At 38.9% G+C, this 123,651-nt stretch overlaps 5 protein-coding genes and 1 non-coding gene across 9 annotated transcripts; 1 reads left to right on the forward strand and 5 right to left on the reverse strand.

Moving 5' to 3' along the window:
* Positions 1-16,692: 16,692 nt before the first annotated feature.
* On the reverse strand, positions 16,693-31,841 carry nop2 (NOP2 nucleolar protein homolog (yeast)). The gene is made up of 16 exons (XM_056234835.1): positions 31,690-31,841; positions 31,067-31,194; positions 30,885-30,924; positions 30,745-30,803; positions 30,420-30,658; positions 29,876-30,098; positions 29,563-29,762; positions 29,178-29,267; positions 23,403-23,490; positions 23,169-23,309; positions 22,803-22,942; positions 22,590-22,679; positions 22,329-22,451; positions 17,759-17,856; positions 17,502-17,638; positions 16,693-17,426 (listed from the first exon to the last, which is right to left on the reverse strand). The coding sequence occupies exons 2-16, from the start codon at positions 31,170-31,172 to the stop codon at positions 16,978-16,980; spliced, it is 2,223 nt and encodes a 740-aa protein (XP_056090810.1). The 5' UTR covers positions 31,173-31,194; positions 31,690-31,841; the 3' UTR covers positions 16,693-16,977.
* LOC130070508 (small nucleolar RNA SNORA29) lies at positions 29,336-29,478 on the reverse strand. Its single transcript, XR_008803888.1, has one exon. It is a non-coding gene; the product is annotated as a small nucleolar RNA SNORA29 (small nucleolar RNA).
* Positions 31,842-32,292: 451 nt separating the features above from the next.
* On the forward strand, positions 32,293-33,031 carry gtf3c6 (general transcription factor IIIC, polypeptide 6, alpha). The gene has a single exon (XM_056234836.1). The coding sequence runs from the start codon at positions 32,386-32,388 to the stop codon at positions 32,947-32,949; it is 564 nt and encodes a 187-aa protein (XP_056090811.1). The 5' UTR covers positions 32,293-32,385; the 3' UTR covers positions 32,950-33,031.
* Positions 33,032-34,200: 1,169 nt separating this feature from the next.
* emg1 (EMG1 N1-specific pseudouridine methyltransferase) lies at positions 34,201-37,886 on the reverse strand. Of its 2 annotated transcripts, none has more exons than XM_056234865.1 (5): positions 37,696-37,886; positions 37,465-37,566; positions 36,465-36,606; positions 34,736-34,944; positions 34,201-34,622 (listed from the first exon to the last, which is right to left on the reverse strand). In XM_056234865.1, exons 1-5 carry the CDS (start codon positions 37,843-37,845, stop codon positions 34,509-34,511), a joined length of 717 nt encoding a protein of 238 aa, XP_056090840.1. In that variant the 5' UTR covers positions 37,846-37,886; the 3' UTR covers positions 34,201-34,508. The 2 variants fall into 2 exon arrangements, with proteins under 2 accessions (XP_056090840.1, XP_056090841.1); XM_056234866.1 differs by having other exon boundaries at positions 34,201-34,616; positions 34,730-34,944.
* A 385-nt stretch (positions 37,887-38,271) lies between these two features.
* Positions 38,272-53,859, reverse strand: kel (Kell metallo-endopeptidase (Kell blood group)). Its single transcript, XM_056234907.1, has 18 exons — positions 53,793-53,859; positions 50,543-50,711; positions 50,145-50,456; positions 47,600-47,727; positions 47,106-47,264; positions 43,884-43,955; positions 43,556-43,744; positions 42,349-42,509; positions 42,127-42,244; positions 41,927-42,022; positions 41,731-41,829; positions 41,582-41,659; positions 41,379-41,482; positions 40,540-40,629; positions 39,914-39,981; positions 39,665-39,825; positions 38,962-39,051; positions 38,272-38,886 (listed from the first exon to the last, which is right to left on the reverse strand). Exons 1-18 carry the CDS (start codon positions 53,817-53,819, stop codon positions 38,722-38,724), a joined length of 2,286 nt encoding a protein of 761 aa, XP_056090882.1. The 5' UTR covers positions 53,820-53,859; the 3' UTR covers positions 38,272-38,721.
* Positions 53,860-55,353: 1,494 nt separating this feature from the next.
* zyx (zyxin) lies at positions 55,354-92,394 on the reverse strand. 3 transcript variants are annotated; one of them, XM_056234848.1, is made up of 11 exons: positions 92,223-92,394; positions 91,471-91,787; positions 68,928-69,153; positions 67,647-67,909; positions 63,871-63,966; positions 62,670-63,215; positions 61,005-61,125; positions 58,510-58,676; positions 58,111-58,289; positions 56,461-56,581; positions 55,354-56,365 (listed from the first exon to the last, which is right to left on the reverse strand). In XM_056234848.1, exons 3-11 carry the CDS (start codon positions 69,145-69,147, stop codon positions 56,252-56,254), a joined length of 1,827 nt encoding a protein of 608 aa, XP_056090823.1. In that variant the 5' UTR covers positions 69,148-69,153; positions 91,471-91,787; positions 92,223-92,394; the 3' UTR covers positions 55,354-56,251. The 3 variants fall into 3 exon arrangements, with proteins under 3 accessions (XP_056090823.1, XP_056090821.1, XP_056090822.1); XM_056234846.1 differs by having other exon boundaries at positions 58,510-58,679; positions 92,223-92,390; XM_056234847.1 differs by lacking the exon at positions 91,471-91,787 and having other exon boundaries at positions 58,510-58,679; positions 92,223-92,392.
* Between the last annotated feature and the right edge of the window lie 31,257 nt (positions 92,395-123,651).

A 123,651-nucleotide genomic window follows, 5' to 3' on the forward strand; every position in this document is an offset into this window, starting at 1 on the left:
TAAAATGTATTTTGCTGCTTTACCTTGCATATTCACAAATTAAATGAGTAACAGCACTTTGCAACACTTTTCTTTCCAGTCTGATATAATTTGTGCTGTCCCATCCTTCTATAACAGCCTCTGCAAAACCTGTATTACGCTATTACAGAGTTTAAAAAAACAATCCACACACTGTAACGTATCACGCCATATTGTGAAATTTGAACTGAAATGATCAGGGATCTTTAGTTGCTTATTTGAACTGAAATGATCAGGGATCTTTAATTGCTTATTTCTAACACTGGGATCCTTCAGAAGGATATATGCAGAGGAGTAGGTGCTACACACAGCCCGGCCGATAGAGGAAACAACGTGTTTGGTGGAGACTTGGACTTGGCAGAACTGGGTGGAGTCGGTGTGCCTGAACACAATGGTGGAACCGGAGGGAAGGAGGAGACTGGCGGAACCAGAGGGGTGGAGGGTCGAGGCACAGCTGAAGACTTGAAAGTCTGAGGCGGAGCCAGAGCAATGATAGACCAAGGTGGAGCCAGAGGGATGAGGGAGCCCGGCAGAGCCTGAGGGGTGACAGACCATGGTGGAGCCGAGGAAGCGTTGAGTCATGTTGGAGCAGATGGGTTGGAGGGTCATGGAGGAGTCTGGGGCCAGAGGCTTGAGTTGGAGCTGAGGGATCCACAGGCCAAGGCAGAACTGATGAGTGGAAAGTCCCAGGCAGAGAGGAGAGGAACTAGATGGCTTAGGCCAGGGGTGTCCAATCCTGCCCCTGGAAGGCCAATGTCCAGCAGAGTTCAGCTCCAACCCCAACTAAACAAACCTGAACCAACTAATCAAGGTCTTTCTAGGCATACTAGAAACTTCCAGGCAGGGGTGTTGAAGCAAGTTGGAGCTAAACTCTGCGGGACATTGGCCCTCCAGGAGCAGGTTGGACACCCCTGGCTTAGGCAAAGGTGAAGGAGAGGGAGGCGGGGCGTGAACATCCGTGACGGAGACTTGGAGCTGGGCAACGGTGATGAAGGCAACTAGGAGCTGGGTAGCGCCAATGGCGCCAAAGGTGACAAGAGTTTAATTCTTACAAATAGCAAGAACACTACACATATACCAACTTTATCCACAAACACCAAACTTAACTGAGGGCTTAAATACACAAGGAATGATAATCAACAGAACAGTGAACAGGTGTGCACTAATAAGAAACCATAACGAACCAGAAACTAAACATATGACAATGAAACAGAACAGAACATAGCTATGAACTAAACAAGACATTAATGTGACATTTTAATGGAGGTGTTTTCAAACGAGATACCATCTGGATACCATATTTACTGATGTTGTATAACAAGAACTGCACTGAAGGTTGATGGAACAGACATTTCTCCGGAACAGGTTGAAGTCTCTCAGGCGTTGGAGGACATCCTAAACGTGCTGGTGATTTTCAGCCAAGCACCAAGAGTAAACAAGAATGTCATCAATGTAGACTAGTACAAACCGGTGGAGGTACTCCCAGAGCACTTGTACTCCCAGAGCACTTGCATAAAATCCTGGAATACAGAGTTGATACGGCATTGATCAGGCCATACTGCATGCATGATGCAGTACTCATTGTGGCCTGTAGCAGTCACAAAAACGATCTTCTATTTGTCTCCCTCACGTATCCAGATGAGGTTGTAGGCACTTCGGAGGTCCAACTTGGTAAAGATGGTAGCACCTCTAAGGTGTTCCAGGGCTGCTGGGACGAGGGGAAGTGGATAGCGGAATTTCACAGTGATCTTTTTAAGTGCCCGGTAATCAATGCAGGGCCTCAAGCCTCCGTCCTTCTTTTCCACAAAAAAGAAACTCGATGCAGCAGTGGAGGTGAATGGAGAGTGGGTATATTTTGCCACGGGGCACTGGCTTACTCACTGGCTCGTCTTGGGCAAAATATGTCACTAAAGGGGGTGTAATCAGCAGGAACGTCAACTGATTGTTTCTCTAGAGAGCTCTCTATCGAAGTGGAAAGGACAGGTAGGGTCTTGACTGATGAGCTTGAGGGTAGAGGTAATTCTGGGAAACATGTTGGGAAACATTTATCACCCCACTTCAGGACTTCGCCTGTGGACCAAGACAGAACCGGATGGTGTTCGATGAGCCAAGGGCACCCTGGGAACGATATCAGCTGTGGAGTTCTTCAGAACCAGGAATTCGATGTTCTCAACATCAAGGAGTCCTACTCGTAGCAATACTGGTCCAACACTGAAGCATACTTGTTGTCAGCTGAGCGGTCTTCCAGTTATGGAATGGACCTTGTAACAGACTTTGTTGTACTTGTGAGTTTAAGGTGACGGCAGAGCTTCCTGGAAATGAAATTCCCGGCTGACCCACTGTCAATGCTGGCTGGTGGATGTAAGTGGTGATAAATGAGAATTAATATTATTTACGAAACTCACCACTGACTGGACGAGGAGGACGAATGGGGCAGTGATTTATGACATGCCCCTTAACACCACAGTACAGGGGAAAGGCACTGGGTATGGCGATGTTGCCACTCAGCCTGAGTTAGATGGGTGGACTTGACTTGCATGTGTTCCACACTTGGTTCTGGAGAGCTGACATACTCAGGTTGGCAGGGAAGTGGGTAGGCTTGCTGACCCTGTTGGTGTTCCATACAGCCCTGCACACAATGAGCTACTCTGATGGAAAGTTGGACGAATTTCTCTAATCCCATGGCATCATCGTATGCATCGAGATGCAGCCGCAGTTTAGGCTTGAGCCCTTGATGGTAAGTGGTGAGGAGCAAGTGCTCGTTCGTTCGATCCGCTTGCAGCAGCTAAAGTATGGAAACGTAAGCCATAATCGTTAATAGAGCAATTTCCGTTTTGCAGATGATACAGTTACTCATCAATACTGGAATCTCCCACAGATTTTCTAAATACTTCACGGAAGTGAGCCACGAAAAGCGTTCAAGGATTGAGTCACGGGGCTATCCTGATGCCAAATTCTTTCCGCCAATTGGAGTGCTCACCCCGTCAGCAGTGAAATTATGAAGAAATACTTTAGCCTTTTCTGTGGGGAATTGTTGAGGCTCCATCTCCAGAGCCAGTGACCATTGGAGGAGAAACCCATTACAATCCTCTGCTGAACCAGAGTAGGGTGCTGGATTAACCATGGGACTGGCGATAACAATAGTTGAAGAAGTGGTGAGCGTGTGCGCAACTGAAGTGGTTGAAGACCATCAACAGTGTCCTGGAAAGGATCGGGATTTGGATTGCTCATGCTGCTAGTGAGTTGTTATGGTCTCGTCTTCTGTAACGATATGCAGACTTGTGAGCAATGCAACAGTGAGCAATGCAGGCAGGTAAGTATAGAGAATGGCAATGCAATGGAGAAAGGTGATCTAGGATGAAGATGACACAGTCCATTTCTGTCTTTCATAGAACCAGTGAAGCAGATGGGAAGGATGGGCAGGAATATGGATAGCACACACCTCAGTTGCAAGTGACAGGTGAGATCCATTGTGATATGGGAAGTGCACAGAGATGAGGGAGAGGAACTCTGGAGACAGGAGCTGGAGAGGAGAACTTGGAACTGGAGCACAGGAACTAGAATCTTCTCAGGATGATAACGCACAGGTAAGTAGAGCATGGGTTTAGTCGAGTATAAGTATTGAAGACAAGACAAAGATTGAGGCTGAGGTGTGTGCTTATGTAGTGCTTTGCTTGCTGTGCTAATGGATGACAGGTGCAGGTGATCAGTACTCTGGTGACAGGGATCATTGTGAGGGAGTGCCGGTGGAACCTGGTGTGTCCGTGAAAGATGTTTTTTTTATTTATTATAGATTATTTATTAAATTTATATTTATTATTTCTATATAAAGTGCTTGACAGAACCCTATAAGGTTCTGTATAGAACTTTTTTCTTCTAAGAGTGGCCCTATGATGTCCCAGGCCCCAGACTCTGCATTTTTCAAAATGCATCAAAGCAGACAGGAAATACAATCACTCAAGAGTGCAATAATGACATAATAATAATAATAATAATAATAATAATAAATAAATAAAAACACTTTATAGATTTAATCTTACATCTGTAACAAAGAGTTTTTACTGCAGGCTTCCAGTAGTTCCCCAGCAATGAGTATGATGCGCATCTCATGATCGTTCATGCTACTGCTTTTAAGTTTTGAAGAATGTTTGTAACCAAACAACATGAAGGTGAGTAAAAATGTGAGACTTTTCATTTTTGGGTGAACTATCCTTTTAAGAAAGTCTTCAACATTTACTGATAATTGGGAGCGAAGTGACTGTGATACAGAAATTGCTATTTAATTAATCCATTTGATTATAATTGTTATTTAAGTTTGCATGCTAACTTTGACGGAGCCAAAATTATATATTTTTGTAAAAAAATAAATAAAAATAAAAAGTTCTGTGGACCCCTAGTGACACTTTGGGGTGTGTGAGTTTATTCTTTGAAAAACTCTATTAATTTGAGCTCAGAACATCAACTATTATAAGCCCCCTTTAAAATCTAAACTAATACAAAGAAATATTCTAGGTGATTCGAAAAGTTTATCCCAGAAGCTGGATGTGAATGCAGACTCACACACAGAAGTAGACATGTCTGCCTCTTGTAGACAGCAGAAGGTGCTCTTATTTTATATAACACACTCACCAAAACAGCAGAAGAGTAATTGGCCTCTACAGTCCTCTCTGACTGTCACTCAAGAGACAGAGAAAGAGCCAAAGCGAGACAGAGAGAGAACGCTAGCATGAGAGAGAAGGTGTGTAGGAGGATGGGTAGGCGAAAAGAGAGGGATGAGACAAGTATGAAAAATGAGGGTATGGTAGGATACTGCTAGAGCCCACCAGCGTGTCACCTCTGAGTGAGAGAAAGAGGCGAAGGTGGTACATGTGAGTATGTGTGTTTTCTGTAGTTCTGTAGGCAGGGAATCTAGCAGTGTGTGTGTGTGTGTGTGTATATGCATGTACTGTATGGTGAGAAATAAGAGTGGGCAGATTCATCTGTGTAGGCGTGTGGGTGGGTGAGAGGACACCAGACCCTGAGAAGAGCACTACATTTCAAAATAAAGGTTTTCGAGTTCAGAAAGTTTGGAGTGAGATGAAGAAAGAAAGAGGATGTGAAGGCCTGAGATGGGTAGTGATTCTGTCAGAGCCAGCTGTGACTGACAGACCTCAAGACCAAGACTTCCCTGTGTTCAAAACAAAATTGAGCAAAGACAGATCAACAAACTATGATGTTCATATTAAGGGCTGCAGGCAGCAAGCAGAAACATTTTGTGGGAATATAATTTATGGCATGTTACTCCAGATATTTTGCATTAAATAGAGTGTCATTTATGCTGAAGCCATTCCAATCAATTTAAACTGATAACTTTATCATTTGGATCGATTCACTAAAAAGAACCTTTTGCAAAGAGAGTCTTTTGAAAAGATTCACTAAAAAAAGTTTCATTTTCAAATCTGACATCACTTGTTTGGATTCTAAGTTGCCAACGAACTGGACAGTAGCCTACACATATTTACTGCTAAAATATTGTCAAGAAAAGTGGAAGGGATGAACACACCACAAAGATGACAGCCACCAACCATCTGGCATGTCCATTCTGCACCTGCATGAGACGAAATAACTTTCCATACCTGCAGGTGGCAGTAGTCTCTATTTGTCCTCTGCAGATATACAAGCCATAAAAAACAAAATCAAATCAGCGCTTGCTTACTATTAATACTGATCAACTGGCCTTCAGATTTCATCATTAGGGGCCGTGTTATGAAAAAATTGGACATTGGAATTTTGTCACTTTCGTTTTTCTTATTATGCATTACTTTGCTGAACAGCCAAGTGATCTTTTTCACCGATGGCTTCAACGCTAATTAAACCTGCTTATTCGGCCGAAAAGCCACCAACTGTGATCCGACTAATGCCAACGGTAAGGAACACACCGCAAAAACTGGGCCAACAGACCTTTAACTACAGTCCGGTGACTGACCGTTGTTTTGTGTCTCATGGCCTTTAAAAAACGCTGGGCTAGAGATGCATTTTTTTTTTTAAGTTTTAAGGGGTGGTAAAATGCCATTTTCACAAGATGTAAAATAAATCTTGGATGTCCCCAGAGTGTGTGTGTGAAGTTTTAGCACAAAATACCCCACAGATATTTTTTATATAGCATGTTAAAGTTGTCACTTTTTGAGGGTATGCAAAAACGCACCATTTTGTGCCTGGCCCTTTAAATGCAAATGAGCTGCTGCAGAGGGCGGGGTTTCAAAAGCTCACAGCTGCTATTACCTCATAGCCTGGGTTTCCCCATACTGCCTTACCGCAGCGCGATTCAATTCACGCTGAAAGGCAGTCTGGATACCATGGCCAGATTTTTCGCCTCATTTAGGGAACCAATCACAGAACGGGGAGGGAGCAGCAAGACGATGACGCGTCTATGCGACACACCGAAGCAGTTTGTTTATACCTATGGATCAAACATGGCAGTAGACGCGAAGTTACCTTTCGATGCAGCCTTATGGCCGTTTCACATATACACAAGTTTATGAGCCGTTTCCGCTCTACATCCTAAACTCCTCCCGTCGATGCAACCCACTTCCGTTCTGGCGGTCTGGGTTTGTTTTGCTAGCTAGCTTCGACAAAGCGCTGATATCGCAGTGACATAACAATTACAACATGAAGAAAGGTGGTTCGGGAACGATGTGTGTGATAGTTGGTTGTAAACACTCGAGAAAGCACCTGAACGAGTGGTTAGATAGAGAGTTCTACGACCGCAAACCAGCTACGAAGAGGTCCATGCGCTCCATTGTTTACACACAAACACACTCACACAGTATCGCGCCCGCGCCTCTCTCTCACACACAGTTCGATCGCCTAATTATTATCATCATGGCTCACACACACACACACACACACACACACACACACACACACACACTTTGCACTCTAGCTAAGAAGCCTATGATATAGTTCGGATCGTCAGGAGGACATTCACTGACAGCGCGTTCTCTTTTGTCTTGTCGCGCATGAGTGGTTAAAGCATTTGCGTGAATAAGAGAATGGTCATAACCCTAGCAAAAGGATGACAGAAAGAACAGATGTTGCGTTTGCATTAAATATTTTAACACGTTAAAGCTGGACAAAAATGAATCGGGAAAATATTTTTCTCACGGCCGCACGCCGGAGATCCGGCACGGTGGCGAAAAGTGATTGCATTATTTATTGCAATAAGTAGAGGCTTCAATCGTTTTGTTGTAAGTAGAATAGGCTACTGCATTTTAAGGGGTTAGTTTCGACATTTAAAGGTATTTTAACCGGTAAAATGGTTGGTTGGTACACAGCAGGTAAAACAATGCAGAGTCATAAGGATAATTGCAAAAGAGATCATGTCTTTATTTATAGCTCAGCAGTAAGTCATGTTATAGGTTACAGTCCGTTTTCCAAATACAAACACGTATTCCATCCGCAACAACATGCTTCTTTTATTTCCTATAATCATGTAAATGTCTTCCCTGATTAAGCTATAAACTGCAAACACTTATTTAGCCACAATTGTTGTTATTATGTTAAAAGAAACATTAAAGTAACACACAGATACATTTGCTATTACCACGGACATAAACTGATAGTTATTTGCACGTTATGTCTGTTTTATCTAGCTGTGTATGACATGACACAACCGACTTTGTTGCTGTGCAGATATTGATATGCCTCGACGGCTTTCAGATTGTCCAATTGCTTTTCCATCTATTGCCATGGATTGCACGAAGTAGGAGCAAATCTCGCTGTACGTTATGCTGGGCCACGTCGTCATGTTAGTGTTCTGCACTGAATTCGGGTGGGGGATAGTAACGCCATCTCCAGTCGTGGAACCGTCGCTGTGTACACCGGCAGACGCTGTGTGCAAACCTCTTCCGGCGGAAATGAAGTGCATTTAAGTAGAGTTATGGCGGCGCCCATGATTTGGCGCGTAAACTTGTGTATAGGTTTCACACCCATACACCGCAAGCGTGAGCGGCATTTGAGCAGCGCGTCAGCGTAACTACATCGTCACTGCAGCTGCAGACGCGCGAGAGTATTCACACTGGAAGCGTTTGTACAGTGTCACAGCAGCGGCTCCAAAGCTACATATCGTTAGCCTCATAGCATAATAGGGCTTGGGCGCCGCGTTGCATTCTGGGACGTGGCGGCCATGTTGACAGCTTCACGAATGTAAACATACAGCATGTCGAACGAGGAGAAGCAGCAGAGTTGGGAGTAAATGTTAAAATCCTTAAAAGGATGCTGAATTTACCGGCATACGTTTAATAGGGAAACCGGTGTGTGGACAAAACCGGCACTTTTAACGGTTTGGATCCATTTGAAATTTCCAACAAACAGTGGGAGCACAGTAACTTAATTCCGGACAAAGGTAAACTGCACTCCACCTAGCTGCTAGTTTAGTAACAGTTATAGTGCTAACAACCATTCACACATGTAACATACTTTTAACTATGTGTTTCAAAAGTGTAGTTAGTAGCTGTTTTAAGTAAAACTTCAGATAGTAAGCTAAACGATGCTTAAAGCAAGGGGGTAGCAGCAACAGGACAACAGTACAGAGACTGACAGGTCCGATTGAAGGGCTAATGTTAATGTTATGAGAATATTAAAATACGGGATATTTTACAGGAAAATACTAAAACGGGAAGACAGCGGGAAAAGAGCTCAAATATGTGAGAAACCCGGAAAAAACGGGAGGGTTGACAGCTAACGTTACTAACTACACTTTTGAAACACATAGTTAAACGTACATGTGTGAATGATTGTTAGCACTAACAGTTACTAAACTAGCAGCTAGGTGGAGCGCATCTTATCTTAACGTTACCTTTGTCCGGATTACTGTGTTCCCACTGTTTGCCGACTCTTTGTTGGACATTTCATATGGATCCAAACCGTTAAAAGTGCCGGTTTTGTCCACATACTGGTCTCTGGCTTCCCTATTTCACATATTCCGTTAAATTCCGTTAAAAAAGAAAATTCTTTTTTCTTTTCTTTATCCCAACTCTGCTGCTTCTCCTCGTTCGATTTGCTGTATGTTTACATGCGCAAAGCTGTCAACATGGCCGCCACGCCAGTAATGACGTCACGACGCCCAAGCCCTATTGCTTAAGTCATTTTGTGTTTTTTCTTGTTTTCCAAAGACATTGAAAAATGACTTCGGCATTATATATAAGCGAGCAATTCTTTACAAAGACAACTATACATTTGTTTTTAGAAGTTGGTCATTTTATAACATTGATAGTCTTGAAAGTTTGTAATGGGGAGGTGTACAACAATCGCATATAAGTTAAATGTAATACAACAAAACAACCCAGAAAATGTCTCCAATCTATTAGTTTCAGTCATACTTTCGATGTTTACAAGACCGCAACTCCGCGGATAAAAAACAAAACACACAAATAAACCACACACTCGGGTTTGATTTGGGTTGTGCTAGCCTGTAGCTTTCTGTGTGTTAACGTTACATGAACTAAAAGAACGTTTATATGTAATATTTTCTGGCTAGTTTACTTTAGTTTTTATTTTATTTATATAATACACAACTTTCACCCAAACTGAATAATTAAAAACAAGTTTTTACCGGGTAAATCTTCTATAAATATTTTAGAGTCTTTATTTTCTTTTATTTGCCTACTCAAGTTCTTGTTAAAACTCACTAGACATGCTAATTCTGTGCATTTTGGGCAATTTTTGTGTGAAATCACATTTATTTTTGTCCATCAAAAGTGTGCTTTCACTTTAATTTAGCGTGAGCAATGCAGCAAAAAACAGATTCGAAACCCCCGCTTCACTGCTGCTCACGCGCCGCTCCTGCTCGACGCTCACGCGCTGCTCCCAGTGTGAATGCACTCATTGCTTAACATGCACGCCGAAAAAATACGCGGTGTGAAACGGCCGTTAGATACACGCCATCGTGTAGGCTACACATAAATCTCTGACCCATCGGCCATCGTCGTCTCCCTCGTCTAATTTCTGTCGCTCTACATACGTCATCTGGTATAATCGAAACGATTGGCTATGAGCTACGTACAGGCGCATTTGATAGACATTCTTAGCACCCAATAAACGGCTCTGGGCATTCGTAAACCACGCCTCAAATACGAGAAAATGAACATGTGGTTCCCAGACCCAATTCTCAACGAGATTGGGTCTGGCGTTAGCCAGGCTAATTACCTCACGCAGACACACTAAAATGACAGACACTGTTCTGCCTTTAATGTTAAAAGTCAGACAAAGATGGAGAGACTCAAGAAGAAGTGACATGTAGAATGCAACAGGACGTCAATGAATGGCTAATTGATGAATTTATGTTGCTGATGTGGCGTTAACTATCTTCAATTAGCATATCCTGTCATGGTAATCTATAAATTACTTGTATTGTGTATTGTGAGATGCACACTGAGTGACTTTCTATTGCATGTGAAAAGATGGATGCTAAAGTTTGAGCTGACTCACAAATGTACTCTTATTCAACAACTCTTCCTCTTCTCAACATGGACTGCGTGTTCCCGGGGGCGATATTTTTTTCACAGGATGGTAGGGGAAGACTCATGAATATTCATTAGGGAACTCATCCCTGATTGGTCTGATGACCTACCCCTAACCCCGCCCCTAAACCTACCCGTCACTGGGGGTCTGATGACTTACCCCTAACCCCGCCCCTAAACCTACCCGTCACTGGGGTTAAGACCAATCAGGGATGAGTTCCCTAATGAATATTCATGAGTCTTCCCCTACCATCCTGTGAAAAAAAATATCGCCCCCGGGAACACGCAGTCCATGTTCCCGGGGACGGCGTTTATGTAAATTTTAGGGGTGCTGATGATGCCACTAACCCGGGAGGAATGTCGTGTAGTCCCTACCAGCCGTTTGTTGTAGTCCTTTTCTTTAAAAGCAAATATCTTCCTTTGCTTTGAAATTTGAGCGTTGTAACTTTGCAGATGTTGTTTATGCTCAAACAGCAACATTTCACACTAACTAAAGTTAGAAAAGTGAAATCATACTTTACTACCCCTTTGACACTGTGTTTTTAGAATGAGTGTCATGCGCACTAAGACACAAGACGCAAGCTCAATTGTCAAACATAACCGTCCAGGGACGGACTGGGGCTAAAAAACAGCCCTGGACTTTCTCCCAAATAGGCCCATCATCCAGCCATTCGCCCCTAGCCACTAGGATGTCCTGATACTATGCCACAATACTGTAACCTATATCAGACAAGGTATTCACAGCAAGTAATATCTCAAAAACAATGATGACAATTGGGGTTTTGTTTATTAATGAAGCCTCAGTCTTCAAATAAAAACAAAAAAATGTACAATGCCATTACATCTGCATTGAAAATAAAATACAAATAATGAAATGTCACTGGCTACAGAAACCCTACTTATAAAACATATAGTTACTATATACCAGGGGTCTCCAACCTTTTTGTGTGCGAGGGCTAAAGGGATAAAATAATCTAGAAGGGCTATACTCAAAAATATTTACTATAACATGGTGGTGTTTTTTTTACCTTACCTTTACCTTTACTTTTAACTTTAACTTTTTTACTTTTCACCATCATATGCGAAATAATAAAATATCTTGATATTCTGGTTCAACAATTCCTGAAAAAATTGTAATATATATATATATTATTCTCTAAAAACCTATTGTAGCATAAACATTTAGTATAAATATTTAATGCAAAATAAATAAATAAACTGCCATAACTTCTAAACAAAAACATTACTGCATTACATTTAATAGCCTACACTTATAGGCCTACATGACTATTAATATAACAGCATTTTTAATATGAATACAGGCACATTTCTGCCAAAAAATTTGTTTTACTAAGTTACAGTTAATTCATAAGTTGTGGAGTGAAATGTCTTCTAACTGGTTTGTTCTTGGAACAATGTTTCACCTGTTTTTTTTTGCGTCAAGATGTTGAGAATATCAGCGCTGTTTAATCTGGCTTTTAACTAGCTTAAATCACAGCCATCTGTGGGTTTATAATAGAGATAGAGAATTCTGCGCTGAATTGAAATGCTTCTCAGTGGATCGCGCAACTCTGTGTAATAATGTTCGCGTGATCGAGATTAGTCCGCACAGCTGCTTCGGCCGCGATCGCAGTTTTTTTGGGCCGAGCTGATAATGCTCCGCGCTGGCATCCAACTTAAAGGTGCATTGCTGCCACCTACAGTACTGGAGTGTGAAACAGATTAGTGGGGGGAAAAACAGGTTATGACTGCGTGTGTGGCGGGTGGTGGGCCGGCCCGCCGGCCGTCCTGGAGTACCGGCCGTTCTGTGATACTCCAGATCACACAGATGGCCAGTCCGCCCCTGTAACCGTCTATGAAAAGCAGTTCAGTGGAATACAAAACCACATTCTTTAAGAAAGGCCCCCGCCCATCACAAGTGTTTTTGTAATGCAGAGTTGTGGAATTGGGAAAAAACACAAGGTCTAGAGTCATGTTTTTTTTTTTTAAGTTACAAGTTTTTGGCCGCTGCTATTTTAGAACAATGTGTCAAGTGTGAGACACTGAAAAAGACACAAGATGCAAATGCAATGGGCAAACATGTCCATAGTGCATGTTTCCATATAAAAACAAAGGAAAAAGCTGGGCAGTAGAATGGAAAAACACGTTCTTCGTGAACAGCCCTTAAGGGACGTTTAAAATGGGTAGTGGAATAAAAAAATGCAAGGTCTAGAGACACGTTTTTTTTTAAAACTCAGTGCTCATGCACGAGAAGCTGAACAAGATGCAAGATGCGCATGTTTATATACATAAACAACGTAAGAGAGCGCAGTGGAATGCAAAACACGTTCTTCATACACAAAAGAGCACCCTGAATATTCTGCCATTTATATTAAGATTTTTTTTTAAATGGTGAGCAGAATGGTCGATTTTTCTTTCTTTTTTTTTGGCCTAACTATTCCCTGGCTGACACTGAGTGGTAAGGTTTAGTTGAGTTTGACAGCTACGTCTCCCAGGTACAGACTTCAGCGTAGGCCTACACGTTTCTGCAGTCATTCCTGATATTGGTAGCTGGTGGATATAATGAAGACTCTGGCACCTTTCCCAGCTGTAAACGGATCAACTACACGGTCAAATTGTACAGTCACGACAAGATACAAACACATGCTCATAGATGCACTACAGAGAGGCTGAGGCAATGGGAATCGTAGCCGAACATAAATTAAAGGGGCGGATGGGATGGCACATTTCCATATAGGCAACACCCCCATGCACCATGGAAATGCTGTTATTTTTCATGTGCTAAATTGTTTTTCTGCTACTGTTTTTACTTCAAAACAACTGTTTACTTACACATTCGAAAGGCTAAGGTGTTTTGGGTGACTGCCAGTGTGTTGCTATGCAATTGCAAAGGTTTTTGATTTGTTTTTAGCACATTGCTATGCTAGGGCGTTAATGGGTTTGCCGGTGTGGACAAATCTGGTCCTCCCTCGAAATGGGGCAAACTCCAATTCAAGGAAAGTCTGTCCACTTGGAGACCACATTTGCAACACCGGAATGTATTCCGCCATATTGCGCGTTGCAATTTCTTCGATTCATGAAGCACTTCCGGCTTCATCGTCCCGAAGTCAATGAGTTTTTTAAATACGTTTTTGGTTAAATGGCTGAAATAAGGTCTGTGGTGAACACAAGCTTAAGATACTTTCACGTCTTATTCCACGACATAAAATACATCAACTTAACCCCACTCGTGATTTTTTGAAGCTGTTACATGTCTTGAAAAAGGCGGTTGCTAACAAGTGGTTAAATAAAGACTAGGCTGTCGAGGAGATTAAACGTCATCACGCAGAAAAGGTAAGCTCAGTCCGCTTTTACAGCATCGTTATGCTTATAATTGTGCTCTTATAAACTACTCTAAATCAAACATTCTGGAAAAATGTTTTTAGATAAACACTGAAAGAGTTGTTGGAAGCTTAGTTATGGTAACGTTGAATGGGCTATATGCGCGCATAACTTCCGCGTTTGATGCAAGGATGCTCTTGCGTTTCCGGTTGGGGAGATTTAAAGCGGAGGAAAACCGAGGAAAATGGGATTATGGCAGAGTCTTCAAAATGTACTGTCCTCTCGTCTTTGAAACGAAACTTTAATACGTTTAGATGTAATTTTATATATAGTGTTTATTTAATGTAATAAACAAAGAAGCATAAACAAAACGAGGGGTGTCTGTTTTGTCTGTTTTTGTGACTAACGTTTCTTTAGTATAGCAATAGAGTATAAAAACCAATATAAATTCTCGGTATAGCATTGGACTCTACGATCGGTGGAAGTAATCCAGCATCCTTAGACCTTCACCGGAAATACCGCCGTGCATAGAGCCCATTTGTGGGACCACGGTGTACCTTTAGCTTTTTACTTCTGGTGACTGCATTTAGGCTTCAAAATACATAAAAGTTGTGATCATCTGTGATAATTATCTTAATGGACAAAACGTGCAAGTATCATAAACTTGTGTTGATCACAGAGCTTGTTTTTAGCGATAATCCAAAAGCCTATGGGAAAATCCTATTGGGTCGACAAAGTGACGTCATATCTGCACAACTCTATGGTACTCTCTTTAGCGCCTGATTACTATTCCTAAAAAATCATGTTATGATAAATGTTAGAACTACGTTATAATGACCATTAATGTCTGTACTAGTTTGCTTGTGTTCTAGCATAGCATGCAGATACCTGATTAGCCTAATAGCTTAGTTTATACACACATTTGCACTTACCCTACATGTATTCACAATCATCTTTAATGTAATTAAATGTTAATTTCAGTGTTAAATGTCCAAATATTTCAGTTATAAAAAGAACAATGTTCAATTATTCACTAAATAGGCGATTATTAATTAATTAATAACACTTTATCAACTGAAATTATTTTCAGTTTGTTTTATTATGCACGATATAGTGCATATTTTAAATTAATATAATTTGTTTGTACTTAATATAATAATTAATTGACAGTTGATAGAGACCCGATTTGTCATGACACCGGCCCAAGTCAAAAGAACCCACCTCAAAATCTCTATAATATGGACCTTCTTTCAAAAAGTTTTTCTCACTTTTGATCCAACTAATGAGCAGAGAAACCAAGAAAAACTAAAAAGGAAATAATAGAGAAAACCTCTGCCGACCCTCATGTGGCTGCACCCGATATCGCATCTCTTGATAGGTAGGTACTTTTACATGTATATTCAACTGATAAAAAGTTCTATATGATCTATGTATGTCAGTAGTATGAATCATTAATCTGGATGTAATACATTTGTCATGTGACCATTTTTAAGTAGTACTGTTACATGATGAAAAATGTAGTCAGTACATTACACATTTTAGGTAATATAATAAGACTACTATTTGTTTACTTTTGACCCAACACTTTTATCATACTGATTTGAATAGGATAATCTGATCTGTACCATTTTGATATAAAAATACAAAGAGAACGGAAATATATTCCATTCTTTTTGAAGGGCCTTAAAACATCTTTTCCTTTACTGCCAAGTCAACTCCTCTCCGCCTCGTGGGATAGTCTACTAGAAGCACACTTAAGAGTCTCATCAGAAGTAGTAGGTCATCCAGGTACTTCACCTACTGTTTTACAAGTATTATGAATTAAGGATGTGTAATGTGTAGTTTACCATAATATGATTGTTGTTTTAATGATGTGCAAAGTTATGGAGAATGGTGCTTACTTTGAAAAAAAAAGAAAAAAAAACTCAAGAGTGCACACTTTCACTGCGTGTCAGATTCAACTCCCCAAAAATACTGGAGATGCACAACATCTGTAGAGTACAAAACAGGAGTAGTTGTTCTTATTAAAGATAGACTGGACACTCCAACCCCTGCAATCATATGTTCAGGTGATCATGATAATTATCCTTCTACAATACCACTTAATCAGTGGGGTGCCAAACCAGTCTGATCTAAAACGCTTTACCCACAGGCCTGCTGAATGGCTTCGTTTGCCCTTCAGGCACAACCTTAAATTATCTCCTCGCATGCAATCACTGCAATGTGATTAAAATGAACGCTTTGCCTACACATGCGCTTCATTTCAACAGAATTAACAGCTCTGGGAGGAACAAGTGATGATAATTGTGGTGTTTTGGGCCATCTTTTGTGGAGACAGAAGGATCTCATGCAAGCAGAGAGAAAACATCGCAGTTCAGAGGTTACGAGCTCAGGGCTTCACGATGCACAATACGATAAGTGCGTCACCATGACTACACAGGCACTGGGCCAAAAGGGTGGGAAGAAAGATCGCACATAGCTGAAGTTCATCTACTGAGCGTTTTAGCCATCTGAACCTGAAGAAAACTTTGTGCGTTGATAAATGTTCTGTGGCGGGAGCTAAGCGAAGTGAAAACTGAAGTCAATAGGCTTTGCTGTATTGCAGTCGTGATGCACTCAGGCTCAAAGGAAAGTTTCACTTCTACCTCAACAGTTTTTGATCTGATTTCTGCAGTGATGTTCTGAAAGGCTGAAAGGAAAGGTCAGGTTAATATTCTCTTCCCAGGGAAGGCGATAACCAAAGTACATTAAGCTTTCAGACTTCGGTTTTTCAGACACCATACCTATTTTGAAACTTTCTCTTTAATTGGGTACGAGGGAAGAAAACAGACCACGTACTCATTCCTTTGCAGCATTTCAGTTAAATGTTTCTTAGTCAAAACTAAATCCATTAAAACGGACAGTATACATTTATAACACATACCACAAGGTTGAAGAAAACCTCACAGTCAAGAAATAAGGTTGACAAAAGTATTGAGAAGCAAGATAAATACACTAAATCATTGTGTACATTTCTGAAGGATGATCTTTAAGTCCCCAAAAGCAGGCTGGGATTGGTTTAACTTCCGGTTTTGTGTCAAACCATTGACGGACCCCAGTCCTGAGCATACAGGTCCATGTCAATTCATAGCAATGAATCTCACTGGCCGCTTTCGTCTTGTCCAAGGATATTTTTTAACTTCTTAAATTTGTTTTTCCCCATTCTTTTCTTCAAGTTCTTCTTTTTCATTTTGTTTTTCTTCTCAAACTGGCTCCCCTTTTTCTTCTCCTTTACTACCTCTTTCGTTGAATCTCCGTTCAGTTCCTTAACCTTCTGCTTTCTGACCGGTTTCTCAACCTTTTGGGAAGTTTTACCATCCAACTTGGCAATTTTGGCTTTTTTGGGACCATCAGATTTCTTATTCTCAGATTTCACTCCAGCTTTCTTTGTGATGATGGGCGTCTCAGATTTGTTCTGTTTTAATTTCTGCTTCTTGCCCATACTGCTTTTCGCTTTAGTTGAAGTGGGCTTCTGTTCCTTAGATTCTGGCTTTTGGATCTGCTCCGATGAGGCTGCAGTCTCCATTTTTGTAGATTCAACTTCATTTTCTGAAAAATAAATTCAAAACATTAACATCAGACAAAATAAACAAATTGTGGAAACCATGGGAAATAACTACGCACCTGTTTCTTTTGGTGCAGTAGGGATTGTGTTAGACACCTTCTTTAGCTTGGCCACAAAAAATCCATCCATGTTGTGGGAGTGAGGGTAGAATCGGCGAGACAGTTTGAGAGAGGGATGGAAACGTCTCTCTTTGAATCTGTGGAAAAGAGATGTGCATTATTTAATACGCTTTTTCTGGCAAACTCACTCGCGTAACTCAATTTCTGGGAGTGCAGACTTTATTATTGTAGATGGATCTCAAGTAAGGCCTCATTACCTGGTGAATCCCTCCTTGCCAAAGTCCAGTCCAGCAGGGACCAGCTTAACATTTCTCTTCTTCAGAGCATAGTCCACAACCCACTCATTCTCCTCCACCTATGGGGAAGACAAATCTTCATAAGAAATTCACTTAAAAAATGAGAATATTTAGGAGGACATAAAATGAAATCATCCAGACATTTCAGTAGGTTTTCAGACAAGGATTCATACAATTACTCTCCATCCATCTCTTCCACCTTTCCTTTAAATGTTGGACTATAGCGCTGGTTTAAAATGCAATATCTGAGTCAGTCCATGTCAAATCAGACAATGAAAAAAGGTTTATGCTGCACCAACTCCAACAAGATTTAGTTCATATGTAGCTTATTTGTTGTTGGTAGGGGTGGGCGATATGGCAAAAATATCATATCACGATTTTTTTCAGGAAAATCACGATTAACGATTTTATCACGATTCTTTTTCATGTTGGTTTTACTATTTTGCAAGTGACTGAGCATTACAGCCAAACTAATGTCCCTATTTAAAAAAAAAAAAGCCTTATAGGTAACAAAAGAAAAAAGAATGGCAGACATTTAGGCCAAAGTGGCGAAGATAAAAATCTTTATCATTATTTTCTTTGTTATTAAGAATTAGGAACAAAGATAAACATTAAGCATACACAACTTAATATACAAATGAAATAAACAGTGCTTTATTTTTTCAGCTACAGTAGGAGTATTTAACAGTAGCATTGAAGAAAGTAATTAGGCTAAATGAACAAATACGAAAATAAAACACAACATAGACTTCACTGTATAAATTATACATTGATTATTATTAAAGCTACTACTAAAGTTCTCAGTCAAGAGCAGTGAGTGATTTCCTCTTTGTGTTTTGTTGTTTTATTAACATTAAAGGGATAGTTCTCCCAAACATTTTAATTTTCATCATTTACTCTCTCAAGTTGTTTTAAACCCGAATAAGTTTCTTTCTTCTGTTGAAAATAAAAGTTATTTGGAAGAATGTGGCTAACCAAACAGTTGCTGTACTCCAGTGACTTCCATAGTATATGTTTTCCTACTATGGAAGTCAATGGGGACCAGCAACTGTTTGGTTAGCCACATTCTTCCAAATAACTTTTATTTTCAACAGAAGAAAGAAATTAATACAGGTTTGGAACAACATTAGAGTGAGTAAATAATGACAGAATTTTTATTTTTGGGTGAACTATCTCTTTAAGGACAAGAGGCAGCTTGTTTACTAACTGGCTACTTTCGCTTTAAGAGCTGCACGCGACGCGTCTAATATACACGCATTTGACAAGCAGATTTTCTCTCATTTTTTTTCTGTTTGCTTTCACTTTAGACATAACCAACTTTGTTTATGTAAACCTTGTGTGTATTTGACAATATTAGCGCAATAAGACTCGAAAGATAACTTATAACGTAGTCCAGTAAACAGACGCTGTTAGACAGGCTTTTAGTGCCCGTGTGCTTCGGGTGTATGCGCTCAGAAAGCACACGTCAGCAGAACAGCGCATCAGCACGTGAATTACATGTTTAACCAGCAAGGCTTTAAAGCACATGCAAATAATGAACTTCTGTGAACGGCAGTGTCCCGTTCCTCTGCGTTAACATTTGTTGTATGTTGAGACGGAGCTCGGCGCCAGAACTGCAACTGATAAAATGCACGATACTACGATATTTCTTCAAAAGCAGATCGTGGAGACATTTTAATCGTCCACGATCAAAAACCGTGGTATCGCACACCCCTAGTTGTTGGTGACCTAAAAGGTTAGTAAAATATTTATTGTAGATTCTAACACTTCAGGCCCCTGAAGCATTCATTATTTCCAGGCCAAAAAACGTCTCATGTGGAAAGCCATGTTCAGGGTATGATTTCTTAAAGGGGTCATATAATGGTACATGCACTTTTACAAGTTGATTGTACTGAAATGTGTGTTGGCAGTGTCTGTACACAACCATCATATAATGATAAAAATCCATCCAGTGGTTTTGTTTTAATCTCCTTATATGTTTTCCCGTCTTAAATTGAGCCGTTCGTTTTTGTGACGTAAATAAAACGGACGCCCCTCCAACGATTGTTGATTGACAGCCGCGTTTCAACACAGACCCGCCCTCGCTAGCTGTCAATCATAGTCAGCGCGGACCGGCGCGGTCATTGTTGATATGCTGGAGCGCTGTCTGTGAGCAGAATGGCGTCTAAGCGATTGTGGTGTTCTGTTCTTGGGTGTAATAACGAACACAGCAGTCATTTTAATGTTCCTAAATCCGAACCGCTGAAGACGCAGTGGCTGAGTTTGTTTTCGAAGGGAATATTCCCCACGAGCAACGTCAATGCTCTCATGTTTGCGCGATTCATTTCACACACCAGACTGCTTTATAAACGAGGATCAGTATAAAGCTGGTTTTGCTAAGAAGCAGCTCCTGAAGAAAGGATCGGTAGCAGATATTCGTGTTCCTGCTGAACCTCCAAAAGAACTGAAGTGAGTGTAACGTTTTATTAAACTTTATATTACTATTTATATTAATCCTTGTAAATCGCTAGCTGCATGCTTCACAATGAATGCGTCTAAGGTTTACACTCAGGGTACATTACGGCATGTTTCTATGTATGATGTTCTCAATATAATGCATAATCCCACGTTTATACTGAACAACGCGTTATGGTTATTGTGTTATTGTGTTACAAACGGTGTATGCCAGAGCCGGCTCTGGTGACGCATAGAACAGAGAGGCGGAGTCAGCAAAGCTCATGATCATTTAAAGTCATATGCACTGAAACGGCGTGCTGAAAACAGAGCTGTTTTTGACCAGGTAAAATAAGTGTTTTCTTACAATACTAATGAGAATTTTTAATTAAAGTATATTACAAACGTTTAATTTAGACCCTAAAGAATCATATTAGCTTGTACAAAAATGGCATTATATGACCCCTTTAAGTATTATGATTGCTGGCCACTAAGGAATTGGTCATTTGTTCCCGTCAAACACGAATGGCTTGCAGTCTCCTCTGAGACACAAATATTTTCATAAAATGTGTGTGAGATATTAACATTTGAAGAATCTTGAAAAGCAGCATGGGCACACATTACCGTTCAAAGGTTTGGGGTCGATTTAATGTTTTTTAAAAGAAATAGACTTTTATTCAGCAAGGATGCATTCAATTAATCAAGTGTGACAGTAAAGACATTTATAATGTTACAAAGGATTTCTAGTTCAAATAAATGCTGTTCTTTTGAAATTGTTCGATTTTTCAAATCATCCTGTCTCATACTTTCCACAAAAATTATTAAACAGCACAACTGTTTTCAACACTGATAATTAGATGGATCATGTGACACTTAACCCTTTCACACGTAAGTTTAAAATATTCTAACTGACCCCCCAGCGTGAGTTTTTCAAGGCGACCGTTATTTAGAACCTGTCACTTTAATGTTTCCATGGTGACGCGTCATTTCTTGTCACGTGACACAGCGCAATCACAACACAGAGCTGAATGAATGATGATCTGCTTTTGTCTTTTTTCCTTTTCAATTCAAAATATTCACAAATGTATTAGCTATAGCATGAAACACTGATATTCCGATTGTCAAATATATGCAAGTGGATGGGTTTTGTTGTTTAAACACCTTTATAACGATCGCGTTAGTTGAGCTCTATGCGCGATGGGCGGCGCCATGTTAGTTTGTTTCACAGTTCAGAGAATCGGATCTGTTGTTTCTCACGAAATACATGAAAGTGGCCGGTGAACTGGGAGCAGAATAGGGTAAAATGTAAAGCTATTTACACAATGTGTATCTGATATGAATAAAACGTTTTGTCTTATTATAATGGAAAGGATTATTATTGCCGCTTCCATAGACATCAGTGTGTATTTTACTAACTCAAAATCATTGTTTTGCTAGTACTTATGTGTATTTAAATGTCTGAAACCTAAAATAAACATTATGTGGTTTAAAATACTCAATAGTTGTGATATATGACAGCACTGAGTGCGTCTGTCTCTGGCTCAGCGCCAGCCAACGCGCGAAAGCACGTTTGAATTTAGCAGTTGATCACGTGATGCACTGACCGTTCTAATCACACCGGTGTGATCGTACGCTCCAGGGACCAGCCAAGACTGATCACACCGGTGTGATCGTACGCGTCAAAGGGTTATTAAGACTAGAGTAATGGCTGTTGAAAATTCATTTTAAAACAGAAAACAGTTATTTTAAATTGCGATTTGATTAATTTTGCATGAAATAATTATACCAATCCCAAACTTTTGTAGTAAGGGTAGTGGATGACTTCAAGCCTAATTTTTCATATATAAAACTAAAATTTAAAGTCCCCCTGTAATTAATTTTAAAGGATAAAACTTATCTTTGATCACCAAAATGACATATTTAAAAGTCTTTTTCCCCCTTTAATCTATAGACCTAAATTATAATTTATTGCAGTTTTTTTTTTTTTATTACTATTCAGTTACCAAAGTGCAACAAATAAGACGTATTAAATATCAGATATGTTCTGCACACTGGATGTCAGAGACTAAAATAAATGAATCTGTATTGGTCAACTCACCATAATAGAGCATGTGGAATAAACCAGGTATCCGCCAGTTGAAGAATCAGCATTGACAGAGTCGATAGCAGACAGGATGAGCTCCTTCTGCAGGTGAGCCGAGCGAAGAATATCAGCCTCATCCTGAGAAAGAGAGAAATACTTTAGAATTCTGAATGGAGGACGTGCAAAAACTAAACAAATCCTTCAGAATAAAGGCTGAAGGAAGTCTTTAAAAACTGCCAAAAGAATGAAAACAGGTGACTTTCAGAACAGAATCACCTTGTTGGTTTTAACTGCTGGATCTTTGGAAATGACTCCTGTACCGGAGCAAGGAGCATCCAAAAGCACTCTGTCGAAACCTCCCATCACCTACAACACAAAATGAAACGCCTCAGATTAGACACTGCTTAGGGGAATGATGCCAAAAACAAAGCAGAAAAAAACGAAAACTAAATATTTTAAGACAGAAAATGAAAACCGGACAATGCAGACCTTTGGGAATTGTCTGCCGTCATAGTTGCAGATGACCGCATTAGTGACACCGAGACGATGGATGTTTCCCACCACACTCTTCAGTCTCTCTGCATTTGCGTCATTAGCCACAATCATGCCTGTGTTCCTCATGAGCTGAGCTGCATCACACAAACGATACACATTTTGGCTTTAGACACTCCAGAATCATTTCCTGATGCTTACTTTTTAACACAACATTGTAGAAAGGCAATCATGTGCATTATTTCTACATGGCTTTTATTCTTCGGTGCCGACTGTGCCAAAAAATAAAAAAAGACTCTGAGATTCGCCACTTTACAAAAACACAGCAGTTGGTGTGACTGCCATGGAGAAGCATATGCTCACCCATATATGTGGTCTTGCCTCCTGGAGCGGCACTCATGTCTAACACTGACTCCCCCTCCTGAGGAGACAGCGCCATTACAGGAAGAAATGATGATGCACCTTGCAGCATGTACTGGCCTGCCAAATATTCTGGAGTTGCTCCTGTATGAAAGAGAGAATTACAATTAACACTTACAATAACCAGTAAATGAACGAAGAAAAACAATGTAATTTTGAAATGACACTGGAACTGACCTATGGGAACAGAAGAGTCGTAGATAACCAGCCCCGTTTTGGACCATTTCCCCAATGGATCCAGGTTTACTCCTCTGTTAATCAAAGCCTGTGTTAAAAAAAAGAAGCCATAAGAACCAGGATCCATTTGTGAACCAGACTGACATGTGTCAATGACATTCTGGGTTTGTTTACACCTGTTATTAACGTCCGTTTTGGTCAGACGTGATGCTTGGTAATCTCTTAAAAAAAGAAAGGTTCCTAAAGGGGGTTTTCGCGGTGACGCTAAAGAAGAATTATTTTTGGTTCCCCAAAGCACCTTTCTGTGAACAAGTCTTAACACTAGAACGGCCACGGCGGTCATTTCGACCGTTTTGAATTTTATATCTGCAATAACTGTTGAAAAAATAAATAAAATCCTGCTGGTACCTGACTTTTCCTAAAAGTGTCTGTATTTTCATTTAAAATGTTTTTAATATAAATTACACATAAGGCAAAAAAATAAATGAACATATTTACCTATTTCGGCCATAGACGGTCATATTGACCGCACTGAATTTCGCGGTATTCTTTTGTTACATTTCTCGCGGTTGACCTTTGTCTATTAGGAAATAATCAGAAGATTCAATTGCAAAATGACAGATATGTTTATTGAGAGCTGGTCAGATGCTGGGAGAGTTAAGGTGTGTAAATGTCCGGTATGAAGCCCTTGGCAGCACAGGGACGCTGCGTGTAGAACCATGGAGTGCTGAACACGGGATGACACACGGAAAACGGATACAGGCAGGGAACAAACACGCAGGAAAAATCCACAACGATCTGACAAAGACTAGGCAACAACAGTAACACTAAAAAGGGTCGAATCGCTGATCAGTTGCAGCTGGCGCGTGAGCTGCAATGATCAGCGACCACGCACACACGCACGCACACACACACAACAAGACGAAAAAGGAGACAGCGAATTCATAAACCGTGACATTGTCTCTCTCATTGTCAAAAGAATATCTAAATAAGATACTTTTAGTTGTTATTATCTTGTTCTGAGTTATGTTGAATGGATATGGAAATATAGCTAGGCCTAGCCTATCTGTTGTGAATATGCGATAATTACGGGCTACTGATATTATTATTTATAAATGTATAATTAAAATTTTTTAAATGTACAGTTTGGTGTTGTTTTGTTTTTAAAAGATATCATAATACAATAAATGCGTTAATCTCTCAATTGGGAATTTATCATTAAAGGAGTCATAACCTAGTATTACCTTGGATACCCACACTCTATTATAGTCTTTCAGGCCCTTCTAAAAAAGAAGTGGAAAAAAAGTAAACACAGAGCTCCTCTGACCCTTATTTCTGAATGCATTATTGTCTCGCGAGATTTGATGCGATATTTTGGCTGTCGTGGACGGTCATTTTAATAATGCAAATGAGGGTCGCGTTGATTGGTGGCAGGAAGGAGGGCGCTTGACGCCGCAGGTAACTTCAGCATATCATTCCAAAATGACATCATGGCGCAAGTTGTGAATGAACCCGACCTGGCCGCGACCTACGGAATTCAACCATATATGTTTGAGCCAGACTCTGAACCAGAGCTGGAAACGGAAGATAGAGTCAATGGAAGGACGTCTAGCTGCTACATCAACATGTCTCTGAATGGTAAAGACAATCATTTTGACTGAAACATACATTAACATCAGTAACGAGCTAAAACGTTTGTTGCTATTTTCTCCCACATAAGTTTACCTTTTATTTAATGTAGATTACATTAACGGAGATGTAGTCTACTTTTTTTATCAGCTTACAGTGGTTATAGAGATCAACGTTTGCTATCATGTGTTGTTTTTGCTTTGTTTCACGTTGTGGTTTTTTAGAATATTTTTCATCTACAGACATGTAACGTGATGATTCCTGTATAAAATGTTTAGCGCACACCTAACGTTGAGCCAGTTGATAGGGTTGTTGGAACAGCGTCATTAAAAATTAATCTCATCCACTGGTCCCTGGTAGTTTGGTCCGTTTTTGGTAGAGAAAACACATTTGAATGTTGATTCTGGCAGTCAACCACAGAGCAACTCACGTGTGCACTACATTTCTGCATCTTTCTTGACTGAATATGAGGGGGAGATGGGCAGGGCGGGCTTCCTGCAGCATATGTCTGCGGTGTCCATATATGGTATATCCTGCCCCGTCTTGACGTCAAGTCGGGGGAGAAATTAAAATCTCGTATTTGAGTGTGTGTGCACGTGGGCTGGTTTACGAACCCTGGGGTAAACAAACGCTTCACTTTTGAATATCGGCTTCCCGGCCAATGTATAATCGTTAGGCAATCATAACATACATTGATTCTCGTGGAAAAGTGAAAATTACAGGTTATGACTCCTTTAAAGATATAGAGATTGCAATCTAACGGCCAAAATGACCGCTTGTGGCAGTTCTAGTAGTTATGGAATTCTGGGACTTCTAGTGTTAAAAGAACCTCTTTTCTTAGTGTAAATAACACTTTAAAAATCTAAAGAACCTTTCTACGATAAAGAACATTTTGTGGAAGAGAATGGTTATTTATGGAACTGTAGATGCCAATAAAGTAGTGTGTATTAAAATGAATCTCAGATGCATCTCATGTGACCACTTGTCTCAGATTTTGTGACTGTATACAGTACTCAAAATGAGTGTTAAAGTCGGCATGAAATGAAAGTTCACTATTTTGCAGGGTGCGAACTACGGGGGAGCTCAGGTCCCCTTAATAAGACATGGGCTCCCCTGAAAACGTGATTCGTGAAATTTTGGGGGTCTCAAAAAATATTGACAATGTTTTATTTTGACGTGCAATATCAGTTTTGTGTAATGTGATCGTGGATTATTATGTGTAAAATAGCAAAAATATCATTCATTCATGCATGCATGATGGCAATTTAAACCTAATTCACTTCAATAAAGATAACGAAGTAATTTTTCTGCAGTCGATGGAGCTCAAATACAGATATGCCGCCAAGCACAAAGCAAACATGCAATTCTTGTCATGAGCATCAAGGTGTGGTGGCGCTGCGGTGCAAATGCCAATCATATTTAGTACATGTTAATTCAAAGATTCGTAGAAAAAATATAAACGTTGGAGGCCATTGATCTGTGCGCGAAGTCTTTGAAATCCATTCTGTGTTAAGGTAAGGCATGTTATTCCCAATTATGTGTTGTGGCTGGGTTGTTATAGGTCTGCGTGACTCTCGATGTGTTAGGCCTAATTGAACGGAGGAATTATGGTATTCTTCTGTAGCCTGACGAGTAATTTAACCCTTGTTCAAGTGAACTCAAAGACAGCCTATTTATAGACTATTTGTTGGTGGCTGTTAGCTGTTTGACTTATCAATTTGTGTCGATAAAGTATAATAGGGTAAATCCTGTATATGGTGCTTGCATAGTGCATACACTTGTAGCTGTTATGCATCTTTGGAAGTCCTTGTAAGTCCTCGTAAGGCACGTACAAGTGCACACACTGCTGATAAAGCAATTTCTTGCAAATACATTTACAAATAATATCATCACTCCGGAGAGGGAGAGGGGGGAGAGGATTTTTCAGGAGTGATGATATTACTGCACCGAGTCCATAGATATATATGCGCCGAGTCCAAGTGCTCCCAAGCATTTGCTATGGTATTCCGCCATACATTATAGTCATCCACTTTACACGCTTAGAAAAGCGCAACATTTTATTTTTGTGTCACCGTTCTTGGTCGAGTTACACTACTCGTGTAACTGTATATAAATAGGGAAAACGTGGAGGTGTTTGGTCGCTTCTCTGCTTGGATCCTAATGAATGAACTGGGCTAAGCTAAGTGCTAACAAAGTTTCGCCGCAAGACAGAGCGATTTAGTGCACGCACTGAGACGAGAGAGGTATGCATCAACTCGTCTTAGTTAAGGGAATAACAGTTTAATATGAAAAAACGGTGGAGTATCCCTTTAACATTAAGTGACATGGCATCTGACACACAGAAGCCAATGACACGTCGCTAGACCTAGTGACACATCCGGTCTTCATTGGCATGTGCCAGTGGATAGTGGCATGTGCCACTGACAATGTCGTGAAACACTGAGTCGCGGAACATGTGGCCGTATGTTGTGACACCTCCAGTAATGACTGACAGATGAGTTGAGCAGCTATACTGACATAACTGTGACACAAATTCATAAATAGCCTAATTTAATGATATTCTAAAATAAATGTCAATAAAACGCATTAAAGTCTGTAGTATTTTTTCAAACATGTTGTCAGTTTGTGTCACGTCTGTGTTTGAGTGGCATGTGTCGCTGAATGATTTGTAATACCAGTGCTGTTGTTGTTTATCACGCAATGTCACAAACTGCTCATTCTAGGAAGGAAGTGAAATAAATCTATCATGAGTCACTACGAATAACGCATTAACAGTCGCATCCGTTACTGCAAAACTTTATTTTTGCATGATGCTGCACGCACGGCAGTAGGTGTCAGCCTCAGCCCTAGTAAACATTTATCAAAATAAAATGTTTTTCCAACTAAGTCTAATGGTGCAAAGCAAAAATATTTAGTTGCACGTAAGTTATAAGTAACTTGGTGCTCGTTTACGTCAAAACTAGGCTTAGTTGGAACATGCACACCTGGGCGTTTACCTTATGGCCATTAACTTTTCGATGTCCAGGTGGATCAGGATACATTAGCATTTAACAAATTCGAAGTGGTAACGTGTTTTTCACCAGCTCTTATTAGGTTTCAGCTAGGGGTGTCGCAATATACCGGTATTGACGATAATCGTGATATTCAAAGCGTCAAATATCGACATCGTGTTAATTTAGAGTGTGGCAATATACCGGTATTGGCGATAACCACGATGTTTAAAATGAATAGGACTTTTATGATAACATGACACGTATACTCCAGCGCCCGTTGAGGTGGCAGTATTGTACACACATGTATAGCAGTATAGTACAGACATGATCTTAATTTCATAATGTCCTTAAACATAACAATATTGCTGGCCATGAACTGAGAAAGTGCGCGTCCGGTGTGCTACACGCGACGCGGCGCTTCTCGTCCGGTGTGCGACCCCCTTAAGCCCAATCTGCAGAATGTGTAGCCACCAACCTTTTTACCCATCTCCGTGTCCATCACACTGCTGATTACGCTATTTTACAGAGAGTAAATTGCGATTATTTTACTAGTCATGGAATGGGAAATGTGACATTAACCTGTTAACAGTGGGTTTTTGTTTTCATATGTTTAAATAAAGGGTGATTATTAAGTACCCCGTTTTCTTTACTCGTCTTATTTTTGTATTTGCACTTGATTTGTTTTGTTCAAATCTGCATGACTTGCACCGGCGCAACAATAGGTTTAAGAGCTTTTCAGTTCTTCAGGAAACATTCAGACAGTGTTTCGCTCCAGTTTGAAACCAGATATACTTAACATGCTTGTCTTACTTCACAAAAAATGTGCATTCAAATATAAGAACGCAAGAAGTAAAAATGCTAAAAATTAAAATAAAATAAACAAAATAAAAATTAATTTGACTGATTTGACATTTTTTCCCCCAAGGTTTCTATAGATATCGCGATATATCGATATCGTGAATTATTTTGGCCACAATAACCGTGGTGTGAAAAATCTAACATCGTGACAGCCCTAGTTTCAGCAATTGGATCATGTTTTGGAACCCAAATCATTTAGCACCATTCGATCAAAAACCAGGCGTAAATGGGGCCTTGATACAAAATGTCACATCATTTTGGAAAAAGATTTTTAAAAAAAGAAGACTTTCCAGACCTGAGCCAAGTCTCTTCTTCTGGTTTTCAGGGTGTTGGTTCTGATGGTGACTGGCCTGTGAATTTCATTGGCCTCAAGAAAATCAATCAGCTGAAAAAGAAAATTTGTATTTGTACATCAATAAACACACACAAAATTTAACAAAGAATTTTGTTCTGATATAGATGTACTGTCAATTCATATAGAGGTGGAGGGGGTGTGGCCATCCAACCCTTCAGATCTTGACAGACATTTGCTTTATCCCGTTAGCATAGCCACACACCTTGTGAGGAAGCAGATGGGTGGTACTAAAAACAGGAAGCATCTATACTTCAGCAATAAAAGCTGTCATGCCAATTTACTCATCATTACAGACTAAAAAGCAAGAGCACATACAAACACACACCTCAGAGAGAGAGAACAGGTCCATGAGTTTGCTGATGAGGAAAAGGTTGTAGCTGTAATAGGTGCAGAGGTCAGAGCGCAGCAGAGAGAGATACTCTGATCTTTCCTTGCCTTCCTCTCTCTTCTCACTGAAGTGAGACAGCACATCCACATTATCTTTGATCCTCTGATGGATGGTCTGCAAGTCCATCAGTAAAAGACCTACACACACACGCGAGACGGAGGGCGGCGACTTAGAATACACCTCTAGATCAAACAAAATCTGGGAGGCTGTGGAAATCTGTAGTTTGATGACAAAAAAAAGTTGGACTTACCTTCCTTGGCTCTATCTGCTGCAGCAGGGAGTTTGAATTGTTCCGTCTCGTCAATATTCGCCTGCACAGTATCCTCTTCCTCCTCATCTTCCTTTAAACCTTTCTTTCCCTCTTCTTCATCATCATCATCATCATCATCATCATCATCATCATCATCATCACTCTCTGGTTTCATGCTTGTTTGTTTTTTCTGTTTTCTTGCAGCTTTCTCGATTGGCAGAAGCTGACACGGCAAAGGATGATGGGACACAATTAGGAATTGGCTATGCTTAGAATACAATGCTGACTTTTTTCAAATTAAAATATATATAGTATAGTACAGTAACAATGTACATTTTGATGAGAGATGTTAAAATTGCTGTTGATATCACTTCCAGTTATCTTGCATAGAAATGTAAAGTCAAACACACTCCATTGTGGGATAGTGTTTTGTGCTCCCAAACTTCACATTTATCAAAAGTAGCAAGACATCCGGATTAATGGAGATATTTGACATACTGCACAAAAGGTCAAGATTTTCTCTATACAAATGTTTCTTTCATACCTCCTCTCCATCACTGTCTTGTTCATCCCCTTCATCAGCACCATAGTCATCCACCATTTCTTCATCATCATCATCATCATCATCTTTCACCATTCCCTTGTGATCTAAGCCCTTTACAACATCATCATCATCATCTTCTTCTTCCCATTGGCTGTCGCTGTCCTCATCTTCCTCGCATTGTTCAATCTTTCGTTTCCTCTGTGCTGGTTTGAGCCATTCACTATTCTCATCTGAGAATCCTGCAATAAATATGAATTGATTTGCAAATTCAACGGTTTATAGACAGTTATTCCATTTTTGTTTAGTTTTTTAAACCTTTATATACCTTTTTTGGGCTTTTCCTCTTGTTTGGGTTTTTTGGTCACTTGAGTTCTCTTTACAGCTCTGTCGAAATTAAAATAATAATAAATTACAAGATATCATCAGAAAGCTAAGAAAAAAACCTCCTAATCAAATGAATTTTACCGTTTTCTTCCTCTGCTTGAAAGTTTTTTAGGCCCCTCGTCTGTGAACAGAAGATAACCATTGTTATAACTTATTTAAAACATTGTTATAATGGTTAGAATATATGCATATATATATAGTCATTATATATCTCAATCATGAATGAATGAATGGAATTATAACTCAAAGTATGTGTGATTTACCATCAACCAAAAACTTGGACAGCTCAGTTTCGGCTCCCTTCTGTTTCCTGGATTTACGTCCAGGTCCTCTTTTCGCCCTAATGGTGGGATCCAACTTCCTGCCCATGATTGACACCTACAAAGTTGTTCTGGGGTAACAAAACAAGTAATCAATAAAACATATTTGACCAGAAGTAAAAATATGATTATTATATGGTTAGAAACACAAAAACCAGTACAGCATGTGGGTTGCCATGTCCCATGTGGCTTTCATTCTGTATAATATCACTCTCATGTAAACATAGCCATCTACACAATTCAAAGCTTTCATTGTATTAAAATAGATGTAACGTTATGGCTTGTAATCGGGACAATACAACTTTTACTAGCAAAATCGGCTGTTTGATTGACAGATTGAAGCGTGATGGTGTTTCCACAATTTAACAATGGTAAGTTAATGCTACTATTAATTAGGTCAATAAAATGCAGGCCAATTATGTTTATTATTGTAGTAAATTCAATATCATGTTTAGATAGAAAACATTTTGCGCACAATTTACTAGCACGTTGCAAACTACGAGACTAGCTTACTGTGAACCGATTAAGATACAAAAGTAATAACTGTAAACCCAACAGATACTTACTGTTTAACGAAAACAAGTTCTTGCGATTATCCCGATCTCTAGAACACTCCAAGAAATTGTAGATTTAATTTACGAAAGTTGCCATGTGCCTCTCATGCTGCCGTGAACTAGCGCACATGTGACTTCATCAGCACACGTTGGACTTCCGGAAGTTGTTAGCGATGCACGATTCGTGCACGATTCATTCTTTAGAGTCGGATCTTTTCTAAATCGGTGGATTTTTTTTCCCTCCTCGTTTTTTCCCCCAGGTAAACCGAGGTTTAAATTAATTTACTTCAATAGCCGAATATCACAAACACACACATATTAAACCCTGTTTTAAATTGTATTTAAATATACAAGAACGTTTCTTGACAAAATAATTTAAGTACTGACGTAAAATGAAAATTATATTTAGGTTCTAAGTGTTCAAGCTGAATTATGGCTGCAACAAAATGAACTGGGACACATGAAACTGCAATAAAGACCTTTATTTAAAAACTTTTAAAAATAAGATGTCGGCAGCGAGTGTACGTTGCGTAAACATTATCGTCTTTGAACCGGTTCTTAAAACCGAACTGTTCGAAAGAACCGATTCGCTTAAATGAATCGCACACATTACTACTTCCGTCGCGCACATTCTGCGAAAGAAATTCGCTACTTGAAGTTGTCGGAGAGAGCTTCAACTCAAGGGTTGAGTGAGTGAACACAACTGCCATGGAGGACGAATGGGAGGAGGAGGAGCAGCTGGTTGTGGCAGAACTGTCTGGAATGATCGGCTCTGATTTACTGTCCAGTCGGCAGAGCACCTGTAAGATAGTGGACATCGACAGCGAGCAGCCCATGATGCAGGTGGGCCGGTATCTGTTCGCTGGAGAATACGAGGACGCCATCGGAACATGTGTGTTATTTGAAGAGGATGGTGCAGACTCTAAACCAGCCCTTAAATACAAATGTCACACAATGAAGAAGCTGATGCTGCAGCGGACGTTTCTCTCCGAGAGGAAGGAGGACGAGCCCGTCTCTAACCGCATAGAGGTTCTGGCTCTCCACGATGAGGAGTCGTTCGGACGCAAGAGCGCAGTTTGTCACTACCTGGATCCGATAGACACAGAGAAATCGGCGCTTGACGAATCTAAAGATTGCGATGACCCAGAGATGAGCGAGGAATCAGCGGATGAACTGGAGGAGACTCTTCTGGAGAACTCCACTGAGGGGCCGATGAACGCCTGCAGCTCTTCTGTACTGGCGGCTGTAGAAGAAAAGGACGATGCCTCTTGAAAGACTGCTCGACTTCTGACAATGTACATTCTGCGTCATGTACATATATGCTTTCTGGTTAATAAAAGTTTTGTATTTTGTAGTCTGGTATGGATGTCTGTCCTATGGCGTCCTAAATAAGTTGCATAAATAATTATATCTATCTATCATTTTATCCTTCTAACTATCTATTGTTCCATCTTTAAATCTATCGATCGATCATTATATCTTTCTATCGATTGTTCTATCATTCTGTCTATCGATCGTTCTCTATTGTTCCATCTATCGTTTGTTCTATCGATCATTTTATTTTTCTATCTATCAATCGATCAATCTTTCTACCGATCGATCGTTCAATCTTTCTATATCCTTCTATCTATCGATCGTTCTATCTTAGTTCAATCAATCTTTCCATCTATCGATCGTTCTACTTTCTATCTATGAATTGTCCTATCTTTCTATCAATTGTTTTATCTTTCCATCTATCGATCATTCAATCAATGTTTCTATCAATCAATTGTTCTCTTTCATCTATCAATCTTTCTATCTATCAATTGTTCTATCTTTCGTTATATAAATCGCTCCATCTATCGATCGTTCAATCTTTCTATTGATCTGTCTGTTTATCGATCATTCAATCTATCGATCATTCTATATTGTTCAATCTTTCTATCTATCAATTGTTCTAACTATCTGAATTCAATGAATTTGAATTATTCAGGTTAACGGAGAGAACTGACTCGAATGAACGCTTCTCACAAATCACCATCTAGACAATGACTAGTTCAGAATGAAAAATTTAATAACTGGGGGGAGTACATAAGCATTTCCATGACTTTTATATTATATCAGATTGTTTAAGGGTATTCGTTTCCAAGTTATTTTCCTGTGTGAACATATTAACATTTAGCCTCTTGAAAATAGAAATAATGGTGTTGTAACTGTTGCATGAGAAAAAAAAAGTCAAATAATAGAAAAACTACAAAAGCAATTTGCCAAAAACCTATAGATGGCCAACATACAAGATCTGAGGCAGAAACTCAAATGAATAAAATCATGACCTGTTAGGAAATGTGCCAACTGTGGAAAGAAATAAAGAACAAAACAAGTAGGGAGAACCAAAAAAAAAAAACATTTAAGTAACATCTAAACTAGCACAGTTGAAGATAAAGGAAGCTAAAGAGTCCAGAGAGACTAAACTCAGGAGGAGAGTGTTTTTGAAGCTGTCTAGTGGGAATGAAGAACATAAGAATAAAGCTGAAGTGCCTGATGTGTAAAAGAGAATGTGAAACATCTATTTTATTGCAAGGAGAAAAAAAGGAAAAGTGTTGTTTTACATATCAGGAACAGATTTAAATGCAAATCTGGGTTTATTATTAAATATGTAAACCTATACAAAAAGGTTTAGGTTTAATACCCCAGAGTACTGTTTGCTTCAGCGTGTTAAAATTGTGTTACAATACATGAAATAATCTCCTCTGTGGTGACGTCACATATGAAACACATACACACAGAATGCGGTCCAAAGGTCTGTTCCCTAATCAGGCAGAAACATGACAGTTCATATCAGTTTGGTTTTGTCATAAGACTCCCCAGACCTCTTCAAACGCTGAACACATCTTGGCACAGGTCAGAGCTGCAGATAGAGGATAGTTACTGATGGACAAGGTCTTCTCGGTGTAGTCGACGTTCACCTACATCAGGATTGAGAAACAGAATTTAGTATGCTGATTTACTTGAAAAAAGTGATGAAAATTCATGTTTATGAAATCATTTTCTAAGCATGGAGAGTATATTTTAGACTCACTGCTCCATGCGCAAATGCTCCAATGACAATAGCGGCAGGTCCATCTTTAGGGACGATTGTTCTGGGACATACAGCATCTCCTGCTTTGAACGATGTGGAAAATCGGGGGCATCCAGGTGGCAGGTGGTCCGACACTGGATTTTTAATGAGCCTCAACAAACGCTGAGAGCCATCCGCTGCTCTCACACTCAACTTGTGCAGGAGCTGGACTATAGGAGGACACATTGTAGGAAACTAAATTTACATACAACTTTACAGGGTTTTTTTTGCATTACAAGGTAACACTTTATTTTAAGGTGTTGTTACAAGTCAGTCACATGTACTTACTATAGTAATGATAGTAAATAATGTACACTCCTAGGCAAAAAAATGGGCCAAGTCCAAAATGGCTAAACTAAGCAATTAATTGTCTGAACCACAAATTATTGGTTCATTACCCAAACTTTTAGCAAATGCACTTCTTAAAAAGCCCCTGCTGTCTCAGCAAAACATCAAAGATGGAATTTAGTTTTGGCAGAATATGGGAAGTTGTGTGTGCCTGTGTGGTGTAAATAAAAAAAAATCTGCTGAGAAATATAGGAGAATATTGCAGAATGTCTTGCTTCCCACAATTAAAAAGTTGTTATCTAAAGAGGAATGATCAGATATTTTTCAACAAGACAATGCTCCTGCCAAATTTCAAAGACCACCAAGAAGTGGCTTGAGAACAAGTCCATCAGGCTCATGTTTTGGCTTGTCAGAGTCCAGATTTGAACCCTAAAGAGAATACTTGGTCTCGCATCAAACAAACTAACTAGGAGACATTTTTCAACAACTCACTAACTGTTTGAAGCCATCAACATCGAGTGAAACATGTAAAAAGCTGTCTGCAAGTTGGAGAAAGCTATTCTGCACTAAGTTTCATTATCTACAGTACTTGTGCAATTCTTGCTCATTTCCTGACTAGTGATTTGTGATTAAAATGTTTAAGACCATTAAAAGACCACTAAATATTTTGCCATTTTTGGCTTGGTCCATTTTTCTTTTGCCCAGGGGTGTATAATACCAACCATCACAGTGAAGGGGACAAGTTCCTAACAATAATTGGAAAAGTACATTGGCTACAGTATTTATTCAGCTTTGTTAATGTTATTTAATAAAAAATATATAGCCCTTCATTGTTTGTTCATGTTAGTTAACAGTGCATTAACTAATGTTAAGAAAATACAACTTTTGATTTTAATAATATATGAGTAAATACTGAAATTAACTCAGATTAATAAATGCTGTAGAAGTGCAGGTCATTATTAGTTAAATCACATTTTGCCGTTTTGAATTTGAAAATATGCTATCATTTACATGATGCACGCAATTCATAACTGATTCTAATGAGACAGGAAACATTTTGCGTATTCAACATATTAATAAGAGTGAATGTATGCGTATTTAAGTACTATTTGCAAATAATGTAAATTGATCAGCTCACAACTACAATTAGAACTAGAACTTTTACCTAGAATTTTTTTATTCTCTTAAATTGTTTATTTAAATAAAGGCTCCCCCTCCCGCCAAATGTTGGTTACAAGTAACTAACCCTAAACTTAACCATATAGTAAATACATGCAGATAATTAATATTACTCAGTTCTTATTTGAGTAATTACACTAACTACATCGCCTTAAAATAGTGTAACCCGTTACAATACTGACATTACAGTCAATGTGCAAATGGAGTCTCCATGTTAATTTACCCATCAGTCCACAAAATCGTGCAAAGGTGCGAGGAATTCTTGTCTGTGGGTTGATCTCAATCAAAACATTCTTCTCTGTGTGAATGTACACTTGCAGCAGTCCAGCTCTATTCAAAGGACTGTCCAGTAACATCAGCAGGCACTGTGGGAAAGCAGACGTGACATTCAGAGGACAGATGTGGTACAAATAAAAATCTCAGTGTCAAAATCATCAGAAGATGGCTTGTTTTCTTCTTTTAACCTTCATAATGCATTCAAACCCTGCATACCATTTGGACACCGTGGAATGTACGTTTTTTAAAACAGTCATACCTTTGCATTTTTCAACTAAAACCATATTGTATCTGATTGATAACTTCTCACTAATGATGAGTAAATGTGCAAACATGTCAATTTTGACTGATAGAGTGATATTACCATATTATTATTACATGTATGCCCTTTTTGAAAATCTTTAAAATTTTAACTGTTACATTAACAACAGAAAAAACACCAATGCAAGAAAAACAAAAACAGAAATTTCTCATACATATGAAATTGACAAGAATATAATCGAGTAATGAACAATATCAACTTGTCATGCTGCAATGTTTACCAACACAATTCATTCCCAAAAGTGTGTGAGAGATATAGAAAATGGGATAAAAATATTTTTGAGACAAAATCGAACTTGTGTGTATATATATATATATATATATATATACAAATGATGTCAGTTATATAGTCTGCTGCATAACTGACATCATTTGTAAAGCCTCGGTTGATGCCCTGGTCCAAATCGACAACAACGCAAAAGGTGTAACTTTATTAAAATAGTAGGATATCTTAAATAACTTTAAAAACTATGCTTTACTAAAACTATAGAATTTGTATGCATCTCCAAAAAAATCGAGAAAAAACGACACCCGGTGTATTATGGGGATTAATATGGGCATGGTAATATTGAAATGGTTTAGATGACGAAAACTAACAATTCATTTCAAACACTGGAGAGCTTTACCTGATGTGTGATATCAGGGCGAATCTTCCCAGGGTCTCTTCCACTCTTCATAATCATACTCTTATGCTGATCACAGTTCAGCAACTCAAATGTCTTTCCAACCTAAACAGAAACACGTTCACATTCAAGTGCTGAAACATACGGTTATGAGAAATATTATTATTCATGTCAAGTGAACAAGACCAGGTCCAACACTAAGTTTATTATCTACCGAGCCTCCTTGTCTTTTACCTTTACGGTTTCAAGTGTCGCTCCTTCTAAAACAACAACAAGACGCTTTTCCGTCATTTGATCGTGCAGACTTCTTAGGTGTTTTGCCGGTTTTGGTTCATATTCATCTAAATGCTTCAGACCACGCTTGTCTCCAGCGCGTGCAGCCATGTTGACACAGAACTACTACGACACATCAAATGTACGTCACAACAACGAGTTTGTTCAGAGTGGCGCACGCTGATGACGGCCTCTCTACATAATTAAAAATGTCGCTGTAAAATACTACACTTGACCACCTATTAAATGGCATTATGTTATTATGAAACCAATAATACATTTATAAACACAATTTTAAACAACACTTTAAAAAAAAAAAAAAAGTCGCTTTTTGCTAGTGTCATAATCAAAACAAACCCTTCGCTTTCATGATACACACCCGAAAAGAACACATTCCAAAACACAATTCTACGTTTCTTCCAAATATAATAAGTTTCACATATAAGAGTGACATTTATGATACATTCCGACTTCAGACCTCAAACTGTATTTACACTAGAGAGAGTACTACAGGTACATTCATCACAAATGGAAATGCGCTCCTTCCTTGCTAAAACTTAACATAGTTCTTGTAGTAACCAGTTTAACTGTTTACAGTAAGACCATAGTTACCACATATTAAACCAGTGTAACTTTATAAACAAACTAGGAAATACTGCCATATGTGTTGTAAAAATGCATGAGATTTCCTTCCTCCCATAATATATTATTTTGCATGAATTCCCCTCAAATTCTGTAAAAGCACGGTACATTTTCAAAGTGTTATGAGAGATCATATCCACCAAGCAGCTTTTAACTGTTCATCATACTGTACATCACTTATCAAATGTAATAATATTGCCTAGATGTACTATATGTGACATTTTTAAACCCATCCAGTGAATATAAAAAGTGATCTCTGGAATGACTTTCTCCTATTTTCACTAAACATTGAGCAGCTCCAATGGTTCAATAGTCCCAAACCAGCTCCAACAGGTCCTCCCAGATTCAGTGCAGCGTTCGACTCTGGCATATCTCATGAGGAGAACTCTGAGATTTATTCAGGCAGGTCAGCAGTTTGGGGCAGAGCCCTGAGTCCGAACACAGGACTGTCACCAGAAATGAAGGTTCAAAGGGCATGAACTCACGGTAGGGGTCAGCGTCACACGTTACCTGTAACATTTGATTTGAATGTTTGATTAGCACACATGCTTGAGTGTCTAATTCTCTTAGAGATGTTCTCTGTACCTTAGTAAAGGATGAGAGGAACAGGGGTATGTCAGAGAGGCCTGATAGAGATGAGTCCGTTGGATGTCTTGTGAAACTCATCTCATAAGCCTGTAAGGAACAAATATGGAATGTAAAAGGTTGACAAAGACAAATGTTTGGTTACCAGAGCAGAGATTTTCAAATAGGGGGCCTTATGGAAGTGCTAGGGGGTCTGTTGAAAAGTTTAAAGAAAAACAGTGGGAAAAAATGTAAAATAAAATAAAAAGATTTAAATAAATTAATAAATAAATAATACATCTAAGACTACAGTACTATAATTAGTAGAAAAACAACATAGTACTTAATACCCAGCTAATAAAATTAGGCTATATTCTTATAATTTTTACTAACATTTTTATTAAATTATGAAACCATTATTTCTGAATATTTTACAAACATCCAAAATTTCCAGGATTTTTAGTTTTAAAACCTTTTTTGTTTTTGTTTTTGTTATGCAAACATTAAGGGAATATTCCATTTTTCATGTCCCAAAGTTCCCTGTTAGCTGGGCAGAAACAAAAACATTCATAATAATATTTTTTTGCAAATAATTTTTGCACAGTATAGATTGAGTCTTTGAAACTATTTAAGATGCCTGTTAAATCTTAGTATGGGGTGATCATATGGGGGTCTGTGGCATCTAAACGATTGAAAACCCCTAGACTACAGTGAGTTAACTTACATCCAGTGCCACCTGTAGAGCAGAGTACTGCACCCAAACCTCCTGCTGTTTGGAGGGGGGAAGGGAGAATTTGCCAGCCTGTCCCGGATCTTTGGTCACATTCAGATAATGAGACAACACGCACATACTCTCTGACTCTGGATTGTTGGCCTGTGTGTGGACTGGTGATGAGAAACATAGAAGGGAATTAAAAAAAACTCAAAAACACATCACATATGCATATTCATATTGAAATCCATACCGACTTACTATCAGGAAGCAGAAGGTGGAGAAGATCTTTAGCCATCAGAGATCCCAGTGTCCCATAATTCAGTGCCCTAGAGAATATTGTAATTTATACCATGGTCTTTCTGAATACTTGATTCTGATTGGCTGAAAGGTGTACAATAATACTGTTTAATGCACAGGTAGTTCCAAGTCAGTTAAATCACTGGTCTATGTCAACGCTTTGCTTGCAGTAAAGCGCGCACACACACATACATCTCGGAAACAGGAGCACAGAAACTTGTTTTCAATGTTGCTGTTTTTGAAGTAATTAAACTCACAGTTGCAGGTAATTCACACGCATCTCTCTCTCTCTCTATCTATCTCGCTAGGTTAATTAATTCAAATAAATGTCATAATTCAATTTTCAAAAAGTTATTTGCCTCCAAGTCGTAGCTAGCTGAGGATTATTCCTTATGTAAACATTTTATGCATCATACATCTTCATCATAAAAACTAGAATGGAGTGGAGAATGAGGAATAATCAGAGTAACATTACACAATAACATATTAACATTTTACTAACAGCAGTGCAAAGTATATTAGTATATACCCAAGTTAAAAATTTTACAGTTGAATGAATATTCTGTTTTTATGTTGTAATAAGATACCTGGGATATGAGGGATGGAAGAAAGGCAAAACAAACATTCCAACAGGGATGATGATGTCATTACCAGAGATGGATGGAGTGATAGACAAACTAGAGGAGAGGAAAGACAGGAATGTAAAATGGATGATGATGGCATGAATTGAATATTCACCCTATCTATTTTCAAAATGCAAGCAATTAATCAATGCATGCGTTTCACTTTTCAAACAAAAACTCTTTAATTAAAATGTCACTGCCAGTGAAATGATAGACTTTTCCAATCATTTAGTCCGCTTAAACCCTCAATCAACCTCAATCTCTCATTCCAAGCTTCCTCCATCCCTCCAACAACCGATGGAAAGATTTAAGTTTTTAATATCAGACTTTAATGTCAGAATAGGGATAACCCAAGTAAAAAAGGATATGAAAACTAAAATTTGACATTCAGGTCAAATTATTTGAGCCTTTTGAAGGTAACCCCCATTTGCATAATCCATAGATATAAAATTGTATATGCTGCAAATAACTCAGGTCACATGAGCCTTATAATGTTTAATTTTAAAAATGTTTTAATGTTTATTTTGGGGGAAGGGGAAAAATAAAGTATATTAGTTAAGAAATAAAAGTAAAACCTTTATATGAATATATAAACAATAAAATCTTATAAAAACATATTTTTTATATTTTATATAAAAACAATAAATAAATAAAAAAGTATAATATATTTACTGTTATAAACAACGCATATAGTACTGTGTATTTAAACTGTGATTTTAAGAAGATTACAGTGAAATAATATACAAATCCAAATTGTGACAAAACATTACCTTAAATTTTATTGCTAATATGCGAGCACTCACCCTTCAGCCGGTGTGCCGTGTGAGAGCAGTCTGCACCTGCTCTTCCGCTCCAGTGCCAGCATCTGCAGATAGTTGGAGAAAAAATCCTCCTCTTTCAAAACCACCTAGTGCAAAGAGGAGGAGAAACACAGCGAATGAAGAATGTTTCATTCACTCATCCGACTACACTGCTTTTTCATTTATCCATCTTCAAATGAAGCTACCTCTGCATAGAGATGGTTGAGTTCTGTATGATTGAGGTTATTTGTTTTAGTGGAGAGTCTTGGATTAAGAGATTTTATCTGAAAAACACACAAGATTATCAGAACGAAATCCATCCGCAGTTTAATTTTGTATATGATTCGCAACATACCTTATTCAAAATAAAGTCTGATGATTTGTTGTCCCTCCAGCTCAGATCTGTTAGTTTCTTCTTGAGGGATGAATAAACATCATGGATCAACTCTTCAGCCTGGCAGAGAGAGAAAAACACTTGTCATTGCTCTATTAAATACATGTTCATGCATAATCAATCCTTTATTTGTTCATGAGGTCCAACCAAAATGTACCTCTTTCTGTGCATGTCGTTCTCTAATTGCATGACTGAGTAAGGCGTCAAATCCTCGCTCTGTCTGCTGAACACATCGCCACCAGCGTGGCATCTCCTAAAATCACAGACAGTATAAGCGAATGAAATATATAATGCAGTCTGAACTGCTTCACTTCACACAAATAGGCTTTGTGGGGAATGAATCCAATGCCGACCCACCTCATGAGTGTCTCCAGTCGCAATGGAATAGTTTCTCATGGTTTGGAAGAACCTCGAGTCCAGCGCAGGTATGAGTGTTTGCAAAAGACTAAAGATCATGTATGTGTGAAGAGGGATGCTGCAGATTTATACATAGGCACAAATGGAGACACAAAACATTTGTATCATTTATCAAAATCTATACTATAACATTTTAAGAAAACATGCCAAAAAGTGACTTACGCGCCCATTATCTCTTGCTTGACTCGCCATTGGCTGATTGTCTGGGACATGTGGATAATGTACGGGAGATTGTGGACTAAAACAATATCTGATTGGCTGATAGGAAGGGGCTGAAATATGGCTTGTAGGCAAGCAAGCCAATCAATGGCTGGAGCCACAGTCTGTGAGGGACAGGAAAAACAGCTTTAGTCAATTAATATATATTATTTGATCTATTAATATACTCAAAAATCCAATTTATTCACACAGTAACTTGAATACACATCTTCTTTGATGAGCATGTTTTTAATATCAGAATTCACATATTTTGATATTTTCGGGGGGAAAAAACATTTTGGGGGAAAATGTCAGGTTGATCCAACTAAACTGTCCTGATATTATAATGAAGAAGAAGAAAAAAATAAGAAAAAAAAATGAAATTCTTGAAAGGAAAAGTTGTTTGGCATAAACATTATTATTATTTCTTAGAAATAAAATAGAAAAATGAAATAAAAATAATTAAATAAAAATAAATAATTACATACAAATAAGACTTACATGTGTTCACGTTGTAAAGAAATTACATTTTACTATTTATAAGATATCACATGACATCATGAGTAATTAAATTTAAGCTTTTCTTGAACCATTAATAAAGTTTTTCCAAAACCATATGAAACTAATGTGGCACGTGTTATAGCCTGTTAACTGTCAGTGTAGTGTGCTATTTATAGCTTTTTCCCTTTATGACATTTTATAGTAATAATTATTAATTAGGTATTTTTCCAAAGCTTAAAGACTCAAAATTAAGTTTTGAAATTGGACATTGCATTATCGTGGAAACGGTTCTTTAAATCTTTTAGCAATCTCAAGTTTTGGAATATCAACTTCAAATTTGGATCACAACTTGGTTAGACATATGCCTTTGATTTTCTAGCAATTTTAGACTCCAAATTATTTTGGAAAATGTTTAGTACATTTGCTTTACAGTAAACTTCTATAACTACACTTTAGTTTTTTGAAGTGCTTTTATGTTTTAGCAATAATCAGCTTTAAAAATAGATCAACCTTAAGTCTTTAAGTTCAGATCTATGCTAAAAAAAGGGGGGTGACAGTTAACAAGTTAAGCTAGGTTTTTTTCTTCTTTTTTTTTCGTGGACACTCTTATTTGTTATTGACCCATTTATATATCAGACAGGAAATCCAATTTAAGCACAAACACACAGACCTGTAGCGCTTGGATGGTAGTTCTGTGGTAGAGTAACTTCTGACTGAGGCGGTAGTGAAGAGGGGACGTGGCCACAGCGAGAGTTGTGGACAGAGATATGTAAAGACCACAGTGCTGAGTGGTTTTATTGGAGGGAACACCCAAGAGAGCCAAATACTGACCACAGGACAAATAGAATGGACGCAAATACTGAGAAAGAGGAGCAGAGACAGACAACAAAAGAGATGTTACCAAAATACCAAAGAAGCCTGTATAATAATGCTTTATGAGCATTAGCCACACTATTTATGTGTCAAATCTGGTGCTAAACTGAACATAAAATACCTACCCGGGTACTAGCTTTGGATTTATGTGTCTTGCTGTTCCAGTCAATAGGGAACTGAAAATGAGGCTCATCAATCTATGGAAATGTAATCAGACATTCTTAAACAACATAGAGGACGAAACAATCTCAAAAACTAAAGAAAATGGACCAAAATATTGAGGATATACACATGTACTGTGTAATACAAATTACTTCCCAAAAATACATAAAACTACATAAACACTCAAATCAAGTCATTGTCCCATAACACTAGCAAAGGTTGACACCCAACAAACTTGCTTAAAACTTAAAACACACAAAAAAAAAAAAAACTCTAACAAGGTAGCTTTATACAATGTTTTCTTTTGTAAAAAATGAATTACAAAACAAAATGTTTTGAATTCACTGCCATATATTTTACATGGTTTATTTTTACATTACAGTACAAAATTCCTAAATGAATTACTTAATTCCAATTCATAAATTGTCCTCTTTTGTATAGATGGTAATGAAATTGAAAGATTAACACCTGTGTAAGTGTTCAGCTACATCTAATTGTTGTGATAGCATTTCATTTTTTAGATTTGAAATATATCTCAATATGCCATTATTGTAGAAATTTGTCAAATTGCTTTCTAGTTCAGTTTGCTGTTATGTTAGGTTTTGAACTTAAGTTTAAAGGGGTCATGAATTGAGAAATACAAATTTCCTTTTGACATGTTGACATGTCATTTTACTATAAAAACATCCTGTAAGTTTCAGAATTTAAAACTTCCTTGTTAGTCCAAAAACAGCTTTTATTTATTTAATCCAAGCTCAGAAAACGACTCGTTTGGGATTTTGTCACATTATGACATAATAGTGCGACGAAAGAATGCCTCTGCAGAATCAGACCGACGCCTACTTCTACATCATCGTGTATTTGGCCCCGCCCACTGGCGTGTTAGTGAGATGACGAGGAGAAGCGATACATGATCACTGGACTAAAAATAACATTAGCCTACCTTCCAAAGGATCCTAACGCTAGGAAAGTGGTTATTTATTTTCAACTATGTGAATGTCTCAGTAGAGCATTATTTGTTTGTTTGGTACATTTTACTGTGGATTATTTGGTAAATCAGTCACAATTTCAGCGCAGGCTGAGCAGACTTTCACTGTAAGATATAGACCCGACAGTAGTGCCACACCATGCAAGTAACCGTGTTAATTCTGATGCCTAATCTGTGTGATCAGTGATTTCGTGAAACTCTCAAAATCGTTTATTGCTTTTAAGTGTCAGTGACTAAACGATCAACTTCACATGGTTTCTCTTAGTAGCATTTAAATCTGTTATTTAAACTGTGATTAAATTATATACAGAAAGCAATCAAAGAACCCTCCTTTTATAATCGCTGGAGCTGTCAATTAAACAGTGCGAGTTTATCCGTGATTGATTTCTGGACTCGTGCCAAAACTCCCATTATAATCAATGATGCCGTCTACACTGCACAATGAATCTCTTGTTTACATTGTGTTTGCACTGTTAATTATAAAGGGAGCATTTGGAAGAGTGCAGAAATCCAGTTGCAAAGACGAGATCACTCTATTCCTGCGCTCAATAGAGAGGTCTTTCATCGGCTACAATGCTCATCGCTGCAACCTTCCATGCAACGGGAGTAGATCTAAATAAAAGGCTATAATCAAGACTTTTCATGATTAGTTCATCTTGACAGCTGTAATTGTAAAAACGTAGTAAAAGTTTTTGAAAGAGTTCCACGTGTAATATTTCGGTAACACTTTAGTTTAGGGTCCAATTCTTACCATTAACTAGTCGCTTATTAGCATGCATACTACGATATTGGCTGTTTATTAGTACTTATAAAGCACATATTAATGCCTTATTCTGCATGACCATATTCTACATCCCTTAATCCTACACAATACCTAAACTTAACAACTACCTTACTAACTATTAATAAGCAGTAATTAGGAGTTTATTGAGGCAAAAGTCATAGTTAATTGTTAGTTAATAGTGAGAACTGGATCCTAAACTAATGTGCGACAAATATGTCATATGTAAAGAAGTTAGCCAATCACAGCAGTGGGCGTTTACACTGCAATCTCACAGCCGACACGCCCCTCCAAACAGAGCTTTCAAATCAAAGGGCTAAAATCAGGGTAGAAAATGACCATTTATTTCTAAATTATGACCATTTTTGATGTAAAAATTATACTAACATTATAAGTTCACCTCAAGAAACATTATAATAAAAAAAATGCAGTTCATGACCCCTTTAACAGTTTTGAAAAGAGTATGTTAGAGATGCACCGGACGTTTTTTGCTCTAAACACACGATCGGCAACCGGTTTTTCGTTTTATTTTGGCCAATCTATATTCTGGACTTGCACACAAGTCCAAAAGGTGATTTGTGTGGAAATATCACGAAGTCTGTAAACAGGACGTTAACAAAGGCCAGAGACGGAACACGCTGAAGACGGGCCCAAAGAGGAGAACAAAGGCATTTTCTTTCCTCTTACCCTATGCTCTTACCTCTGTGTAATGGCAGTTTATAAGCGCAGCACTGCTTTGTGTACAGCGGTAACCAAGGAAACGCTATATTGCTGCTGTTCTATAAGCGCCACCTACTGCCAGAGAGTGAATTAGCATTTTCATTCAGTCTGTCTGCTGTTTTTGTTTCGTGCAGGTGTCTTATGTAGCATAATTTCACAAATCGAGTCAGACCATTCTGTTTTTGCTTTAAATCTTGAAATTATACAAATCTAAATTAAATAAAAAACACCTGCTAATGCTACCTGTGTAGCATCTTTTTTTGGAATCTTGATTAAATTCAGTGGTTGCCTCTCATTTCAAATGGCTACAGATATTTTTATCTAAGGTCAGCTTGGCCTGTTATAGAGCACATTTACAACAAATAAATGGGAAGGCAACCGTTATCGGAATCGGCCAATTTGCTTGTGAAATAAATCGGAAGAAGAAAAAGCATGATCGGTGCATCCCTAGAGAATGTAAACGTACAAATTGCCCTGTAGGCATATATAATTTTGGTTTATATGTCATTTGAAAGACGTAGTCTAGTCAGTGAAATCATTTTGTTCCAAAGGAATGGAAAAAGATCCACAGTTTAGCCCAAATAGACTACTTAATTCTCTAAATAATGAAGAGTTTTGAAAAAGTGACCCAGGCATTGAGAAATGGGTCCAAGCTATTATAAAAAATATATATAATTAATTTGTATTAGTGATCACCTGTATGTAGTGTTGATTGGAAGTAATTTGCTCTTCACCAGAGTCTGGCCCTACATATACACTGAAGAAAGGAAATGTGGAGTACTGGCTCATCAGCAGGGTGAGGGTGGTGTTAAAATCTTTCTGATTCCATTCACCTGATACTGCCCAACCACCTAACTACACACACAGAGACAGAGAGAGAGAGAGAGAGAGAGAGAAGAGAGAGAGAGAAGAGAGAGAGAGAGAGAGAGAGAGAGAGAAGAGAGAGAGAGAGAGAGAGAGAGAGAGAGAGAGAGAGAGAGAGAGAGAGAGGAGAGAGAGAGAGAGAGAGAGAGAGAGAGAGAGAGAGAGAGAGAGAGAGAGAGAGAGAGAGAGAGAGAGAGAGAGAGAGAGAGAGAGAGAGAGAGAGAGAGAGAGAGAATAAAAAACAGAACACTGGAGCAAAATAAATGATGCAACATAAGTGTACTTTTTTCTTTTTTACTTTCTCTTATCCAAAAAAGGGTGTGTACCTGCTGGAGTAGTGTGAGGAAGGGTCCTGAACCCACTTTCTCTGGAGATTCTGCATCCATGCAGGTCTTGAAGAACTTCTTTGGTTTCTGTTCTGCAGCACTCATAGAAACACCCTCCTCAGGAGACTCTGATCACACAGAGACCATACAGATTGAAATGGCCAATGCCTTGCAATACATTATGTCATGTTAATCAAAATAAGTTCAAATATTCTTTTTGTTTTGGATCAGGGGTTATCTGGCCCTCGAGATCCACTTTCCTGCAGAGTTTAGCTCCAACCCAAAACAAACACACCTGAACCAGCTAATCAAGCTCTACAGGATTACTAGAAAAATACAGACATGTTAGTTTGATCAGGGTTGAGGATAAACGTTGGAGGACAGTGGCCCTCTAGGAACTAAATTTGACACATGTGGCATTATGCCTGGTACACACTGTACAATTTTGGGTCGTCCCAGAAGAAAGATTTTTGTGGTCGTGGCTCCGAAATGGTGGTCCTACGTCACACAGTAAGAGAGGTTCAAAGACAGTCGTTGTCACGGTCTTGCAACCAAAGATCGCCTGCGATAATTTTCTGATCATCTCACAGTGTGTTTATTGCTACGACCAACATCTGCTGACTAGCCAATAAAAATGCAGCATGAAATGGCGTATTGATCAACGCAACATGGTGCTAAAACTTAAAACTACTCACCTCAAGCTCCATTTACAAAATTGGCATGCCAAGTAGGCCTCTTTTCCTTAGACATGACCGCATCCATATTCTCCTCTTTCGCTTACTCTTCTTTTTTTTTCAGCGCACATAAAAACTACAATTGCCAAAGTGCGATTCATCTTACTCTATTTGTTTACCAATAGCGCATGCTGATGATGTTTTATTCTTCTGTACTAACTTGCGTCGTAGCCTACGATTCAATAGGTGTCATCATCGTACAGTCTACATACATGTGTCATCATCGTACAGTCTACATACATGTCATACCCAAGTTTATTAGATCCATGTCGTACAGTAATGATCTTATAGGATTGCCGAAATCCCCCTGTCTTTAGCAGGCATTGATGAATTGCTCTTAGGGGAATCTTGACTTTCACCATTGATATAGTTTACATCAGGAAATACTGACAAAGTTCACTGCTATATTAAGCATCTTTCTGACTTTCTGACGGCCTTGATTTGTTCATTTAGCATAAATATTTATGTTTAACTTTTGTGAGATGAACTGAGGAATTGGAGCAATTTACATGCTTTTGCAGGTAATCCATTGTGTGGTGCTGTTTTTACAATTTGTTAAAAAATTCACTTGCAAATGTTAAGGATGATTCAAGAAATGTACCAAAGCGACTGAAAAAAACAATAAGACAAACTTTGTATGTTGACAAAGTCTTGCCTTATATTTGACAAAAGTTAAGCCTTGGACAGAGGGAAAGAAAGAGAGAATGATATAACTAAAAATAGATAGAATACATAGAATAACAATGGGTGGATGGATGGATGGATGGATGGATGGATGGATGGATGGATGGATGGATGGATGGATGGATGGATGGATGGATGGATGGATGGATGGATAGATAGATAGATAGATAGATAGATAGATAGATAGATAGATAGATAGATAGATAGATAGATAGATAGATAGATAGATAGATAGATAGATAGATAGATAGATAGATAGATAGGTTAACATATAGTGCAAGTGAATTAAATATAGACAAAATTATGAATGAAAGACTGACAGAATGATAGATAGATAGATAGATAGATAGATAGATAGATAGATAGATAGATAGATAGATAGATAGATAGAGGGAGATAGATAGATAGATAGATAGATAGATAGATAGATAGATAGATAGATAGATAGATAGATAGATAGATAGATAGATAGATAGATAGATAGGTTAACATATAGTGCAAGTGAATTAAATATAGACAAAATTATGAATGAAAGACTGACAGAATGATAGATAGATAGATAGATAGATAGATAGATAGATAGATAGATAGATAGATAGATAGATAGATAGATAGATAGATAGATAGATAGATAGATAGATAGATAGATAGATCCTGCTGAAAGAAAACCCCCACAAATGGTTTGCTGATTTACTTGGTTTGATCTGTACTTTAGTTTAATTTGGTTCCCCAGACTGATAATTTTTTTTTAAATTCAATCTATTTTTTAAAAATGCATCTTATTTATCTAGACTGATTCAGTCATCCATTCCATTCTTTTCTTTTTTTTAAATTGTGCTTCTAATTTTGAATCAAAATCACTCGATCTTCCTTTGAAATGACAGAGCCTCCATTCAATCAAACACCACTGTAGTATAGACCTAAGTCTAGCTGGTCTCCCAGCTTGATCAGGTGATTAGTGCCCAAACCGCTTTGAAACTGACCAGTCTGATTGACTAGAAGACCAGTAAACCAGCTTAGGCTAAGGAAGTCAGACAGTTAGAAGCAGACATAATAACTGAAGACACTATGAAACCATTTCGTTGGTTCTGTTTTATGAACAAAAGACATAGTGGAATTTCACTCACCTAGTATTTCTTTAATGGCTTTCAGTAAAGCAGTCTGTCTGTCTGGAAATGTATTTAGCCGTCCATCACCTTGAACATCTGCCTCTCTTCTCATCCTCACTAGTCCTCCTGTCCTCACTTGTCTTTTTTTGTCCAGTTCTCCATTGTCTTCATTGGAGGACCCCTTGACTCTCTTTCTCTTCTTGTTGGTGGAAGATCCACCTGCTCCACAGGCAAATAGGAAGTAGTCACAGGGGTGAGAAAAAGGATCCATGGCAACAGAAAAATGCTCTGATGCTTTTAGACAGGCGGGAGAAAGGCAAGGAGGAGCAGCTGAAAGACAAGAGATAGAAATCACCACCACTGTTACCAATGATATTAAACTATACCAGAATAAGGCCTAGTTCCTAGTTTTGTACCTGATTTCAATTGTGATCCCTTTTGCAGGTGGGAATAGATGCCCAAACCTAATGTAGTTGCGAAGAGAGAGAAGGCAAAGAGAACAACTAAGCACCTGCGGTACTTGTTGCAGTCCACTGGATTTGAATCATCAGAACGAGGCTGTTCCTCTGGTGTCGTGACCATTTCCTGTGGGTAAATATTGAGATGAATGTGTTGTTAAAAAATGTCAAGTTAAAAGCACATTTGGGAAAAGTTGACTTTATGATGGATTGGAATTACATTAGCAGTCAATCATCCAACCAACCACAATGAGAGCAAGTCAAAGGTATGTTCACTAAAGAACAATGAAAATGAAAAAACTCTCTTCTTTCAGAAAAACACAATCAGAGTTATATTAACAAAGATCCTGAGTATTGACGAACGCGGAAGCGCAGAGGATAGAAAAACAAAACACCAGTCGGGAATTAGTCTAAAACAAGAATTTTTAAAGGAAAATGTTGAGTTTGTTGCCCAGCCCTATTTGTTTGAACCGCAAGAGGTGTCCACTTTCACCTAAGCTTAAGCTACGCCTGCATCCTACGCCATATGTCGGGTCAGAGGTCACTCTTCCACCAGAACTAGACTTCGCCTACGGCCATAACCGGAAGCCAGTGATTATAGTTTATAAAGTTTTAAATATGATTAATCTTTCTTACAAAAACACATCGCTTCCCAGATAGCACAGGTACGTCTGTAAGATGTCTGCTAAAGATCTGTTAATCTGAAGACTGGAAAGTGCTGTGTAAAAACATCTGATAAACATCATAGAAAAGGTAGTTTTACATACATTTTAAATCTTAAATATCTTAAAGACATCTTCTAAATGTCTATATGACATCTAACAGGAAACGTCAGAGACGTATTGCAGATGAGAAAATATTCTAAAAAATACATCTTGCAGATGTAATGAATACATCAAATGGACATCTCCAAGAGTAGCCTTGTGCCATCATCACTAAAGCTACTTTTATGATGGATGGATGCGCTTTGGGCTTCAAAATCTCAGGTACTCACTCCCATTTTATAAGCTTGGAAGAGCCAGGATTTTGAATAGCTCCGATTGTGTTTTGGCTGAAAGAAGAAAGTCATATGGGTTGAGGCTGAGTAAATTATGGGATAATTTTCATTTTTGGGTGAACTAACAATTTCAAACATTCGCGAAGAAAAACAGTTCATTATGTACAATCGGCCAAACAATAAGACAAACTCGACAACAATATTACAGCAATATAAAAACTATAAATGTCACTGAGGTATTTCTAGCCTACAACGTTATGGCGGCAGATGCGGACGTCACGTTAGCGAAAATTCGTCGAGATTTTGCAGGGTGGGAGTCAATTTTGTCCTATGTAAATAGTATATGAAGCCAGGGACGGACTGGGGCTAAAAAACAGCCCTGGACTTTCTCCCAAATAGGCCCATCATCCAGCCATTCGCCCCTAGCCACTAGGATGTCCTGATACTATGCCACAATACTGTAACCTATATCAGACAAGGTATTCACAGCAAGTAATATCTCAAAAACAATGATGACAATTGGGGTTTTGTTTATTAATGAAGCCTCAGTCTTCAAATAAAAACAAAAAAATGTACAATGCCATTACATCTGCATTGAAAATAAAATACAAATAATGAAATGTCACTGGCTACAGAAACCCTACTTATAAAACATATAGTTACTATATACCAGGGGTCTCCAACCTTTTTGTGTGCGAGGGCTAAAGGGATAAAATAATCTAGAAGGGCTATACTCAAAAATATTTACTATAACATGGTGGTGTTTTTTTTACCTTACCTTTACCTTTACTTTTAACTTTAACTTTTTTACTTTTCACCATCATATGCGAAATAATAAAATATCTTGATATTCTGGTTCAACAATTCCTGAAAAAATTGTAATATATATATATATTATTCTCTAAAAACCTATTGTAGCATAAACATTTAGTATAAATATTTAATGCAAAATAAATAAATAAACTGCCATAACTTCTAAACAAAAACATTACTGCATTACATTTAATAGCCTACACTTATAGGCCTACATGACTATTAATATAACAGCATTTTTAATATGAATACAGGCACATTTCTGCCAAAAAATTTGTTTTACTAAGTTACAGTTAATTCATAAGTTGTGGAGTGAAATGTCTTCTAACTGGTTTGTTCTTGGAACAATGTTTCACCTGTTTTTTTTTGCGTCAAGATGTTGAGAATATCAGCGCTGTTTAATCTGGCTTTTAACTAGCTTAAATCACAGCCATCTGTGGGTTTATAATAGAGATAGAGAATTCTGCGCTGAATTGAAATGCTTCTCAGTGGATCGCGCAACTCTGTGTAATAATGTTCGCGTGATCGAGATTAGTCCGCACAGCTGCTTCGGCCGCGATCGCAGTTTTTTTGGGCCGAGCTGATAATGCTCCGCGCTGGCATCCAACTTAAAGGTGCATTGCTGCCACCTACAGTACTGGAGTGTGAAACAGATTAGTGGGGGGAAAAACAGGTTATGACTGCGTGTGTGGCGGGTGGTGGGCCGGCCCGCCGGCCGTCCTGGAGTACCGGCCGTTCTGTGATACTCCAGATCACACAGATGGCCAGTCCGCCCCTGTATGAAGCTCATTGAAGTTACTTTCAAACAGCTTTGTGGTGGTAAACTTCGAATTCGCGCGACCTGCGCCTGCGAAACTTTTTCCGCGCGGGTCGCACGAATGGAAAGGACTGCATTTCACCCGTGAAATTTCGCAAAGAAACGGTAAATATGACCGCATATTAAATACATGAAAGAAGCGCCGATTTCCTGATTTACCTGGGTGTGCGAAATGCCATGAATAACGGTGCGAAATATTTCACAGATTGACCAATCAGAATCAAGTATTCCAGTGAGCCGTGTAATAGAACAGCAGCAACCCGAGAAGTAGCTTTCGCAAGGGCATCATGTGGATAGAGGACAGTGAACCAGGAGTCTTAACTACACCACACACAACACATCTATTATGTAGGCATATAGAGACCTTTCTGATATAAAGCAAAACTTCATAATTTAGGCAACAATCTACTGCACACTGTTGGTGCAATATGGGTGACTGGAGTTTGACTCTGGTTCATTGCATTCCCTGATCCCAGCCCACCTTCTTCTGTCATTTCCTGTGACTACCACTACTACCACTGTGATATTAACACTGACAAAAGCCCCAAAATGAAAAATTGTAAATATATTTAAAGCCTCACCTGATGAACAGCTGGGTTCTCGTCCATCTTGTTCTTCTTGTGTGGTCGTTTGATCAGGATTCTTCCTACATATTGGTCTTCCAGCAAAGCTTTCTATTTCGTCACACTGTTCCTCTTTCTATCTCTCCCTCCGTCAGCAACAAGTCATCCAACTACTATCTTCCCTCATCACACTCTCTGTTCACTCTTTCACTGACTGATAAACATGTATGACCTGGCTTTCCACAAGACCCCTCACTTTTACTCATACATAAATGGGGCATTTCTGGATGCATTTCCTGAACTTCGCCATTTCTTAAATGTATGAGGGCCAGAAGATGATTTTGCTCCAAATTCCATCAATTGGATTATATCACCCAAGTTAAACATGGGAAAACACAAACACCAATTGACAAAATAAAGAAAAAAAGCTGCATGTGCATTTTTAAAGCTTCATCGGTGCAGGAAGTGATATATTTAATATTCATAAATATTCACATTTTTACATACAGACGTCGACAGTCCTGACTATCAGTGGCGTTTGTGAAGCTGGTGCGGGCTGATAAGAATTGAGGGGGTGTGAGAGGAGCAAAACCACAAAAGAGCACGTCACACATTGCGTGGGAACGAACATGTTTGAAAGCCGTCACATGGCGAAAACGTAAACATACAGATCTTCAAAAATACACATCACTATAAGAAAATGAAACAAGAAACATTTTCTATTAAATCCAATGAAAGATAAAACAAAAAAGTACTCAGTTTGTTAATTTTATAGTTTTATTAATTCAGAATACAGTACAAATATGGAAGAAAAACAATGATAGCAAAAATAACACATTGGCATACTTTCAACCGTAAACATACACACATTCACATATTAAGAGAAGAAATTAAATGTTGAGTTTACAAAAAAAAAAGTAATGTTAAATGGTAAATACATGAAGGCTAAACCACAAGTGTTCAAATGGTCCATAACGCCTTACTGAATTCAGCAGTATTGTGATACCAGCATGAAAATGAGGCCGTGAAACATGATGTATAAAAACACTGTAATAACAATAACAACAATCATGCATAACAGTTATTTTATTTTATTTTATTGGAGCCATTGTTTTATTCGATTGCATCAAATACTAGAATTTCTTGGACATAATAGTCAAGGGACAAGGCCAAGAAGAGAAACACATAGATAGAGGTGCATAGATAAATAAAATGAGCTATGTAAAACGGATACAATTTTCAAAATGATATCAGCGCTACCTTAAAGCCAAAATGAGTGGTCTTAGACAATAGTTGTTATCATAAACACAACAAAACAAATGAACTAAAATGTCAAATGTTGGGATTCTGTGCATTAATCACAGGGAATGGTGACTGTTAAAAACTAAATATTTCTGAGAAAGATTTAAGAGTTCAATCTGCTCAGAATCATGTTAGTTTGTCTACAGTAACACTGTTACTTTTAACAAAAATTATAAAAATGGTCGCTAGTTTTGTAATGTTGAATCTTGCTGTATATAATGGTTATATATAACCAGAGCTTTTGTGTAGATAATACTATTTTATCCATAATCCAGACGTTTTTAAGAAAAAAAGCTTTAACTACAATGTCATAGATTTATTACAGTAGTCTATGTAAATATTACAAGAGGCTCAGTGATTGATGTGCTTTTCTTTGGAAATACTTAATCGTCAAACAGACCTACAATTGTTTAATCGCTGAATACCTCTGGCAATATATGGAATGGAAAATAATTGAACTGATACTGGCATGATAATCAATGCAAACTTACTCAACTGTTTTGTTCGACATGTTTTAGGATGTGCTTTTTAAAATATTTGTTCATTTACAGGTAAACAGTTAGATAAGTGAAGCATGCATGACAAATCGCGTCTTTCCCTGCCTTTGTTTTTTTGCTTATTGTACATTTGTTGTGACTACAATTTCACAAAGAGCCCTTCTCATCCACTACAACGTGTTTCGGAAAAGCCTTATTAAAAGTGCATGGATGATGGTGGATATACAAACTATACGTCTTGCCTCAGTAGTCAGCTGTGGTACGATTTACGGATGTTTTTTTTTTAAAGGCATGCTGGGAGTCGTACTGTGCAGTTCAAACGGCAGTGCAGTACATTACCTCTGCACAGAGTCAGCCACTACAGTACAAATTCAAGCCACAAAAAGGGTCCTAAAATCACTACTTAAACAATCTAGGGGTAGAAATTGTGTCATATATAACATTCAAAATGGAGGCACTAACATTGTGCTCGCACACATCAGGCCCTGGCAGAAAGACGCCAGGCCAAACAGGGCAAGCTATGGGCTGGGCTCTGAATAAGGCCATTCAGAAAAAGCAGTAGAGCTTCGTCGAGAAAAGGCTAAACTGACATTGAGCAAACATGAGAATGTGAAACGGAAGAGAGATTTATAACACTAAGCCAATTATGTGTCTTAAATTTGGTTTAGTTTCCACCAATCACTGTTTAGCCTGCTTGGCACGTTGGGTGTGGCATTTCATGCACAGAATTCTGCCATCCAATGGGTAGCAGCCGTCAGCGTCTGCCTCGATGGAAAGGGGACGGGCACAATCCTGCAATCAACGAGCAATGTCTCATTTTAAAACATGACTTCTAATTTGAGGCTAGAACAAATAGGTAAAGATAACTGAAGAAAGAGCGTTCGTACCTCACATCGGTAGCACTTCAGGTGAAAGTTCTTCTCTAACGCAACAACCCTGATGGTCTCTTCACTTCCCGGGTCGGGAATAATCGGCTCATTGCAGCTCACGCAGAGTGGAGAGAAACGGCTGAGAAACAGAAAAAAGAGGAGAGAGGGTAAGATAAAACATGTTGGTAACTTTTGACAATGTCAATTGTTAACATTAGTTAATGTATTAACTAACATGAACTAACAATGAGCGCACTGTAACATGTTACAGTATTTATTCATCTTTGTTAATTTTAGTTAATAAAAATACAGTACTTCATTGTTTATTCATGTTAGTTCACAGTGCATTAACAGCTTTTGATTTTAATAATGTATTCGTATATGTTGAAATTAACAGTAAAGGGTTAGCTCACCCAAATATGAAAATTCTGTCATCATTTACTCACCCTCAAGTTGTTCCAAACCTGTATGAATTTCTTTCTTCTGCTGAACACAAAAGGTATTTTGATGAATGACTGTAACCAAACAGTTGATTCCATACTTCTAAAATATGGAAAAAATGCTATAGAAGTCAATGGGATCCATCAACTGTTTGGTTACCGACATTCTTCCAAATATCTTCTTTTGTGTTCATCAGAAAGAAATTTATACAGGTTTGGAATAACTTGAGGGTGAGTAAATGATGACAGAATTTTAATTTTTGGGCGAACTAACCCTTTAACTAAGCTTAATAAAGGCCGTAGAAGTATTGTTCATTGTAAGTTCATGTTAACTAATAAACCTATAGTGTTACCAACATTTTTTAATATTATATACAATTTTATATGGGTCTTTATTCAACTTCAGGCACCTTCATTTTTCAAGTGTTAATTTCTATTTAAATATATGATAATATTAAAATACTATTATATTATTTTTTTTACACTAAATTAATTTTTACATTTTTTGTTTATAGATTTTTTTTCTCTTGTCCTAGTCAGACTTTCATTCTTAAAATATGAAAATCCACCATAAAAAACATGACAATAAAAAAACTATTATAACACAGTGGAATTATAATAAACCAATTCAATATATATTGTGTGGGAATGATTTATAGAAACGTTTTATACAAATTACAACAATGCCCAAGTTGTAGAGTCCACCACAATAAACAATTTTGCCCCTGGTAAAGTTATCTTAAAAGTAGTTTACTTTATGAGGACGTGAAAAGCACGTTAAATAAAATACAAGACATGATTTGTGAAGAAAAAAAAAAAACTAAGGTAATATTGCTTGTGAACAACAACATTTTTGTGCCTCGTTTTCTAATCAAGCTGTAATTCAATTACAAAAAAAGTATGCATTTAATTGGGTGTAATTAGGATACATAAAAAGCTAACTAAGAAATGCCTTAGCAAGACAAAAAAAAAAAAAAAAGTGTATGCAATTAATATTCCAAATTTAACCCCCAATAAAGCAAATTAACTTTGAAACTTTGTTGTAAGGAAGTTTGATTTTATTATGCTAAAAGTGTCCCTTAGTTGAAGAAAACCCCATTTAAAAAAAAACACTGTTTTGTTCATTATACTGATACCTGATTGAATGGGATAATTAGTTCAAATGCTCTAAGTATACCAGTGTATAACGGAGTGTTTTGATTGGTCTGTGATTAGTGAGATGGCTCACCGATGGTAATCTTTGACACAGTAGGGGTTGTTGTCGTCATCTGTGATGAATGGAGCGCCCTCCAGGGTGCAGCTGCAGGTAGTGCAGCGGAAACAGTGGGCATGGAAACACTGACCCACCGCCTTCAGGACACGGTCTGTGATCCGCTCCCCACAGAGGGAACACACAGTCAGAGATTTCTGGAAACACACAATCACACCCAAAGACAAACGGTGAGAAAATCCAACGCAACAAACGGAGTGGGTTACTAAAGTCTCTGAAAAATTCCCCACGTTCATAAAAGTCTGTAATATGGATAACATTGACTATCGTTAAAGTTTTCTGATACCAAAAAAAGCAATGTGTCAATTAAAGAACGGTGAATATGAAATGTCTTGCATCTAAACGGGTTTGTCTCACCGTGTAGCAGTCCTCGCACTGAGGCGTCCCCTCGTGGTCGTAGAACTGCATGCCCTGCAGGGGGCGCTGGCAGCTCATGCAGCAGAAACAATGGGAGTGGAAGAGTTTCTCCATTGCTCTTACTGCTGGCTGAGATCTAGACAGAGCTTCTCCACATTTACCACACACTTCTGAAAGGAAAAATATGTTTATTTTAGCAAAGAAAAATAGAGCTTGAGGATAATGAGAGATTTATGAGATAAAGAAAAGTTCATCATAAAGCAACAAACACGGAGATTAATCTCCAGGATGATAATGGGTGACTGGAGAGGTTGAACTAAAGTACTATTGTACTCTAGAGGTCTAAGGTCATGTTTACACCTGGAATTACGATGCATTTGTCAAAAGTAGACGAGTTCAAAAGTAACATTCCCGTTTACATCTGGTATTTTAATCCGTCTCTTTTGTCCACTTTCAACCACTTCTGTCCTGATTTCTTCGAGGGGAGGGTCTATGGGCGGGTAAATGTATGGTTTTTACCTCAGATCTTTCGATCTAATAGACAAAATAAGCTCACTCAATTTACATATGTTAACACGCTCGGAGACGACGGAAAAAAACATATGGAGAGCCCACGCCGAAAGCTGTGAGTGAGTCTTAGAAATCAGGAATGGTGAGAGGACAATGTGCTAGATACTTTTTCATCCTAATACAAAACTTTGGTCTTCAGCTGACAAAGTTTAAATCCGGTCTGGCTAGCGCGCAACTCCCATAATGTTAACGCTTTAGACCAGTAGGCGTGTGATCCTATCGACCAAAACGCATCTTAATACCACATGTAAACAGGGCCTCAGTTCAACAGCACCGCCCCACCTTAAAAGCATTCCTGACCAATCCTAGCTTAGCAACTGTTGCCATTCTCCATATAGAGTGCAACAGTCGGGTTATAGACGTAAAAATCCCATTTAGAGAGAGGAACTGATTTTTAAATGTTAACTTATAAGCCCTTAAAGACAGACCTATGAGCTATAGGGTTAATTGATGCTATGCTTTTGTTGAAGCCATCAGCCAGTATTATGGTGCGTTCACGTGCTATGGTAATAATGGTAAATACCAAAAGCCGACGTGGAAAATGCACATGAACACCCCCTCATGTGGTATTTTCCACTGGGCAACTCGTAGAATATTTTGATGCACGAGTTCCCGAGATGAGATTACCTTTGACCTTTTCAAAATGGCGGCGAGCAACGTGGCAAAAATATGTACTATTCATGATCTAGAAAACATACAGCATATTATTTACCGTTTGAGTTTTGATAAATCATCTTCTTGCTGTAGCAGATGACTTAAGCAATCTAAAATAGTTTTAGCTAAATAACAGGTCGGGATCTCCATCTTTTTACCACATTACGACAACAAAAGCACTTGAACGCAACACACTGGTAAATACCAGTTCACAAGTGGAAAATATCATATTTTCCATAGCACGTGAACGCACCATTATTTCAACATTTTGAAAACAATAACTGTGGAATTCTTGGTGAAAGACTACATTACCCATGATTCTACAAAAAACCTCCACCAATCAGAGAATCGCAACAAGCAAATCTCACCCAAACTCTCTACTCCCATTGAGCACTGCGAATGACGTAATTGAGTCAATCTCCCTACGCTTTCAAACTATTAAATAGTTATGCATTCAATACCTGTCAAAAGTTTGGAAACATTAAAAAAAATTATGTATTTGAAAGAAATAGTCTCTTATGCTCACCACCAGCGCTGCATTTATTTCGTTCGTTCGTTCGTTTATTTATATTGCACCTTACAGGCTACCAGTATTTAATAAAAAATACAGTAAAACAGTAATATTGTGAAATATATTTTCAATTTCAAATAATTATTTTCTATTTTAATACATTTTAAAAATGTATTTATTCTTGTGATAACAAAGCCGAGTTGTCATCTTAGCAAAGGGTCATCACAACAAGACAGGCAATAAAGAACAAAATCAATCTATGACCAAGAATATAATCAGACTTAAAAATAAACCATAAACAGAACATGAATACACAAACAAACTGTTTACTTCAGTTGCATGTGAAAGTAGGTTGATCTAATCAAAAACGGATCAAAAAGTATTTTTAGTTTTCACCTGCACGCACATCTAAGCTACTAAGAAACCAAAAAAAAAAAAAACCTTCAGTGCTGACAAAGACAGAGTGAGATCATTACAACACTCATCCAGAGAGATCCAGACATGGGAGAGGTGAAGCACTGTGCTGTTTAGACTCTGATAATGAAGTAATAAACTGAGATCGAGAAGCTACATCAAGCTAAACACCTACACAGACAGATAAAGAGAGAGGAAGACAGAAAAAGACCAAGAGAAGCCTTGAACCATTACAGTCAGTGTTTATCACAGCTTGTCCGCCGTGTGTTAAGCAAGAGCCATACGGATGTCTTAAATTAAAAAGTCAATCTTAAGGGTGTGTGTGTGTACACAAGGTTAGGTGTACCTGTAGCTGGAGAGGTGATCACAGGAGGATGTTTGTCCATGTCTTTAATAAACTCCTTAGTCATTTTCTCCAGCTCTTCTACTTCCCTCATAGTGAGAGGAGCTCCACCAGAACCAGACACCTAAAAAACAACAGCATATGTTTGCCATTTTTCAGAAATGACAGAAATTGTGTCATTGTCATTGTGTTAGGCAACTATATACATTTTAAGTAGGGATGCACGATATATCGGCCACCATATTGGGACCGACCGATATACGTTCGTTTTTAATGTTGTTGTTATCGGCCCGATAAGAAAATGTGGCCGATATATTAAAGCAGATCGATAATGGATTATTTCCTTCAGCTGAGAAGCACTGTTTGCCATGATGGTTTTGAATTGGTTGAAATATGATTAGAATCATTTCAAAAAAGGAAAATACAGTTAAGTGCAACACGTGCAGCGCAAGTCTGTCATAAGGCCACATAAATTTTATTGGTGAGATTTTTGTTTTTGTTTTAATCAGGCTCTCAAATATTATATAAAAAATTGGATTTAGATTTATCGGCTTTCAAATATATATATATATATAAAAAAATATCGGTATCAGCCGAAATTTTCATATCGGTGCATCCCTAATTTTAAGTAATGTAAACATCTGAAAAACTTCTATTGATTCACACTGGTTACATTTTGAATAGTAAACATTCATCAATCACAATGAATCACTGTAATATTAGCATATGATCTGCAATTGACCTTTTTCTCGCATCTATTTGCATTTTGAAATGCAACTGGTCTTTTCTTATCTATTCAACATCTATAGTTGCCTTTCCTCCTCATAGACGATGTTGCATTACATTGTTTGCTCAACAAAGCTCACAGAAAAAAAAGATGAGTGCTATGTGTCATGAGTCTCATGACATCAGCAAAATTCATGACTCCGATGCGACATTTCATTTAAGCAGAATATATGCATATGCAAAAACTAAAACCTAAGCTGTCCCAAAAGCCTTGTGTGCTTCATTTTTATTTATGCTTTTATCTATCCTTCGACTTACAGTGCCATTCAAAAGTCAATAAAGTAGTCTCGTTCACCAAGCAGAATATACAGTAAAAAACACAGTAAAATAATAATATAATAATATTAAAATGTAATTTATTCCTGTGATGGCAAAGCTGAATTTTTAGCATTCATTACTCCAGTCTGCAGTGTCACATGATCCTTTAGAAATCATTCTAATATTAATGCTCAAGAAACATTTCTTATTATCAATGTTTTTTTGTGGAAATCATAACATGAACAGCATTTATATAGAATAGAACTTTTTTAGAACATTGTTAAATGTCTTTAATGTCACTTTTGATCGATTTAATGCGTCTTTTCTGAATAAATCGTACTCCCCCGAAACTTTAGAACTTTTGTACACTGACAAAATGTCCGCCATTTAAAATCTGTTCCTGATGTAAAACATCATGTGCTGTGAACAGCCAAATTTATTTAACAAACTAAAGCCTTAAACGTAAGCTTACCAAAACTGTAAAACTAGTCTTACTTCAGGAAATATAAATGTATTTGCACAGTTATTAGTATTTATTTTAAGATTTATTTTTGCCTTGTTACCTTATCTTACCTTACCTTTATTTAAATGACTGCATCACGTTACAATCTAAGGCACACCCACCTTTGGTGTAACAGTGTTTCCTGCTGGTCTGCTGAACGATGCGATGGGTGATTTCTTAGGTGCAGCAGGAGAAGGCGGAGCAAAGCCTTGCTGACTGCCAATGGGAGATGTTTCAGAGAGATTGAAAGCAGGTGTGGGGGCGGGAATATTCACTGGTGGAGCAACAGGGGCAGGAGGAGCCGCAGGAGGAGGCGGTGGGAAAGAGCTTTGGGCGGGGGTTTTAACGGCATGGTTAAACCCTCTTGCGCCTCCAGAAGGTGCAGGACTAACTGTTTTGGAACCAAAATTTGAATTCAGCTGACTGGGAGGGAAGTTGGTTTTTGGAGCAACAGCTGGGCCTTTAGCCAATGACTGTACAGGGGCGGGGGCAGAGGCTGTGCTCTGCTTGGCCGGTCGTGTTCGAGCACGTAGCTCCTCAGCCCAAGGGGCAGGGGGAGGACGATCCGCCAGCTCAGGAGGGGGCAGAAAGGAGAGGGTGGGCTTAGGGGCTTTTGGTGGTGGTGCTACTGGCTTTGGCGCTGGTGCTGATGAAAACTGGCTAGGCAACTGAGCAAACAAACAAACACACACACAGAAATATGTCACACATCAGATGGGGGAAAAGGAACTTTAAAGCCTTACAAAATCTCTAAATTGTGGCATCAGAATGTTGCAAGATTAAGATTGTGAAAAATAATTGTTCCTCCTTTATATTGTTACTTCCTTATTTAACAATTGCTTTATTTGTAAAAAATACTATAATAGGATTGCAGAATCAATAAGAATGGCTGCATCAAGTTCAAATTATTTGTTTTCATGTTGATTCATTTACAAATGATTTATTCCTAATTTAGTAAATACTATGTAAAATAAATATGCATTTTATTGCAGAATGTGTTATTTTATGTGTGTTTTTTTTAGTGTGATATTATATATATATATATCAGCTTTATATCAGTCATTGGCCACCCTAAAAATCCCTACAATATCGGCATCTGCAATCAATTTCATATCTGTTGACCTCTACCAAAAAATAATAGAGCAGCACGAACATTCGTCAAAACATCTCCTTTTGTGTTCTTCTAAAAATAGTAAGCCTTGGAATGGCATTAGAGTGAGTAAATCTTGCCACTATTCCATTAAGGTTGAAAAATTAAAGGGAAATAAACTGAACCCTGAAGGTCAAGATTAGAATGTCAGAGGTTAAAGGTTGTGCGATTACCTTTGGGTTGAAAGGTCCACTAGTCTCCATCTCTGATAACATATTGGTCAAAGAGCCCAGCTGCCTGTCAAAACTCGTCTGTTTCTCAATCAGCCTCTATGGAGAACAAAACCAGAGACAATATGAGAGAGAGAAATTGAGGGGGGGAGACAAGATGTGTGTGGGGTGTAGGAGAGGTTGGAAAGGATGTGGATTAGGAGAGAGGAGAACGACAAGAAAGGGTGAATCAGACATGAAATCTGATGTCGTGTTGGAAAGAGTGCATGAGTGTATAAATGTTAGGCAATAAAAGGGTGGAATAGAGTACAAAGCAAGAAAAAAGGAATATGTGAAACAGAAAATGACAGGGTCAGAGCTGAAAAACAATCCAAAGAACATTAAACGTGTGAAGAACAGATATAAAAAAGGATAAAGAAAATGGTGCCTTGAGAAGTGTTCCTAGATTATAATTCATGCATAGTTAGTCATTTGAGCAAATTATATGAGATAATAAAAGAGCAGAATGTGCGTGTGAATCCGCACTGACAATTAAATGAATCCACAAAGAAATTTGGAAGAGCTTAGAAATTGGCACAAATGATCTGTAATAAATTTTTTTTGCTTTTTTCATACATCAAATGACTTGCGGCTCAGAGCGCAGACACAACCCAACAAACGCTGTCATGTTATTAATCCCCTGGTTGTCCAGTTATCCAATCACATCATCTGTTGTTGAGGCAAAGTTTATTATTGCACATCAAAGGATTTATTCTGTAAATGTGATTCCGTTATAGTTTGTGCGCATGTCTTCTTATCGACTAAAAAACAATTACCAGTATGTGCCTCAATTGAGAGCATACATTTTTGTCCATTTTTAGAATTTGTGCATCTTTGCGTTTCCATCATCCAGCATTTGTTATGCGATAACCCCCAAATCACATGAAAATAGGTGAATAGCTAAATAGCATGAATTGCATTTTTATTAGGATAATATTAATACTGGGATATTGGATTTAATTGTGCATGCTAATTTTCCCCCTTTTTTACATTTAGATACTTAACACCAAGGGCCAGATTTACTGAACAGGGCAAATTAGCGCGACAGCGCAATTAAAAAAAGCGCAGATGGGAGTGGAAAATTCTGTGTGTGATCTACTGACGATGCGCAAATTAAAGAACAGAGACGCAGCCGGATCATTTCCATAATGACCAACAATCCACCAAGAGCAGAGCAAATTAGTGTCTAGTTCAAGACATGCTTTTTTTGGGCTGTAAAAAATAACGGCGCAAATACCAGTAAATTGACTAGCGCAAACCTTAGTAAATCACCTCGCATGATTCATTTAAATCAGTGGTTCTCAAGCTTTTTTGGGCCAGCGCCCCCTATCCAATATCCAGGTCTCTGACCTCCTGCAAAAATAACCCTGTCCACGCCTTTTCAGCGCTCATTTTTCACTGTGTATCTTTAGTAAGTCCTGACTGTAGTTTTTTAACGGCAAAAGAGGGTTTGTGCTGGTGCAAGCTGTTAGTAAATCTGGCCCTAATAATTTAACTGTTATGTAAATGTAATCTTTAACAAATCTCAAAATAAATATTGCTTATGCTTAAAATCACTTGTAATAAATGTTTTGCTGAGAATTGACGCGTTTGGTCTCCTTTTGTTGCAGCCTTCGAGCCGGCTGTAACACATATAAAAAGACTATTTTAATTTAGAAAAAAGGTTAATATCTAACATTTACTGGTATCATTCAATTTTAATAATAGTTAAAAAGTTGAGACACATCAAGACCCCTTCATCCCAGCATGCTCTGTCCAGCTGTTTTGGAACACAAGAACATGTTCTATGACTATGTGAACACTACCTAAAGCATCTGATCGGAGTCAGGTCAGGTGACCACACAGCTATCTGAAGACAAATTAGTTAACTAGTTGTTTAGGCAAAAGGTCAGCAAATTTTTGTCCATCTCTTAAATCTTCTATAGAAAGGAAATGTTTCACGAAAAACTTATTTTTATTGCTCTCAGTAGAAACAGCAGGTCTTGTTTGATTGAATGAGGCCCTGTGAGAGTGATGATGTAGCCCAATTAAATTGCACTCACCACAATAACACATCCATATAAGCCCCGACTCTATTTATGGAAAAGTCAGCAGACAGCACGTATAACTGTGTCTCACAGGACAGCGGAGATTTACTGCAGCAAACTGCTCAATTCAACTTGCCCATCTTCTCCATTTACAAGAAGAGTCACTAGAACTACAAAAGCCTGTAAAATGCCACATCAGGCCATAAAGAGGGAGAATTAATGATGCACCAAAATTTCAGTAATTTGAAAGATTACACACTCGCATGAGGTGATTTTTCAAGCAATTCAAAAAAGGAATATTTCGCAAAACTGCAATTGAAACAGTTTTTCCGAATTTACAGGTCACCTGATGTAGATGGCTCCGTATATTAGGACAGAAGACGAGACAGTTCTTCATTAAACTCATAAAAGTGTTTCAGTGTGTTTTTGTTATGTGTAGTGTTTCAACCTTAGAAAGATGAAATCAATACAACAGCTTGTAAAAAATGTCACATATCGTTGCATTTACCTCAGTTTACAAGAATGTCTATAGCTCATTAGTTAGCTGAAAAAATATATATACGTGCATCGTTAGTCAGAATGGAGTTTTCTAGGTTTAAAAAGGCATACAATTGTGGTCAGTATAGTGTGAAAGCTTTTTAACCTTAACACTAGAAGCGCCAGAATTCCATAACTACTAGAACTGCCACAAGCGGTCATTTTGACCATTAGATTGCAAACTCTATATCTTTAATGATAAATACCCAATTGAGAGATTAATGCATTTATTGTATTAGGATATCTTTTAAAAACAAAACAACACCAAACTGTACATTTAAAAAAGTTTAATTGTACATTTATAAATAATAATATCAGTAGCCCGTAATTATCGCATAGGGCCTATTCACAACAGATCTATATTTCCATATCCATTCAACATAACTCAGAACAAGATAACAACTAAAAGTATCTTATTTAGATATTCTTTTGAATATTCTGAAATATTCTTTTGAGTGAGAGACAATGTCACGGTTTATGAATTCGCTGTCTCCTTTCTCGTCTTGTTGTGTGTGTGTGTGTGTGCGTGGTCACTGATCATTACAGCTTTACAGCGATTCGACCCTTTTCAGTGTTACTGTTGTTGCCTAGTCTTTGTCAGATCGTTGTGGATTTTTCCTGCGTGTTTGTTCCCTGCCTGTATCCGTTTTCCGTGTGTCATCCCGTGTTCAGCACTCACTCCAGCGTCCCTGTGCTGCCAAGCCAAGGGCTTCATACCGGACATTTGCACACCTTAACTCTCCCAGCAGACCAGCTCTCAATAAACATCTGTCATTTTGCAATTGAATCTTCTGATTATTTCCTAATAGACAAAGGTCAACCGCGAGAAATCTAACAAAAGAATACCGCGAAATTCAGTGCGGTCAATATGACCGTCTATGGCCGAAATAGGTAAATATGTTCATTTGTTTGTTTGCCTTATGTGTAATTTATATTAAAAACATTTTAAATGAAAATACAGACACTTTTAGGAAAAGTCATGTACCAGCAGGATTTTATTTATTTTTTCAACAAAGTTATTGCAGATATAAAATTCAAAACGGTCAAAATGACCGTTGTGGCCGTTCTAGTGTTAAAGGACCAGAAATAAGAAAGGCTGGGAATATCACAAGGGCACGTAAAGACTTGCTAAGATTAAAATCAAATTGGAATCAAATCAAATCTTTGGTAACCTACCTGAGAGTTGACACCTGCACCGGTCTGAGGGAGAGGAGGAGGAGGTGGTGGTGGTGGTGGTGGTGGTGGTGGGGGGAAGGAGGCAGAAGGTACAGAGATAAACTCTTCAGGAGGTGCAGGGAGGTGCAGGTCTTCTGCAACTGGGGGCGGGGCTGGGAATGCAGGAGGAAGGGCATCAGATGCAGGGGGTGTGATTTGGCATTCTGGAGGAGGGGCTGGGAGCTCGGCATCATCCAGCGGAGGAGGAGGAGGGGGCGGGAAGTCTAATGAACGAAGGCAGTGAACTTCATTACACTCGCACCAATTCACAATGACAAAACAATCCCTTTCTTCATTGTCCTTTCACCTTAACACAACGCATGATAGCATAGCTTATCTACATTAGCATTTATTGCTTCTCTCACATGTGAAAAACAATTTGGCATTTGAAGGACAGTGCAGATATTGAATATGCCACACACCAGTAAAGACAGAAATGCAGTTCAGTTTAATCCTTAAAATCATATTCAGCAGTTTATCAGCAAAACACTTTCAACACTTTGCTCAAAAGTGAATTCTTTAACAGTCATGTCTGAAAATGCATGAAAAGCTTCTTAAAAAGCACCTCATGTTCGATCTGTAATAAAGGATTAATGACCCACCAGTGCCATCATAATGAAGAATAAAGTTTCAAAAAATAGTTTGGCATAATCTTCTTTTTTTTTTATTACATTTAATTTGTAAGTTTAAAAAAATAAGAAAACTACTTCACTGCTTGTTAACATTTGAAATCAATGTCATGTGGTGCATCTAAGCATGATGAAGCATGTTAAAAAACAGGAAATGTTATCAGAGACCACATGTAGACCCTCATGACTGTGAGTCAGTTAATAATTCTCTAAAATATCAAATAATGACAAGGCTAGGTTAGTTTAGATAGTAAAATCACATGTGGTTCAACTCATTGAAAACTTAAAATATTTATTTATAATGAATTATTATATTATTATATTTATAATGAATAAGAGGTGTACACACATGTATTAAAGGTGTAAGAAAAATATATTATTAGCATTACTTTTACTTGATGGCTACACTACATGACATTTTTAGGGTTATTAAAATAAAACTATAGCCTAAACGCTTTCCAAAACCATATAAAACAATCTTTATACAAAGATGACATTTTTAAGAATTTGCCACGTGTTCTAAACTAGATTTTGAAAAGACTTTTCTTGTTCTTTATCACAGATTGGTCTTATATTAGAAATTACATTTCATCTTTCATGGAAATTGCCTTACCCTCACAAACAGCTGAAGGGGGCGGGGGCATCTCTCCAACTCGTCCAATTACACCAGTGCTTACAAATGGAGAGGGCTGTGATGGGGCCATCTGTATTTTGGGGCGTGGAGGAGCGACAGATGCAAACTTTTTGGGTTGGTTGTAGAAAGAAGGAGCGGTAACTTTGAGGGAGACCGAGGAAGTTACCACAATGGGCTTGCCGCTACTAGAGTCAGACATCTTGATCTGAAAAATACAACAGTATGCATGTAGTCAAAGAAGTGTTACAGTTAAGATCACCATTTCTGCACAACATTTTCCAATGCAAACAAACTAATTCAAGACCACTTTGCTGCATAGTTTGGCAGAACAGCATATGGAAAATCTTAACGGTTAGTACGTGGTCTGTAGCTTTGGTGCCTGAAACTGCTTTATTCATGCAGAATCGCTTCTCAAGAGAGCCGCCCACCTGTATGTAGGTTAGTCAACCATCTGGGTTCAATTTGAAAGAATTCTCCTGCATCTACAGCTTTGAAACACCCAGAACATGAGCAGGAAACGTCCCTTTAATATTTTTAGCATTATACAATTGTTTAAAAACAAGATGTGGTCTGCATTTCAGTAATTACAGGGAAGTAAATGTATCTTTGTGAACAATGTTGTTCCCTGTTTTGTCAACTAAAAAAACATAACTGGTTTTAAGATAAGTTTTTTTTAACCTCTAAACTAACATGAAACCAAAAAGTTATGTGTACCTTAACTGTTTTGTATGACTTGGGTGAGGTATAACAAGGAAATCATTCACCAAATTATTGCATAAGGGAATTCCATGAATTAGTTGCCAAGCATTTCACTTCCTGTTATGTACATCTCAGGTACTTCCATGTTGTCTATTTTGACTTGTTTCAGATCCACTCTTTGTTTAACTCGGTTTCATATCTAGAGAAAAGTCTCACTGTCAGAAATCTGCTTTCAACAGTTCATTCTTAAAGGGATCACACACAACATTTTTAGTTATTTCTTGTCCTTTAAAGTCCATTTTTAATTATGTCATTTTCAAGTGTTTTCACCCTTTATCTAAGCTTTAAACAGTCAGTTTAACAGTCGCCTTCAATTGTGAATGAGCAATACATTTTTTACTGCCCCATTCTTCAATAACAGCCTCTTTGCAAATTATAGGTGCTTTCGCACTGGGTAGTTATAGGAACTAAGTTCTAGGAACTAGTCACCAGTCCCCCGTGAACTTAATGTTCCTCTAGAACCCTTTTCCTGATTGCATTCGCACCACCAGTTGGAACTTTGAAGTGACGTAAACCGTGACGTCCTGTCGGTCTGGTTGTTGTGCAGGAATTTAATTTAGACGCCGATGAGAATGACTTAACCAGAGCCTGAACACACATTGCTCCCATGCTCCGTTTTTATTAGTTTACGATGTTTTACAATCATATCTTATACGTTATTAGATAGAACTGTTAAAAAAAGAAAGTAAACGGTATAAGTATTATACCGTGTGGTTGATGCCCAATGTCACTAGCCGAGCAGAAATACATAATCAGGTTTCGATTGGTCCCTTCAAAGTCGCGTTGGATTTCCTCCTCAGCGTAAAGGTTGAGAAGTGCCTGGACTTCTGCGTCGAGTAAATATATAGGCTATAAACTGTTTGCACACTGCTGGGTTAGACCCTACTCTGAAGTAGGAGCTAATTTAGTTCCCCCAAAAGGCGTTCCTAGAACTAAAATCGTTCCCAGTTCCTGCTGTGCAAACACGCCAAAAAGCGAGTACTTCCGCCATTATATAGGAACTGTATGAAAAGGTTCCTACAGTGCGAAAGCCCCTTATGTTTATGCTCTGACCACAATTAACAGGAACCTTGTTAAAATAAACCTCCTAAACCATTCCTACCATTTACTGTAGATCCTTCAGAAGGATACACAACCAGTAATAGAGCAAAGTTTGGCAAACATTCACACATTTTATTTCATTAGTTCAACTGGTGTTTAGGAATAATAGCATATCTATCCTAGTAAGTTGATACAAAAAAATGAATAAACAAATAAAAATAACAATACTAGCCTTTCTGCAGTACCGGTAGTATCGGTGATGCTATCAATTAATACTATCAATTATCATCTAAAGTTAATGTTAACTTTGGCAGCCTTAAAATCTTATTTTGTAAAAATATTTAGCATTCAGTCGATTTTCCTCCTTCCAATCAAAAACCGATGGATAGAACCTACAAGTGCCTACATTTATTTCTTTTTCCATAATCCATTTCACTCAAATGTACGTCGCAATATGAATTTTACTGGTTTTGTAGGGACTACTGAAAGTTTATTATTGTAACAACACTAATCTATCCTGCATTCTCGATGTTATCTCACGGTGAATGGGAGTGTCAAGTTTCTGATGACACAATAGGTATCACTGACATGAACCTTGAATCATCAGTGTGAGGTCACAAAGTTACAAAGTTGAGAATGAGCCATTTTTGCAGCTTAGTTTCAAAAGATGCTCTTTTGGGAAAAGAATGTTTTGAGTTCTGAAAGTTATGATACCTTTTCATAGTACACAAAGTCCTTTTATTTCATAAGATCAAGCCCAATTCAATTTGTCATGATAGGACCCCTTAAAATTATGTACTAACAGGACACAGCAGAACACAGATGGTCAGAAACACAGTACAAAGATACAACCTTCTCTTGTTGGAGGATATCATTAGGGCCCAAGCCTTGAAAAGGCGAAGGCCCTATTGTTTTCCTTAGGATTATTTTTTTTTTTTTTTTTTTTTTTCTCCTCTTTTATTTTTCTTACGACTATTCGGGCACTTTTGGGGCTCTTAACGTGCACGAAAACTCTTGAAACTTTGCACGCGGGTCAGAACCCGCGGCCATCAGGGTCGGGGTGAAGATGGTACCCGGGCGTGGCAGGGGGGCTCGACAGCGCCCCCTGGAACGGGGTCCGAAAACTTGGTCCATAAATCAAACACGCTTGTATGTAAGAATATGAAACTCGGTACACATATAGATCTCATCGGTTCATATATACTTCATGCTCTTACTTTTTACCCCAGCCCAACAGGAAGTCGGCTATTTAGGGTTGTTTGTAAAACGCATGCAATGGAATTTAAAGTACTTCTCCTAGAGAATTCAAAGAAATGCCTCGAAACTCGGTCAGCATGAAGTCAAGACATTGAGGATGAAAAATTGCGAGGGGATTTTTGATATCTCGAACGGTTTGGCCGTGGCGGGGAAACGAAATTATGGCGAGAAACGTGAAACAGGAAGTGTGTTATAACTTCTGCATACATTAACTGATCTTGATGAAACTTCACCAGTGTGTTCGCTGTAAGAGGCCGATCACATGGATGTGACTATTGTGAGTCAAAGTTATAGCGCCACCAACTGGCAGCAGGAAGTGTGTCACTTTCAAAATGCTTCGAAATCACCCTCTTATTTTAACCCAATTTGCTTCAAACTTCATCTGTATAATGTAAACATACGCCAGATGTAGACCTGTGAATGGATTCTTGATATCTTTGATACTGTTGCCGTGGCAACACATCAAACTTTAAAATTATTTTTTGATGCTTTTGAGACTCTTAGCATGCTTGAAATTGCATGAAACTCGACAGACATGTCACATATATTAGCCAGTAGACATGTGCAAAGTTTCAGGAACGGGCGTGGTGCAGGGACTCAGTAGCGCCACCTTTTGACAAAAGTGAGAGGGTTAGTTTCATAGTTTTACCTGCAATCTTAAAACTCGGTAGGCATATTGTTCAGATCAAGCCGGACAACTTTCTAATTTACAGTTTTTGGTTCCGAACAACAGGAAGTCAGATATTTTGGTTTGAATGGGATGTTTTGGAGTAATCTCTGTCCCTCTCTCCCTCTCTCTGCATACCTCTGTGTCTGTGGGGGGAGGGGGATGTGTCTGTTTGAGTGACAAAGCTTTTAATTATTGTTGATCAAGGTTTCGGGGGCTTTTGGGGCTCTTAACATCCTCTAAAACTCTTGAAACTTTGCACACGGGTCAGAACCCGTGGCCATCAGGGCCGGACTGAAGCTGGTACCCGGGCGTGGCAGGGCGGACCGACAGCGCCCCCTGGACTGGGATTCGAACACTTGTCCATAAATCAAAGACACTTGCATGTAATAATATGAAACTGTGTACACTTATAGATCTCATTGGGTTAAACAACTTTCGTGCTCTAAGTTTTACGACATCCCAACAGGAAGCCGGCTATCATGGTTTGTTTGGAAACGCATACCCCTGAAATTCTATTTAATTCTCCTTGGGAATTGATCGGATTTCAAGCAAACTCGGTCAGCATGACGTCAAGACATTGATGATGCTAAATTCCGGAGGGATTTTTGATATCTCGAACGGTTTGGCCGTGGCGAGGAAATTAATTTTATGACTAAAAAAGGACACATAAAGTGTGTTATAACTTTGCTCGTTTTACCTACAGTTACAAAACTTGCCACGCATATTGTTCTCATCAAGCCAATCGACTTTCTAATTTAAAGTCATTAGCTCAGAGCAACAGAAAGTCAGATATTGTAGTTTGAATGGATTTCTTGTCCCCCTGCCATTCTGTTTGTGTGTGTGTCTGTGTGGGGAGGGGAGCAGAGGGGAGGGGAGGGAGGGAGGGTTGGTGTCTGTGTTTATGTGTGTGTGTGTGTGTGTGTGGCTGGCTGTATGATTTTTCCTGCATTAAAGGATAAAGAAATCTCTAAGTCCTTGTCTTTTCGCATAACAATTTTTGTATTTTTTTTTAAATGACAAAATATGCATCACTCCTCTTAAGTGGTTTATTTTATTCCCACCAAACTTTTTCAACATGATGAAAATACATTAAAGAAGCATAATTGTGAATATCTATTGAATATCTCTAATTGTTTTGCTATGGCGAGGGATTAAAGTCATGTAAAAAAAAAAAAAAAACACTAAAAGCTTCATATCTTCTAAAAATGTAATTATACACCATTTATTTCTAGATAAAATTATACAAATATCAGAACTAAACCCATTTTATTCTTGTTTTCAATTTAAGAATAATGTACAAGTTTAAAAACAGCCAGGATGCACTATTCAGTTAAAAAATAAATATATCAAATAATACATAGGGCTATACTGCCCTCTTGTGTTCAAAATCAGGTAGGCCTGTTGTATTTAAATATAGGTAGCTGCTATGTGACTCCGAGAATTTTTTCTCACCGGTTATTTGACGTGTAACACCGGGGGCTTTTATATCGCTAAGTTAAAAGTGAAAGTAAAGTAAGGACATTTATAGTGGTGGCGCTCGCAGTGCGCTCGAATGAATTTCTATGGAAGTAGAAATGAAAAAACGTTCGCTCTGTTTTGCTCGCTCGTCGCCATGGATGCGCACTGTAATGAATGCCACTGCAGCCGCATACTTTTTAGTGTCACTTTAAAATTAGTGCAATATCGGGGGCCGATTGCTTGAATTGTGAGTTCAATAGTCTATTATTTTTCACGGAAAACACAACAACAAAAGAGTACAATGACAGATTCGCTTAAATAGGCGCTTTTACATAAAATAGCCTATTCCGTCATCATCTTTTCAGTCAGCACTTCACTCTCGTGATTAATGAAATTTATTGCTGATATTTGCTGCAACTTTCGTTCCGCTCACAATTTAGTAAGCAAACACGCTTCAAATGTGTTTTTATTTTATTTTTGTGTATATATATGTGTGTGTATATATATATATATAGCTTATGTTTCAAATATGAGTTAATTAACAATCGTTTGAAAGAATGATACTTTTAAACATATCACTAAACCGTCATTAGGTGTCGCCAGGCGACCGTCTTAATGAGCGAGTCATTGATTCATTTGTTCGAACGATTCGTTCGAACGGCTGAGTCATTCATGAATGAGACAGATTATGGATTGGTCATTGAATCTTTCAGTCAACCGATTCGTTCAAAATGCTGAATCATTCAGTAATGAGAAAACACGTTGCTGTGAGATGCGCAATGGTTCTGCTGTGATCTTTGTTTAACTAGTTTCACTGCTGAAACAGAAAAAAGTCAATATTGCATATAAAATGTAAGTGATTTGACGTGTGTGTGAGAGAGATTGTGTCTGTTACAGTGACAAGAGTTTAACCCTTTAAGGCCTTGTCTTTTTGGATATATATCTCTTTTTTTATTACAAAATGTGCATACAACCCATATATTGTAAATGTATTGTTTGCTTTAAATTAAATTAAGATTGTATGTTTGGTAATTGAACCTAAATAAATTTAAAATTAGGAAGTCGGCTATATAGCAACAATAGTTACATCCATCTGATCGGCCTTCCTAAACCCATATATTATGGGTTTAGGAAGGCCGATCAGATGGATGTAACTATTGTGAGTCAAAGTTATAGCGCCACCAACTGGCAGCAAGAAGTGTGTCACTTTCTAAATGCTTTTGACAAAAGTGGGGGGGTTAGTTTTATCCACAGTAACAAAACTCGATATGTATATTGTACTCTTCGAGCCGGACAACTTTCTAATTTACCGTAATTAGCTCAGACCAAGAGGAAGTCAGATATTTTGGTTTGAATATGGTGAGCCTCTCTCTGTCTCTCTCTGAGCTAATATGGCAAGCCGTTTTAACATTTAATCATTTTAACCTACTAGTCTCTATTTTCATGCTACTAGTACTTATTTTTTAGATACTAGTATCTATTCCATTAAGTACTAGTACTTACTCATTAGTGACTAGTGCTTATTCTGTTTAGAATATTCAAAGTGCTTATTCAATTTTTATGCTTATTTATATTTTCAGAGCAGAAATTTTTTTTCAATTTAAGAATTATTTTTAAGTTTAAAAACAGCCAGAATGGTTGTTTAGTCAAAAATAATAATAATCCAAATCATATATAGTGCTATACTGCCCTCTTGTGTTCAAAATCAGGTAGGCCTATTGAATTTATATATATTTATATATTAGAGAGAGATTGTGTCTGTTACAGTGACAAGAGTTTAACCCTTTAAGGCCTTGTCTTTTTGGATATATATCTTTTTTTTATAAAAAAAAGTGCATACAACCAATATATTTTAAATGTATTGTTTGCTTTAAATTAAATTAAGATTGTATGTTTGGTAATTGAACCTAAATAAATTTAAAATTAATGTTCTATATTTCAGATCAATATATTTGTTTTCCTTCATTTTAATCAACACTAACTTTATTCTCATCTGAATTATAAATAACTTATTTCTGTATAAAATAAAAAATCCCGAATAATCCAGACCAACCAGAGCGCACTATTTCTACAACATCATCAGTGCTGAAGCGGAACTACCAGAGTCGTTCGGCAGATAGTGAGCAGATATTTTGTGTCACGTCGTGCACAATAACCCTAAAGGCACCAGGGTGGCGGTGCCACCGGCTTTTTATATATATATATATATATATATATATATATATATATATATATATATATATATATATATATATATATACATATACATATATATATATATATATATATATATATATATATAAATATAGCTGCGAGCAGCGATGAAGGGCCAAAGCCGGCGGCACCGCCACCCTGGTGCCTTTAGGTAACTAAAGGCACCGGGGTTGCGGTGCCACCGGCTTGGGCCCGTAATCGCTGCTCGCAGCTATATTTTCTGTTTTGATTTTGCTTGCACACAAGCAAGCTCTCCAAACTGAGGTTATCAGGGCTGAAGTCATACCATGACTTCCCCTTTATGAGGCCTCAGGGTACGGTCAACCAAGCTTCATCTAGAAACAGTTAAAAGTGCTTGAGACATGTGGATGTGATATACTGCAGAAGTGCTCTCATGGCATGAGCTGTGTGCAAATATTTACCTCAAGCATGTTTGCCATTAAAAACGACGACATTACCTCATTCCCCTCCTCCTGCTGCTGCAGCTGAGCCAAGTCTCATTTGACCCAATGACTAAGTCATAACTTTTTTTCCTCTATAGTTCTCGTAATACAGCCAGTGAACCATAACTACTTTTTGAAAGTATGAGTTACAGATGATGGCAAACACTTTAAAGGCATCAAATGCAGCCTGGTCTGTCCTAGCCAAATTACTCTAATTCATCCCACTGTTGCCCTCTGATGCAGATGATGTATACATGGATTTCATGACAAAAGAACGTCTTTCATTTCTAGCTTTAATAATTGGAGCCACATTGTTGTTATTCTACCCTAATTACCATATTTTGTCCAGTCAAATCATGTTATACTAAATCAGCTAGGAAAGAAACATGCAATGCATGGCAGTCCTTTCTCATTCACATCGTTTCGGTTCAGCATCTCAAAATGAACTGACAACGTCTCACCAGAAATGTGCCTCTGTAGCACAAGTATAAGAGGAATTAAAATATTCAAATGAACTCATCCACTGTGAAAAAGTTATGTAAAAATTAGTAGAACTTGGTATAAGTTGAATTTTTGAATATAAGGATCCCAAAATATGATGATCTTAATATAGTATAAATGAGTCTGCATAATGTATAAATAGAAAATATTAAATATGATATCTTAAAGATGTTATTTCTAAGTTTATACAAATGTATAATTAATTAAAATGATTAATCTCATGAATTTTCCATTCTGCCTTGGATGAATGGAACCATAACAACAACAACAAATTGATAAACATTCTATTAATTATTAATGTTAAAGCTCCAGTCCGTAACTTTTCCTCTTTGTCGCCATCTGTCTGTTCGAAATCTGTAACTGCAGTGATTCGCGGAATTATCATCTTTACGTCGGTTGTAAATCGGCATGAAACGGCGCGGATGAACACAGTGCTTTGAGGCGAGTGCTGCTGTCAGTCACCGCGCTGTGTGGATAGCCTACTGTCATACAGAATCACAGATTCACTTTTTGAAAGTTTGACCAACATAAGAATTTTCATAAGAAAATGTCTTCTGAACAAGTAAGTAACATCCATTTTTGTTCTGACCAACTAAGGGGGAAAAAGCATTCGACATAAGCTTCGTTAGATTTAATCAACGCGATTTACAGCAACCGTGCAAATTATAGCCTACTTTGTTCTCAAATTCATGTTAACAACATCACATCAGCATAGCGTGACTAATGTTGAATTTAATGTGTTTTATGGTTACCTGTGTAGTTCAGAATTCATATTCTCCATAATAGCAAGACGAGAAAGGCACAACAAAGGAAACTCCATAACTGTGTGAATTAAGAAAACGTACTGTTACACGATTGAACTATTGAAATGTCTTACTTGTTCAGCAGAAAAAAGCCGTCTCTTCTTCCGTTTTGAACCCCTTCAAAACACGGAGTTCACGCACTTTTCAAAAGCCCCGCCGATGTTTAATCCTTGTGTTCGCATGAGACGGTTTCTTTCTCTTTCTCTAGCCACCTTAAATCCGAAGTACGAAGTCTTTTGGGTTTTATAACTGCTGAATCTCCAGTTGACACTGATGATTGTTGTTTGGATCTTTCTGGATGCCATAAGTTTAATCATGTAAAGTGCTGCGAGAAAAGCCTATACATCTAAACATCTCGTCACGCGCAGTATAGCCGAAGGAGCCGAAACTCCTTCTTTATGTGTACGGGTGTGACGTCATGACGCAAAGACATGCTCGAATTTCCCGCGGAAACCCACCAGTACCACTGGAATTAAAATCATTATTACAAGCTAACCGTTTTGAATCTAGCTATGGCAAGCAGATAGTTTTGACCACTGGCAGAATAAGTTTTTTTTAATATAATTATTTTGGATTATTTTTAACTTAAAAAAGTTACGGACTGGAGCTTTAACGATAACTTTGGAAGCCCTAAAATCTAATCTGTTGATCTGCCTCAATCCAATCAACAAATTATCAATAGAACCACCCTACATTTTTTATAAAAGATCTGACACAACTTACCAACACTGTAACAAATTGCTGTAGATTCTACAGCAAAATTCTACAGAAATGTATTGTTTTATCATTTTACAAGTTATTACTGTAATTCGCAATGCATTATGGGTCAAAAAGAGTATTACAGTTGTTAACAGTATATTTCCCTATCAACTGTAAATTGATTTACAGGTAAGAGGTGTTTTCACTGTAGTTCATACGTTTTACAACAATTTACTGTGATGTGGCATTATGGGATTGCGCGGGCTGAATACAGGTTTGAAAACTGGTGGACTGGAGCAGGGCAAGAAGCGCTGAAGATAAAAGGCACTATTTACTAAATTTTTGGTAAGTTAACTTAAATGTACATCCATAAATATTACAATCTACTGTATTACTTAATGCTGTTTGAGCGATTCATATTTTGAACAGAATTCATCATGTCAGATATGCAATTAATTTTATCGACTTGTTAACAACTGCGTGTTATCAGGACATTTAGTGTGATGTAAAAGTGTTTGATTCCAATATTAACGTTACGTTTATTTAGTAAAGGAATGTGTCTTTAATTTTAAATGTATTGTTTCAGGCGAGGCATAGAATCGCGACGGCGCGCGCCATAACAGTGGTGAGACGAAGCTGAACTGTTACAAGGTAAAACCATCGTAAATGTTATGGACGAATGCTGCCGTTTGTTACAGTTTTATTCGCAATCCGCATATATTTGCTCTCAAGAGAGTATTTTTAGAGCATTTGCTGTTTCCAAGACAAGACAAATCCACTGAAGTGTTGGTGAGAAAAAACTAGTAACGTTAGGCCTATACGCAGTTAGCTTTCTTGACGAAAAACATTAGAATCTATGATATTATTAACATCGTTGCATGCTGCTATTTTCTCATTTATTTCACCAGTTTTGATTTATTATTGAGAGCATGTAAAACCAGTGTTTAACAAAGGCCTGCGTCATAACTAAATTTAACGCAAAGCAATTTGCAGTTTGGAAGACGAGACATAATTACTGATGTGCTGTTGAGACAAAACTACATACAGTATACGCACGTGCAGTTAGCTTTGCTGATTAAAAACATTACAATATGATTTTAACATCGTTGGATGCTGCTATTTTCTCATTTATTTCACTAGTTTGGATTTCTTATTGAGAGCATGTAAAACCAGTGTTTAACAAATCCCTGCGTCATAAATAAATTCAAAATGACTGGCAAACGATTTGAAAGTTCATTTTATTTTCTGTTCAAAGTTCCCATAGTTATTGTTTTCTTAATATAACTTGAACCTAAATCTAAATGAGAAATGTATTACTGTAAATTGTGTCAACATGAGAGCAATACCATTGTAGGTTTTACTAAGCATATGAAAGGTCACAGTAATGTTCCAAGCTGCTGTTTTACCTGTGGTGTACCTGACTGTTCCCGTGCATTTACAAAATTTGCAGCTTCTCATCTATATAGAGACCATACAGGATATCAGAAGTCTCGTAAAGGTTCCAGATTTGACCAAATAGACACAACACTGATTTGCCAGATTGGATATTGTCATTTCACATGCACAACTCTGAATGACTTAATTAGGCATTTAAAATGCCATTTTGATGAGGGCAGGGAAATCGGTCTGTACTGCATTTACTGCATACTGCATTTAATTACATTTACAATGTTTTCCTTTTATATTTTTTCTTGTAGATGTCAGCAACAGCAGCTGATGTAGAAAAAAGTTCTACACTTCCAGACTCTCCGAGACTGATTGTCTTAGGTAATGTATGTTCCAAAATCTTTAGTAACTTAATACATTTTGCCTGTTGTATGTTAGCATACATGTTTATAAAGTGTTTTCTTATATTTATTATTTTTAGGTGAAATTCTCACTGCAACCCAGTGGATGCTGAGTATTGAGGGTCAAGTGTTTATGAATCCACACCCCAATTTCATGGCTGGAATTTCTGCTTTGTTTGCAACTTATACTACAACTTTAATCTGGTGTACGAGCACGAGGCATCCTGCACAGTTGAATTTGTTCAAAGGTAACAGTTTACTTAAATATAAATGTGTATATGTTAAAGGATTAGTTCACCCAAAAATTACATTTCTGTCATTAATTAACTACTGACCTTCATTCATTTTCGGAACACAAATTAAGATATTTTTGATGAAATCCGAGAGGTTTCTGAACCACACATAGGCAGCAAAATCATTGCAACTTTCAAGGTCCAGAAAGGCAGTTAAGACATTGTTAAAATAGACCATGTGACTACAGTGGATCAACCTTAATGTTATGAAGCCACGATAATACCTTTTGGGTGCAAAAAACCCCCAAAATAACGACTTTATTCAACAATCTCTTCTCTTCTGTGTCAGTCTCTGACGCTGTTAATGTAATAAACACAGTGCAGCGCTTCCAGGTTCTACGTTAGAACAAAAAGTATTCTCATCACTTCATAACATTGAGGTTGATCCACTGGAGTTACATGGACTATTTTAATGATGTTTTTACTACCTTTCTAGGCCCTGGAAGTTGTAATGACGTTGTGGTCTATGTGTGGTTCAGAAACCTCTCTGATTTCATCAAAAACATCTTAATGTGTGTTCATGAAAATGAATGTAGGTCAGTCGTTAATTAATGACAGATTAATAAGTAATTAATTACAGAAATGTCGTTTTGGGGTGAACTAACCCTTTTTAGTATTGCAGCGAATGCTTAATGTAAAGTGGTATATTTTCATTAGTCTGCACGTGATCCTAAAGCTTCTGCTTGTGTTTTTCTGACTAATTTTTGTGCAGATGTTTTGTTGGAATCAACCCATCCGGTACCAAGACAGTCAAAAAAAAGTGGAAAGACCTCAGAGAAGAGGAACAACAATATCAATCCTCATGTGTCTACTCTTCTCAGAAGGCTAATGGACTTTGAGTTGTTAAGCATGTAAGTTGTCAAATGTATATTTAAAAAAAAAGTACTTTAAATTAAAATGGTTTAAATGTTTTTAGAGAGAATGTTGTCAATCACCATTGTTGTTTATCACAAACATTTATACCAAAAATAATTTAAAAAAAGGCAGAAATGTGAGTTTTAACAGGAGATGTGAGTTAAAGGGTTAGTTCACCCCAAAATGAATATTCTGTCAGTAATGACTCTCCCTCATGTTGTTCCAACCCTCTAAGACTTTCGTTCATCTTCGGAACACAAATTAAGATATTTTTGATTAAATCTGAGAGCTGGATCACTCCTCACACACATGATCAGCGTTGGCCAATAGTGAGCCTACGTGTGACGTACAACACAGAAGCGCTGCGCTGTTACACTACGTGAAATCTCGAGGCCCACAGAGAAGGAAATGAATTGTTGAATAAAGTCGTTATTTTTGTTTGTTTTTTTTGTGCACAAAAAGTATTCTGGTAACACTTTACAATACGGGTGCACTAATAAGCATTCATTCATGCTTAACTAATGCACAGATAATACTGAATTAATGTGTAACTAATGATTATCTAAGCTATTCATTAATGATTACCACATTAGGAACTAATTAAGAGTCTGTATTGTTAATGTATTAGTTCATACATGAATTGTTATTAATTAAATATGTAATTGTGAAGTAATTCCCTAATAACTAATTTTTTTAACTAATAGTGTTAATTAATATGTTAATTACCAGAATGAGCCAAAGCCTTGTATTTCAACTTCCAGATAATACAGGTACACTAATATGCATTAATTCATGATTAATTACTTCATTGTTAGTGTAAATTCATGTGTAAATTACTACAATTACTAAATGACTAGTTAATAACGATGTGCCTCAACAAGTAAAGTCATAACATAATGATACCTTTGCAAATCATTAGCTAATGATTAATTAAAGCAGACAACTGGAAGTTGAAGTGCATAGCTTTGACTAATTGTGGTAATTAACACATTAATTTACACTATTAGTTAATAAAATATGTTATTAAGGAATTAATACACAATGACACATTGAATTAATAGCAATTCATGTATTACTTAATCTATTAATCATATAGACTCTTTATTAGTTGCTGATGCAGTAATCATTAATTAATGGTTTAGTTCTTCATGAATCATACATTAACTCATGATTATCTATGCATTAGTTAAACATGAATTAATGCATATTAGTGCACCCGTATTGTAAAGTGTTACCAGTATTCTCGTCGCTTGATAAACTTCAGATTGAGCCACTGTAGTCACTTGGACTATTTTAACGATGTCTTTCATAACTTTTCTGGGCCGGCAAGTTACGATCCCTTAGAAACCTATGGAGGAGTGATTCAGCTCTCAGATTTAATCACAAATATCTTAATTTGTGTTCCAAAGATGAAGGAAAGTCTTACGGGGTTGGAACAACATGAGGGTGAGTAATTACTGACAGAATTTTCATTTTGGGGTGAACTAAACCTTTAACCATAATGCCATTCTGTTGGTTGAGCTTAAAGGAATAGTTCACCCAAAAATGGAAATTCCGTCATCATTTACTCACCCCCATGTTGTTCCAACCCTGTATGAGATTCTTTCTTCTGCTGAACACAGAAGATATTTTAGATATATTGAAGAATGTTGGTAATCAACAGTTTATGGTAGCCATTTACTTTCAATTGTCTGGTTACCAAAATTCTTTGAAATATCATATTTTGTGTTCAACAGAAGAAAAAAAACTCATACAGGTTTGGAACAAATTGAGGGTGAGTAAACACAATGATGACAGAATTTTCATTTTTGGATGAACTGTCCCTTTAACTTTTATTGAACCCAGAATCTTGCTTTTAAGTCTTACAAGTTATTTGTAGTTATTTTGTGACTGATTTTGAAAAGATTTTCTGTACTTGAAAAAGTAAAATTGTTGTTACCAGTCTTGCAGTTATTTGCTTAATATTTTAATAAATATTTTTCAACAACAGCTTTGACTTTGTGTTTGTTTTTTTAAATGTTTATTTTAATGCATTTACATCAATATAATAAAGTACAGTTTACTGTTAAAATGATTCTTTTCAGCTTTTTAAATGTTAAACTATTACAGCATCTTCTTAAATTTTGTGGGTATTTCCAGGGTTTTATTGGCAACTTTATTGCCAGGTTAATACTGTACTTTAGTGAAATTACAAAAAATTGCTGTAAAATATATTTACAGGATTTTATTGGCAACTTTATTGCCAGGTAAATACTGTACTTTAGTGAAATTACAAAATATTGCTGTAAAATAAAATACAAGTTTAATTCAATGTTACTGTAAAAAAACTATAAATTACTGTATTTCATATACAACAATTAACTGTAAGTTGCTTTACAGTCTTATACTGTAATCAATTTTACAGCAATTACCAACATTTTTACAGGACTTTATTGGCAACTTTTTTGCCAGTAAATTCCTGTAAATTCTACAGGAAATTTTTTACAGTGAATAGTTCTGACTAGGAGTGCACGATTTACAAAGAAAAAAAAAATCTAACTGCGATTTAAAAAAAATAAATTAAAATCCAATTTAAAAAAAAATAAATTGCAGGTTTTCTGCGCTTGTTTGCATGCAAACACTGGCAGATAATGAGCTGCACACATGTAAGAACACAGTGACGTGCTTCACTCTGAAACACACAGCGCATATATTTAATTAAATCCCAGCTTTTGCAATTTAATAAATCACACTAAGCCATATCCCGATTTTGGATTTACTTCAATTAATCATGCAGCCCTAATTCTGACTGCAAATTCTTCTTACACGATGATGAGCCACATTCAAAGCGATTGTAAAATTATACAAAATTGTGACCGCACATCAATTGAATGCTACATGAGCCATGATGGCACATTTCTTAGCATCCCTAAATAACTTCACACTTCATGCTGTGCCACCAAACACCCCTTAATAAGCAAGTTCCTCTTCACCTTGTTTGAGCCGCGTCCAACTCAATTTCTCTCATCACACACAAATGTAAATACTGAAAAGCAGTACGGTCCAATGACAGCCATACAAATCTACATCGGTCATGATTTTCATCAAGAGTAATTGTGAATCGTTTAGCAGTTGACTCCCACACATAACCACAACCTCCAGCAGATTCCATGTTCTGGCATGAACGGAAGAGCTTCAGTTTACACGAATTTCCCTAAACGTCTGACAAGAGGTAATGATCCCTTCTGCCCTTACCTTCCATTATTTTAAGACGCTAAGAGTTAAAGATGCTTTGATGTGGTCCACCAAACCATCTCAAAATCGGAGAAGCTCTTAACGGATTCTACATAACCATAAGTGGAAGCACAATTTAAGGCCAAAAAAAGAGGTATTTTTAGTCCCCAGTTCTGAGTGTGCCATGAGAGGCAGTGACATGTAAAGTGCAAATTCATCACCTTTCTTCTCTGGTTCAGACGTAGAGTTTAATAATGCAGAGGGGCATGCTCTGATGAAATATTCACAAAGGACAGAAAACAAGCCATAAACACAGAGGTTTAAAAGATGGCCTCATGGCCTCCATCTCCAGATCAATATAAACTTGCGGGTACTTAAAATGAACTGCATGAAACGTTCCATTGAGCTGTTCCAGTAACTGATCCACAGCAGAGCACATGTGACATTGATGCTCAAAACAAACAGCAATGACTTACTTTTGAGAGCGTCCTCTGCCACAAAATGGAAAAGATGATCACATCCTTAATTCTAAGTTCCCGTTCAAGCAAACCATAAAGAACAAGAGACCATACAACCATCCATCCTCCTTTGACAAACAATGCCTGTTAGGCTGGCCACACACTTGAAGATTTTAAGGCCAATTTTGAGCCTGATTTGCATCCCGCAAATTAACATCATGTTGATTGTGATTTTGCTACTGAAGTTTAAATCAGAGACTATACTATTTTTCTTCCAGCAGATGAATGATAAAAAACAATCGACAGCCAATCAGAATCCACACATAACTTGGCTTGACCATTTAACGCGCAGATGACATAAGCACTGCCACTAATAGCATGCGCTTATAATAAACAAGACTTTATTGTGCATTGGTGTGGACGCTGATTCTTATAGTTATCATTATAGTTTTCATTCTTGGTGTGAACTATCGTTATAGTTCTTATGTGCCTTAAAAATACAGAAACTTAAAAAGCACATTATAAAAACATCAAAATATTAATCTTGCCTAATTTTATCTCGCTAGCAAAACCACTGCAAATGTGTGAATATTTATTAAACCCAGCCCTAGTTCAAACTAGGACGTTTCCTGCTTGTTGAGGTCACCAGCTGCCAGTTTGGCTGGTGTGTTTGGTCTTTATGGATACTGTAATGGTTCGGATACTAGGGGTGTAACGATATTTGAACCGAACCGAAAAACCGCGATACACCACCCACGATACGTATCGCGATACTCTCATGGCGAACCGAACACGCCCCGCCCCCTGCGGCCCCGCCCATCCCCGGCTCATTGCGCCTCATGTGTTATATGTACACAACGAATACAGGGCTGTTGCCTAACCAATGTTAGGCACAATGTATGTTTAAAATAGTTGTCATGAAAATAACAGCTTCTGTGTAAATTATTATATAACAAATTAGAGTAAAAACATGTTAATGCAAAAATTGCCTTATCTGTTGTTAAGCTTTAATGTTATAGTAATGTGCAAGTAAGGGCTGTAGTTTACAGCATTAGCAGATAATTTTGTTATCCTTGAGAAACGTTTAGGCTACTTGTAATTGAATTAATTTAAAGACAAGGACACAATTTGTTCATTAAAGCACTGTTTAATAAAAAATAAAAGCAATTTTAGCTTTCTAAACCCCCCCACCCCACCGAAATGAACCGAACCGAACCGAGACCTCAAAACCGTGGGACGAACCGAACCGTCAGGTTTTTGTGTATCGTTACACCCCTATCGGATACACTGCTAGACACTCTGATCCATCATGAAAAACAACAGTCTAACAGTAATGCAATGCAGTCTATAAACACTATCCAGGGAAAACACTCTGCGACTTTCATTACTCAGTATGGAGATCCAGCAAAGGATTAGATCTCATCGAACTAGGACCTTCTCACAGTGTTTGCGCGCCATGGAAAGAGAAACAGCTGCAATATAAAGATTCCAGTGGCCTTACGTATGTGTCTGCATTTCATCACTAGATCAGAATGACTACGTGATTTGGAGTCTGTCTCTTTTTTTGCGGAATGGAGAAGCAGCTGATCTGGCTCCATGAGACCTCCTTGCACAGCCTTGATGGATAATGCGGCCAGTAAACGTTACCCTCAGAGGGAAACAATGGGAACTTTTTGAGGATCATTGCATGAGAGATATGCAAATTCTTCAAAATTTTGTTTGCCACACTGGAGACATTAAGAAATAAATAACAGGACATGTTGAAATTACAGTGAGTGATGTTCTACTCTGACTTCAGATGGGCAAATAGCTCTTTATAAGGAGTCAATCTCATCAACAATAGACCAAAGCGAATGTGTCATACCTCTCTGGCTGCAAGCACGCAGTATTTTTCAGCAATGCAGTTTTCTGGCTTCCTCTACAGATTTTATCTCAGGTCCAACAAGTGACAGAGAAGCTGCAACTAACAGTGTGTAAAAGAGTTCCCTTCACAACTATATTAAGACTGTTGTGTGCTTGAATAGCACACTGATCTTGATAACTTGTAAGTTTTGGGAAGCAAAATAGCTCTTGACAAACTGAACTGTCAACTTACCACACAGTATGACACCGCAACAGCAGTATGTTTCAAGCGATAACGTCACCTATGACATCACATCATAAACGACTCCTATCACAATCCTTGACAGTGACTAATATGAGAATCATTTCCTTTCCCAAATCCAGCTCAAAGACTTTGGTCCAGGCAACTCCAGAAGCAGCAGGATTCTATTGTTCTGGGTGACTGTGGTGAAAAGCATATGGCACGCCCACAATCTGTCTGGGTTACACTGGGCTCTAATACAGCTCAGACGGATCGCATAATTACGTCATGGGGGGTGCGTATAATGTGGGTCATTACGCCATAAAGTCTGTTATGGGGCATAAAAACGGGGCATATGAAAATAATTTACTATATGTTAAAAAAAGCTACTAGTGCATAAAGTAAAATGGCGATAAGGACACCAATAAGTAGTTCAAGGAATAAATGTTTTAATACTTAGGTGCAAGTGCATTTACCACTGCTCAGCGAAATCCAGTCATTTCAGTAGGACTCGAGAGGATGATAAAGTTCCCAAAGCAGATTTCACTAATGTTTAAAGGTGCAGAAAGTGAACACTTGTAGCCAATCAGCAGTAAGGGTCATATACACTCATGATGGGGAAAGTGCCTGTGCTATGTTCGTGAATTTAGGGGCGGAGCTATCAATATAGGGATGTGATACTTTTTGGTACGTGCTTGTTTTGGCGATTTCAAATATCAACAGTGTTTCTCAGAAATTGCTTAATGCACCAAGTTGTTCATGCAAATTCACCATGCTGACCAAAACCGTTTGGTTTGAAAGTGACTTGTGTGAGCAGTGCTCAGGGGCGCTGTAAAGGGGGGGTAAACGATGACGATTTTCGGGGCCCATGATTAAGAGGGGGCCCAGAGAAGCCCCCAATAAAATTGTGGTGCTAAAAAAATATATTTGATAGTAAAAATTATTAACTTTAAATTATTCTATTTGCTGTTTCCTGGTGTCAAATTTTTTTATTTTTTTAGGAAACACAAATGTCCGTGGGCCCCTCTCCCCCTCTCGATTATCATAAAATGGTTCAGTCCGCCCAAATTGTATCCAGGCAACGTATTTTTACGCTCTGATTGTGTGAGACGTACAAGCTCGGACAGATTCGGCTTGAAGTCGTTCATCCTCGGATGCGGTGCCGCGCACGCTGTTACAAAAAAGCTGTGCACACAGCTAAGCGAAATGAGGTCTTGCGCACCGAACTTGTCACTTTTGCCGCGCTCGTGCGATGCGTCGAGAATACACAAGTGTCAGCGCGCGCTCTGATCGGTAAAGGTGCACTGGACCTCTCCCAATCATCTCTAGCACTCAGCCTCCGAAGCACCAACTAACTTGGCCTCCGTTTCCCTCATAAGCTGATAGTAGTATTTAAACATTCTCTATGATATTTTTTTTTTAAGTGACACACTGTCTCTTTCTCTCTCATACACACACACACACACACATTGTCTCTTTCTCTCTCACACATTTGTAGGCTAGTTATAAACTCTTCAGACTTTTAATGATTAGTGCTTTATTTTTAAAGTTTGTGGTTAAGAATCGTGTAAAAAAAATCCCTTATTTTGGGGATGGATTCTGGGAAATCTCCCTTATTTTCCATGTTCAATGTTGACAGCTATGGCGTAGGCCTACGCACGCTTTGTACATGAGACCCCAGGTCTCTACGGTAGCGCAGGCTGCAGCGGGTGCACGGCTTTGTATTACAGACAAATTACGGCTGTGGGCATGGGATGGAGTTCAATTGTCTGATTGACTTAAATATATGAGAATGATAGTCAAAATACCATAAAAGCGCATGATTTTATGTAAATTAATATGAAAAAAGTCTCAGCTGTGTTGGGGGCCCTGTCAAGATTCTTTTCATGGGGCCCAAAATCCTTAGCAGCGCCCCTGGCAGTGCTTCATGCACTGCTATGGTTTCTAGGAGCCCCCTGGACTGTTTATTGCCCCGGCCCCCTGTTGAACTCACGTTCACAGGTGGGGGTCCTTCGGGCATCTGGAGTCATCTTAATCATTACACCACCCCTGTACGTCGCTACACTAATGACAATGGAAATTGTTTGCATGCAAAATTTTGCTGAAATATTGCTAATCGGACCACACCTTTACAGTTGTTTGGCAAATTTCCAAGGGCGATTTCACCAGTCATTTCATTCAGAATCCACACAATCAGGAATTTCACGTGAGCAGTGTTTCCCATACATTGATTTATCTGTGGCGGCCACGAATAGATTTCAGTGCTTCCCATTCATTGACTAGACTGTGGCGGCCAGAAAAAAATATTTTAACTTCTCATAATAACATAAAAGGTCTTTAATGTCATGTTTGTCACCAATGCTGTCAAACAAACTAAAATCGAAAGCGTGATAAGGCTTTGTGTCCTTTTCAAAAGACTGTCTGTTTGGGTGGTTGCGTTGCAAATCTATTAAAGGTAGGGTAGGCAATTTCAGAGATGCTAACAATAGCAAGCTAGCTTTGAAAGAATGAGATGCCACCCTCCTTTCAGAGCGTCTCCAAAGCCACGCCTCCCCCAAAACACATGAACGCACGCAGCAGAGTCTGCAAAGCGTCACGAGAAACTACCTCATCTCTCAAAGCACATAACATTACAATAATAAAGAATTATTTTACTCTTACTGTACCACCTGACTGCTGATGTAGCCATTGAACAGCTCCAGGTAGAACGTCACTGGTTACCATCTCGCAATTATGGTTATGCCATGGCGTGAACAGCATAAGCTTGTGTGTCTACGAGCATGTACAAGCTGACTGTATTGTCTACAACTCTGCACAGATTCGCTGGACCACGGTGATGACGTGTGATGTCTGCGCGCGTAGGGTGTGAGGAGGTTTGGAAATACAGGTTGACAGGCAGGTAGGACATCGTATCATTCGGAAAGAATGCAATGATTGGACAAACATTTTTGGTTCTGCGACTTCCGCAATAGATATATATGTAAATTTTCTATTGCTATGAGGATGTGAAGAGAGTTTCAACCAGTGCAACAAAAAGTGTTTATAAAAAAGCCTACCCTACCTTTAACTGCTGCTCATCCAATCAGAATTCAGTCGGAACGATACGTTAATCTATTATAACGAAATTAACAAAAAGGCCGCACTCCTCATTACAAACTGTTGCATTGAATATTATTATTTTATGTTATAACGGGAGAAATAGCTTTATTAACATGATCAGAGCATTTGTGTCGGTATCATGTTGTTATAATTCGCACTGATTATATCATTTCAGTCCGCATTCAGCACATCATCTTTTTTTTTTCAGCACATCTTATTTTGAAGTGGAAAATCCTAAATCATTCTGGCGTCGCCTAAAGGCCAGTAAACCTTATTGTCATCTTTATGGACTCCACCCAGATAAACCCAGTTCATTCATTACGACATTATCGCCTTAAATTATACTGAATTGACAAATATTGCGGTCTCGTTCTTCAGACGCGGAAAAGTTTGAGTAACGTGTTCCTGAAGGTAGCTTATCAGACGTAAGAGCAGTACGAGTTAAAACAAGTTACTTTAACCTTATATGGATATCTGACTGAAAACCCAGACAGTAACAAGAGAGATAAAGCTCCCAAATAAAGTTATGACTCCAGCCCGCAATCTTTGGTTGAAAGCATTATTAAGATTTAGCCTAGTTAACATTGCACACATGCGCCCCACCCCTCACTTTATTTAGGTTAGGTTATCTCATTAAACATGTTTCAATGAGGACGGAATTCCAACGCGATTATGAAAGATTTTCATAGTCAAAATAAATTAAAATCATTCAAACAACACACATTATGACCTTAATGCTATTTCAATAAATGTATACATCACTAAAAACCATTATGAATGCATACATGGATTGAGGTTTTGATGCGGATAGATACCGGTTTACTGTGTGACAAACTTCTGTCATTACAATTACACATTATAAAAAAGGTAAAAAAACAAAGGCACTTACTGTTCGTTTTCCTCCGGAAAGGTGCAGTTATGCCAGTACAAAGAGACAACGCGTCTAATTTCTATCCCTACAGCCCTTTATGAGTATCCTTTCTTAATGTATATCACTTTACGGTGATATGTTGGCGTCAGGCACCATTCTGTTAGTACTGACAAGATCTCGTGGGGACGATCATCAGCGAATCTGATCTGCCAGCATGAACTTTTTCCAAATGTACCGACTCTAGTCACACTTCCGGTTCACGCTTCCGCATTCTCCTGGCCGCTGGAGGTGGGACAACATCTGCGGCCAATGATGACTGCACTGCTGTTAGAGATCTGCACAGTATTCAAGTTTTTACCGTTTTATAGTTTATATTAAGCTATTTTAAATACCGTGACAAATTCATTTTAACAGAAATATTACATGTATCTTATCAACTAGCCGGGTCATAAAATAACATAATAGCAAAAATATAGCAAATGCACATTTTACAAGCTAAGCGTTTCAAACAAATATGTTTGTTAGGTTTTGTTATTAAATGATACTATAAAAATTATGTGAAAATTGGATTTCAATTTATCTTTCGATGTATGCAGCTTGGATTTATTCTTTGTGTTTAACGGTGCCTAGTTGTAATATGAAGAGGTTAAATAAAGGTTTAAAAAAGTTAATTGTTTACCTCACCTTGCACATAAGCCATTGGACAGTTATTAAATAAAACAGTCAAACAATCTATCAGTCTTGTTATATTGAAAACAGCTTTGACTTACCTCTTTGCCTGCCTCCTCCTTCTCTTCTTGTTTCTCTCTCCGTAAGTGATTTCAATGATAACTTTTTCTGCAGTCTCTACTTCTGTTTCTTTCCGAATCACAGCTGTTGAACCCTCCCCCTACATGTCTCCTAAAGGAATGACACCATCCCTCCGTCTAAACAAGTTCTCTCTCGCTTGTCTTTCGCACAGGTCATGCGTACAATCCAAACACCTCTCTCTGTCTCTCCCCCCTTGGATTCTTTGAAAATTCTTCAAACTATGACATCAGCCCTGCCTGCCTTTCCTTGTAAGGGCAGAGTGGGTGAGTAAGTGACTGAGAAAGAGAGAGGGAGGGAGGGAAAGAGAGAGAGAAAGATAAAGGAGGTTGTGGGGGTTATTAGATACAGACACATGGAATGGTTGGCAGGACACAGAAAGAAAGAGACAAGAACACGCAGTGCTCAGTTAGACAAATTAAACTGACACAAAACCTTGAGGCTCGCTCAAAAACAACACTTACAAATTCAAGTTAGTTTTAATAGTTGTGGTCAACAACTATTGCTGCACATACTATTTTCCACTGCTGGTTCCAGTTTAATTCAAAGCAAACAGGGTTTTCCGAAAGGCATTAAAGATATAGTTCACCTAAAAAAAGTGAACATTCAATCATTTATTTAACGTCATTTAAAGCCCATGACTATCTTTCTTCCGTACAACACAAAAGGAGAAGTTTAGTACAATGTGTGAGCTGAGCTGCTCTCTTCCATTCAATGAAAGTGAATAGGGACCAGGTGTTGTCAAGCTAATGCCGAGTTCAGACTGCACGATTTTAGCCCCGATTTTGGCTCGCCGACAGGTTTTGAGAAATCGCCGACAAATGCCCGAAATCACAGGCAAATCGGTGCTCGTTCACGTGAGTGACAACCACGCAGTGTGAATGAGCAAAGACGCGATCTGAGAGAATCGCCGAGGAGAAGCCGACGCCCGTGAGATATTGGGCATGCTAAATATCTGGACCTGTCGGCGATTCACAATCCTGCTGTGTGAATGTGTTCTGACTGAAAACTACATCGGCGATGACCGACAGCCAATGAGAGAGCAAGATACAGGGAGGAGGAGGAGGAGTTATAGACCAGAATATCAGTATTTTAATAGATAGGCCTATATTTACAATTATATCAAACAGAAACAAAGCACAAACATTTGCATGACCAGCAGCAACAGCAGGACATTTGCAAAATTATTTATTTACCCCCAACTCTCTTTGCAAAACACAGTCCTTGCTCCCCTCGTCTTCCCAACCATTTCCTGCATAAACTGTTTTTTTATTTTTTTCATTTTCGCTACAAATCAGTGCACAGACAATTTGTAGGCTATCATTTTTAATAACAAATTCAGTGTCGCGCGAGAACTCCGGTCTCACGCACGCGTGATCTTCCGTTATTTCCTATCACTTCTCGCGTTTGTTTGGTTGTGAAACGTAGTTTGCGGACCAGGCAGAAGTTGTCGGCGATTCTTTCTTTTGTAAAGTCATGCAGTGTGAAACCTCCTGTCGCCGATCCATCGTGCAGTGTGAACACAGCAGCAACTGAATGTTACCCCAGATAGTCATGCAGTGTGAAAACAACAGTGACCCGATTATTTAGAAAATCGTGCAGTCTGAACTCGGCATAAGGGACTAAAGCATAAAGATTCATAGTAGTCCAATATGTGCATTATATACTGAGACGTCTGAAGCCATATTAGATCTTTGTCGGCAGAAAATCTTGCATGACAGCCATGGTCTCATTGTGAAATAGAAGTGTGCTTAAAGGTAGAGTAGGCAATTAGGAGCTAGCAATAGCAAATTGGCTTTGAAAGCATGAGATCCCACCCTCCTTTCAGAACGTCTCCAAAGCTACACCTTCTTCAAAACACATGAACGCACACAGCAGAGTTAAATTATCTCATGTCTCAAAGCACATAACATTACGATAATAATCAGGGCCGGTGAGCATGGTGCGAGGCCCAGTGCGAGTTAGTGGACGAGAGAACCAACCCCCCACCCTGAGTCATGGGTTTGGTAGGCGAATGCCGGGATGTTTTTTATTTGATCTTTATTTGATACACAAACACATTTTAACCAGCGTGTTCAAAATCAACAGACATTGAGGGAGAGACACTCGATATTAGATTTTCTTGATGCTGCTTGGAACTGTACTGCTCTGCATGTTGGTAGGATGACAAAAAATGTATATGTAAAATTTTTAAGCTGGCCCGCCTCGGTGGATTCCAGCGCAATGCTTCAGTTTTAATGGTGCAAGAGTTCAAGGTAAGGTATAGGCTAGCTAAACATAATAAATGTCAACTAGTTTACGATAGAAATGTTAATCGACCGACAGCAATCAAGTGATCTTATCGACTTTTTAGTAGGGATGGCTGTCGCGAAACAGTCGTTCCGAAGCTTTGCGAGATCCCGAAGCGCAGATGTTTCGAAACACTGATTCGAAGCGTGATTCAAAACACCCATGTCACGTGACTATGGCCAAACGAAGCCTCGAAGTGTTTCACTGAGTGTTTCATCAGGTGTGATCCGCCGAATCAGCGTTTGATTGACACGGTCGGAAACAGACCACACAATCGCACATCTGTATAAAAGTGAAATCAACGCATATTGACCTCGTGGTTTTTTGTGAGAGGAGTTTGATTTTGAGATAGTGGATTTTTGGTGATATAGTGCGATTTGTTTAGTTATATTTAGGCTTACATTTAAATTTACACAACACATTGACTGATAGGCTAGAGACACAGAGTATACATATAGTGACACATTAATAGATAGATATAAATATATATAGACAACTAGATTAATAGATAGATAGATACATATATAGATAGATTAAAGATAGGCTACATATATAAATACATAGATTATAGATACATTTATAGATACATATCTAAATACATAGATAGATTATAGATACATGATATATCTAATTACATAGATAGATTAGAGATACATATCTAGATAGATTTGGATAGATAAAATGGAGGCTCCCCAGAAGAGATGCCGTACATCTGTGGTGTGGGAGCATTTCCATTTAGAAACCCCAAATAAAGTGAGATGTGTGTATTGTGATCGGCAGCTCGCCTACTGCAACAATACATCATCCAGTAGAAACACAGGACAGTTTATGGGACCTTTTTGATACTCGTATCCATCAAACCCAGATAATACACAATGATACAGCTGATGCCACAGTGGAAGTGAAAAAATACATCAACGATGCGTATATTTGCCCAGAACTCATGATCCCCTAACTTACTGGAAAGAGAGAGCAGTAATCTTTCCTCATTTGTATGTATTAGCTAAAAAATATCTTTGCATGCCAGCAACAAGTGTCCCTTGTGAGAGGATTTTTTCAAAGGCTGGAGAAATTATCTGTAAAAAAAAAGAAGTAGGCTAAGTCCTTCCACAGCAGAGAAATTCATATTTTTGAATAAAAATGTGTAAAAAAGTAAGACATTGTGGCTTGATTTATTTTATTAATATTCATTTTGCAGGACCAAAATAACATTATGCACAGTGAGAAGCCTGTAGGTTGCAAGATTCACATATTAGAAAAGTACAATAATAAAAATAAAAAAAATTTTCATGGCTCGTCAAGGTTGTTTCAGATCAACACCTGCAAGTGACCACTAGGTGTCACCGTGGAGACGGGTGTCGGATTGATTCGAAGCCTCGAAACAATATGGACCATTTGGTTCAACTGTTTCATTGCTTCACGAAGCCTCGATCTGCCCATCACTACTTTTTAGTCAAATGATGCCATTTTTATTTTGAAATGAATATAGCTCTAGAGGTTCTCACTGGTTGGATGCGTTCATGTCATCTTGTTCTGTGTGAACACGCGGCTTATGAGTGTTCCTCATTAGCTGCGTGTTCGTGTCTCGTTCTATGTAAGCTCGTAGTGATTGGTTATCGCTGGTCATGTGCTTGTGTGTGATTCATGTTTGATGTGAGCACATGGCTTGTCTTGTTATGCTTCCATGTGCCATGTGCTCTCCTGTCTATTGTCTGACCCCGCCCATCTTGTTATCTGATTATTGGTTCAGTTGTCCCACCTGCCCTCCCTCATTACCTGCCTTGTTTGCTGTCCTATTTATTCCCCTTGTGTTTGGCTGTCCTAGGCTAGATTGTTGTCACATCGTTGCATGCTGTTGTTACCCTGCCTGTCTGATGAGTCCTGTCGTGTATGGTTCCTGCCTAGTCAGTCATGTTGTGAGTCTGCCTACCTAGTCAAGTCTAGCATAGTGTTTTCCCCCATGGGGTAGTTTCTGTTTTGTTTTGCTTTTATATTAATAAAGCCCATATTCCTCTGCATCCTTGTATTAATAAAGCCCATATTCCCCTGCATCCATCCTACAAACCGCTCTGAGTATAGTGTCAAGGGTTTCCATCTCTTCCAAATTATGGTAGGTATTGTGTGAACGCAGCATAAGAGAGTTGTTTGGTTCAGGAGGAAGTGTAAAGGCGGCTGCTGCTGTTTTGGTTGCGGTGCTCTGTGACTGATGTCTGTCTAACTATGAATAGCGTGTAACGCGCGGATGACTTGTGATGTCTGCGCGAGCAGGGTGCGTGGAAGTATGGAAATATGTTGACAGTCAGGTTTCAATAAAAATGACATTAAAGTATTTCAGTTTACATAAATACTTATGGCAGTACACCATATTTCTTTCATTGTTTTAATATAAATTTGAACTATTAAACATTTTTATTTAATTACAATTTAAGTGTCTGAAAACAGGACTGTAAGAAAAGCAGTTGAAAAATGGAAAACTGGTCATTTTTCTGTCAGGACTTTTTTTTTTTACTTTTTTTTATTTTACGGCAAAAAAAAGAAGGTTAGCCAATTAGAAAATGTTTTCTGCTGAAGCTGGTTTATAGTTAAAAGACTGGTAGGCACACCAGCATCCCCTCCAAAACACAGCATATGCTGTTGACTAGCAATACTGAACATTTTAACAGGGAATTTGTTTAGTATACTGAAGTTTCGTTATAGAGAATACTGCTCATGTAAAGATGTGGTTGTTCTTTCACCACTCTTCAGGAAGGCAATTCCACCCATCCTGCACATCTTTGTTTTAATCTCTCTCTCACTCTCTCGTTCAATCTCTTTCTCTCTAACACTCTATATCCTCCTGAGGCCTATTAATGATTCAGGTGCATTGTGTTTTTTTTTTCACACAGTGGCCTGGAAAATATCTTCTGTTCATTCTGCACGACTCTCCATCTCAGGCTCTCTTTAGCTTAGATGCCAAAGGAACTATCAGGGGAACATATGGCCGTCATTGAAAATCAGGGCTCCAAAACAAAAACAGGATTTTGTTACTATGGAAAAAGTGGTCATTAAACAGTACTTGTTTTGATACTTCAACACAGATCCAAATCCGAGTCAACATCCGGTTTGGTTGCTTGGTTATGGAGGTATGACAGTAAAATAACAGTTTAAGCCAGTTTAGAAAAAAACTGAGTATTTAAAAAACAAAGACAACATGTGTAATGTCTGTAGATTATGAGGTTGGGAGAGGTAAACGCGCTGGCTGCTCTCTGCAAGCCTTCGGATCCCTCAGTGTGAAGGTGAGTTTGCACAGAAGGAGACCCTCTGGCATCAAAGTGGAGCCTGGAGTTTAGCCAAGACTTAGCATGGAACAATCCCTCTCTCCCTCCCTTCTGTATGAGTCACAGTGTGCGTGTACTGTACAGCAAAACTAGCATGCACATTCGGTGACATACTCAGCCTAATTTACTGGAAACAGAAGAGTCATATTACTCTTTGTCCTCATTGTACTACCTTTTCTTTTAGGCAGAGAGACTGTACATTAAAAAAAAACTGTTCTTTCATAGAAATGTGCATAATCACACAATCTACTGTATACAACAAACACATGCACTTACAATTCCCATCACTTATAGAAAGTAGATGGAAACTTGCTTCACATATCCAAAACTTACACTTCAGTTTTGCATGCCATGGCAAGCTTCACTGTTGCTATTGTTCTCAGTTAGGGGAATTCCAATCCCCTAATCATAAGTATTAAACTGCATAACCTGTCCCACACTTGTGTGTTATGAACATAAATTATAACTAAAATCCAGCAGCTTTTTGAGGAGTGACATGCTATAACTTTTCTATACACTGTAAAAACATCATGTTAAATTAACTGGAAAAAAATGGCAGCTGTGGTTGCCAGAAATTCACCATTAAAAACTACATCGAAAATGTTTCAGGTATTACGGCATGACAAATTGGTGCCTGTATATTTTACAGCCTATAGCTGTATATTTCATTAAGTGAGGTAATGTTATTTTCAAGTCTACTTGAACTACTAAAATCCAAATTTTACAATAAAATTGACTTATAACCACCATAATAACACAGGTAGTAAAATAAAATACCACAAATGTTCATGTTGCCTGTCCATAAAACAATAATCGTATATAGACAGAGCAAATGGTCATACACAAAAAAAAAAAGTCAAGTCAAGTCATTTTTATTTATAGCGCTTTATAGAATACAGATTGTTTCAAAGCAGAATAATGTTGTAATAATATTGTTAAATATAAAATTAAATGTCCCCAACTAACAAGCCAAAAGCCAATGGCGACAAAGGCGAAGAAAGGTGAAAAAGGTGACAGGCAACCAAAACAAATCAGGTGACAGAATGGAGAAAAAAACCTTGGGAGAACCCAGGCTCAGTTAGGGGGCCAGTTCTCCAACGAACGGAAAGTGTATGATTATGATTTAGGCAGCATTATAGGTCAGAAGTCAGATTGGATCGGAACATTCTCAATATTTATCCAGTTCCATCTGGTTGGAGGTCGGAGTCATCACGCCGGTATGGAGACGAGTTTGTTGAGGTGTCCATGAGGCCTTCACAGGGCTGATGAGGCTGGCACTTCAGGGATGCGTTGTGGTCATGTCTGGGCGCAAGTCCACCATCTGATCTGGATTGCAGGGCAACCACCCATAATAGCATTACAAAAATCTAGCCTTGATGTCATGAACGCATGAACTAATTGTTCTGCATTTGTCATTGAGAGCATATGACGTAATTTAGATATATTTTTAAGATAGAAAAATGCAGTTTTCTTACAAGAGGTTCTCTCGTATTGCGTAAGTTTAGCTTACGCTAAGGGAAAGATTCATCTTCTCGAGATATTGAAGCCAAAAATTATCCTTAATTTTGTATCCATTGTCAACGCAGTGCAGCAGCTAGCAGACCTAGAGAAGGCTGTCTAGCGTGCTCATTGGCTGCCCTGCGGTAACTGCAACACCAGTGAGCCCGACGTGACGTCACATCCAATGAAGGGCGCTCGTGCCCTCAACGCGTCCTAGCCCGCCAGAATGGGCGTGGCTTAGCGTATATAAGCGGGGCTCGCAGGCTGAATCTCTGATTTTCATCTCTTCAGCGAAGCTCTCTGCATCGCTGGATCTTGAGAAGCCGCCGCCGCCGTTGAGAAAGCGACAAGCCAGCTTAGGACAGTGCCTGAGGAAGCCGGCCGGCTTCGCCACCTTCAGCCTTCCGTGCAAGCTACGCTATCCGGCGACGTATCCTTTTACAAATAGCCTTTTTTCTTCTAAAAGAGCAGCGAGACGTCTTTGTAAAGATGTCTCGCACTTCCTGTGGCTCGCGTAGAGCCCCGCTCAGCATTGGCGACCGCCACGTTATCTGCGCTCTCTGCCTGGGCCAAGAACACGCTGCTCTTGCCCTCTCGTCGGGAGGATGTGAGCATTGCAAGGAGCTTCCGATGTCGACCCTGCGGGCTCGACTCGAAGCTGTCACCACCGAAGCTGTCTCTCCGCCCTTTGTAGGACCGCGCAGGAAGAAGCGCCGTTTTCAAAGGCCGCCAGATCCTGTGGCCGTTGCGAAATGCTCGCCGGAGTCCCTCCCTCGAGCCTCGCCCTCGCCCAGCTTGCTAAATCGTGGAATGCACCTTTCTCCGCGAGGCTCCACTCTTCTATCTCCGCGTCGCTCTCCCAAGTGGACAGCGCCGCCGAGAAGGGATACAGCTCTATCCCCAAGGTTGAGGAAGCGGTCGCTGTGCACCTTTGTCCGCACCCGCGAGATGGCGCTCAAAGTCTTCCCTACCGTCTAAAGCCTGCAGGACCACGTCTGCTCTTGTTGGTCGCGCCTACACCGCCGCTGGACAAGCAGCTTCCGCCCTGCGCTCGATGGCTGTTCTGCAGATCTCCTCCGTGAATGGGACGAGAAAGGCCCGGACCCAGCTGCCATTACGGACCTGAGAAGCGCGACGGGTCTCTCCCTTCGTGCTACCAAGACTGCAGCTCAGGCCCTAGGAAGATGCATGGCCTCGCTGACGGTTACAGAGAGGCACCTCTGGTTGACGCTGGCTGACATGAGAGAGTCTGAGCGATCTGTTTTCCTCGACGCACCACTCTCCCACACTGGTCTCTTTGGCCCAGCGGTGAGCGGGATCGTCAACCATTTTTCTGAGGTACAGAAAACCACGCAGGCCATGAACCTGTTCCTGCCTCGTCGCGCTAGCTCTGCTGCAGGCCGCCCACATGACCAGCCGCCTGCACGAGCCACTACACAGCGCCCAGCTCAGTCCAGACAGTCCAGCCAGTCTTCGCAGCGACGGGGCGGCCGTCCCAGATCGCGCTCGGCCAACCGCCACGGACCGTAAGTGTTGTACCCGCTCACAAGCGCTCACGCTTACTGACATGCACTTCGCCCACGGCGCCGCTCGCGCATCACAAAGTGCAGCCTCATATCAGTCAGGTTATGAACGTAAGTCTCGTGCCCGCTCACAATTGCTCACGCTTACTGACATGCACAAAACGCTCCCCATTCTCAGCAATCGGGACGCTGCATATGAAACAGCCGGCCACCACTGTCAGCGAGCCGCCGTATTCGAGCCGCGCCCATCCCTCAGGTTCAGTTTCTCGAGCCCGCACAGTGCGGCGATCAGAACCTGGAGACCATTCTGCCCCTAGTTGCACATATAAAAGCATGGGAAGCAATCCAAGGGGTATCAGAATGGGTGCTAAGCACAATAAGGCAGGGCCATGCGTTACAGTTCACTCGCCGTCCCCCACGCTTTCTAGCACAGACCGCAACGACAGTGAATGCGGAGGTAGCTCATCTACTCCGATCAGAAATAGCAAAGCTGCTGTGCAAAGGGGCCATAGAACCGGTACCGCCTTCTCTGAGCGAGTCAGGCTTTTACAGCCGTTATTTTCTCGTACCCAAGAAGGACGGGGCTCTCAGACCTATATTGGATCTGAGGCATTTGAACAAAGCTCTCATGAAAAGACTGTTCAAAATGCTTACGACCAGACAACTCCTCGCGCACGTTCGCCCGAGGGACTGGTTTATCTCTCTCAGATTCCTATTTTCATATTCAGATAATACCCCGTCACAGGCCATTCTTGAGATTCGCCTTTGACGGTCAGGCTTATCAATACACCGTCCTGCCGTTCGGCCTGTCTTTAGCACCCCGTACTTTCACGAAGTGCATGGACACGGCTCTCGCCCCCTTGAGAACTCAAGAACTCAAGAATTTTGAACTATCTGGACGATTGGCTGATTCTGGCGCAGTCAGAGACAGAGATATTATCTCACAGAGCTGCGCTCCTCAGTCATCTGGAAAGCCTGGGTCTCACGGTCAACTGGACCAAGAGCTCATTACTGCCCTGTCAGTCAATTTCCTTTTTAGGAATAGAACTGGACTCTGTGGCCATGACAGCTCGCTCGCCGTGTTCAGCGACTGGCCGCGTCTTTCCAGAAGGACAGCACCGCTCCTCTGAAGACATTCCAGAGAATGCTGGGCTACATGGCTTCAGCTGCTGCGGTACTTCAGCTGGGTTTGCTGCGCATGCGCCCTCTGCAACGCTGGCTGGCCGCTCCTGTGTCTCACCGAGCTTGGGAGTCCGGCTGCGAGCGGATCAGAGTGACTCAGAGCTGCATTACAGCTCTGCAGCCCTGGTTAGCGGCCGACTGGTACCAGCGGGGAGTGATTATGGGAACTGTCTCGTACCGAAAGGTCATCTCGACAGACGCGTCCAACTCGGGTTGGCGCGCTCTCTTCGAGAGCAGACAGGTCTTTGGCCTGTGGTCAGACCAGGAGAAACTCCTCCATATAAACTGTCTGGAAATGATAGCGGTCGAGAACGCGCTGAAGCGTTTCCTCCCGTTCATACAGGACCACCATGTTCTAGTCCGTTCGGACAACATGTCTGTAGTGTCCTACGTTAACCGTCAGGGCGGTGTCAGATCCAGAAACCTCTGCAATCTGACAGAACGCCTCCTCGTTTGGTCTCAGCACCATCTGCGCTCGCTGAGAGCTGCGCATGTGCCAGGCCACCTGAACGACGGCCCAGACAAACTGTCCAGGGACAATGTTCCCCCGGGGGAATGGTCCCTGCACCCCCAAACAGTCCAGTTGCTATGGCGCCTTTTTGGCAAAGCGGAAGTCGACCTCTTTGCGTCACAAGACAACGCTCACTGCCCAAAGTTCTTTTCAAAGAACGAGGACGCGCTGGCCCAAACCTGGCCCAGCCACCCACTATATGCTTTCCCTCCGATCTCTCTGGTACCACAGGTTATCAAGAGAATAAGGGAAACGCGCCACTCAGTGCTCCTCATAGCCCCGCGTTGGGAGAACCAGACTTGGTTCCCGCAGCTGACGCTGGGCAAGTCACAGACAGCCCCGTGCCCAATTCCGGTGAGGGCAGATCTCCTCTCTCAGGCTCGCGGCTCGATCTGGCATCCCCATCCAGAGCGCTGGTCTCTGCATGCATGGTTGATCAACGGATACCCGTTGCCCTGCCAGACGCAGTAATGAACACAATCACGCAGTCTAGAGCTCCTTCTACCAGAAGGCTCTACGCGTCTAAATGGTCTGTGTTCTCCAAATGGTGCGCTGACAAAAACCTGGACCCACGAAGGTGTGGGGTTTCACCGTTGCTTAGTTTCCTTCAAGAGCTACTGGATGAGGGAAGGTCCCCTTCCACGCTTAAAGTCCATGTGGCAGCCGTTGCAGCGTTCTCAGAATCGACGCACGGCCAGTCAATAGGAAGGAATGAGCTTGTCATCCGCTTCCTTAGAGGAGCCAGGAGGATGAATCCCCCGCGTCCCCCGTCAGTCCCTATGTGGGATCTTTCTTTGGTTCTCGAGGCCCTGAAAGAATACCACTTTGAACCTTTAGACTCTGCGGATCTAAAATACCTATCACTCAAAACCATTTTTCTGATCACACTGTCATCAGTCAAACGTGTGGGGGACTTACACGCGCTGTCTGTCAGCGCTGCGTGTCTTGAGTTCGGACCAAATGACTCAAAAGTCATCCTCAAACCTAGACATGGATATGTTCCTAAAGTGATTGGCACTCTGTTCAGAGCACAGGTCATTTCTCTATCGGCTCTGCCAGCATCCTATAGTGAGAGCGATGTTAATCTCCTCTGCCCGGTCAGGGCGCTGAGGGTTTATGTCACGCGCTCTGCCCCTTTCAGGCGCTCGGAACAGCTTTTCGTTTCGTTCGGAGGGCGCACCAAGGGTCTCGCCGCCTCGAAACAGAGCCTATCTAGATGGATAGTGGACGCTATTGCAGCTGCTAATGCGTCAAAAGGTCTGCAATGCCCTTTGGGCGTCAGGGCTCATTCCACCAGAGGCATGGCCTCTTCGTGGGCATGGTCCAGCGGAATTTCTATTCATGACATATGTATGGCGGCAGGTTGGGCTTCCCCGTCCACCTTTGTCAGGTTCTATAACCTGGAAGTTCCCGCCCTGCAGGCTAAACTGCTGTCAGTTTAAGTGAGATGTCAGTTCTGTCCAGATATTATCGTGCGCAGGCTACTCTCATATGACTCAGCTCTTCTGGTTGAGCTGCACTGTATCAGGCTATGTTCTGTATGCTTATACATTGGGCGGCGTCGATTATAGATTCAGCCTCCGAGCCCCACTTATATACGCTAAGCCACGCCTATTCTGGCGGGCTAGGACGCGTTGAGGGCGCGAGCGCCCTTCATTGGACGTGCCGTCACGTCGGGCTCACTGGTAGGCTGCTGCAGTTGCCGCAGGGCAGCCAATGAGCATGCTAGACAGCCTGCTCTAGGTCTGCTAGCTGCTGCACTGCGTTGACAATGGATACAAAATTAAGGATAATTTTTGGCTTCAATATCTCGAGAAGATGAATCTTTCCCGTAGCGTAAGCTAAACTTACGCAATACTCGTTCCCTCATCTAGAGAGAACCGAGGTTACGTTAGGTAACCGATTCGTTTTACAGAAACTAGACACGTGCCTTTCAAATGAAAGATTGGTATCAAAGAGCACACCCAGGTTCCTAACCAATGATGAAGACTTGACAGAGCAGCCATCATTTGTTAGAAGGTATTCTAGGTCCTTATGTGAGGAAATTTTTTTGTCCAAAAATTAGAATCTCTGTTTTTTTCAGAATTAAATGAATAGGAAATTACTAGTCACACAGTTTTTTATATCAGCTATGCATTTCGTTAATTTTGTGAATTGGTAAGTTTCGTCAGGGCGTGATGAAATATAGAACTGAGTATCGTCAGCATAACAGTGAAAACTAATGCCATGCTTCCTAAGGATATCTCCTAAGGGTAGCATGTACAGAGTGAACAGCAGCGGTCCTAGTACTGAGCCTTGTGGTACGCCATACTGAACTTTTGATCGATATGACATCTCTTCATTTACTGCTACTGTCACAGTTCTGTCACCCTTGTCTGGGTTTTCTCTTGGTTTAGTGACAGAGCTGTGAAACTCCCGGTTTGTCATGTGTTTGTGTTTAGTCTGGTCTGTTGTGAGCACATGGCTGTCATGTTATTTCCTTGTGCCATGTGCTCTCCTATCAATTGTCAAACCCCGCCCATCTTGTTATTGTTTAATTTTCCCCACCTGCCTGCATCGGTACCCATGTTTGTTCCCCTATTTAATCTCCCTGTGTTTGTAGTCCTGTGAGGGTTCGTTGTCCATGTTATGCCATATACCTGTCTTAGTTTCCCCCACGGGGAGGTTTGGTTTGTAGTTTTGTTTTATTTATTTATTTATTTATTTAATAAATATCCTATCTGCACTTGAATCCTCGCTTAACTTTTTGACCTTCCGTGACAACTACAAACTGATAACGGTCAGATAAGTATGATTTAAACCATGTTAATGCAATTCCACTAATGCCAACATAATTTTCGAGTCTATTTAAAAGAATATTGTGGTCAATGGTATCAAATGCAGCACTAAGATCGAGTAACACTAATAGAGAGATACAACCACGATCGGATGATAAGAGCAAATCATTTGTGACTTTAATGAGAGCTGTCTCAGTGCTATGATACAATCTAAATCCTGACTGAAAATTCTTTGCAGATATCATTTCTTTCTAGAGAGGAACATAGTTGTGAGGATACTGCCTTTTCTAGTATCTTTGACAGAAAAGGTAGATTCGAGAACGGCCTGTAATTGACTAATTCTGTAGGATCAAGTTGCGTTTTTTTTAATAAGAGGTCAGCTTAAAAGTTTTTGGTACGTATCCTAATGACAAAGATGAATTAATGATATTAAGAAGAGGATCTATGACCTCTGGCAGGGGCGATTCTAGGATTTTTTCAACTGGGGGGCACAAGAGGGGCCACAATTATTACAGAGGGGCCATTCTTATGTTGTGTATTTATGTAGAACTGTAGATATCCAAATAATTTCAAGTTCAGTAAGCTTTAAAATCAGCTATAAACAGTGATACCCTATTATCTTTTAATAGCAGTTATTCACTGCACTAAATCAAAACAATAAAATACAATATATATTAACTTTTCACTTTACAAAAGTGAAAGAAAAACTGTAATAAATAAAATAATCCAATGTATTAGTGTACAACTCACAAATAATAATAGAACAGCCTTATTTATATAAATGCATAATTATATTAATCATTTATATAATAAATACACAATTAATGAATTCATATAACTGTAATAAAATTGTATATAATACATCTTTTTTCCCCACATCCTATTCAATTTGCATATCAACAGTTACAGTAAACTGCAGTTGCAGTAAATTTGCATTGATGAATGGACCAAATCTACTTATGTCGAGGAAGGCTAATTAGTCTTGAGCATATTGATTGTAAAATATATCATAAAATATCATATATCAATACTTTGTTAGATAGCTACTTTTTAAAAAAGGTAGCTTTAGTTTAACGTAAAATATGTGGATCATAGAAACAGTTTAGAATGACTTAATTAATCCAGTGTTAATTTAGTATTAATTATTTATTTTGCTATTTAATCATGCATTTTTTTATTTTTTTATGATTTGGGTGGAGTGCTTGGATTCCGTGCATAATTTCACAATTTCACAGTTCACGAGCAATGCAAGTTATATTGCGCCGGCGCGTCCATGTCGATTATATTGTCTACTATAGCCTATATTTGCTTCTTATTTATTAAATCCAGGTAACTGGTTGATGAAACATTGATTAAAATTAAGATACAATTTATACAAAACGAAATTCACTTTAAAGAAAGGCTTTATACAAAACAAAACTTAATGTGGTCAAAATTAGGTCTCCCGATATATTGCGCATCTTATTACTCATGCATGCGGTTCACTTTTCATAATCAAGATTAACATAACATTAACATAGGCCTATATTTAAACATAAATATTAAACTAAATACATTTCTTTAATGGCTACAACACGGCCTACAATAACCTACAGAGAAATGTCGGAGTGGAACATTACAGGGGTGCATTTTTTTGAATATCGTAATAATCAAATAATTCCCATCGATCGTCGAATATTATTTTTGCTTTAAATCCCCATCCCTACAAAATACGACATGTCTTATTCAGACAACAGACCAGCACCATAGCATAGGCCTATGAAAGAAAGTATAGGCTTAAAAAAATAAATGAAATAAAAACACATTCAAGTAGGCTAAATAATAAATAAAGGAATACAAGAGGCTCAGTAGTTTCGCCGCATTATATTATATTATTATACAATCAGTTCGGCAGTCTGACTAGTCGACACGTGGGGTGATGACATCATCGTTTCACAATATATACGGATTGGCAGTAGCCAGAGCCATAGAGAGAAAGAGTTGCGACACTCTTTGATGTCGCCGCGACGGCTGTCACGTGGTTCATGTAAGCCCCAATAGTTCCAAAACGTACGCGGGCTGTCATGTTCTTCTATGGACAGACAGCAGCGATTGCATTATTAAACGGTAAATATAAAATAAAACACACACCCAAGTACTTTTTCAGCTGTTATTGCATTTTGTTAATGTCAGTTTTGCATTTGGAGAGGCAGGGTGACAACTTAGATAAGTTTTAGGCTAAATTTTTGGAGGGAAAAGCTTAGTGTTCATGTTCGCATGGGTAGTAGCACTGGCTTTGGCGGCTCTAACTTAACTTTTCCATGTCATTCATCTGATGATGGACGTCTCATGATATTTATTTTAGCACAACTGGGCTGTATTAGGCTATTGATTTCCGTGATCTTGCTTATAAATTCCGATTCAGCCATTAGCCTACCTTCGTGATCACGCAAAGAGGTCTGCAGTCCGTTCAGAACTCCAACCAACATCAAATATAAATAATTACGCACGCTGTGCATGTACAAATGAATGATTTAGGAGGGAAATAGACTGCTCCCATAACGTAGAAAGCAACGATATATACAGCAATGTTCGGTAAACATTCAACCGAAAAATATTCTTCATAAAATTAAACCGGAGAGATAGTTAATGAGTGAATTAACTATGTTCCTAAATACATATAAGCACATATATGCATAACCCTAACCCATTTAAATAAATGAATTGTGTGTGTGTATGTATATATTATATTATATATAGGCTAACGTTATATATATATATATATATATATACATACATATAAAATATTATTAAAAATATTATATATTATATACATCAGTTATGTAAGTTAGCTAACGTTAGTGAAGTGTTGGTCACGTAAGCTATCGCTGCAATTAACCTATTATCTTCCAATAAACATTTACTAAAACTGGCTACATAAAATATAACTACAGACTAGATTCACGAGAGGTCGGCTAATGTGTGTAAAAGTAAAAAAATACAGTAATTTCATTAATTTACAAGCGAGCGTACTTCGGAAGCACTGAAAATGAATGGGGTTCAATGGAGAAACTATCAGTGTTTGGAACTATTGGCCGCTCCACGACACGCGTTACTTCCGCATTCCAAAGTTCCTATGGCGGTCTATGGGAGTGTCGCAACTCTTTCTCTCTATGGCTCTGGCAGTAGCCTACACACGAAAACGCAAGGGTGTCGTTTTCAGATTTATCCACCCTGGGACCCGGTTTAAAAAAATAGCGGTTTCAGTATCCCAAAACGCCGTCTGGACGAAACGCCAATACGACAAAAAAATTGTACGTAGGCCTATACAGCTAAACGCGTCTCCGTGTGGACGGGTCGGAGCCTGAAAGACGGTAACGTTACCAAACTCTAGCACTGCAACAACTCGCTAATAAAAAAAAATAAGCTGTATAAAATAGATCAACTACCGTGTGTACGGTACCTGAGACGCGCTCTCTGCTCCTCACCACGGCGCGTCTCAGGTGCTGCGGTTATCACTCCGCCCAAGTAGCAGTGCTTCGCCTTCAGAGAATATAGTTCCCAGTATTTATACGGTTAAAATATCTCTGTGTCTCATGTGACTTCGTTTTTTGTGCACTGCATGTAAATAGGAAAATGTTTGTGTTATTTTGTCACTTATTTGGATTAGTATGTGTTGTATCGTTCACAATAATCACTCGAGAGAGAATTCGACGTTGTCTTTCTGCTCTTTATTATCAACTTCCTTTCTAACACTTCTTCGTGACCATTCTGTTCAACTAGGCAACTGGTACCTTAGTGACACCTAGTGTTCACACATGTATTTCAATATACCACATATTCCCTTTTTGTTAAAGAACAAGATTTGCATTAGACAAAACAATAAAGCACAGAACTCAAGAAAACTGTTCTAAATGTCAACAACATGCATAACATTATATCACTGCATATTTCAATTGACTATTTCACTGAATTCGTTTTACTGAAAAGTATGCAATTAAATAACTCAAATGTTTAACCTGCTTCCAATCTATGGAAAAGAACGAACACTTTTCTTCTCTCTAATTCTTATTTCTTTCACTTTTTTTTCCCATAAAACAAAATTTAACATCATGCATATCTCCAATACATTTTCTAGACTACGTTCAATATTCAATACCTTGTATCTTTCCCCTTTTCTAAGTTACTGAATACTTCTATGTACTGTAGTCCTTAAACCACACTGGGGCACGACACACTCTACGAGGACGTGAAGCACCAGGAGGAGAGATTGGCATTTGTGATGTTTGAGGTGCTTGAAAAGGCCTAAAGGAGTCTTCTGCTAACGGTGGTGTTCCAGAAGTGGTAACACAGAATGAAGACGGAGCCAGGTGTATAGCATTCCAAGCTTTTCCATCGGAGAGGAGATATGTTGCAGGGCCTTTCTGAGCTACAACTTTAAAAGTCTGTGAAAACTTGGAATGTCCTTTCTTGACGATTCCAGGCCTCCTAATGCGCACAAACGAACCAACTTGAATCTTTGAAGGTTGTGCGCTGCGTTGCCGATCTGTGTACTCTTTCATCTTGCTTTGTGACTGTTGGATGATTTGTTTCAAGTTCTTTTTGTCCTTTGGCGGTCCCACAATTGGAAGACCAGACACATGCAATTTTGTCTTAATTTGACGGCCATGCAAAAGTTCAGCAGGTGACAGTTTTGTCACAGCATGAGGAGTTGCTCTGTATGTATGTAGAAACTCTGTCACAAAAGCTTTCCACTCTTTACCTTCAATGCTAGCAGTTTGCAAACAGTCTTTGAACACTCGATTGAATCGTTCAATCTCACCATTCGCTTGCGGATAATAGACAGAGCTACGGTAGTGTTTGATATCTCTGTCTGCAAGAAATGCCTCAAACTCAGCCGAAACAAATTGTGAACCATTATCAGTCACAAGTTCAAGTGGATTTCCTTCACGGCTAAACACAGCAGACAAAAACTTCACAACAGTCGCAGAAGTAACATCAGGTGCAAACGCAATCTCTGGCCATTTACTGTAGTAATCAATGAGTGTCATTGCAAAACGACAACCTTGGGGAGCATTATTCAAAGGCCCAACTACATCAATAGCCAGTTTCTCCCAAGCAGTTGTTGGAGTAGGCACAGGACAGAGTGGAGCTGCATGGGTAATGGCAGTTTTGTCATGCTGGAGACAGGTGGAACAGGATTTGATGGCATTTTCCACTTGACAGTCCATGCCAGGCCACCAGTACAATTCCCTCAGTCTCTGCTTTGTGCGCACCATCCCTTGATGAGTGGCATGCGCCAGCTGGATGAACTTTGATCGCAAAGCTTCCGGAATGATCACTCGGTGTGTGCCACGAATTACATATCCGTCTTGTACAGCCAGCTCATTCCTGATACGATGATAAGGAGCTATAGCAGAATTCAAGCTTTTTGCACTACGAGGCCACCCCTTTGCAATGGAGGTCTTTACCTGTTGAAGGATAGGACAGGTATCACAAGTAAACCTCAGCTCCTGTACAGTAACAGCTGCAAATTCCGGAGACAGTAGAGCCACCATTTCAGGCTCCTGGTATTGGCTGTCTTCTGTTGATGGAAGTGGAAGTCTGGACAAACAATCAGCAGTAACATTATCTCGGCCAGGTTTGTATTTCACGCTGTATGTAAAACACAGAAGACGTGCAGACCATCGGGCAATTCTCATGCCTGCTCGTCCAAGGCCTTTTGTGGAAAGCAGTGTAGATAAAGGACTGTGGTCAGTGCAAAGAGTGAAATGGCGGCCCCATAGATAGGTGCGCCATTTTTCTGTCGCCCAAACACATGCCAAAGCCTCTTTTTCAGTTGTAGAATACTTCCTTTCACAGTCAGACAATGTTCTAGATGCAAAAGCAACTGTTCTTTCAGTACTGCCATGACACTGGGTAAGCACAGCACCAATGCCATAATCTGAAGCATCCGTTGTGACTGTCGTCGGTAAAGAAGGATCAAATAATGCAAGAGCTGGGCTAGCAGTGATCAGATTTTTCACACGGCTGAACTGTTCCTGAGCCTCCTCTGTCCAGCAAAAGCCAGTAGACCGTCGGAGCAGTGCACGGAGAGGTTCAACCAATGTCGCAAAATTGGGAATGAATTTTGAATACCAGCCTGCAAGACCCAGAAAAGAACGCAAGGTCTGTGCATCATGAGGAGCTGGTGCTTGTTGTATAGCCAGAACATGATCTGGATCTGGATGCAAACCTGAGGCTGAAATAACATGGCCAAGAAAAGGTAACTCCGTTTTCCTGAAGTGACACTTTTCCTCATTAAGCTTCAACCCACTGCTTTGTAAACGCTGAAGTACAGCTTGAAGTCGTTTCTCATGGACTTCCGGATTCTCACCATAGACAATGATGTCATCTAGATAACATTGCACACCATCCTGACCAGCCAAAATTTGAGACATCATTCTTTGAAAAGCACTTGGTGCTGAGGCCAGACCGTAAGGGACCCGTGTGAAACGATAGAGTCCATCATGGGTAACGAAAGCTGTGAGATCCCTACTATCTTGATGCAAAGTCACTTGGTGGTATGCATTCTGGAGATCTATTGTAGAGAACATAGAAGCCCCACGTAGCTCTGTAAAAACTTCCTCAATATGTGGCAACGGGTGACTATCTATGATGACAGCTTTGTTTGGCTCTCTTAAATCAACACAAAGTCGAATTCCTCCAGATTTCTTTTGGATGACCACCACCGGCGACACCCAAGGTGATGATGGCACTTTTTCAATGATCCCTTCAGATTCTAGCCTCTGTAGCTCTTGTGAGACTGCCTCTCTCACTGCAAATGGCAACCTGCGCAGTTTCTGTTGTACTGGCGGCACATTTGAACGCACATTTACTTTATGTACAAAACCAGCAGCAACACCCAATGGCTCAGTGAAGTTAACAGTAGTTTGACCGTCCTCTGCGAAAGATGCAATCGATCCATTCCTTATCTCAAGATGCAAAGCAGTAAAGAGATCCATGCCAAGCAATGGTGTTCCGCCGGGTACAATGTAGAAAGAAGCCTGCGTATGGTGACCCTCATATGTAACTGTAGTGGCAAGGCACCCTAAAACTGGAATAGTCTTTTTCAAATACGTCACCAAACGAACATTAGGCACAGCAAGAGAGCTATCTGCAAAGTGTTGGTGGTACAGATGTTCTGGGAGAATGGAAACAGCTGAGCCAGTATCCACCAGTAATTCAGCATCGACTAATTTCCCACACGCAGTGTGCAAAGAAACATTACATGTAAGATTTTGTTTCTGTTTCATCGGCAGTGGCGTTTCAATGCTTAAGACAGTTAACTCAGGTGCAGAAACTTCTTGCACATTGCACGTGGATGCAGAACTGCGACAAACTCTGGCAAAATGTCCAACTTTACCACACTGTCTGCATTTAGACTGTTTGGCTGGGCATTTGGAATAGTTTGCAAGATGTGAAGTAACTCCGCAACGGAAGCATGTTTTTGCATCCATTAGCTTTTTCTGTGATTCATTCGATGGCATCGGATGAGAAATTGTGAACTTACGTGAAGTAGGTCTCTGTCGCCACCGCGGTTTTGCACAGTCACGTGAGCCAGTATGCACCACTTTAACTGAAGCTTCAGTGCGCTCCATAGCTTTAGCTTCCGCAACTGCAGACTCAATTTGTCCGGCGATAGTAATTGCCTTTTGAAGAGTGAGGTCCGTTTCCAAAAGCAGACGTTCCCGAATACGTGGAGTGCATGTCTTCTCTACGATCTGATCTCTAATCATGTCATCCGTGAGCGCGCCGAAGTCACAGTTCACAAGCAATTCACGCAGAGCAGCCACATATTGCACGATAGGTTCACCGAGTCTCTGAGCGCGCTGGCGGAATTTATTCCTCTCAGCAACCACGTTCACCTTCTGAACAAAAAATCCTCGTAAAGCAACCAGCGCAGTCTCATATTTATCATCGGCCACAGTGAGTGTATAAAAAATTCTCTGTCCCTCCGTACCCAAGCAATGAATAAGCAAAGCACGCTTTCTCTTCTCCGGTATGTCCTCTGCCGACAGTGCAATCACGTAATTATCAAACATACGAATCCATGAATTAAACGGTATCGTCGGCTCACCCGGAGTTTCCAGAAATGCAGGAGGGGGTGAGAGAGCAAGTAGGGCCATCCTCGTCGCCAATATGTTGTATCGTTCACAATAATCACTCGAGAGAGAATTCGACGTTGTCTTTCTGCTCTTTATTATCAACTTCCTTTCTAACACTTCTTCGTGACCATTCTGTTCAACTAGGCAACTGGTACCTTAGTGACACCTAGTGTTCACACATGTATTTCAATATACCACAGTATGCTAGCTGCAACCATTTACATCCAGTCTTTGTGCTAAGCTAGGCTAGCGGTGGGTGCGTCAAACAGACTTATAGCACGCACGGAGATGAAAAAGGTATGTATGGACTTATCTAACTCTGGGGAATAAGGTGAATAGGCTAAAGTCCCAAAAAGTCGGAGTGTTCCTTTAAGGGCCAGAGTGTGCTCGTTGTACCATGGCGTTGAACTATTTTCTTTAATCTTCTTTAAGCGCAAAGGAGCAACTGCGTCTAAAGTGCTCGAAAAGAGAGAGTCAAAAGTTTCTGTCGCAATATTGAGTTCTTCTAAGCTATCTGGGTTGCTGAGGAGATGAAACTGATCAAGAATATTATTAATAAAGCAATCTTTAGTGGCAGAAGTGATAGGTTTAACATATTTGTAACACGGAGTCGACTTTGCAGCCTTGGCTAAAGGAAGTATACACGAGACTAGATAATGATCTAAGATGTCATCACTCTGCTGTAATTTCAATGGCATCAACATTGATTCCATGTGATAATATTAGATCTAGAGTATGACAATGAGTGGGTCCTGACAGGTGTTGTCTAACTCCAATAGAGTTCAGAATGTCTTTAAATGCCAATCCCAATGCATCTTTTTTGTTATGTATATTAAAATCACCAACTATTAGGACTTTATTTGCAGCCAGTACTAACTCTGATAGAAAATATTCTTTGATAAAGTCTGTATGGTGCCCTGGTGCCCTGTAAACAGTAGCCAGCACAAATCTCAAATGTGATTTATCATTTACACTGGACAGTGTTACATTAAGCACCAAACACTTCAAAAGAATTATATTTAAAACTAGACTTCCCAGTAATTCTGAAGATATTAATATAAATTACAGCAACACCTCCCCCTTTGCCTTTCAGATGAGGCTCGTGTTTATAACAGTAATCTTGGGGGGTGGACTCATTTAAAGTAATGTAATCGTCTGGTTTTAGCTGTCAAACACAGCGCATCTAGGTGTGCTTTTGAAGTAAGGGATCGAATATACAGCAACCCGAGCTTTATCATTTGATCATCTGTATTATATCTGTTTTTTATTTGTTGAACATCAATTAAATTTTTACCCTTAAATGGGTTTAGGAGTTTTTTTTATGTCCTAATTCGGGGAAAAGACAGTGTCTATATGATGATATCTAGGTGAAAGATATCTAGGTGAAACCATCAGGGTAACACAGACACTAAAATAATGCAAAAAAAACAAACAGAAAATGGAACACGAGACACCCTGATGTACATTATTGATAACAAACATGAGAAGAAACAAAATTATTTATATAAATTATAATCATAATGTGATGTGATGTCACACAGGGACCTCTTACTGTTTTTCACCATAAATTATATGGTAATTCATAGTTTTTACTTGCAAAACCCATACAATTGACAGTTACACTCTAGAAAAAAAGGTTCAAGGGTTTTATATAGAAAAGAACACTTTATGCCATAAAGGTTCTATATAAGGAGAAATGTCTTAAATGATTAAATAATACTTTCATGTGTTCTAATAATAGGTATAATCTAATAATCTTTCAATAGGTTATTTACTATATATTTTTTCTTATAATAAAATGTTTACGAGCTGTTTAATTCATAAAATTTAATTAAAATGAAACATTTATTAAAGCTAAATTAATTAATTAATTAATCAATTAAATCTAAATCCATAAATTGATTCCATGATGGGAACCTATTCTTTATAACCTTTTCTTAAGAGTGTAGAATGCAATGTTAAACCATTTACAGTTTTTCCTTGTAGGCTATATGGTAAGGTAACTTACAGTTAACCAATTACCTGTTTTTTACTGTGGTAGCTATTTTATTTTTTCTGTCAAAATTACAAACAAGTTTTTTACACCAAGTACAAGTAGCCTAGCCTACAACATGTTCCTGGATCAACATCTTTGTTGATCCTTGAACAACATTCCAATCATCCAATCAGATTTGAGGGACAAGTCTAGTCACTTCCCGACCTCAAATGTTGTGGGCGGGACTAAATTCGGCTGGCATCTCGACATCCAGGCTACAGTTTATGTCAAGTTTAGGCTTAAAACAAGGGCTTCTACATCAGTGTTATTCACATACAGTATCATTACCCAATGATAGTTATAAGTTATGAGAAGGGTTAGGTTTAGGGTTAATTTAGGACTACATTTCCAGGTTCAACAAAATATGTTGATCGTAGGCGCGTAAGCAATAAGGTACGAGAGGCTGTGTTGTATTGTGAATAATGCCGCGTTCCAGGCAACCTGTAACCCTTGTTTTTTCAACCTTATACCCGTGAAAGTGCACTGGAACGGCAGTCAAACCCGTGACTTCCCACCCGTGAACTCGTACTAGATCGATGTACTCCCAGTTACGAGTTCTGACGTCACATAGCCCGCAAAACCATACAAAACAACAATGGCAGCCCCTACGGATGCAGTGTTTCTGCAGGCGGTACACAGTGAGAATACACTTTAGGACAATATAACGTTGCAGTCAAATGAATAATAATATAATAATAATGATAATAATACACACAAGATTATGTATTACAATGTTATGTGTCTGAAATAAGTATGTATATACACACACGATTATGTATTACAATGTTATGTGTCTGAAAAAATAAGTATGTATATTGCGCTCAGGTAGTTTGGCGTGACTGGCCTGGAATGCTACAAAGTCGTGAGTCGTGGTTTGAAGTCGTGATTTACGTGCTCAAAAACCTGCCTGGAACGCAGCATAAGGGCGATGGTCACGGCTGAAGGGCGATGGCACGACGCGAAGCGTCTACTACTATACAGCACTACTGTATAGTAGTGCTTAGTTACTATACAGCGCCTCGAGTACCTTATTGCTTTTATAAAACGGTTACCACACGATACAAATATATTAAAGACAAAAAAGATGTATCAAGGCAACTTTCACAGGGCTGCCAACTCTCACGCTGAATCACGCAATTGACTCAATTTTCACGCTCTCACGCCACACCCCCATATTCTCACGCAGACACTCGTGCAGCAGTGAGGGAAAAAAATCGCACCGCATGATCTCGCAAAGCAACGCGCAGAGAGACCATACAAACCGTGTGAGTTTTTTGTGACAATTGTGAGGGAAATACACCACTTATTCCCATAAACTGTGTAGTCAGCCGTTTTCCCTCCCATCTGCACCGTGTGAATTGTGAACGCAGGAAGGTCAGTGAGTTACAGGCGCACCTTGTCTCAGTCCAATGTAGGCTAGTAACTAATAGGCCTATGCTGTTATATAGTTATATAGAATTAAGTCAGCATTAGCAGAGTTGTTTGTTTTGCAGCACTGAGCAGTTATTTTACATAAATTTGTCATAAAAAACAGTACAAAAGAATTTCCAGATGACAAATATCTGGACATGCCTAGTAGTTAATGTTAATTATTGTTTTCTAAGAACAGAATGTCAAGTCAACGACATCCCATATTAAAATGATTTTATTTATATCAATCACAACTCATTAATCATGTCCAGATATTTGACTGGTGGTGTGTCAGTATGGATAAATTTGAATTTTCTGTTATAGGATGTCAATGACAATCAATATATACTAAAAAATTTAACCTGACATAGACACTTTAATACACTTCTACTAATGCAAGGATTTTTTCCCACACCAAGCCACGCCCCTCAATAAGCCCCTCCCCCATAAACCAAGCCCCGCCCCCAAAATCTCGCTCTAAGCTGAGCTCAAAAATTGGCAGCCCTGACTTTCATGAAGTCACTAAAAGCCTTTCCGCTGAAGAAAATAGTCCCACCCTGACCGTGAACAGCAACAGAAGTTATTATTTCGCCATTAGATGGCGACAAAGACTGTCTTTATGAGTGAGTCTGTCAGTAGCGATCGCTTTTTGGATGCCGGCTGCCGTAAAACCCCAAAGAAGAAGAGGAAGAAGAGAAGACTTTTATATTGAAAGGTCTGAAACTTGTGAACACGGAAAAGCAAGACGCAACTGACAAACGACTCGTGTCGTGTCAGGGCACGGGAAAACCCCTTAAGTAGCTTAACTGTTAAAAGAACCAGATATCGCTGCGGACATTCAAACGGATATTTTATTACGAATATTGGACTGACCAGAAGGAAAATGCTACATCTACTGTAAGGTACACTCGCTTACTCGAACTCTCACAATACTACTCGTCTAGCTTCAATGAACAATATCAATGAGAACGAGTTTATGTTGCTAAGAGTGCTAGGTAAGGGGTGTTGTGTAAATTATAGAACTGTTGGGTGAAGCGTTCATAGAAGCCGTGTTTTATCGTGAATAAAACAGCTATTGACCAATCAGAATCAAGGACTGGAACTAACCGTTTTATATAGATGTATTCAATATTCAAATGTATATATAAGCATGGTAAGTTATGCCATAAGGACACCATTCTCCCAGCAAAAAGCTTGTTTCTCGATTGACAACCAATCAAAAGTAGTATTTTTTTTTTTTTTTTGCATGTTGAATGGAACTTGTGCAATGCAAATATTTCTTTTCAATATAATTGTTGTATTAGAGCTTGAGATTGTGTGTTCTTGTGTTGCTACCAGCCATCAGGATGTTTTCTTTCAAATCTTTCTTTTAGTTCCAGTGTCATTAGTCACATGGCATTTAAGATTCAGCTGACGGATAACAGATATGGATAGCTCTCTGTGGTATAATAGACCTTGAGTTGACCTATTCCTGCTTTAAATCATAGTTAAACATGGTTGTATTACCATCACTCTCCACCAGATGCCAGCACATAGTCTCTGCTTAAAGTTCAGTTTTTTTCACTAGGACAAGAAGAAACAGAAAAGAAAGATGTAAATGTGGTGCAATGTTGGTGTTTACTTAAAACAGATACACTACATGAAACGTTTGATGGACATTGATGGACAACAACGTTTAGAGTGTGGACAGTTGACAAGTCTTATACATGAAGTAGTTCTTGTCTAGTACAGAATACTAGACAAGATGGAAGGGAATGTAGGTTAACCTGAGAGAGGGAACATCTAAATTATAGAGGAGGGATGGGAGTTCCTTGTGCATTCCAAGTTAGTGACACAGAGACACCAATTTAAAAGAGGTTTCAAAAAGACTACCTAGTTTGAAGAGCCTAGTCCTCATGATTCAGGTAAAATAATGAGTCAAACTTCATCTGAAGGGGACATGTGCCAGTCGGGTCCTGAATTCATCTAAATCCTGTTTCAAACACAAGATTTTACCTTTAGATTAATCCATGTATGGGGATTTGCTTTGCGTGCATGTTCTTATGTTTGCATGAGTGAGATAAACGACACCTCATGCTAATCACAGCTGTCTAAATCTAGCACACACCTCGTGCTTCAGAAGGTATGTTATACACAGCTGTGTGCTTGTGTGCGAGAATCAGTAAGCCCACCGTTAAAGATATAAATCAGTGCCCTATAGTTGCCTATGTATCAAACCAGCCTCCTCCTTTGCTCAATTTCAAAGTAAGTACAATTGAATGAGCACTGTCGGAGAGAGCCTTCAAAAGGACAAACAAAATAACAAATGTGTATTGATACAGAGAACCTCTTCCATTTGCTTTTGAGCATGCACATGTGTGTGAGAAAGAAAATTGAGGTTATAGAGTTCAGAGTCCTACATTATTACCCGCAAAGGTGTGTGTACATGTGAGAGAGATGACAGGTGGACCTAATTATCTCAGTCTCATTATTCAACCACATTTGTGTGAAGACCCAAGTACAGCAGAGTTCACAGAAAGATCATTCACAGGGCAGCAACACGGAGGTAATGACCACCCCGTTGTGTATTCCACATCCAAGCCTAATTAAGGGACATTCAGTTTGTTATAAAATTACTTGTCATATTCAAGTGCTCGGAATACTTAACCATGCAGTTTGTTCTCGATCTTGGGCATGTGAATGTCGTGAACTGAACACCGTGAACTCTGCATGTGAGAGTATCATCCTGGCTCTATTTTTCAGTTGTGACTGAATAATAAATGTGAATGGGATTATTAAAGTTGGCATGAAATGAAAATTCTCCCCAATCTATTTTGTGCATGTTATAGATCTTATTGTGAATTATTCATCCATGTATATTCTTCATTTGTTTAGCTCAATAACTCTATATTCCCGTGAAACAACAGACCTCTCTCTCTGGGTACGTATGCCGGACTTCATTTAGTCCACAATAAATCCTGCCTATAAAACGACTGCAAGCTCGTATTAAGATGTGCCTCCATCCAATCAACAACCGATGAATTGAAACTGCCCTATATATTTTTTTCGATGTTTCACTTGGATGTATTTTGTAATATGGAAGAAATGATCTGTCGCTACTTCCGTTACATCACAACTTTACAGGTTTACTGTAATATAGATTATCAAAAAAGGATAATTTGAATTACATTTTGTCAATTACTTTACTAGTTGGTGCCAGTCTACGAAGACAAGGCCATGTGAGGTACAGTATGATGAGGCTATATATAATTTGAGTACACCAATTTTGAACTTGGGTTATAGCCGTCATTTCACTATCTAGGTTAACTATATACCCGATATAGTCCGGCTATGAGTAACCCACTTCTAGCCAAAATAACCTTGAATTTGGTTACATGTCGTTTTTGCCTAAATAACTTGCTATTTCATCATGTAAATATTGAAGGGTTGGTCAAAATCCCTTGCCTCTTCAAATACATATATAATCATATATCATTTTGAATGGTTATATACTTCCTTTATAAAAATCAATAATCAAATATATTCATTATCACATAATAATTTTTATATTCTTGTGCTTGTGAAATTATATTTTCTTAAATGCATGGATGCAAGTAACCAGTTTCTTTTAGGTGCATTCCAATCTTACTTTGAGATTGCACGAAGTACACGCAGGACCCGAAGGCCACGTAACCCACAAGGCCGTTTGTCTCTTTCTCTGGGATCAGTAGAAAGGTTAGAGGGTCCTAAAGGCAGCGTGGGCACATATGATTCTTCGCTGGACATATGGTCAAGCTATATTGAGCGTTACTATCAAACTTTAATTGTTGTATTAAAATGTATTCTTTCCAGGATATTTCCTTCCTTGGGAGTAAATGTCAGTTATCTGTTTTTCTCCCAAACGAGTGAATGTTTTAGCATTATGTTTTGGTATACTTAACTGATAATAAGGAGCTCAGACTCTCTTCAGCCTTGATGGGAGCTGTTATTTGCTAGTGTCTGTTATTTGTGTGTGTGTGCGTATGACATTCTATGTAGGTTCTGGACGTTCGGACCAGACACCCCGGCGCCCTTCTCTAACCTGCGAGGCCACCACAGACCTAAATCCAATGAGTGGACGACAACTATCTTTACTAATGGCGATAGGCACCCCTATCTCCTCACATGTGTTAAATTGTTTAGGCTTTCATGTTTCTTAGCCAATGAGAATCATTCAACCTGTAAGCAATGACGTAGCTTAGACCTTGGAAATGGTATAACTGCTGTGATCTTTGTAACTGTAAGTGGGGCGGCCTACGAACTCCTGTGGGAGTCTTGAAGCTGACTTCTGCTGATGAAAATGCAAACTATCTTCAGTAAAACTTTTCTTTAATTTTTTATAATTCTGACTCCGGGTCTTCATTCTTCATATCTGGTTCTGGGTCTTTGACTGTACACCCCTTACAATATGTACTCAATACATGTACGATCGTCAGCGTGCTACAAGGGGAATCACAACACAAGAGGCGCCATTTTTTAATACAGTTGAAACACAATACCGTTTCTTCTTGTGACAAACAGCCACATGCCGAGAAGCAAAAACAAGATCGGCTGTATGTCCTCCATTGTTGTTTACTGTGTCGCTTACTCCTTCGCACGAGAATGACATTGATCGCTACTTTCCGGCATACAAGTTTACTGTCCCGAATCGCACTGAACTGTACTGTACTGTCCTGTACCGCCCGGTGGAAACGAGGCATAAGGGAATATACATTTACATTCACACTCCATTCAAATACAAGTCCTGACACACACACACACACACACACACACACACACACACACACACACACACACACACACACACACACACACACACACACACACAAACAGATAAGAAAGGACTATGATGCAAACCAGCTTGAGCAATGATAGTGTTTTGTGACTGCATTTTTTTTTTTTTTTTTTGCCATTTTTGAGGGTCAAGATGGAAACAAACTTGGGTTGCACATACACATACACAAGCACTTCCATTTCAATTTATTTATTGGCAGGCACTTTTATCCAAAGTGACTTGGAAGACAGCATACAGTAAGTGATTCATCCTAAAGAGGCAGTGCAAATTCCTAGATTAGTCAGAGAAGTACAGACTAGAGTAGAGATGAAAGTGAGACATTACAGTAAAATAATATTTTAAGGGTTTTTCTGTATCCAATCCAAGTATTAGTGTCTTGACCTTGATATGAGAGGAAACTGGCAGCCACTGGAGCAAGACAAAGAGAGGTGTAACATGCACTCTCGTTGGCTCATTGAAGACCAAATGCACCTCTGTACTCTCTGCATCATTTGCTGAGGTTTGATCGTGCATGAAGGAAGGCTAGTTAGAAGAGCACTGCAGTTAACCAGTCTATAGATTACAAGACCCTGGACAATGTGCTATGCAACATGCTCGGATAGAAATGGCCGGATCTTCCTGTTGTTTAACAATGCAAATCTGCATGACCTGGTCTTCGCAGTATGGTCTGTAAAGTTCAGGTGTCCTGCATGGCATTATTGTACATGAGCCTAGCTGAACGGGGAAATATTGATGAATTGCTGAACTGGCTGATAAGAGTACTCTGTCTTTGCTAGATTGAGTTGGGCATATCGATCGTTTAGGCCAAATTGTCTACCAGGCAGGCTGAGGTCAATTCAGCTACTGTGGGGTTGTCAGCCTGGAATGAGAAGTACAGCTCTGTGTTATTGCCGTAACAGTTATATTGGGGGGAAAATGTAAAATAATAAAACCTAGCAATGCTGTGTATATTGGGAAGAGAAGAGGTCCTGGGAGTGAACCCTGGGGTACTCTGGTTACAGGTTGATGTGAGTTAGACACTACTCACCTCCAAGATACCCAAACCAGCACTATATGGTCAAAATGATGTAGACACCCTTTCTTAATTAATAGGTTTTGCAATTAGTCATTTCAGTAAAAAAAAAAAAAACTTTACCAAATGCCATTCTAGAGAACTGGGTGCTTTAAATGTACTGCATCAGTTTGGTGGGCCTTTTGTGCAACTGGGTCCATAAAATAAATGGTGTACTATGTCTGATGTGGAAAAACGTGACTGACCTGCAAAAAACCCCAGACCTGAGCCTTTATTGAAGATCTTTGGAATGAATTGGAACAGCCAACTTCACTGTCAGACCTCACTGATGCTTTTGTGTCTTCTGTAACATTTAATTTCAAAAGCGTGGCGAAAAGCATTAATCCATCCTTTTCGCTGCTATAACTGCTTCCACTCCTCTGGGAATGCTTTCTACTAGATGTTGGAACATGGCGGTTGTGGAGACTTGCCCCCGTTCAGACACGCGAACATCAGGGAGGTCAGGCACTATTGTTGAGTGATGCGGCTTGGCTCCAAGTCAGCGTTAAAATGAATTCAATAGGTGTTCAATGGGTGTCAGGTCAAGTTCTTCCACACTGGACTCAGTAAACCATTTCAATATGGACCTCATTTGTGGACCCTGTTGTTTAAAATTTGAAATCACATACGTGCATAGGGATATTTTTGTATAAAGTTTTGTCCCTATCCAAATAAATCAAATTTAACTTAAACAAACTTGAAAGGGGGTGGCCACATATTTTTGGCCATGCAGTTCTGTGCAATGTCTGCTGGGTGACACCACTGAATAAAGCTGGTTTTAAGAATATTAATAGGATCCTACTTGAATTAGACTAAAGTATAAAGTATAGCTGTATTATGAGTTCATGGTTCTGTGTA

Source organism: Rhinichthys klamathensis, unplaced genomic scaffold (genome assembly GCF_029890125.1).
Source record: "Rhinichthys klamathensis goyatoka isolate OS25496 unplaced genomic scaffold, OSU_Roscu_1.1 h1tg000407l_1, whole genome shotgun sequence".
Lineage (NCBI taxonomy): Eukaryota > Metazoa > Chordata > Actinopteri > Cypriniformes > Leuciscidae > Rhinichthys > Rhinichthys klamathensis.

Coding starts and splice junctions, on each gene's coding strand:
- emg1 (XM_056234865.1), bottom strand. CDS start 37,845: ATGGCTGCACGCGCTGGAGACAAGCGTGGTCTGAAGCATTTAGATGAA. Junction 36,607..37,464: donor GCCCTGATATCACACATCAG/GTAAAGCTCTCC, acceptor GCTTTCCCACAG/TGCCTGCTGATGTTACTGGA. Junction 34,623..34,735: donor GAGCATTTGCGCATGGAGCA/GTGAGTCTAAAA, acceptor ATCCTGATGTAG/GTGAACGTCGACTACACCGA.
- nop2 (XM_056234835.1), bottom strand. CDS start 31,172: ATGGGCAGGAAGTTGGATCCCACCATTAGGGCGAAAAGAGGACCTGGA. Junction 30,099..30,419: donor AAGACAGTGATGGAGAGGAG/GTATGAAAGAAA, acceptor TTGCCGTGTCAG/CTTCTGCCAATCGAGAAAGC. Junction 29,268..29,562: donor ACCTGTTCTCTCTCTCTGAG/GTGTGTGTTTGT, acceptor TTTCTTTTTCAG/CTGATTGATTTTCTTGAGGC.
- kel (XM_056234907.1), bottom strand. CDS start 53,819: ATGGACGAGAACCCAGCTGTTCATCAG. Junction 47,728..50,144: donor AGCCATTAAAGAAATACTAG/GTGAGTGAAATT, acceptor CTGTGTGATCAG/AGTCTCCTGAGGAGGGTGTT. Junction 41,830..41,926: donor AACGACATGCACAGAAAGAG/GTACATTTTGGT, acceptor TCTCTCTGCCAG/GCTGAAGAGTTGATCCATGA.
- gtf3c6 (XM_056234836.1), top strand. CDS start 32,386: ATGGAGGACGAATGGGAGGAGGAGGAGCAGCTGGTTGTGGCAGAACTG.
- zyx (XM_056234847.1), bottom strand. CDS start 69,147: ATGTCTGACTCTAGTAGCGGCAAGCCCATTGTGGTAACTTCCTCGGTC. Junction 63,967..67,646: donor GTGCAGGTGTCAACTCTCAG/GTAGGTTACCAA, acceptor TGTTCTCCATAG/AGGCTGATTGAGAAACAGAC. Junction 61,126..62,669: donor GAAACACTGTTACACCAAAG/GTGGGTGTGCCT, acceptor GTTGTTTTTTAG/GTGTCTGGTTCTGGTGGAGC.